The sequence below is a fragment of the Chlamydotis macqueenii genome, chromosome 20 (genome assembly GCF_036417535.1).
Source record: "Chlamydotis macqueenii isolate bChlMac1 chromosome 20, bChlMac1.mat, whole genome shotgun sequence".
Taxonomy (NCBI): Eukaryota; Metazoa; Chordata; class Aves; order Otidiformes; family Otididae; genus Chlamydotis; species Chlamydotis macqueenii.
This window is the reverse complement of record NC_141575.1, coordinates 520,710-663,141: the sequence shown is the minus strand read 5'-3', so window position 1 is coordinate 663,141 and position 142,432 is coordinate 520,710. Positions and strand designations below refer to the sequence as shown.

At 49.1% G+C, this 142,432-nt stretch overlaps 1 protein-coding gene across 2 annotated transcripts; it reads left to right on the top strand.

Moving 5' to 3' along the window:
- The first annotated feature begins 28,197 nt into the window (after nucleotides 1-28,197).
- Nucleotides 28,198-124,473, top strand: LMX1B (LIM homeobox transcription factor 1 beta). Of its 2 annotated transcripts, none has more exons than XM_086763931.1 (8): nucleotides 28,198-28,336; nucleotides 28,594-28,780; nucleotides 116,469-116,701; nucleotides 120,285-120,463; nucleotides 121,060-121,137; nucleotides 121,540-121,606; nucleotides 122,430-122,570; nucleotides 124,316-124,473. In XM_086763931.1, exons 1-8 carry the CDS (start codon nucleotides 28,198-28,200, stop codon nucleotides 124,471-124,473), a joined length of 1,182 nt encoding a protein of 393 aa, XP_086620057.1. The 2 variants fall into 2 exon arrangements, with proteins under 2 accessions (XP_086620057.1, XP_086620056.1); XM_086763930.1 differs by having other exon boundaries at nucleotides 122,430-122,591.
- Nucleotides 124,474-142,432: the final 17,959 nt, after the last annotated feature.

The following is a 142,432-nucleotide window of genomic DNA, read 5'->3' as shown; positions in this document are numbered from 1 at the left end:
AGGAATATACGTTTTGTCATAGGGGTTTATTACTATAAAACGTATATTAAGAATTCATTTCTTATTTTAAAATGAGTAGAAAAACTTCATTTTCCCACTATATTTTTAATTGTTTTCTTCTTTTTGAATTCTTGGTAGAGGAAGAGAAACTCAGAGTCCTTCTCCCCCTTCCTTTTTCTATCTCACTTTTTTCTTTTTTCCCAGAGGGAAACTGGGGGGGGGAACCACATTTTTCTGTTGTTTGCTTACTTTTAAAAATTAGAAAAATAGCAGCTCGTCTTGCATCTATTTTCTCTTGTTTAGGGCTATTTCACTAGTATGGAAAGGGAGAACTGTCAAAGTGAGATGATGCATGACAATGCAAAGCATACATGACTGCAGCATTTTAAGCAATGTTGTTTATTTCACTGACAGTAATGTTTTGTTTAAAATCTGAGTGCTTTCTTTCAGTAACTTCAATATAATGATACAACGCTTAAACAACAACAAAACCAAAAAAACAAACTTGTAAATCGAAGTCTTAACAACTTCTGCCCGGCCTGCAGAGCTAGGAGTCTGAACAAACCAGACACTGAAATAAGGCAAAAGTGGAATAAAGTGCTCATCTTTGGTAATAAGAGTAATTAAGCTTTTCTGCAGATAACCAAAGACAGTGCAAGGGCTGCCTTCTTGGGGAGGTTTCCAGTCAGGACGAGGCACGGGTTTGCCCTCGCACAAGCATTGCTGTGCAGAAATCGGCAACAGCGAGAGCTCAAGCTAGATTGTCCAAGTTGTCTTTTTCTGAGGCTGAAACATATGAAACAGGGATGCTGAGGGTTTTGTCTTTTCTGCACACTAAAAATTCCTGTGTCCATTTTTGGACATGGAACTTCATAGACTTGGCTTCGTTGTGCTTGTTTGAACCCCAACCGAAACAGTTTTAAAAACTCTTTTTTTTTTTTTTTTTTTTTTTTCTAAGACAGGTTGGTGTCTGATGTTCCTCGTCTCTGGGCCGGCAGCCCGGGCGTAACCGCAGCTGAGCAGCTACCAGAGCAAATGTCCAAAACTGCTTCCTGGTAGCTTAAGCATTTCGGTTGCATTCCAGCGAGATGTGAAATGTAGCTTGTGTTTTTTTTCTGCTTGTATTTATTAGATATTCCTCTGACCTTTCTTATTTTCCCCAAAGAAGGAAGCTGTGGTTTAGTAGTACAAACACTGTGAGCACGCTAAAGAAATGCTGAAAACATTCAAAACACATGTACAATCTCGTGTTAGTTTAGGCTCAGTTTGAAACACGTTGGGATGCTGCTCAGGGCAGTATCTGGGCCGACGTGTAATCTCCTTAAGTTGTACCCCTGCACACAAAATTTAATGGAAACCGCCTGAAGTCCTCGTGCCCGTGCCTCGTGGCCGGGGGCACGCACCCCTCGTGTCTCTCCTCTCAAAGCCCAGCTGTCGGGAGCAGCGGGTGTCTCGGACATGGGGCAGTCACTGCGCTTCCTCACGAAACGCTGCTTCCCCTCTGTGCTGTAACGGCACCCGCACCCTTTGTGTGTCCTGGCTTCTGTTCTCACTCCATTTTCGCTTGTTCGTGAGCACTGGAGATGGGCGCAGGCCAGCCTGGCCAGCCCCAGCTGCAGGTGCTGGAGTTTGCCCAAATGACGTTGCCAGTTCTGTGACAACTGGGTCATGTTTGTGATGCCTCGTTTACTGCTGTCAGGAGAGCAGCTAGAGCTCTGATCAGAGCAGGGACATCTAGCATGACTGAGTAGAGCTGGGGGGGAAGGGGTCGAGGCCCCCTGCCCCAGGCCAGGTGGCAAAGTGGGTGCTCCCGGGGGCGCAGCTCCTGCTATAAGGTGGGCAAGGCGGTGGCTGAGCCACTGGGGCTGCTGCTGCTGCGGGCAGCCCTGGCTCCCCGGGACCCCCAGCCTGGGGCGAGGGGCTGCCCGGGGCTGTGCACCCACGCTGGTGGGGAGTGGGCGGCAGGTTGCAGTGTGTGCTGCCTGCGTGGCATCCTCAGGGGCAGAGGGTCAATCTCTCCCCGTGCTGAGATCGGGCGTGAGAGACCTGGTGGAAAGGAATTGGCTTCAGGTCACCCCTGACACTGTAAACGAGCATCAAAACCACGGCGTACTGCCTCCTTTTTCATGGGCACAGCTAAAAATGCTCAGTATTCAAGGGTGTGGAATTACTGATGTAAAGTCAATGATCTCTGTGGATCTGACATATGCTTGTACATTTAGATGAGAAAGGAAAAGCAGTCAGAGTTATTTTTCAGGATTTTTAAAAACTTAGTGGGAAATGTATGCGAAGTTTAGTTAGGAACAAAAGTGTTATTTTCAAGCTTCATTACAAGCAAACATAGGTCTAGGCTAGGCTGCAGTTCATTACTGACAACACCGACCATGTCAGCCTCCTGCAGGAAGAGTGGAAGCCTGAATCGGTGTTAGAAGGAACCCAAGAGAAAATTGTGTGTTATTCCTTTATTTAAGAAGGCTGGTTTTGCTTTACTGTATCTGTTCCTTTGATTTTAAAAACCTTAGATGTGAAATCCAGATTCCAGGCCAAATTCTGCCTGTCTCGACATATTTAATATGACTTTTCTCAGTAAGTTTCTAGTACGACTAGAATAAGCAAAGTCTGGCTCCTAAAGTGTGTTCGCTACACAAAGCCATGCCATTCTCAATGGCGTTGTAATTTCCTTCTCATCTTATTACAACGCATCTTACAGTCTGGGTGTAGCCTCCCACAACTAGACTGTACGTACAGATCTCAAACAGATTCAGCAGTGCCCCCCGAGCACAAGTGACTAGGCAGCAGATGGATTTGCCCCACCATAGCAGATTAAAATATTTATTTCTTGCAGACACATTTTGTATCCTATTTTGACAGCATGTAATATCTATTTCTAAAGTCTGTGTTGTCTGCATAATGGCATGCATACTGCACTCCGTGAAACAAAGGCATCCTATAGATTCTTCCATCATTTCTTGGTCTAAGGAAGATGACATAGGCATGCTGTCCCATAGCAAACATACATATGTATATTTTTCCAGACCAAAGTCCAAAACATCACCTGCTCCCAGAGGAATTGGTTCATTAGATTTCTTGGCGCATTGGCACAAGTTGTTCAATCTTTTCATGTCCGCAAGGAGTCTGCAAAGCAAACAGTCGGAAAAGCATGCGGGCAGAGAAGCTCGTCCCCTGGCATGCAAACTATGCACACAAAGGGAAGATGCAGAGGAAAAAGAAAAAAGCTGGAATTTCCAGTGACTGCGGGGCATGCCGCCCAGAGCACGTCTCACAGGATGAGTGCTCTAATGAAGCACAGAGCACTCAGCCTTGCTTTCTGCAGCTCAGACAGCAACCCCGTCCTCTTACCTGAACACTGGCTGCACATCAGCATCTGAGGCTACGTCATCAGGGTGTCCAAGGCAGAAAAAAAATTGGAGGGGGTTGCTCTGTTTTATTTCCTGTTGTTCCCTGTGACTTTGTGCATTACCCCTCTCCCCAGCCCCAAGGTCAGATCGTAACGAGGCCTACGGTGGCCAAAGAGCCCAGTGCAGTCAGGTTGGGGCAGCATCAACCAAACCAGTTAAAGATGCTAACTCTTCTGCAGTCTGGCAAGACAAACTGCAGACAAACAAAGACAAACTTTCTATCAAGCCTCAGAAGGGAATTGCATTGGAAGCCCAAGAACATCCCGCAGGCGTGTGCGTGGCAGGAGGCTGTGTTTTCTGCAAGCCTCCCACCCCAGCCGGAGGGACCCTGGCTGTCCTGGGCAGGCGGAAAGCAGCGGGGGGCAGCCCAAAGCTTTTGCTGTCCCGCCTGCCAGGCATGCCCTCGGTGATTTGCCTGTTCCCTCTTACTGCCTGCTGTGCCGAGTAGCTTTTTCCTACAACTTAATTGCCTTCATCCTTCTTCCTGTGCCCTGAGCTTCAAGAACAGAGGAGTAGTCTGAATTTGGCCGGGAATTAATAGATACTAAAGCATCTCTGCTCTAGCTGCTGACATGTTTCCAACCTGGAATAATTAGGAGATATCAAGCATCGTGGAAAGCAGTTGACTCCCGTTAGATTTCCAGCCTGATCTCTGAGCCAAAGGAATCGGGTCTAAGACGAGGTGCTGTTGGGGAATGCTTCCTGCATGCTGTATACATGAATGCATCACAAGTACTGATCTTTCAGTAGACATCTTGAAAGTAGCCTCCAATGTACAAAACAATCAAATCCTCTTCCTGTCCCTGTTAAATCCTTTCTGTCTTCTTTGTGCTAGTACCTCTCTTCCAGAGCTGTGTCTCTGACACTGGTAGGATTTCGGAGGGTCCCTCGTGCATGCACGGTCAGACTGCCTGCGCACGTGTGACCGTCTCCTCCATGTTGCTGTGTCATGGCCCTGCTCTGCCTTTGCGTGAGCAAATGTGCTGGCTAACTGGGCGAGGGGCTAAGAGGTGTCGATATGAGCTGTGACCCCCCTAGTCCCTGGGTGCTGAAAGACTCTAGGACTGTGCTGTATCAGTGTTCTGCGTGCTGCATCAGCCTGTGGTGGTGGCAGGAGGCTGCTAACTGTTGCTGAGGTCATTTGCCAAGTTCTGATGACGCTGGTGGCCAGCGCGCACCACAGCTGCTCAGCTGCAGGAAGCCCCGTGCTTGGTTCTTGTTAGATGGTGGGACCCGTTACACAATCTTGGTACGAGGCCAGGTACTCCGAGCGGGGTGGAGGTGGGTTATAGGTTATGGCTGAAGGACGCGGAGCTCGGGACGTTCTCCTTTTCCTTCTTCATGTCGGTGCAGCCCAAGACATGGAAACGCGGAGGCGGGTTTGGTCTCTCCCCAGGTCAGCTGCAGCGTACCTGGAAGCAGCCCGTCACAGTTCTCACACCTTCCAGGTCATGACAAGAAATACAAGTGTTCTGAGACTTCTCTCTCGGTCACACATAGGACATTTGCGTCATGTAATTAGTTGTCCCCGTGGTGCAAATATCCAAGAGGAAATAAATAGTTTTAAAGGTGCATAATGTCTGAGAAGCACGCGCTGTGCTCTGGTCTCTGGGGAGCAGCTTGATTTCCTGAATGCATTTTCAACCTACCACTTCTGACAGATCTCAATGTTTCTCCAAGCCATTTGCCCATCGGTTACAGAACCCACTTCAAGCCCAAAATAAGGTTACCAATGTTTTCTAGTATTTTTTTATTAACCACCTCCACCATCTTGTAATTTAAAGCACCTGTCCATTTAAATTTTCCTTCTGACCTACTAAATAACCCTGCATGATACACACAATGAAACTAATGGCTTTTGGATGATGTTGTTGAAAACTAGCTTATGAAAAGTGAGTTGAACGAACCACACTGCAGGAAATCCTTTTCATAACCCCTGGAAAACTGAGCTGGAACACCTTTCTGGTTCAACTTACGGGGCTGAATTCTTAAACAATTATCACTCACTTTGCACTTGAAAAATGAGGACTGTCTTGTGATTTCTCAGCGTTGCTGGTGTCACTGTGCAGCCCTTCCTGGGGCATTTTGTGAGAAATGCCAGAGGCTTTGCGCAGCCGGGCGCATGGCAAAACCAAGAGCACTTGCCCACCAAAGACACATCCATGCAAAGAGACGATCTGCTGCCTTCTGCTTCACTTACTCTTGTTCTTACAAAAATAGAAGGCTTTGGCTTTTTTCAGGGAGTAATGAGTAGCTTTTCCTCCAGCTGGAGCAAATATCTGTCAATCCTTAAAACACAGGCTTGGCCAGTTCGCTGGCAGGGGAGCGCTTCCCGGAGCAGCCGGGTCCCGCTGAGAGTTACGGGTGCTAACGCGGCTGCAACGGCTCCCACGGGCGCCGTGGGGCACAGAGCTGCTGCGAGGGCAAGGGGTGACTGATGTATGAGGGCAGAATTCCCGTACAGCTACAGACAGTTAGAAATAAGTAATGCCAGAAGAGAGGGTTTTGCAAAAGATTTTTTAAACTAATATAATTATGGAAATTGTCGATTCTGATTGGATTTTTACAATTTCCTTTAGAAAACGGTTCTAAAACTTCTGATGTTTTTGCATTTGGGTTTTAAATGTCTTTTAAATTCATAATTCAGTGTGAGGAAAAAAAAAAAGTAATGGGTTTATGCTGAAATTACCCTAATGAAGATTTTCTTCTTTTTGAATTGAAAAAAAAATGTTTTGACTGAATTCTGGCTGATTCTAAGTGCTATCCAGGACCTTTGCTATAAAGCAGCCCAGAACAGATTAAGACTTCACATATAGATCAGATGTAATCTGACGCTTATTTTATACACCTTAGAAAAACTTTCACAGGAGGATTTTTCATTTATTTGTGTTTTTATAGGGAAAATTAGGCACAGGGAGAAGTAGAGGTTTGATTTCTTCTGATCCTGAGGAGTTTTACTTGGACTGGGAACCACACTGTATGCGTTCTGTTGAATTGGCTGCACCACATTTCATTTCATTTTCTTATTTGGCCGCTTGCCTTTGCTGTCAGCCCCTGGCAGCACTGCCTCGAGCGGGAGCGAGGGCGCCTGGTCAGCGCAGGCATGGTGCCACCCCTGCCTCCCTGCACCGGCGGGCACGCTCCTTGGCACCCTGGCCCGCAGGAATTCCCACGGGAATGGTTGTCGTGCGGCTGTGTGAGGGTTGGCGTGGGGCAAACCCAGCGCCTTGCTGGGTCCACGGGAGCAGAGTCACCCCGGGCTGGCCGTGCCCTGATGCCGCACCGTCTGACTCGGGAGAGCATGCGGCTCCTTCCGCAGCACCTGCTGCGAAGGGCACGGGAAAGCTGCTGTATTCGCTCACACGGCTGGGTGCCTTCTGCCAGGCTGCTGGATGGTGACCCCGTGTGCATCGCCAGCAGCCCCAGGAGGGGCTGTGCGTGCGGCCTCGTGCCCGCTCTGCCACTGCGTGCTACCAGCCAGCACAGATGAGTTCCTGGCTAGCCAGCCTCATGTTGCTTTGGAAGTCACAGGATGCCAGTGTCCAATTTCTCTGGCAAGTCTGGACCTGCAGAGACAGTGGCTGGGTAACGTGTGTCCGCTGCCCACAAATGAGCGCTGTAATAACTTTGTCTGTGCAGGTACCAGATAGCATCCGTTACCCTGGGTTAGCCCTGCACGAGCTTGGGGATGGTCCCTGGCAGAGCGTCAGAGCCTCATGCCGCTGGAAGGGCTGGGACAGCTGGGACAGAAAGATTACCAGCCATTCGAGATGAGGGAGCCTCTGGAGGGAGGCTCTGGGGTTTGGTTATATATTTGGAAGCTATTCTCAGTAATGGTGTAGGATAACACTATCCATAGTAAGCTACAGATTGAGGTTACGTGGTGCTCTGTGGTGTTGTCTGTGGGTTGTTAGTGACATCCATTTTTCAATTGAATGCCGTGTGAAATGTAGATAAATAAGCCAGAAATTAAGGTGACCATACACAGTGTACTATGCGGGAAAACAGCCAGAATGAGAAGAAAAACAATCATTGAAGCACAGAGACTAGCTAAAAGACATCTCAAATTCTCATGCTCCAAGAGAGCTCACGGGGGCCATAAGGAACACCCTGATTGATACTGGATATGGGTTTTTCCCTTTTTAAGCAAGGTCTTTGAATCTCTGATGGCTCCAGCACCTTGAGGTGCGCCCTGGGCTCCCCAGCTAGCTGTGCGTGCTGCCCCATGGTGTGGCAAAGCGGATCCCGACACCCCAGAGTTCGGGGAGCCAAGGACAGGATCCACCACCTGTGGACTGGTACTGCTGTGCTCCCAACATAAATCTGCTCAAGTCTGGCAGAGCATCTTGTGCTCAGGTGATGCCCAAAGTGAGATACCTGGCAGACACCCACAACTGAGGTCACAAAAGCAGAGTTTCCGTTTTTTCACGGAAAGCCACCTCTCCTGACGGCCAGTCAGGCGTAGTTAGCTACATCCTGGCAAGGGCTTGCCACAAGCCTCTGAGATTTGTCATAGTGAGTAAGAAAAAGATAGTTCAAGAGTTAGGTAATGATGTGCGCTGAGAACTGGAGACTGCAGAGATAAAAGGCAACTAGTAGCAAAGCAAAAAGACTGACACCACTTAAAAGGGCAGGAGACGTAAAATGGCTAGACACATCATAGGCTTAATAGGAAACACATGAGAGATGTTGATCAGAGAATGCTGGCAAACAGATGAGGTCTCTGAAAAGAAGAAAAAAAAAAAGAAAAAAAAAAAGAGGAAACAGAAAACAAGATGGAAAGATAAAATTTCAAAGCAAGCCCTAAATGGGTAGCAGTTCCAGCTAATAGGAAGGCCTGTAGTGATTTTTGCCAAGTAGTACACAGAGAAGCTGATGATCATTAACATCTTGATAAATTTATTATCAGAAAGTTTGGTCCTGTCAATGTCAATTCCTTCCAAGAGAATAGAAGTGGTTTTGTAATGTGAGTAAAAGTAAGTGAATCTCTAAATTAGCCAGTCCTCATTGTTTACATCTTCATATACTAAATATTCAGTATGACAGGCATGAGAGCAACCACTACCGGAGTCAGGGTCCTTCGCTTGCCTTCATCATCTCCTGCATCCCGCCACGGGAGTGCCCACTGGCACCTGGCACAGATGGGGAGCACCGGCGCGAGTCCCTGCTCCATGCCACAGCTTCCCACCTGCTGCACGGTCTCTAGGAAAAGCTCTTTTTAACATGCCCGCTGTGAAAATGGAGACAGGGCAGCGAGGCTCCAGCAGCAGGCTGGGCAGCAGCGAGCTGCAGGCGTGTCTGCGGGGCCAGTACTGCTGCAGGGAGAGGCCGGCGGGGTGTGGGGCAGGTTCCTGCTGGGCAGGCCCTAAATTTGTGTGTGTGCTGCCGGCGGGAGTTTAGGTGGTGCAAAAGCTGCATCCCCACAGACCCCGCTCAACAGGGAGAGGAGCCTCTCTCTGTGGGCAGAGCCACGGAGCCCTGTGGAGAGAAGGAGAATGGGATTTCAACAGCCCTGTCTGCTCTCTGCCACCATCTGGAGAGCCGCTCTTGCATTTCCCCCGTCACTTTCTGAAGGATTCGCAGGCTCTAAAACCAGGCTGAAGTTGTTCAGGGGGCGGGAGTCGCTAATTTGCAGCTCACTGCCAGTAAGACACAAAAAAGGCCCAGAAATGTCAATGGAAATGGAGGGGATGGCTGTTGTGCAGGAGGCAGGGCTGCGACAGCGTGCTCTGCACATGGGACACGACACAGCGAAGGCAGCCCTGCAGGGACCGCTCGCTCATTTGCTTTATGGAACTTGATATACCTTGATTTTTTTTAAAAAGTTAATTATTCATGCCTCACACCATGTTTTGCAGTGAGGCTCTGCCACATTCTAAAACTAAAAATAATCTTCTTACATTTTTAATCAGGCTTTGTTATGAATGGCAGATGCTTGAAACTGAAGTGAAAATCATCATCAGTTGTATTTATTGGCTAAATTCCTGCTACACTCAAAGCTTGAGAAAAATCAAACACATTTGACAGCTGGTAGAATGAAAGGAAAGGATAAATCTTACCCTGACAACATACACAATATTTACCATGAGCTGTTAAACTCAAAGAAACATCGGCCTTCATCCCAATACCGTTACTGCTGTAACGGGGCCCTTAAATTACTGCGTGGTTATCGGGGAGGAGAGGTTCGCTCTGCGGATGCTGGGGTGCGCCCGTGGTCCGTGTCTGCGCGGTGCGGCTCCGTCCGGGTGCTGCGGCACGGCTGGGCTTGGCAGGGTGTGGGCTGGGCAGAAGTACGTGTCTCGGGCTCTGGCTCCCTGGCAGAGCTGCTGGGCGCTCTGGAGCGGTGCTCCTGGTCTTGCTTGCTGGCGACACTGTGCCTCCAGCGTGGGGCTGTTGGAGGTGCGGAGAGCTCCTGAGCTTCTTGTTAGCATCTCATTTTGCAACAAGCTACTCTTGTCTGTAGACAAATGCCTAATAAACGTGACCACTTAGAGGCTTCAAGAGCAGAAATGTGTGGCCATGCTTGCTGCAGCTCCCGTATGTGCGAGACAAACAGCACGACGCTTCTTGGTTGCGGAGCGCGGGCTGCAGTGGAGGGGGGACAGGAGGGCGACGGCAGTGGGGGCTGTGCCACTGGGGCAGGGGACGCTGCAGCGCCCGGCGGGGACGGCACGCAGCCCGTGCAGCCCTTCTGTAAACAAGGGATGATTGATATCTCTTCAATCAGGGCAGCAAGATGATTTCCCGGTAATTTAAGTACAGAAAGATAAAGTTTCAGCTAACTTGTTAACCTGATTGGTGAGCACTAACTCCAGGGTCACATTTCACCCCCAAATAATTGGGGAATTATGATTTGCATTCATTCCCTCTTCACCTGCGGGTCAGAGGGCCGCTGCATGTCCTACAGCATTTGAACAGCTGTTTTGAGGTAATGGTAATGTCGCGTAGCTCGGAGTTGCTCGGGTAGCTCACATCACAGTGAGCGAGCCTGGCAGGGCGACCCCGCCGTCCCACCTAGTGAGCACGGTGAAGCCGCTGTGGTTATCGCTTATCACAACTAGTTCTGTGCCTCTATAAAACGTTTGCTGACTTTCTGTTGATGCATATTTTATGGACTTGTGTTGCTTGAAGACTGGCTGTCTGTGAAATACATTCCTAAAGAGAACACTGAATAAGAAAAATATGTCTGAAATAGAAATGCATGAGTTACAGAAAAATCCCATTTTACTACCAGAGGTTTTCAGATTATTATTTGGGTCTGTTTTCACTTGATTTCACACTATGCAGATTTATTAGGTTACTATTAAATATTGGGGTATAATAATTCTGTGAATGAGTGATGTACTGTGTTTATAAAATGATGCTCTGTATCTGTAGCAATTCTAAATATCTAAAATTCTAAATGTCTACATCTATTACAACTGAAGTATTTAGCGTTCTACTGAATGTAATCAAACTGAGATTCCAGAATCTTTCACAAAATAAAATCTGTCTACAAAGGACAATAGAGCTGGCTAACTTTATCTAATTCAAAAATTAACTACAACTTTATGCTAATAAGAAACAACTCCAGCTTTTCAAGGTATAAAATATTTTATTTCCCCAAGCATTAGCACTTCTGAGCTTCAGGTGGGATTAGAAGACCCAATACCACTAAAAATCTACAAAAGCGCACAGCAAAAGGGCATTAGGAGACAAAAGGTTTCGAGCACAGAGGAGGCAGCGTGCCCCCATAGACATCCATGCTGCGGGCGATCCGTGTTCCGAGGAAGCTACGGCAAAGATGGGCTTTCGTCTTTGACTTCCCCTCTGCATCGTCCGTCACAGCCTGTTTCACCCTGCCCCAGTCTCCTCCCCACATCCCGCTCTGCCCCGTCCCTCTGACCCCCGCCACAGCCGAGGCCCCTTGCCACGAACCGCTCGCCCGCCTGATCTCCAGCTGGGGCTGCAGCGAGGTGGTTCTCGCGTGCTGTGCTGCATCTGCTGGGCCTCACCTCCCGCTGCCAGCTGGGAAAATACGTCACCCTCGCTCCTGGTGGTGCCAGGAGCCCTTTGCTTTGCAGCAGCGTGTTCAGCAGAGCAGGGAGAAGGGTCAGCAGAGGACATGGGTCTTTGTGACCCTACCATGACCAGCAGCACTGAGCCCAGTAGCATCCTTCTTCCCAAACGCTCTTTCCTCTGGCTTAGACCCTGTGTGTCTTTTGTCTTGTGAAGTCCCCCACCAAATTAGCTTTGAACCCCATTTCCTTCCCTCTGCAGTTGCACGGTGCAGAGGGAGCGACCCACCTTCTGGTTCTGCAGCGACCTGCCAGCCTGCGCTGCCAGCTCCCGCGTCCGCAGGGAGGGATGGGGCTCGGGGAGGCCTGGGGAGCTGTGACAATTGACTGTTCACTTAAAACCACTTGGAGAACTTATCTCTGCAACCTCTGCAGCTGAAGGCTGCTGTTTTCCCACATCTTTGTCTTCCATATATATAATTTCCCATGTTACTCACTGGGTTTGCTTCCCAGTCATCTCTGAGCCTCTGCAATTACTAACGTGTTTTGCTGGGGTTTCCTGCTCAGACGACTCTCTCTTCTTTGTGAGAGGCAGTGTAGAAATCACTTTAAAGCCAATGTTTTAACTGAACTTTTGCTTTTACTCCCTTTGGGATACAGGTGAAGAGTCACATGAGTTAGGTTGACCCTAATTAAACATCAGTATGGGCTAAGGTAGGCTTCCTCCTGGTCCTGTAACTTCTGCTCGGAGGCAGTGACTTCATGGCTGACCCTTCCCTGTCCCTGCTGCTGCTTCCCCTCCAGACCTGGGTGGCTGGAGGCCACAGCTAGGAACACAGGAGGAAGCTCTTCCTGGGCAGCCTGCAAAAAAGATGCCCCCGCCACCCGGCGTGCTGCTGGACGCTTTGCTGGGGGCTCTGTCAGTGCTGTGGGTGCCACATAACAGCCTGTGCTGGAAGCAGGCTTCTGCCAGGTGAAGGGAGATTGGGTTGGCGAGAGGAGAACTGTGCTTCCAAACATCAAAGCACTCTTCGCTAATTACAAAACCTATTAAAGCCGGTCACTGGGAAGGGTACCTGGGTGGGCTTGTGGCGTGGCCTCCGTGGTGGAGCAGGCAGGGACGTGGGGTGGTGAGGAGCGCCGGGTCCTCCTGGGCCGGGAGGGCCTGGAGCAGCCGCATCTCCCTGCCGGGCTCCTTCTGTTTGCAGAGTGGCCCTTTGCACGGAGCCGTAGTGTAGACAATGTGTAAACTATTGGGAGAGGAGAAAATGATTTTGGGTTGAGCGCTTTGTCTGAACTTTGTCCTTTTCTCAAGCAAAAGAAAATATTATTTCACCCTTTAAAGAGCCACACATAATAAGAGGCAAAATGTCAAGACCAGTGTTGATATAAACCCCCAAGGAAAACAAACATCTATGTGGCTTCTCCAAAAGGTCTCACTTCCTCACCCCTCTTCCCTAGTTTAAACAGATTTAGTAACCGAGGAGGAAGGGGGGAGGGAGGGCTTCTGCTCTGGTCGCTGCTGAAGGTCCCCTGCACGGACCTGGTTCTGCAGCGTCCTTGGTGCAAGGGTCCAGCCCTGCACGCAGCACCTGGTGTGATTTGTGTCTGGGGTGGTAAAATCTCCATCTCTCCTGGGAAAAGCTGGGTGCACGAGGCAGAGAGGGGAGCATGGAGCGGGACATCGTCAGGCTGTTACCTGTTTGGATCCATCAGCTTTTTCAGAGTTACGTGGTGTCAGAGCTGTTGGCAACTGGCACTGCGCAATGAAAATTTGCTTCTATGTGCCGTCATCCTATTCTTGTGTTGTCTTTAGTAAGAGGTGCGGTGAAGTTTGGGGCAGCACATGCGTGCTGTGTGTTTGCAGAGCAAGTGGCCCTTCTGCTCCCACCATGTATCTTCACGGTTCCTGTGGCCTCGTCTTCCCCCTTGAGCTCCTCGCTCCGCAGCGTCCCGAGGCTGCAGAGGGCCAAGTTTCAAATGACATTTGTTCCATTGCTGGGGACAGGTTCACGCTGTTCCAAAGCCATTCAGCAGTTAGCCTGAAATATGCAATTCCCAATGACAATGCTGTTACCAGAGAGCACAGACACGGCAATTCCCACCCGCAGCAGCAATAACTGTCACATGGTGCCACACAAAGTACAAAAATTAATAATTAAAAGCCTTGAATGGGCTTTGGAAGAGCTGTGTTATTATGTGCATCAGAAACAGGATAAATCACAAGCAATTCAGAAGTGTATTCCCAGGTTCCCGCATAACCGTCATGGTATTTGGAGTCCCTTTGGGAGCAATAAATGACAGAGAGTCCGTATTATAAAAATAAACATGAACTTAAGTGGCAAGGATTCATTTAAACCAAAAGGGAAAAGACTCTATACTTACACTATCAGTTTAACAGAAGTGGAGCAAGTTTTACCTTGGAGTGCGTGCCCAGTGCTAGGAGGAGGGGCCCGCAGTGGAGGGAAGTGGTCCCCAGTGTCTGCTTCTCCTTGGAGCTCTTTGTCCCAGTAAGAACTAGAATTTTTCTAACGGAACCGTGCAAAATATGAGCCCTCAAAGTGCTGTTCCAAAGTGAAAATAAAAGGTGGAATGCAGCTGTTTGTGATCCCACTGCACTTTTATTCAGCCTTTTCTTAAATGAGTGACTGTGACCCCCCTGTATACAGTATTGGGGTTCCGTCAGAGGTGTCATGGGATTCGATATCGCCTCTGAAGCCCCAGCGCCGGGAGCCCCTGGGCTATCTGGGACTCCTAGCACTTTAAAATGTGAGGTTCTAGTTCTCGTGCTCATAGCTAAGGGCTGACACAGCAGCTCGTGGTGCTCCGAGAGCAGGAGGGAAGCTCGACCATTATTTACTGATCTTAATGGTTGTGAGCCACCTGAGAGGATTTTAAGAGCCTGATTTTGAAGCTTTTTTCTAAGGAAGGATTTCAGCATTTTGCCCCAAAATGCTCATTCAAGTTCAAATGACGACAGGCTTTCCCAACCTGACATTCTTGCCCCCCGTCCCGCTTTGGTAAAAACAAGCTGAGAACATCCTGCAGCACAGACCAACAAAACAACGCTAATCAAGCGATACTGCTAGGCCAAAGGTGAAACGCTATCGCCTGCCTGGTTGGTTCGCGCTGGGAGGGGGACACGGCTTGGCTCAGGGATCCTTAGCAAAACGGAGAAGGGACTCAGGAGCCAAGAGGCAGATAGAGTGCCAGCGCTTGTGAGAGCAGACCTGCATTACAGCCCGGGAAGATAACCCGGAGGCCTGAGCCAACAAGCCTTTCCCTGGCAAGCCACCGCGTGCCTGCAACCCATCCCTTTGGTGGGAGCTCTGCCTGGGTGAGGGCTACCGGGTTTGGATTCATCTACGCTCTTTGCTGCCCACAGTCACCGCCTTTTCTCAGATCTTAACTGCATCTTGCCTCTGATGTCGGCCCTCCTTACAGGCTCTGTTTCAATTAGCTCCCTAAATAAATACAATTCTGATGTGTGCTCTCGTGGTGGGCTATTGAACTGGCTCCAGGACGCTTTTCACCAAGCGTTGCAAGAAGCAGCTAACTTTCCTCTGGGTTATCATAGCCTGTAATTCACTTCACACTTCTGATGTGAAAACCCTGCGGGGTAAACATACGCAAGCACTTGTCTTTTGCTCGATAGCAGGTTTTTTTCTAATCTCTTGAAGAATTAACCCTAAAATTATTAGTGATGGAAGACAGAGCATGTCTGGGATGTGTAGCACAGCTCGGCAGCTATGTGCAATCTGCTGGGCCATCAGTAGATGGAGCTAAGTGAGAAAAGAAGGATTTGCGTGTTTTGGGGTTTCTCCCACGGTGCAGGTTAGCTCTTGATTCGACCCGATCAGGAAAAAATCCCTCATTTAGTTCCTGATGCTCTGAAGGTAATATAGGGAATAGTTACGTGTAGCTCTGCCAGCACAATACCCGGTGGAAAACGGTGACTTCTGGAAAAAGTGAGGACTTGGAGGCAGTTTAGCCTGAGGGACAACGTGTTCAGGGGAAGGGAAGGAGGATAGCTGTATGATTTTTCTGGGAAGTGAGAGATGAGGAGAGTAATCTGTGAGGGTGGCAACGGGGTTTTGAGCACTGAAATGTTCATTCCTCTTCAGTCAGCCCTGGAAAGTTACTCAGCTGGGAATTAATTATCCTCAGTATCTCAGAGGATGCACTCTTGATGTGACAAGCCTGGGAAGCAGATTTGGAGGGTAGGTGCAGCATCAGTGCCATCACCCGCTGTCACAGGACTTCCCAGAGAAGCCATCTTCTCGGCAGCTGCAGCAGGCGTACAGGGAAGGTGAAATTCGTCCTCTGTAGTGAGCTTGCACAGGCTTGCTCTGGGGACCTCCAGGGGGACAACCTGAGGGTGACAAATGGCAATGCAACGTCTAAGTGTGGACCACACGATTCACCAAGCCGTGGAGTGCTCGGCAAACCTGTGTTGCCAAAGGGTTAGGGTGTAGGCACGTGAACCTGAAAAATCTTAATACTGCTTGCATGACTCATGTGCAAACTTACACTGCAAAGTCATCTGTCGTTTTAGTCGTATTTTGTGATGTCTGGTAATCTTTTCCAACCCCTTGACAGGGATTTTATTTGGCTGTGCCTTCTCAACAGCACTGTTGTTTTAACGTATTGACCATATGAAAACACCAGACAAGAACCCAGGAGGAGCCCCTGATGCTGCTGTGCAAGGCGCAGTACAGAGAACTCAAGGATTAAAAAGCAGGAAAAGTATGACTGAGCTCCAGGAATTGTGAAGCCTTTTCTTTTGCTGTATATCAGCACCTGTTACACCAAAATGAAAGGCCACATCCACACTGACAGCCAGCCTGCTTCATTAAGACAGACGTTGGAACGGTAGTGTTTTGCCCAAGGCATATTCTAGAACATGTGCTGGTTTGCTTGTAGCAAAGCATCTCCATGGTTGTGGGGGAAAAAACTTTACTTACCAGGAGAAATGGAAAACCTGTGGGAAAAAAACCTCAAGTGCTCCCCAAAGTCTCTGGTTCTGGGGCAGGACAGCTGCTAAATGAGCTGATGGTTCAGAGCGCTCTGCCGCTCGGGCCTCGCTCCCAGCCCAGGGTTGTCCCGCCGGGCGCTGCCTGTGCTGTGCTGCCGGCTCTGCCGACCCCGGAGCTCGGGGCACCGGGGCCAGTGAGAGCTCAGCAAAACCACCCGGAGCCTTGCCCCCGCCGCCCCTGTGCCGGGCCGGACGTGGCTGAGCCCTGGGAGCAGGAGGGCGGCAGAACAGGGCGAGGGCAGAGCAGAGACGACCACGGGCGCCCGCCTGCCTGCAAGCGACTCCAGCAGTCTGTGTAGGGTGCTGTCACTGGAGCTGGAACAGTGGAGGGCAAAGGAGACAGTGCTGGACCCTCCCCACAGGGCAAAGAAACTCTGTTTCTTTGGTTCACGTCTTTAATTATTTTTAGCTCTCGATGATCGTTGCTCTATGCAGAGGCTGTTTATTTTGGAAGTTGCTGCATTCTAGTGGTCAGCATACACATCTCTGCATCCTGGCAAGTTCTCTTGAATGCCGTATGGTGAAAGGTGATAGAGAAAAGCAAGGTGTAATTTAGTATGGTTCTTTCTGTTTCTGCGTTTGTTTTATTTTCAGCATCTGAAGTTTAAAACCTTACCAGGAATACTTTGCATGTAGAGAATAGAGGGAAAAAAAAAATAGCTTAACATTATTCCAAGCTTCCTCTGCTATTATATTCCTCCCTTGCCAGTCTGCATTTCGGTGTGAGGAGGCCAGCATCGCTCCGCGGGTCAGAAGTCTGAGGGCGGAAGTTGGCAGGCGCATCTTAATTCTCACAGAACACACCCCCTTCTACACCTCGCTCTACAACCAGGGGTACCGGCAGATCCAAAAGAGATGAATCGGATGTTTTAAGGAGGTCTAGAGAGTGCTCGAGCTGCAGAGCTTAATGAATTATGAAAGCAGCGTTTGGGGGGATACATTGGGCCCTGTGGTTGCAGGCGCTCTGCAGGACGAGGCGTGCGGCAGCGGGAGGATGCGCGGGCGCTCTCTTTGCGGGTGCCCCGGGCAGGGCCGAGGCCTCGGTGCAGGTGGCGGAGAAGGGCTGGCCATGCCCCGCTCCCCCCGTGCCTCTCCTCTGCGCGTTCAGTCGTTGCAGAGACAGAAATGAATGAGTAGGATCTTTTCATGCTAACAGGTAAAAAAACTGAGGATATTCTATTCCTCTAAAAGTACTCAGAGGACAAATAAAAAGAGTAGAAGGCTGGTTTTAAGAAGCCCTCTAAAACCCCGGCCATTTTACAGTCCGTTACGGCAAAGTATGCCTGTAGTGCTCAAATACGAGTCAGTCAATGCAACTGGCAAACAAACCAATGCTTTAGAGTTGTAATTATCCAAATGTTCTACACTTAGCATATAAATATTAAATCCTCATAAATAATGTTGTCAGGTCTGTTTGATTTCAGCTGTAGTGTATTGTTGTTAAATGAAACAAACACTATGTTTAAATTTATTCCCCTTGCAGTTCCATTGTTCAGCCTTTATTTTGATTTCTTTTAAAAGACAGAGAAAAGCACATCCATCCTATACAGCAGGCTACAGCCAAAGTAAAAGCACATCAAATAAGTTTATTTAAACAGACATGCTCATAAAATGTTAACAAGACACCAAATAATTACAGGAAGAGGCTAAAGTCCAACTCTGTATGGAGTCGGAAGATCTGAGCTGTATGTAAGATGGAGATCAAATAAAATATGCATTGACAATATAACACCAAGTCTTCTATCATCAGTGATGCATCCATTTTTTCAACGCCAATAAACTTTAATGTGCTAGTGAAGTTGTATCCAAATCACATAAAATGCCCTGCCACAGAACATGCAGAATAGACTAAAATGCAGTTTACAGTTCAAGATATTATCCTACTATGTATTTTTTTTTCTTCCCTCTTCCATTTTGACATTGGGACTAAGTTGCTTACTACATTATGGTGCTTTAAATGTTAGTGATTAAACTTTTTAAATGTTAGCGTTTCTACTGCAGAGAAACACGTCCTTATTATTCGCCTACTAATTATCTTCATTTACCTGAATCAGCCCAGAGGCTCTGCTGATCACTTTGGGTCCCATGCTGATTTCTCAGCGGGCAGCTGATGGACCGTGTGCTCCCTCAATGTCACCTGTGAAGGTCTCTGCTACACGGGATGCCATCCCCAGTACAAGTAGGGAGAGGGCTGAGGTCTTGAGGAGCAGGTTACTGCAGGATTTAGGCTGCTTGTGCTGCCTTTCATCCCTGCGTGCTGGTTAGCAGCGCTGGTTAATTCTGCTGTTTCCTGGCGTGTACCCTTACATTAGCTCAGTGGAAGCTTAAGAGCCAAAGACCTTCTTTGCACTTAAGGTCTCTGGGCTCTAAATAAATGGCTTATTTGCTCTTTATTTCCATTTCCTACTTATGGGAGGGGTTAAAGCACTCTCCCCGTAGTCTCCTCCAGCTCCCCTCTCCTGTGCTGTCAGATGCGGATGCAGAGCCTGGCAGAGCAGTGCGTGCCCTCAGCCGTGAGGGAAGGAGAAGGCCCTGGTGTCTCCCCGCTTGTGGGTGCACAGGGCAGTGGGGTGCCCGAAGCTGAGGGGACCGAGGGACCCTGCTGAAGCCAGGAGTGCTCTGCTTGAGCAGGCTGCCCCTGAATGTGGGTGCTGCCTTGGGCCGGGGGCTCCAACTCCTCTTTCCATCTGTGCTGAATCCGCGTGGGATGCTTGGTGGGGAGAAGCTTGCCTTTTCCCTGGGTGCAGGCACATCCCAGGCAATGCTTTACCTCTTGGGGTTAAGACAGTTTGTTCTTCTGGCTGCAGAGAACAACTTGGAAATGTGACCAGAAGGTACCTTCTGCCTTAGCCACAAGGAATAAAAATAGAGTGGTTTAAGATCCCACGCTTTTAAACTGCTCTTATGATATTTCTAAAGCTAATTGATGGATCTTTGAACACCTTGGTTTAGTGATACTGCAGTCAGCTGCCCTTCACTGATGATTTTATGAGGATTATTGAAATGAAGGGCGCGGTGTCCTTGTCTCCACCTGCTGGAGACCGAGCGCTCCCGGCCGCACTGCGCCGGAGAAATTCCGGTACCGTCTGAGTTTTGCATGTAGTGGTGTCTGTACGTAGGATGGTGACTAGAATGTGTGTGTTGGCAGATGCTCCTTTTGAAGCATTTCACTGTAGTGAAACCAAGGCTGAAATTCAGCCGTTTTTTTTTTTTTTGTTTTGTTTTTTTAAATAAAGATGCCTATATGATTCTATAGCATTTTAGAATATATAAACAAGCTTTAAATTGTTTTCCCTGGGCACTGACAGGATTAGAATAGCAGTTTCAGAGGTGAAAGGCCTGTAATTAATACAGCATGCCAATCAACTCCCATCAGTGAAGCATATTTTGATAATATTTGGTTTTTTACTGTTAAGCCATGTTATAAACATCTTAGCCATTCACATCTGTCTCTCATAGAGCAATTGTAATGGAAATTAAAATTCTATTTTTTTCCAAGGTAATTATATTTTAGAAGCGTGCAGTCCTGCTGGTGGACAGACATGGGCTTGATCCACACAGCCAGGATGCGGGGGGAGTCTCCTCTGTCCCGCACCGGAGCGTTAACGTTCAACGCTTCTCCGTCCCCTCTGGCCAGCCGAGCTTGAAAATTCCGAGTCCCACAGGCTTCACATCGGTCTTGCCCCGTTTGAACAGCAGCGTTTTAGTAACTTATCAGTAACTTATACAATCTTACTAATAGCTTATTTTAATACCGTGTTTTACTAATTACCCACACTTTTTCTTAGTATCTTTGATTGCAACGCCTTCTTCCCACACAAAGGCAGGGAAAAGAATCTCTAACATAAAAGATGTCATAACAAAATTTTAAAATACCACACGCTGTCAGGTGGATGATGATAGCCTGAAATCCGCTAATTGAGGCTTCATGCTTTCGCTGTTCTCTGTGTGAAATTCCTCTGTGTGGTGAGGGGAGTCCGAACGCGTGGGACCCCTAATCCCGTCAATTCACTGACTTTCACAGCTGAGGAAAACGGGGCGTGAGAGCCCCTTAACCGGCTGGAGTGGCCTCCTGAGCAATCTCACAGCCTGTCATATAAAACCCGGTGTAACAACACATCAGCGTGCTCGGTCTTCCCCTGCCTTTATGAGCAATGCGTTTATTCCCCGACACCAGTAAAAATTAGGACCCGACGCTCGTGTGCTGTCGGTATTTAAGGATCTGAGACGGGTATCTGTCCCAGCGGCTCCCGGCTCCGCAGCCGGGGCTGCCGGGGATCCCGGGGCTGCCGAGGGTCCTGCACCGCCGGTCGGGAGCTGCCGGAGGCCGGGAGGCTCCGCGGGGGAATAGAGCTGAGCCCGCGCAGGGAGCGCGGGGGCGGCCGACTCTCTCTTGCTTTTCTCATTTTTTCCTCCCCCTTCTTCCGTCGCGCTCCGCGCGGGGCGGTGCGGCTTCTTTCCGCGGCGCAGAGCTCGCCCGCGGCTGCGGGGCTGGGCGGCTGCTCCCGCGCGGTACCCGGCCCCTGCAACCGTGCTGCTGCCGCTGGAATCAGAAACGGAAATGTTTCTATCGATCATTTTATGTGACGGGCGTCTTGGCGTGGCGTGGGTGTTTTTTTTTCTGTTTTGCTTTGTTTTGTTAAAATCGCTCTCAAACAATGCTGCGGGTTGCGCGGGAGTCTGCCCTTGCTCCGTGCGGAGCGCTGACTGAACAAACAAGACTGTGCCATAAACTGGCTGCCGCAAAGGTGCGGGATCATAGTGTGCGGGTGGCGTGCTGTCCTCCGCGCCCTGGGTGACCGAGCTGCCACCGCACCCTGCCGGCCCCGGGACCCGGCCTCTCTGCCCCCTCCCCGGGGCTGCAGCTCTGTGGCAAACGGGGCTGCTCCGGAGAACGGGGCTGTGCCTGGGGAACACCTTCCCCGTCTGTTACGCGAATGCTGAACTTCGGAAAAAAAAATTGGGGAATCCACGGGAAGAGCAAAGCCGGGGCCCCGCCGCCCTCTCCCCGGCCTCCCTCGTTTTCTGCCCGCGCAGCTGGAAGGCGAAACGGGCCCGGCGGACAGGGTGCGGCCCCCGAGCCCAGCAGAATGAAAACGGCAAAGTCACAAGAGGAGCGGACCCGTGGCTGGGCCGAGGGCCGCATCGGCTCGCCAGCCATTGCCCCATAGGGCTGCGGTGGCAGCGCCCCGGCCCGCGAACCCCGCGCCCCAGGAGCAGGGGCCTCTTTTGGGAAGGGGTTGCTCTTCAGGCCGGTGCCGCAGCGGGGTCCGCATAACGCCGCGCTCCGAGAGCACCGGCACCCGTAAGCTTCGTGGTGCGGGAGACAACCAGCGAGGTCCCGGGGCGGGGGCCGCTGCCAACAAAGCCCAGCCCCGCTGCGGGGCGACCGTAGCCCCGGCGCCGCTGGGGGCTGCTCCGGGTCATAGAATCATAGAATCACATGGTTGGATGGGACCTATAAGATCATCTAGTCCAACCGTCTTCCCACTACCATTGCTGCCACAGCTACTAAACCCGGCTACTAAATCCCGGCGGGCAGCGAGCGCGGCGGAGAGAACCGTGGGCGCGCAATAGAGAGGGGCAAGAAACGGCCGCTCCGTGCGCTTCCCTCTTGTACCGCGCCAGCCTAAGGCCGGTACCGTCTGCAGCGAGGATTCCCGCCGTTTCTGATGTTTCCCTGTTTTACGCTACCGTTTTCCGTGTGCTCGGCAGAGCCCCGGCAGCCGCGGTAACGCAATCACCTGCCGACTGCCTTTTCCGCGCACGGTCCCCATCTTCACGTTACAAGCTCGCTGCAGGCAAAGCCCTCTTCCTCCTCGCCACCCTCCGTGGGTTTCGTTTCTCCCCTCAAGAAGCACCGCTCGGAGCAGCCGCGCCGGGAGAGCAGGGCCCGGCCCATCCCGCGCCGCGGAGCCGCCGGGCCCGGGACTCCGGGCGATCGGGAACGGCCCGGGAGGCAGAAGCGTCCCGGTCAGCGGGTCCGGCTGTCCCGGTGCTCCCGGCGGGCGCGGAGCGCGCTGGGCCGCGGCCACCGGCGGGGCCGGTTTTGGGGTGGGCCGGCGCCGTTTTTCCGGCGGGGGAGGACGGGGAGCGGCCGCTGTCCGCGCTGCCGTCGGCGCGGCGGGGAAACCTTGGGAGAACGGCGGGGCTGCCCAGCCGCAGGAGGAACCGAGCTCCGGTTGTTGGAATGTTGGGATTTTTTCCCCTTGAAAATCGATTTTTATTTAGATTCTGGATTAAACGCATAGAACTGACCCCGCAGCGCGTCAGCGAAGCGGAGGAGCGGCCAGGCCCCCCCACCCCTGCCCGAGGAGGGGGCCCCCTCCGACCGTAACCAGGTCCCGGCCGCTCGGCACCGCAGCCCGCCCGCCCTCGCACCGCAGCCGGGGCCGCTGCTCGGAGGGGCGGCGGGACCCGGAGACTCCGGGGTGGGCATCGTGCCCTCCTGCCCGGTCTGGCCCCGTGCCCCTCTCCCGGGCCGCCCCACGCACCTGCCAGTTCGCGGGAGAAAAGCGGGAGGCTCGGGGTCGCCTCGTCTCTTCCCGTCCCGCCGACGCACCGCCCCGTGCACGCCTGTGCGGTAAAAGCGGCTCTCTGCAGCGGGTCTCTGCGGGAGCACCGCCCGGGGAGCTGGCACCTGCCCTGTCCCGGCGCAGGGGGGGCATCCACCCGGGCACGGCCTCCGCCGCGCCGCCCCAGCCGCTCCCGGGACCGCCGGGGCCCCGCGAGCACCCCTGGGGGCTGCGGAACCCCGAGGGGCCCCGAGGGCGCGGGGGCAGCGCAGCCGCCCTCCCCCACTCCCCGGGGCCGGCGGGCCGGTGCGACGGCCTCGCAGATGAAAGGTGCCCCCCCGCCCCCCCCGCGGGTGCACATGTCAGAGTTCACAGACCTTGGCTGCTGCCTTTACAGCGCTGAGCTGTAAAAGAGCGGATATTAAACCCGTATAATGGATCCCGCTCCACGGAGAGGTTAAATTTCCCAGGTATTTGCCCTGAACTGGGAAAAGACCCCCCCCACCCTCCCGGGCTGGGAAACCCGCCGAGCTGTCGGAGCCTGGCGGGACACCCAGCCCCCAGCCCTGCACCTGGCACCGGCCGCCGCGGGGACACGGCCCCGTGCCGCTGCCCCCCAGGCTCGGCTCGGCCTGCCCGGCTGCCCCGTCGGGGCCCTGCCTGTGCCCGGAGCCCGGGGAGGCCCAGCCAGTCAGGAGCGGGAGCGCTGCGGTTTGGTCCCAACGGAACCTGGAGCCGGGAGACCCGACCCCGGCGCCCGCCACCGCTGCCCCTGGGCCCCAGCCCGCGCCCGGGGCCGGGCCGGGCCGTGCGGCTCAGAGCGGGGGGCTGAGGCGGGCAGCGTGGGGCCGCGCCCGTCGCCGCAGGAGGGGCCGGGCGGCGGAGCGGCCCCGGCGGGGCCCTGGGGCTGGGGCCTGTCCGCGGCTTCCCCGGGCGGGAGAGGGCCCCGAGGCCGCGGGGCGCGGCGCTCCGCCGGCGGAGGGGGTGCGGAGCCCGAGTCTGTCTGCAGCGCTGCCCGCAGAAGGAAGATGAAGGCGCATGCAAATACGCGGCGCCTCCTCGCTCGCGCCTTTAATCTTGGTAAATTGGCCCGGGCTCCTCCAGGCCCCCGAAAGGGCGCCCGGCGCGCACCGCACCGCAGCTCAACCGCAGCCCCCGGCGCGCCGCCGCTCCCCGGGCTCCTGGCTGCTCCCCGCCGGCTCGGCGGTGTTCCCGCACGGGCCGGTAGCCTCGGGCTGCCTGTCTCAGAGAGACCCCGCGGGATTAAAACACCGGCTCGCTCTTCGCCGCCTTCCACGCGGCGCGGCCTCCCACTGCCGTCTGCGGGCCCGCTGCCCCCGGGACGGCGCAGGGCGTCCTCGGCTCCCGGGCCCTTCGAGGGGCTCCACCGCCCCCGCCGCAGCCAGGCGGGCCCCTGGGCGGCGTGAGGCCGCCGGGCGGCGGGGAGCCTCCCCGGCCCGGGGCGCAGCCGGTCCGACGGACGGGCCGGTACCCGGGGGGGGTTGCGGGGCCGCTCTGCGCGGTTCACGGCAAGCGTTTGTCTGCGCCGCTGAGCAGCAGCCCGGTAATTTATTGTTATTGTCATTAGTAACTACACTTTGCGGCTCGCTTACATTTATCCTTCTGAGGGCAGCAGAGCGGGCTGCATCAGTCCGTGCCGAGCTCCTCCCGGGCGGCGGAACTGCCTGCCCCGCACGGCGGGATTGCCCCGCACAGCAGCCCAGCCCACTGGGCGCTGCGGCGGCGGCAGAGGGGCGGGGAGGGCCCGCTCCGTCGGGGCGGCGGGCCGCAAAGCCATTCAGGGAAGGGCCCGGTACGCGGGGAGAGCTCGGCGGGGCGCCGCAGCCAGGCCGCCCGCCGGCCTCCGTCCCGGTGGCTGCTCCCGCGGGGAACGCGGCCCGCGTGCAGCCGGGCCGCCGCTCCCCCAGCGCTGCGGGGGGGATCTCGCGCAGCGATGCTTCGGCGTCGGCTGGGGCTCGGCGGGGCGGCGAGGGGCAGAGTCCAGCTGCAGGCGCAGAAAAACAGGACACAAGTGAGCCGCTGCCCCGCGGGGCTTGCCCCGCCGCAGACGGAGCCGGAGGCCGGGCCGCCCCGTCGATGGCTGGGCCGCGCCGCCGGCTCCCCGCGGGGCAGCACCCGGGACGGCAGTCCCGCTCCCGCCGACCCCGCGGGTGCTGCTCGCCCGGCCTGACCCCGCTCCCGGCCCCGCTCCCGGCCCCGCCGCGCCCGCGGAAGCCTCGGCCGCGTCGCCACGCGCCGGCAGGGGGCAGGCTGCGCACGAGGCCCCCGCACCGGGCCGGGGTCGGCAGAGCCGGGCCCACCCGGGCCGGGCCGTGCCGTGCGCGCTGCGCGGTAACTGCCTCCCCCGACCGGGCGCAGCCTTGCACCCGCGGGTCCAGCGGCGCGCTCCGCACCAGCGCGGCAAACACCGCAGCCTTCGGGCCCCCCCCCCCCGCGCGGGGACGCGCCCGCCGCAGCCGGGGAGCGGGCAGAACCGCGCGGAGCCCGCGCTGCCGGGCATAGGCAGACGCGCGGGCAGAGACAGGCGGCACACTCACGCAGGCAGCCGGGATGCGCGGACATCCGCGCACCACGACCGCGGACGGCGCGCTCACGGAGAGCAAGTGGGGAGCTCCTCCGTCCTCGCTGTCCCAAGCAGGCACACGCGCAGACACCCAGCAGCGTGGTTCTGTCACGCACGCGTCTGCAGCCCCACGGAGGGGGATCCTGGCCGCGCACCCTCGGCTGAGCCCCGCCCGCGGAGCGCGGCGGGACAGACGGACGCGGGGCAGGGACCGGACGCCCAGTCCGACGGAGTGGCCCCGCTGCGGGGCTGTGCGGACCCCCAGCCCCGCGGCGCCGGCCAGCCCGGCCCTGCGGTGTCTGAGCCGGTGCCCCAGGCTGCCCTGCCCCGAGCAGAAAGGGCAGAACTGCGACCGGCCGCGCCGCTCGCTCGGCTCTCAAAATTAAAACAAAACACCGCAAAACAAAAAAGATTTGTCTTGCAAATAAATAGAGAATTAGAAGCAAGCCACTGGGAGGTGGGGTTGCGTTAGTCTTGGTTTGGTTTTATTTCCGTGATGGTTTTGTGCGTGGGTGTTTTAATTGCATTTTGTTTTTCGTTAAAAGCGCTATATAAACCAAATATAACACCTCATCGAATTGTTCTCGGGGAGGAGGCAGGGGTAACAATTCCCCGGCGCAGTGTTCGTACACACACACGGCAAGAAGCAACAAATCTTGGGTGAGATATTTGTGAGTAAAAGCCCACGAACAAAGATGGAATTTCTGCTGCGGGTGCGAGGTTGGGAGGCTTCCCGCTCTGCTCTCCACCATCCCGCCGTGCAGCACTGCGTTTTATTTTTTCTTCTTCTTCTTTTTAAACAAGAACTTACGAAAACTATTGCAGAAACAAGGGCTCTAATTTTCCTCGCAACCACAGAAGATAATTTGACGGAAGCCCTGTGTGATGGAGAACACTGAATCCTTACGCAAAAATAGGAAGGGAACATAAAAAATTAATGTAAACGAGCAGCCATTTCTCCACTGACTGAACTCTGAAATCTAAGCAGCTTTTATCTTTATCTGAGAATTAAATAATCATATATTATTTTTTCAGCATTAGCTACAACGGTTTTCAGATTTGTACTGTCCAGAACAAAAACCAAAATAAGCTCTATTACTGAAAACCCTTTCCGAAATATTTAACTAAAACATAATCACGAATTTCTTTCTGAAGTGTTTCTCTACAAAAACGGCGTAAAAATAAGGCTTTATCTTAAGACCCAGAAAAAGAAGCATTAAGTAATTCAAGTTAACACTTGTCCCGCTTATTAAATATCAATATTTTGGGAGCACTGCAAAATAAACTCCCTTCCTTTGGCGGGGTCACAGCATATCACGGGTCACATTAAGAAACCCCACACGGAATCCTTTCCGGATTTTAATTTCCTCAGATTTCGATTTTTAACGGTATCGGGAAAAAAAACCCAAATAACAAAACAAAACAAAAAAAAAAAACCCAAACCCAAGCCAACCAAAATCCCAAACCCCAAACCGAAAGGAACGGCGGAGCGGCGGGATTTGGGGCGCTGCCGCTCGGCGCGGAGCCGCTCTCCCCGCCCGGTCTGCGTCCCAACGCGGAGGGCCCGGCGCGGCTGCCCCGCACTCGCACGCCGGGACAGATACGGGCGCTGCACTCGCAGCCTCCGCGCGTTTCTTGTCGCACCCGCAGCCCCGTCGCACCCGCGGCCGGCGCGGTTCGGGCCGCGGGCACGGGGCCGCCGTCGATCGCTCCCGGGCCATCGCCGCGGGAGGGTCCTGCAGCCCCGGGGCTGGGCCCTCCGGCCCGCAGCCCCGCCGCCGCGGTGCGGGACCGCCCGGCAGCGAAGGGTGGGCGCGTCGCCTCCCCCGCCCGCGGCACGGAGCCGCGGCCCCGCCGCCACCTGCCCGCGGCCCGGCGCGGGACGCGCGCCGCTACCTACCCCGGGCCGGGCCGGGAACCGCCGTCGGGCCGGGCCGAGCGGGGCGCGGGGCGGCCGGGGTCCCGCTCCGCCGCGATCCTCGGCTGCCGCTCTGCCCCCCCCGGCCCCGGCCCCGGCCCCGGCCCGCGCTGTCGCCGAGCCCGCCCGCCCCGCGCCCCGGGCGCCGCCGCGCTCCGGGGGCGGCGGGGGCCCGGCGGGGCCGGGGCACTATTTGACGTCGAGGAGACGGATCACCGCGGCGCAGCGATACGCCGCGCGCCAATGGAGTTCAAATGTCAGCAAGTTTGAGGAGGGGTGAGGCGCCGGGGGGTGTGTTCCTCCGCCGCGGCCCCTGCTCTAAACGGCGCGGCTCCTCGGGACGCCGCATGGCACAGGGGCTGCCGAGCGCCGGGGAAGCCCCGCCGCCACGCCCGGCCCCGCTCCGCCCGGCCCGGCCCCGGGAGGGCCCTCCGCGGAGGGCGTGGGGCTGCGGCGCCGCCGGCGAGCAGGTGACACCGCGGGCCGCCCCGCGCCCTGTGCGCGGCATGTGCGCGGCCGCATAGGGCGGGCGGCCCCCATGGGCAGCGGCGCCGGCCGCTCCCTCTGCCCCCCGTCTCCGGCAGCCCGGGCAGAGCCGCTCCTCATGTCTCCCCGATCAAAGTAAAAGCGACGCCCTCCTCCCGGCCGCGCAGCGTCCCCGCGCCCCGCCGGACGCGGGGCTGAGCCGGCCCCGCCGCCCGCCCGCGCCTCGCCCCCGCCGCCCGCCCCATGGACATCGCGACAGGTCCCGAATCCCTGGAAAGGTGCTTCCCGCGGGGCCAGCCCGACTGCTCCAAGATGCTGGACGGCATTAAAATGGAAGACCACCCTCTGCGCTCGGGTCCGGCCACCTTGGGAGTGCTGCTGGGTGAGTCGCCGCTCGCTTCTCGGCCGCGCCGAGAGCGGCCCCCGGGCTGCGCTCGGTGCCCGGGGCGGCGGGGCCCGGCCGGGCTGCTGCGGGCTGCGGAACTTTCACACCGACGTTTGCGGGACGCGGGCTCGGCGGCCGCCGTCGGGCGCGATGCCGCGGGGCGGGGGCCGGGACCGGGGGAGCGGAGTGGAGCGGGGTCGGGTCGGGGGAGCGGGGCCGGGGCAGGCGCCTCACGCCGCTGTCTGCCGTTACAGGGTCGGAGTGCCAGCACCAGGCCGTCTGCGAGGGCTGCCAGCGGCCCATCTCGGACCGGTTCCTGATGCGGGTGAACGAGTCCTCCTGGCACGAGGAGTGCCTGCAGTGCGCGGCGTGCCAGCAAGCGCTCACCACCAGCTGCTACTTCCGGGACCGAAAGCTCTACTGCAAGCAGGACTACCAACAGTAAGGGCCCGGCCGCGGCCTCGGAGCGCGCTTCCGAGCGGTTCGCCGCCGCCCGGGGCCCGCCGGGGCCGGGAGAGGCCGGCCGGGGCCGGCGGGTGGCGGGCCCTGGGGCGGCGGGCGGCGGCGGGCGGGACCGGAGAGACTCCGAGCCCGGCGCTCGTCCCGAGCGGGGAGCTGCCCCCCACCACGGGGCTCCGCTGTGCTCGGACCCGCTGCGGGCAGGGACCCTGCGGCGCCGTCGGAGCGGGGCGGCGGGGCGGCCCGTTTCGGCCGGGCTCGGCCCGAGTCTGCCCGGCTCGTCTCTGTCCCGCTCGGCTGGGCCTGGCTCTGCCCCGCTCTGTCCCGCTCGGCCCGGCCGCGCTCGGCGGGGCTGCCCCGCGGGTGCCTTCTGCCCGGGGCCGGCCCCGTCTCCCAGCCCCGGAGCCGCGCCGGGAGCTCCGGCCGCGCCTGGGCGCTGACCCGCTCGCCGAGCGGGGCGGCCGGTGCGGGCTGTCCGGCGCGGCCGTCGGTGCGGTGCGCTTCCGCGGGCCGGGCGCGGAGGCTACGCGGGCGGGCGCGGCGGTGCCCGCAGGGACTGGCGCCGGCCGTGCCTCCGCGGCGGGAGGAGCCCGCGCTGCGCTCCCTCCCCGCCCGGGCGCTGCCCGCGCTGCGTTTGATTCCGGCTTTATCCCAAATGTCAGGCTTTGTCGGGAGGCGGCCCCCCGCCGCGCCGCGTCCCTGCGCGGAGACAGAGCCCCTGCCCCGCGCCCTGTTTGTCCTCCCCTGCAGAAGCCCACTTCATGCTTGTCACCGAAATTGAGGATCCTTTTTGTGCCGGGAGGGGGGGCGAACACGGGCACTTCAATCACCGGGACATAATGTGGCTCTGCTAGAAGTCTGGCAACAAACAAAGAACAACAACTATTGGTTTGCATCAACTTTTGTCAGGCATTCAGCAGGCTTCCAGAAAGGCCTGAAGTGGCTTAGTGGCAACAATGTGCATTTCATAGCTACAGCATGAAAATCCATCTCCATGGAAACTGGTAGTAAATGCTAACATGACATGCTGAGTATAAATATTGCTGGGGTTATAACTCTTGTATAAGTGGCCCAGATAAATGTCCCCCTGTTTAGGAAGTCCAACAAACCGCGTTATTTCACACTGCAGCCCTCCGCAGTGCGCTCCCAAAGGCTGTGCCGCGGCCCCGGGCGCCTCACGTGAGAATAACCCGGAGCGTGGCTCGGCTGGGCCGCCGTGGTGCTCCCCGGGCCGCGGCCTCCGCGTTCCCCGCGTCCTCTCGCGGCCCTGTGCAGGGAGCCTGCCCGCAGACCTTGTCCGGTCCTTCTGCCCTGCGTAGCTGTCCTGGTAGATCAGTGAAACGTCTGCCTCTGTAGGTAGTACTGCCTTAGACGCTTTTGTTAATTAGGAAAGCGTTTAGAATAGTCTTTAGGCTACCTTAAAAGGCATTATTTGGCAATGTAAATATTTACATTAATTACAAACAAATGTACCTTCTAAGTCCCATCTTTAGTTTCTGTAAAATAAAGGATAACGCTTCACAACTTAATAAGCCAGATCGTAGACTATTGCTTTGTAAAAACAAAAGTACTTTTCTGACTGGAAATAGAAATGTCACCGGTTCAGAACTTTAAATATTTTCAAAGGTGCCCAATTGTATAGCGGGGAAATGGGGTAACGGGGCTGACGAGCAATAAAAAGATATCAACATGTTCGCCTTTGTTGAATCCCAGCACCTAGTGTGACATTACATGGTGACCTGCTGTGCGTGCCCCTACGGACTGACAGCGGCAGCAGCGCATGGGAAGGGGAGGGGAGACACGGTAAATCAAAATTTGTTTTCTCTGAAATTTTATTAGCCCCAAAGAGCAAACATGTGAAACTACATTGACGTTGTTTGTGTGCGTTCCCTGTTTGCCACCTTTTAGACTCGGAGAAATATTTTTTTTTGCGATAGCTGAAGTGTTCAAATAGCCGCTCGTACGCACAGGCACTTTCCGGGGCTGTGCGGTGCAGGTGATCGGCGTTCTCAGGAGGAGCGTGGGGCGCGGAGCGAAGCCACGAGCCAGTTGTGCAAGGCATCTCCAGCGTGCCGGTGCGGCTGTTGCCCTGCGCTGTAGCGTACCGGGACGGGAAATGCCTGCACGCAGAGTGGCCGTGCTTTGGAGCAGTGAGGCAGAACGGTATCAGGGCAGAGGAGGACCAGGATCAGCAAAATCAGATGGGTTTTGTTATCCCGGGTCCTACTTACAGATCTCGGGGGGGAGGGGGGAGGAAGAGGGAGAATAAAGATTACTTAAATATCTTAGTTACTGAAATTTGCTTTAAATAGATTTTTCTGTATGTAGTAATGTAATTTAAAGGTCAGATTTCTCCAGAACTCCCAGGACTATAATCAAGTGCTGTGTGTATTTCTTTGGAAAAGTGGTGTCTCGTCTTTCTAATGAAAGCAAGCTCCTGATGGGTCAGATATCAGACCTTAAACCTTTCACTGGGTCAGGAATGATTGCTGCCCATCCTTGGTTGAGGGCATTTCACATTAGGGGGAAGGGTGAAAACATTTTTCTTTTTTTCTTTTTCTTTTTTTTAAATAAAAGTGTTGGCTGTTTGAAGCTACCCCTGTGCTTGGAATGTTAGAATAAATCCCGGGGGAGACGGATTAGTGGCCCAAGCACAGTTTGAAGTGGTCGGAGGTGCCCGATAAGTGTAATTTGTCACAAAAATATCATCGGTACGTCAGTGGGACCAGCATCTAAGCTATGCATGTATTTTAGTCCCTTTTTTATACGAGCAATCAACAAATTTTTACACAAGTACATCCTGATCTTTTGATTTAATGCAAAGTACTTATTTTGCTAAAATTTAAGATTTTGAGGGTCACAGGTAGATTTGATTGCAAGGTTTTTAAGGGGAAAAAAAAATAAAGTAGTCCAATGGCACCAGGGAGGCTGACTCTCGCAAGCCCAAGTCGAACAGGATCTCTTTGATTTTGAGGAGAGCTTTGCCAAACTGCAGGATTGTTGCACATTTGGAACTCTACACTTACACTTTTTTTTTCTTTGAAAGGAGTTTTCCTTCTGACAAACTGAAACTTTCAGAATGAATGTTTATTGAAAATAGGGGGTTTGCAGTAGTTACATTCTGGTTCGTTGCTTACATGAATTTATTTATTGTACCACTCATAACAGTGCTTCCTCCTATAAAACATTAATAATTATAAATATTACATTTCTTTCCCATTTGTATATTTTTTTTTTTTTTGTGCTGGTGCTTTTCTGGTTTGTTTTTTTCTCACTACTCCATGTTATGTAATGATTTGCCCTAGTTATTGCTCATATTAAAAAAAAGATACACTATGTTTCAGGTTACATATTTCATATGTAAGAAATACGTACAATTTCTGGAAAGATCCATATTCCTATTCTAGCTTTGAAAATATAGGCTGTGAAAGCGGACATTTATTTAAGGGACAGGACAGCAAACAATCACAGTTGCTATTTCAAATTTTTCATTAATGTATTCTGAGTTTTGTTTAGGATGGCAAAGAGAAATATTTAGGTTTTTGTTAGATTCTTCAGGGTATGTCAGGTGTTGTTTTAGCATCGTTATTGGATGCTGTTGAAAAAGACTGACTGTATATTTCTGGTATGTCTTTGTGCTGTTCTTCGTCTCTGAGCCCTCTCTTGTCAGTGGCTGGGCTCGTTTTTGATGTACAATCAGCGCAGAGCAGCGTGTACCTCGCGGGGAGGAAGGAAAATGCTGTGAAGGCTCGTTGCTGTAGGGAAACGCTGCCCTCGCCAGATTTTGGAAATCCTTTCACAGGAGCTGAGGTTGAGGCTGAGGTTTTCCAGTTCCGTGGCGTTTTGTATTTAAGATAAGAGAAAAGCTTCCTATTAGTAAATGTCCCTTATTTTTATTTTTCTTCCAGCGAGAGCGAATGCCCGTCTGTCCTGAGTGCGGGCTGTGGAATGTAGGCAGGATCTGTGCTGCGAGGTGACTGGAGCTCCCAGATTCTGCTGCGTGCGGAATAGGGAATAACTCTTTGCTAACAGGAAGATATTACTTGTTTTCAGTTTCTTTTTTTTTTTTTTTTTTTAAATTGAGGAGCACCAGACCTGTCGTTATGCTCATCAGTGCAATCGTTCATCATCTGAACTCGGCAAAATTGTGTCGAGCAGTGGTGTCCCCCTCCGTTCCGTTTGCCTCTCGCGTCAGATTGGCACGCGTCCTTGTGCGCGTGTTGTTAGGAAACAGCGTAAAACCGATTGAAACTTAGAGATGAGGAGTAGCCTAAGCACATGCCCAGGACGTGGAGTAATGATTAAAGTTATGTCATCCACTAAAAATGCTTTTAAAAGTGGCTGAAATACTCTGGCATTTTTGCTGAAAATCCGGCCAGCCCTGCATTATCAGACACATCAGCCCGATTAAAAATTCTCTGTACGATCAGGCTTTCGTAACACCTCCAAACAATTCCGAAAGCGGGAGCGCCGAGGAAGTGTAGCTGTTATTTCTGCCGGTGACGTCAGCAGAGTGGCCGCGCTCGGGCAGAGCCCCCGCGGGACCCCCGGCTCAGCAGGAATTCATCTCGCGGCGCGGCGGTGGGAGGCTGCGGGGCAGATAACGGCCCGGCCCCCGGCCCGGGGCTGCTCGGGAGCGGGGCTGAGTCAGTCCTCGCGGGCATCTGGGATGGAACGTGCTTTGAGAATTTCGGGAGACATTTTGGTTTTCTGCAAAAATCGTGGTAACCTCACTGGACACAGTAATCGCAGTGGTAGTACGTAATTTGCACTATTCCGTGGTAGAAAATGATAGGGAGGATCTTTCTGCAATGTAGGCAATATGCAATTAGATTAGCAAGAGGATAATTTATAATGCTTAAGTACTGACCTGAGAAAAAATAGCCAATAAACATGAAATACACTGCAAAAATTTCTTCACTGAAATATGTAACAAACGGGAACATTTTGTATTCTGTTTAGAAATCATGTCTTTTGTTTTTTTTGGACCTAAACTTTTGAACTAGTTCAAAGGCAAGCATCACACCTTTTCAGCTATCAATAATGTATCCTGATAAAATAGCTGGATTATAATGTCTCTTCTTAGACTAATTGTGTTATTAGTGTGTTTCAGTTGTAAATCTATACCCCTCTCGTTTGCCTCCCTTGTGCAGCAACCCATAAACCACAGTATGTCCTAAAATGCTTGCTGCTCGGGTGCGCTGGAGAGGTGGGCGCGTGTTTAGTAACAGGCAGAGGCTGCTTAATTTAGTCAGAGAGTTGGGAAGAAATATTCAGGAGAGAAAGGAGTGCGCTTTTCATAATGCAGCTGCGATTTGTATTTTGCATTCCAGACAAAATTTGAATTTATACTAAATCTGCTACTTCTTGTTGTAAGAGGAATTGATTTAATTTTGTGTAGCGTCTCCTCCTGGACCGCAGAGCACAGCAGCGAGAGCAGAGATCAGAGGGGTGCGTGGATGCCCTCGCTGCGTGTGCGAGCCGGCGGGGCCGGTGCCTCCCTGCGTGCGCCGGGGGGCCAGGGCCCTGTGCGCGGGGGCACCTCCCGCGCGGCACGCGCTCGGTGGGGTGGCTGGGGGGGAAGAGAGGGACTGGTACAATACTTCATTTTTCTTACCATTGCTGGACTAAGAGCAGGCAAGTACCTCTTCTGTCCGTTTGGTTTGCACAGTATTCCGTGCGCCGTTCGCTTCTTGTGGCGATTTTGGAAGCATGTGGTGTGTAAATGTAACAGTAACATTTTGTGATAATATTAGAAAGGGATTTTGTACTGCTTGGGCTGGCTTGGAGCGTGTCACAAGTTGCGTAAAATGCCGAATCACAAAGAAGCTGTGCATTTTAAACCCCGGCCAGATGGAAAAAGGCCCTCGCAGTATCCTCCGCAGAGGGTGTACTAGGTCAGACGACGTACTTGCAGGAAAAATGGGGATAAATGCTTCTCTTTGCCTACATTTTTTTTGTCCGCGTGGTATGTCATGTTATCACTCAAGTGAGGTAAGAAAGTGAGCAAGTAAATAAATAAAATGGTGAAGTGAATCGTGCAGTAATCTCCAGTAAAGGTAAACAAAGGCAGTATTGCTCTTGGATGGTTTAGTGTGGTAGAAAGGGGGTTTTGGCGTGATGTGGGGATGATCGCATTACTCGTGAGGCAAAGATTGACTCATAATGAAATGACAGTTTCTTGTTCGTTACAAAATATAAAATCTCCACATTTGTTCTGAAACAAAGACTAAGGTTAGTTACGAGCAACAACGTGACGTGAACCTTGGCAGCTGAGTCTCCAGCAGCGAAATTAGAGGAGTTCCTCTGGACTTAGATGGGTGCAATTAAGAACAGAAATTTCCTTTCTTTAGGTGAATTGGAATAAATATATCAAGGGGGCAGGGAATGATTATCGAATATACGCCTTGCAGACTATGTAACTGGGGTATGCTACATCTAAAGCTATGAATTAAAACTGATTTTTGTTTGATTAAAAAGTATCAGAATTTTTTTAGAAAAAAATTTTTAGAGGTATTTTCTGAGTTAAGATTTTTAAAAAATGTAACAGGGAGATAAGATGATGTTGCAGCGGTGGGAGCTTTAACAGCGCTGGTAACATTTAGGGAAGGAGACACCGCTTTTCTATGTTAGTAACTAAGTAGAAAAAATATGTGAACAACTTCATGTCTAATTTGAAATAAATGTTGAAAGTAAAGCTAAACTTCTGAGTGCAAGAATAGAGACCGTAAGAGAGAAAAAGGTGACAGTACTTGTAAGGTAAAATGAGCTGACGTTTGGTTTTTAATGTAATGCTCTTTGGTGTTTATAACTGCATGCTGCGTAGATCTGAATCTCGCATGCCTTGTTTAGGCAAATTATTCACTGTTTCTAGATGCCTCTTTAAATTGAGGCACATCTTTGACCTTTTTTTCTTTTCATCCTTAATTACTAACCTTACATTTACTTCAGGTCCCTGGACTTGCTTTGGCTAGACTGATATTCCTCAAATGAAATATTCTCTAACTTTTGTTTTCCTTCTTGCAAAGTCTGCACTTGCTTTGCACGTACCTTGACACGCTTGTCCCGTGGCCGCGACTGGCACCGTGGCAGAGGTCAGAGCCAGCCCCGGCAGCAGCGGGCGCTGCGGGCAGTCAGGGCAAGGCGCTGCTGCGACAGGGGTGCGGGGAGGGGACGGGGCTGCGGTCCCGGGACCTGGACTGCCTGTTCTCAAAACAGCCATTTTGCAAAATAGGCTCTGGTTGTTCCCTAGCAGGTTACTGATAACAAATATTTTCTCCTTTTCTATGATCAGTGCAGACACAGAACATATGTGTTGCCTCTGTCCTTTTTTGGGTGCTAAATACACCTTCTAAGTAGAAAGCACGGTGTGTGGCACATTATGCAATTTTAATGCAGATTATGTAGAAGCAAAGCCCTTAAAGTGCAGTGTCTTGTGTGCACCATGAAGTATCCACTGTCTGGGGAGGGTGAAACATTCAGATCAGTATTTCTAGGGGAGTCCAGGATTTGTTACACCAACTTTTCTGGCCTGAGATGGAAATCTAGCAGCCCAGCTAAACCCGCCTGCGTGCTCCTTGCCGCGATGCTGCTGCAGAGCTGGGGTATTTTACTCACCTTTCAAAAACTATTTGCCCGTGGGCGACTCAACAAGTAGATATTTGCGAGATTGTGTTACAGTAAAGGAGTCGTCCATGTGATTAATTCCAGTTTGTTGTTTTGTTGGGTTTGAAATTTTACAGTGATCTTCGTTACAGATACAGCAGAACTGCTATGGCACAAACTGGTTAAATGCCCTTAATATCAGCATAAACAAGGAATAATGTATTTCTTGGGAACTTTATGAGGGTTTATATTTTGATGCTCCTGTAACAAGCCAATACATTTACAGAGAACACTTGTTGTGGAGGTCATTTGCTTTGCTTCCAAAACATAATTATTTTTTCTTCGTATGCACAAAATCTTCCTTTGCAAATGCTGACATGAACTTGTGAACATGCAATTCCGATTGACTTCAATGAGAGCCATCCTTGCTCATCAAAGGATAGATTTTGGCTCTTGATTTTACTGCAATCAGTGTATTATTTATCACGTACAAGAGTGCACGTGCACTCTCCCAGTAAGAGCTAATGGAATTTATGTGCACATGCTGAGGACCAAATCCTCCTGGTAGCTGTTAGGAAGTTTACTTTCATGTGTTTGTTCCTTCGCGTAACCTGAATCACCATTCACTGTTTACAGAAACAACAAAAAGCCAAACCAAAACAAAGAGTAATAGTCTACATCAATAATATTTTTTTGCAGTTGTTACTTTCATTGTAGGTTATTGTTGTGATAGGAAGCAAGCAAATTTGCACTTGCAGAAGATATTATTAATATTGTTTTAAAGTATTTCTAGTTACAGCCGGTGGTTACCCGTCGTTCTCTCAGACTGACAGAGACGTCATTGCTCCTTACAGTGGTTTCTCCTTACAAATGGAGCCCTGGTGCGTTCCTTGCCCATGAGTGAGAAAGCACGTTTGTTCCAGACCGTGGCCGCGGCTGCTGCGCGCGGGGATGGCGTTCGCTCTCCGGAGGTGGGGCTGGGCAGCGCTGGCCGTTGCAGCTGGAGATGGGGTCACTGGGAGCTCCGCGGGACAGGGCCCTTGGGCTGCAGCATGATACCTGCCAAAACTCATTAGTGAGGAAGGTTACAGTTCTCATTAGCATCCACTTCACACAACAGTTGTTTTCAACCTGTGGGATCCTATCCTGGGACACAATCAGCTTGCCTACAGCCAGCATTTTTCTGTCACCTGACAGAGCTGTTCCTGCAGCTTCCCAGTGGAAGCAGCTTCTCTGGTTTCTCATTTTTTCTCTTATGTCACAACTTTAATCCATTTTTTTGGGGGGGGATCTGCTTGCTGAGGTTTCTTTTGATAATGCTTGTGAAATGAGACAGGTGTTTAATTCTGTATCGTACAAAGAGGTTTGTTAGCAAATCACAACACAGCGCTGTAGGAAATCATGAATCTAAGACAAAGAATGTGACCCAAAACACTGAAATGATGCCGAAGAGGCAAGCCGCCTTCAGTTAGGGGGAGGCTTTGGTACGGTGAGCTGTATGTGGCAGTTGGCTAGCTGCTGCGTGGCTTGTCAACGTCCAGGATCTTCTGCAGACATTTCTGTGTAGTTGCTGGTTGGTGCTGAGCCATGTCTAGTGCAGCAGCTCCTCAGCTCCGTACTCCAGTGCTGCGGTGCCCTCCGTTCTGCGGTAGGTCCTGGCTGGGAGCAGGCCAGCCTGCCCGGCTCGTCAGCCTTCCCGGGAGCCAGGGAGAGGTGCCGGGTGCCACAGGGAGCTGCAGGAAGGTGGTGAGGGGTCCCGCTGCGGCAGCACGGGCTGGAGCTGGCCTGGCACACAGCCCCATTTCACCTCGGTGACTTCGTCCGGCAGCTGGAGATGCAGGTTCGCTGCCCGTCCTCCCTGCCAGCCGAGTGACGTGTGAGGTATTGGCGCTGCGCTGGCGCTGCTCGTGAGCCCACGCAGGGCCAAAGCCACGGGCTGGCTCTTCCTGGCTGTGGCAGGTGAGCCGGGGCTCCCTGCGTTGTGGGATGGGATCACGCGGGGTGCCTGTTCAGGTGGGTCTGCCTGGGCTTCCAGAGGTTTGCACTTCTGGCTTTCAGGGGAGAGAGAGCTGATCCTCCCTCCTCCCCCACTGCTATAAATAATCGTGGTTTGCAGATGGAGTATCCACTCCATGAAGGTTTGTATGTACGTGCAGGCTTGAGTCAGTCCCTATCTGTTATAATTTTAGAGAGCAATCTTCAGATTACCGGTACGCGCAGCGAGCGCTCGCGGAGGTTGGCAGCACATTCCTCCTGCAGCACTCACCAGCGCCGGGAGCGCTCCCTGCGTGGAGCGGCTGGCGCTGCCGGTTCCTGGGCCCCGTCGGGGGCCTGAGCTGGCAAATCCCCGCTCCCAGGGCTCCCGTGAGTAACGCTGTTGAAGCCAATTGCCCCGGCGTGCAGGGGCTTGCGGTGTCACGCAAGGTCAGTTCACTCACCTGACAGCAAGTGTCTAGAGAGAACTCGGGGGAGCCGCTCGCTGAGGGTTTTGGGGATGGGGCTCTTCGCAGGCGAAAGCCACCCAAAAGAGAAGTTGCAGTTCAACATTGTGAGTTGTGTTCTCTGTTGGATCTTGGCATGGGCTTCATGCAATGAGAAGAAAAGTTTCACATGTGGAGCGTAAGCCTGTGGGTCAGCTCCCGCTCCCGCTGCAGTTGGTGAGGGAAGCTCGGTGGGGGCCCATGCGAATGCTGGTGCCAGCAGTGCGGCTCTGGAAATCCCTTTCCTTCTTTAAGCGTTCTGATAAAGCCACGCGTTGGCTCCTCTCTCCGCTGGGGGAGTCTTCTGCAAGCCGCTTGGCTTATGACTGCACTGGGAAATGCAAATATTGTATTTCAAGTGCTTCCCGATCACCTTCTGATCATTAATAGAGTCCAGAACGAGAACAGAAGAGAGAAGGGAGAGAAAGAAAGGAGCAGTGAGTGACCTGCCTCTCGGCAGAGGTCAGCGCAAAGCCAGCCTGCCCTCAGCCCCAGAGGACGAGTTTTGCATATTGTGTGCAGCTCTCCTGAAATGTTAAGAGAAAACGGTTTTCTGAAGTGATTCTATTGATACCAATTTTATTACAGGTCAGTCTGGTTTGTATTACATGCAGACAATCACACAGACTCAGCATCTCTACCTTGTGACAGTGGCAGAGATGACGAAGGAAGGCTCAGTGGATGTCAGGGGCCGCAGCCGTACAGAGAAAGACCCCCCAGGCCAGAGAAAGCCCCTGCAAGCATCCTTGCGTTTGCACCCAGGAAGGGAGAAGTGCCCAGGCTCCAGGGCTGCTGTCAGTGCGGCGGGTGAGCGTGGTGGGCAGCAGGGAGCCCAGTGCCACCTCCCGCTACTGGGACCCAGCGGCGTCCCTGGCGCATGCTGCAGTGGGAGGACTGGAGTGACCCTGTGTGCCTGGGGAGCTCGCGTTTGAGCCCTGTGCGGACCATCCGGCTGGCCCTGTCCCAGCCCCGTGCGGCGAGGTGGCGGCTCCAGGCCGCCCTTGGCCAGCTCTGCCCCTGCGGAAAGGAGCGGCTTGGAGCGTGGGTGGCAGCACCAGCTCTGCGTCGCTGTGGGCAGGTGTGTGCGTCTGCTGGAGGCTCACCTGGTGCTGCCCGGCGCCGCGCGTCGCCCGCTGGTGCTGAGAGCTGGCTGGGAAGCCTTGTTGCAGCGCCGGGGCTGGCGGTACCCACAGCGTCAGCCACCCGCATCTCCACAGCCTGGCTCTCCCTGAGGCCTAGGCAGAAAGAGCTCCCCTGCTCCGGGCATCGCTTTGCCCCGAGGGTGATGCTGCTCTTCGAAGGGTTCCCTTTCTTGTCAGCCAGAGAAGCCACAGCTTTGCAGTATCTGGATATTTCCTCTCTTTTATTTATTTACACACAGCTATGAGAAGTTATTTACTTCATTTCCCAACATTTTCCCAAGCTGCGAGGAAGCTGTCCACGCATTTTCCCTTTGCAAGGCGTGAGCGGGTAGCATTAGCAGCAGTGTAGCCATGTGCTGTCTGTGCTTGGTGCGGCGTTTGCGTGAGCGCTGATGCTCGCCGCAGACGTCAGTGTCCTGCCTGTGCCTTTTGGCTGGTGTGCGTGTAAAAAGAAAAGCAACGCTCTGGTTTTTTTTACAGATGGGACACAATGATAGGAGTACTTGTAGTACAAAAACCAGGTTATTGTTAAGGGCAATTTATGAAACGTTGCAAAAGTACAAACGGAGTAAAACTATTTGAGGGAATAAACGGCATGTGAAATGTTGCAGTGATACTATCTCTGCTTGGTATCTTTGGTTTGAACCTGCCAGGCTTGGTGGTTGGAGCTGCAACAAACAAGTGATTCAGCTGATGGGAGCAGAGGGAGTTACGACCGACAGCCCCCGTGTTAATGGAGGAACGGCCCGAGTCCCGCTGCCGTGGGGATCCCCTGCTGCAGCCGCTGCACCCGGGTTGCTCCAGGCTGTCGCAGCCCTGGCAGGAGCTGCCGTGGGAGAACGTTGCACAGAGGAGGCAGAGTTTGTATTTCAGTGGCAGCTTTCCATCGCAACCTGTGCTGGGGGCTGCGGAGGCACGCGTGACCTTTATGGGGTCCCTGAGCTCCTGGGTGGGCGTCCCGAGCCGGGGAGAGCAGGCGGTGCTCTGGGGGCGTGCACCTCCTGCTAGCTCAGCCCTTGGAGTCACGCTGCCTCGGCCTCGCTACCCATGCCCGGGCCAGTTCCCCAGCATGGTTTTGTGGGTGTGGAATAAATTAGCCTTGGTGGCGCCTGCATTAATTTTATGTGGGAGAATCCCCAGAGATTCCAAGGCAATTACAGGGAGAGCAACCTTGCCCAGCGTGGCATCCTCCCCATCCAGCCGCTGATCCCCAAGGAGGAGATGGGAGCACTCGGCGGAGCTGGCTCCCTGCGCTGCCCGCCCGCAGCGTCCCTCGTGGTGGTGGCCAGAGCGGGGTGGTCGGTGGTCCCGCGAGCGACTGTGCTCCACTGCTGGTCCAGGGCGACGGGACTGTGTGCTGGGCAGTAGCGGAGCTCACTGTGCTGATCCATGTCTTTCAGAAAGGTTGGAAAACAAGCCCAAGGCACACAAGCTGTCTTCATTTCATCCATGTCCTGTGAATATCGGTTGTCCAGCATAATTGAAGCCTGTTCCATTTGCAGCTTTTTTCTTACTTAAAAATTCAGCTCATATTTTAGCAGGGGTTTGTCTGAGCGCGTAGCGGATACGTTCAATGACAAGAGCTATAACATTCAATTTGTTGGATGCCACAATTAAACCTCAGCTTTTTCGCCCAGCCATCTGAAAGCCAATTGCCAGTTGTCACTCAAGCAAGAACGCATACAAACAAGAGCCCCGGATCCTAACAGCAATTTTCATCGCCTTGCCGGTCTTTGGGGAGTCTTCAGCTTCCATCTGGAAGTACCTTCAACCCTTTCCAGCTACGGATCTTGAAATAGCTAGAACAGAGAGAAAACCAAAATTACATGGAGTTTATTGCCATTTCAGAAGGAAAAAAGTGTTTGAAAAAGTTTATTCAGGAAGCCAGGGGAAGTTAAGTGGGAGACATTTGCCATTTCATCAGTCTGTTGGTGATAGCCATTCATGTCATAAATGGCTTGTGTCATTTGATGCCAAAAATAACACAATTTTCCTCCCCAAAGGCCTATAGGGTTTTTTTGCAATAAATGTTTATTTGTTAATAATATACTTTAAACAGCCCAGTCTTGACCTCAAGTCTCCAGAAGAATCCATCTTCTCTCTGAAAAATCCTACAAAGTTTGTGTAATTTTTTCTGGGAAGGTGTAATTGATGGCGCAGTGAAGGGCAGTGTGTTTGCTTTAACTACTGCAGCTGCGTGGATTAACTGTTTATAAGGGCCTACTGTGCTTTGAATGGCTACTTTCTTAGATTTCAAGCTTTAGTTGACAGCACTTCCTAATGGTTTCTTGGATTTGCTTAAGTTTGATCAGTGAAAATAAATTTCTGCGCCTAGCTCACCCATTGTTCTTTCCACATCGCTGCTTTGAAAGCTTTTAAGCGTTCGTTTGTAGAACGTTGGTCTCTGCTGAGCCTGCGCCGTGCGGCGTTGCAGCGGAGGTGACCAGGACCTGGCAGAGCCGAGCAGGGCGCTGCGCTTCTTCCACATCTGCTGATTCCAGGAAAAACGTACGAGAAAGTTGGGTGCATAGCAAATAACCTGCATGTGAGTATTTTTGACAGGTGTTCTCAGTTTAGGAGTTGGAGTCTCTGGAGTCCAGCACAGAAGCAGCAGGTATGAAATATGTGTGATTAAACATTTCAAAACCTAATAAAGGATTTTGTAAATATGCACAATATAGAAACTCTTGTTTTGAGAGAAAATAGTAAGTCAGGTAATTAATTTATAATATGTTGCACTGTTTTGAAATTGCCCTCCCAAAAGCTGGAGTTAGATTTCCACTGGCAAGCGTTTGTGGGATGCCAGTGACGCGTGATCAGCAGCCCAGTGATGCAGCAATTGTCGTTCCACCGAATCACCACCGACCACTGATTTAACCAATATTAAATCTCATTTTTCAGCTGCTTTGTTCTACCCTTCTGATCCTTCTCTCTTCTGATTTTTCATGCATACTTTTACTAAAAAAAGTAAAGTATTAAGACATTTGTCAGATTTGTTTTGTTAGTCCTTAAAGCGTGGGTTTCTTGAAGAACTCTAGAGGACACATTTAATTTCTCAAAGCATTTCAGCTTAAAGTGCTAGTTTGTTCTCGGTCAGACAGGCACTTGGATAAAATAAGGAACAGTATGTGTAAAATGAATGGAATTCATTTTTTCTTTAAACATTTCACATTTGTGGAGCTACATTATTTGGATAATATGCACACTCAGGTATTTTGTGTAAAACCTATTTTAGTGGAACTGTGGCACTAAACGGCGCTAGTCATTTACTTAGAATAGGTTTGTACTTTATTAATTGTGAGAATTACAGGATGCTTTAAAACTACGTTTTTGAGAAGCGGAGCTCCTGCACATTAGTGAGGCGGATGGTTTTACGCAGTCTCTTCAGCAGCTGCTGAGAAGGCAGAGTTGCATGCACAGCTGGGTGACGCGCTGGGGGCCCTGGGGCGGCTGCGGGCGCGGCAATGCCCGGTCACCGCCCGGAGCCGTTCTCCGGCGCCGCCGGGGCCACGCTAACCCGGGCAGCTCTGCTGTCCGTCCTGGCAAAGGCTTGCCCAGTCTTTTGGTCCATTTTGGTTTTGCAGGACAGACTTCATGACCTTCAATTTAGCCTTTGTGGGATCGGTCCTGTTAAAGCAAGGTCACATCCAAACTCTCTTTCCCAAACTGAAAATACTTGGAAAATAGCTTTAAACTTTGCATGGCGTCCTGCTGTTCTGCTGCTTCTGGCACTGCTGGAGTTCGAGCCAGACCAAACAGTGCTGCTGCCGCTCGGCGGCTGAGCCCCTCCAGCCCCCGGCCGCGGGCAGAGGGTGACTGCCTGGTGGTAACGGCAGCCAGGGCAGCTCCTCCTCTCTCCTGGCCTTGGCGGTTTTGAGTGCCGAGCTGCAGATGTGCACGCAGAGTGGCGCGGTGCCCAAACGTTGCACCCGAGGGAGTGCCTGTGCCATGCGGCGAACATGTGTCACGCGACAGCGGGTGGCACAATGGCCTCCTGTGGCTCAGAGTGACACTGGGGTGTCTTGGGGAGGTTGGGGACCATGGATAAGGATGTGAATCCCGTGTGTGCCCAGGAGCTGTGCTCGATGCGGCCAGGGCAGGTGCGTGCACCTAGGCTGCCCACGCCGCAGCCATGCAGGGGTCCAGGGACAGCGGCGTCGGAGCCACCTCCTCTGCAGCAGGGTGCAGGGTCTCCTGATCGGGCAGAGCGCCCTGTCCTTCTCCTCTCTCCCAGAAGAGAGTACTGCGCAGACCTCGCGCCTGTCCTCTCATGCCTTCCTCTCGGGCATGCGAGAGCTTCCACGCTGCCAGGGCTCCTCCGGTCACCTGGCCTGCGTGACACAGGCTGGATCCTGACCTGCCCCCGGCCAAGCCCACGGCATAGCGCGGGAGATGCAGACGCTGATGCTCCCCGACTCGCTCCTCCAGGCTCCAGTGAAGTTTCTCCGGGCCCGTTCCCAGTGGTGTGGGGTGATTCACGCTGTCAGCATCAGCCCATTTGTGAAACCAAAAAGAAACGACCTGAAATGGGCCGAAACAGCCCCATTACTAAGGCTAATACGGATTTGCTCCTGTAAGAGGATATTAAAAGTCTCCCTTTGTTTGTTGCGCAGAGACCAAGCTTTGCCATTTTTTAGTCTTTTTTGTCAGCTTACTTTGGTATTAAAGCAACTGACATAACATTTAACTTTATCCTTGTGCATGAGCACTCCTGCTAATTAATTCAGTAACTCTTTTGACCTTCTGTTTAAAAGATCTCAACCGATGCTGTTTCTGCACGGCCGCTGCCATCCTCCAGGATCCTTTGCCGTTCACTTATTATGAGCGGGGCTGCGGGGTAGATGGCTTGCAACTTTGTGCCGTTATATTCTTGTAATAGCTAACATTAACAGAGTTAAATGGACAAATGAACAAGAGAAAGGGAAGAAAAGCAAAGGAGCAATTAAATGTAACTTTTCATCATGAAAAGGATTTCACTGGTTTATCTTCTAATAAGATTATGTCACCGACACAAGTACCTAGGAGCCGTGATTGACAGCCTCCTGTACTTTTATCAGGCAGTGTGACACTAAACCTCAGGGCCTTTTGTCCGATAGAGTGAGCTCACGGAAACTCGCCATCCTAATCCCCTTATTCATGTCAAGCACAGAAAAGAAGTCCTGATCAGATGGCACCTTACAACAGTGTCACCTCCACCCCCTCGTCGCTGGGCGGACGTGGGACACCTCCTGCTTTGCTGGCTGCCCGCGCTTTGCTCCGCCGGAGCCTGCTGTATCGCGCAGCCCCTCTGCCCTGGCCGGGAGCGGGGCTTGCCGCGGCTGCCCGTGTCCGCTCTCGCCCTGCCCCGCGTGACCTGCGCTTGCTGTCCTGCTTCCGTCCAGGGGAGACTGTGTATGTGGTGCAGAAAGATCCCGGGGAGATGGTAGGAGGATTCACAAGCTGATTTTTTAAGTTTGGATTTTCTTTTTATTTGTCTAAAGACAGTAAGGAATTTCCTTTAAAGGAAATACTGCCTTTTGTGTCGTGTTTGTAAGCCCATGGGGTGAAATTATCACTAACCTTCTTCAGACCTTCCATCCAGAAGAAGGAGTAAGTGGAACTAAAAAACCCTGTCTTTTCAGAAGCACAGGATTAACGTGAAGTGCAAAACGTTGTTGTTGCCCAGTGGTAATTGTTACTGGGTGTAATACTTCCCAAAGCTCAGAACAGAGTTTTATGTCCTCCTCAAAGCATAGGTACCTATAGAATTTGCTCCTAAGTGTCCTAGAAGTCAGCAATTCATCCCAGTCGCTGGTCTCCTAAGTTTCATAGCTCCAGCCCTTTCTTAGTTGCAGGAATTCCTTTGTGCGTATCCCTGCGGTAACCTATTTCAACCAGTGGATCCCTGTGGTGCTTTATTTACTTGTCCAACTGTTTGGAAGTCTGTTAGTCTAAAGATCAGATGCTCTGAAACAAATCTTATTACTTTAACCAGCTCTGCAAATTCTTCTTTCTCCATTTTTATTGACTTCTCTTCAGCTAGAACTAATACACATGCAGCAGGTGGGCAAGTATGTCTCTCAAAGTTTAGCCTCTCAGATTTAACATGAGAAACTATAAATCTTTTTGTTTTCCTTGGAAAATGTGGGAAACCACAGGTATTTGAAGAGTTGCCTCCTCGGTGGATTTGTGAAGTTTATACTGGTTGCTGTAATTTTTGAAACAGAAGTCTGGGAAATTTTAAAAGAATGCTGCATTCTGGGGGATAGATTTTTTTTTCTTGTGTTAAGTACTTTTTCAAGCTGTAATCAAAAGCAGGGGGATGGAAAAGTGTTAAGATTTTTTTTCCTTTCATCCAGGCTGGCACTACTGGTAGAGACACTGTGTAAAACTTCCTTCAGCTAATCTGCTACGAGCCGGTTCCGTCAGCACTACTCACCAGTCCCAGTTTTAGAAGGCGTGTCCAGTTCCTCTGTATTTTTCATCTCTATGCACATTTTAAAAGTAATTTTAGATGTTAAAAGTCAGTGTTAATTAAATGTTTTAAGAAATTATCTTTCAGGAATTCCCCTTTCTCCTCCCTGTCCCCCCGCCCAGTCTCCTGGCGACCTCGTGCTCCCCACTTTGCGCACCCATCTCATCTTCGGGAGATCTTTGCATCTCTCGTGGCACTTTCCTCCAGCAGATATCAAAGTCCTTTGCAAAGCGACCTGCCCAGGGTTCCTGCAGGCTGGGGCCTGTCCTGGGTGCGCTCATCCCCGGGACGCACCATTTCTTCCCGTCTCTTCTGAGGACTGGGCTGCACCGGGAGTCGGAATGGGAAAGTGCTCGTGGCTGGGGTGCGCAGAGCAGGTCGCTGCTGCGTCGCCTGGATTTGTTTTTCCACCTTAAGCACCAGCAGCTTCTGTCACACAGTGCAAGCAAAGGAACATATGCAATGCCTTATTTAAAAAAAAACAGCAAGCGAAGACATCTACAGCGTAGCAGCTTTCCTGTAGCAGAGCATGTTTGTTTCGAGCGCACAGCTCTGCACGAATCCCGGGATCAGTCATCAGGCATTGGTTTGGCAGCAGTCTCTGCAGCAAGGACAGGACTGGCTGTAGTGAGCTGCAAACAGTTTTAGATATCCAGCTAATCGGTGAGGCTGGCGAAGTACTCTATAAAATGTCTGTAAACTTTTAAGGTCAGTTAACGAATTGTGGCAGCCGGTGTGGTCAGGTTGGGCATAAGGTCCAGTAAAACTGTAAACAGGCGTCAAAACATCAGACTTCTCAAAGAAAGCCTCATGGAAACGCAAGAAGAGGAGAATTTTAACACATCGGAAATGTTGAGTGCAAACCAAAGCGATGCAATAAGAGGCTGTGTGTCTTTCATAAAAGGTGACTTCAGAAAGCTGTCTGGGGTCCCGTTCACCTCATGGGTTTAACACTGTGAAACTTCGGGGCTCTTCATGCGTACGAGGCAGTAGCTCTGCCAGCCACAGTGCCCGTGTAGGGTCTGACGCAGTAACGGGGAACGGATCTGTGCCGGAAGGATGTAGGCAATGCAGCGTGTTCTGCACCTTCCAGAGGGAACCAGACCCTGGCCTCGCAGCGTGCCCTGAAGCTGCACACAGCAGCTCCTCAGCTCCCCCCGACACGTCCTGCCCTTCACTGAGCGAGAGGGTCAGTAATCGGGGAAACGGCCATCTGCCCACAGCCAGCCCGGGCTGCTCTTCCTGTGTCGGCAGCACTTGATGCTAAAGCGTTCTCATTGAAAGAAAAATAACTTTTGTTTGGACCAAAAAAGAGAAAAAACCTTTGGGGATTGAATTTCAGAGCCTCCCTGCCTTCCTCTCAACCCTCTCCGAAGGCTGAAATGATTTGTGTGCGAGGGCCTGTGACCCAGGGAGGCATCGAACAGCGGAGAAGGGAAACATTTGGAGTTCAGAGGGACAGTGGGCTGTGATGGCCAGCACAAGACAATGCAGATGTTTCAGATCATGAGGTCTCTGGTGATGACAAGAAAATGCCCCCAGCAGCCTACGGGCTGGGTTCTCCCCAGCCCTTTTCCTTTTCTTTGGTGCATGCTGCGTCTCGCAGGGTTAAGTTTTTTGATTTATCATGGAAGAATCTCTGTGCTTATTGTATTAGGTAGCTCTGAAATGCAGGGTGGGATTTTCACGTCTCTCTGGGGAGTCTGTCAGAAGCTGTGCTGCGGGAGCGCTGGCGGAGGCAGGGGTGCCTCGCGCGGCGCGGTATGCTGCGAGCCCTGGCAGCGGCCGGTGGAGGAGGGCTGGCTGCAGAGGAGCAGAGCCAGAGGAGCGATAGTTTTTTAGACAAGAGTCCAACAATAACTGCATGTCCCATTGCCTTTTCTGATATAAACAGAGATTTCCTGGAAAGAGGATAGATTCTGGGACAAGGAAAGAAAAATACTGGTGGAGGGGACAAGGAGGAGAAAATGTTCAGGATCCTAATTCAGCTTGCCGTAGCAGCTCTCCCTGCCTGGTGCCTGCTTGTGGATCTCGGCATCCCTGCACTTGGGAGGAAAGGAGAGAAACCGTGGGCAGCACCACGCCCTGCGGACAGGAGCTCTGAGACCCAGCCCCGGCGTGTGGATCTGAACCCGCGTTACAGCCGTGGCAAAGCATCTCTGGGCGTCAGGGCTGCCGGGCCAGGGAGTCCTATGAATTTTACACCTCAGCTCCGCTGAGAAAGTGCACCAGCACTATATGCATAACATATACAGGAGCAACAGGAGAACGGTGTAGGCTGTGGAGCCCAAGTTGGGGAAACAACCCCCAGCTGTGTCTGGTTTAAAGCTGAATACCCGAGAAGCAGCAGGCAGCAGCCCTGCCACACTCAGCTGTGGGCTGGGGTCTCTGCCAGACCCTGTCTGTGCCCAGGCCCCACTGCAGGGCTCTGGTCCCTGGGGCCGTGCGGGGCTCGAGGATGGCTCCCGGCCATCATCACATGCGGGACACGGCCTCAGCCCCAGGCGGGAAGCTCAGCGGAAAGATGCCCAGGAGACCGCCCTGCGGCACCGAGATGGGCGTGGGCTGAGCCAGCACCCTGTGTCCTCACCGGGCCGTCCCCATTGCGACCGGAGGTGGCAGTGGGCACCCTTGCCTACGGGGGCTCCCCAAGTTGTGGAGCAAAGCCGCGTCCCGCATGCCGCTGGAGCAGGGTGAGCAGCGGGGCTGGGCACGGGCTCGCTTCACCAGCTCCGCTGCAGCACTGCTGCACCAGCAGATCCTGAATTACATGTTGGCAGGGCGGAGAAAGGAGACAGATTTTGAAATACTGCTTGCTTAAAAAAAAGAAATTGTCTGTTGGCTTGAGGGAGTGCAGAGGCTGTGCAAGGTCTTCCCAGCATCTGTCTTGCTGGGAGGAGGATGGCTCCCACGTCCGCTGCGTGCTGCAGGAGGGGGTGAGGAAGGGGCTGCCGCGCATTGGCCGGAGCTGCCTCCTGCTGTGCCCTCAGCACCAGGCCCCAGCACCCAATCCTGCCCAGCCCCTTGCCAGGCTCTGGCCGTGCGAGCCCTGTGAGCGCCGGCAGCGGCGGGTTTGCGTCTTGGCACCTCTGCGACGGGACGCTGGCTGGAGCGGTTCCCGTGGACGCTGCCAAGGTGGAGCTTGGCAGAAGAGTGAGAATTTCCTAACTGTGACAAATGCCTGCCTGAAAAAATGTGTCTGTCTTTACCAGTGATGCGTTCAATTAGCCCGTGTTTAGGAAAAGCTGTCTTGTCCCTCTGACAGTCTCCCCTGTGATCTGAACCGCCTGTCCTCAGAAAACAGGCTAGGAAATGTTTTGCTTTAAACAGTTTTGGGAGCCCTGTATTTCTGCTGCCCCACTTTGCAGCCCAGCTTTGACTTCTGATGCTGACTGACAGGGGAGCTTCCCTTCTGCGCTGGATGTGCTACCGGGAGCGCTCCTGAGCGATGCTTTTTCATTGCCCTTTTTATTTGATGGTAAGTTACTGTTTCTTATTGGGTATAACTAAAAAAGTGAAAACCAGAGCGTGATCCCCAAAGAACCTCTATCATGAGAGGTTATGATTAAGAAACCACATCCCTGATCTGTTGTGATTTTGACAAAAGGGACTTTGCAATTTTGAAAAAAGTGACTACCACTGCCGCATGATTTCTCACCAGGCAGACGGATACAGCTTTGCCTTTTGATTTTGACATTCAGAGTTGGGCTTATAATGGAAACTGAGCACGGCCTTTATTATCATTACGGTTGGAAGAGCGTTATTAAGGGCACAACTGAAGTTTTGTAAGCATGTGCTGGAACATCATACACTTGAAATATTAAAGAAAAGTTTTCAATAACAGTTGTGTTAAGAAACAAATGATGTTGGTTTTCCATTTCTGGGCTGTTCTGTGCAAAGCCAAATGATCGTTGCTCCAGGGATACCGTCTTTGAGCAGCATTGAGTTCGGGCTTTCAGACACCAGAGAAGCAAACTGCCTACTTCAAAATGGTGCTGAGCTAGCAACAATGCTTCTGAGTCCAAAACAGCCTCACAAAGTACCATCTCTGGTAATCAGCTGATTTTTTTAGGTCGTATGTAAATTAAGAACACATCTGCTTTCCATATGTCCCACATACACAGCTTACATATGTTTTTGGATGTATTATCTTAATCATATTTATTGGCCAAAGCAAAAAAACCTGAAGTTTAAAATATTTTAGGATTCATAATATTATAAACCCAACAACTATAAAGCAAATGAGTCATGTACTACACTCCAGTTATAGTGTACAATTACGACGTGTATTTAAGGGCTATATTTCTTAGCTGGAGCAAAATCTATACTCAACAATGCTATCTCTCCTGTATTTTTGTCTAACAGAGATCTAAGGAAAAATTAATTACACTTCTTTGACTGATTGTTATTCTGCTGAAGTATGGTTCTAATCCTTATTAACATTCTCTAAAGTCATGCATGAAATATGACTTTTGCACCACACTCTGTGGCATATGTTTTCTCTTTCCAGCGTATTTTTCAAACTATCTTCAACCCTCACTGCTGTTCATTATTTTAAGATAGGTTTAAAGTTTGCCACAGTCTCAAAACTGATCCAGTACAGAGCGTTGCAAGGCAAAAAAATGACACATCATTCTGCTCATGAACACAAATTGCTTCTGATTATTTAGCTTTGAATGTTCTTCTCATACTGTTTTTATTAAAAGCCTCAGTATATTTACTCTTGATAGTGTCTTCAATTAAGTTAAAAAGAGTCCCTTTTCTATAGCAGTATGTAAAGAAAATAGTTGTTACAACCGCAGAATTACCGAAAAAACCTGGTTCTAGTAAAGTACTACTTCAGTTCAACAACCACAGCACGAAGTTTGCTGTTTTCTTGTAAACTTTCCAACCATTAGATAAACAGTGTCTGTATCTTCACATGGAGGGAAGCACCCTCTCTTTGTTTAAGGGCAGTTGTTTTCCTGCGGCGCTCTGCAAAATATCTATGCCGTTAATCTATTTATCGGGGTGGAAAACGTGCCCGTTCGCATTTCGAGTGGCTCTCTGGCCGGTGGTGAGCAGGTCTATGCTCCAGGAACAATGTCGGTAACAAATTGCTGGGGGACAGAGGCAGCGCGCTCTGGTTCTGCTCCTTCGCCTCCTTGTGCGCGCAGTTAATTTCAGCTGTGACAAGGGGAAGGAAAGTTGTTACCAGTGGGATCCTGTGACTTCAGCACACATTGCACGCAGCCAGGAATGTTCTCCTTTTCCTTTTATAAAATAGTGATTTAGGAAAATGGTCTAAGTTTAGCAGTTTCTGGAGCTTCTACTCTGTTGGCTTCACAATAACTGATCTTTCTTCTGAAAACATTGTCTTTTAGTGCTCTGATGTCACAGCCTAATATTGTACAAAGGCGTAACTGGACTAAACATGTCAGGAACATGTCAGTAACTTTCCATAAATTATTCAGTCTCTTTGGGAAAACCCCTAATTATGTGTTAACTCATTTTCTACTTCACAGAAGTTTTGTCTTGAACTTCAGAGTCCAGTTGCTGGGGAGCTTTATTTATTTTTTTTATTTTTTCAGGTTACTGTATTTCTGCTTAAAATTCTTTGTGTGTGAGCTCTGACAGAGAACTGCAAGGGTCTGGCAGAGACAGGATGCAGAAATCAAAGAATGGACTAGAGCAAGGGAATCAGCTTTAAACTCCTTTAGAAAAAGTCCTGCAAGCGCGCAGGATGCGAACGTCTCTGCAAAGCCGTGCTCCTTCCTCCGTAAAGAGCAACTGCCGTGCATTCCCCGAGTGAAATCTTTACATGCTGCAGGCTATAAAGCTGGTTGTGCTTTGAAGGCAATGGGGGACGGAGGAAAGGACTGTTTGAAACATGTCACTTTGAACTGTGTTGGAGGGTCCCAGGGAGCTGGCCGCCTCCGTCCGCCCCTCTTCCCTCAGAGGTCTGGTTCCAGTCTGCGAGCCCTGGAGCCAGCCCCGTAGTCTGGTCAGTGGTCCCACTGTGAGATGTCAGGCTGATAAGTGAAAGTAGAGACTTTCGAGTGAAGATCCAGAGTTTACTGCTTGAACTGCATCTCTTGCTATGTGTAGCAGTTCAATATGGTAACAAAAGGGTTTTCCTGCCTGCAGAGACAGATGCTGCCCTTTCACAATGTTGCTTTACATTTGAAGGCTCAGCATATGCTGTAATAAAGGCCATCCTGAAACTTCAATGGGTTGCATCATGAGGAAATTCGGAAAGGAAGGAGCTTTAGGTGGATCTGCAGAATCTTTTATGAACTAATACCCCATGAAAAAAACAAGACTATCAAGTAGGGGTCAGTCATGGCCCAGGATCGGTGCCGTCTTATGTTTTAGCTACGCTAGCATTCCTGCTAAGATGACTGGATAGGGGAACGGGGGATGGGACGCTACTAAAGCACCCAAATTGCGGTGTTGTGGAGGAAAGAAAAAAAAACAAAATCTTGATCCCACATTTCCTGCCTAAAGGGTGCATCACTCCTATCAGTCGATGTGCTGAAGTTATGTAGGTACAGGACAAAGCCACATTTAGCCAGGTGCTGTGTCAAGAAGTGGGAAATAACTGAATCTTCCTCTCAGAGCAAATCCGTGCTACTGAGACTCAGCAGGCAGATGTGAGCAGACTTCTTTGGCCATTCTGCATCACCTTTGCTGCAGTTTTTTCTCTCTTTTTCCTCACCATCTCCGTTCTTCCAGACAGGTCAAAGACGGGCAGCTTAAGAAAGCGAGCGCCCAGGGGCAGGGACATTATCCGGGCTCTGTCCCCGAGGGATGTTAGGGCAGCACTCACCGTGTCTCGGGAGCAGGGAAGGGTAAGAACATTTCCTGTGACTTTTTATTTTAAAGCTGTTGTTTTCAATATGCTTTTGCATATCCTTTCTGAAACAGCCTGGCAATTTAACTGTGCTTGTACACGTTTGTGAAAAACAAAACAAATGAACTCTTGTTTGTTCTTCAAAATGAATCTCACAATGTGCATTTAGAAATACCATGAAGGTTGGGAACAGAGGTTGTCCAAAGCAGTGCGTTGATGCACTGTGCTGTGACTTACGGTGGGTAATAAACACAGTACAAATGCTGGGATCAGAATACGGAAAATGTGCAAAAAAAGAGATAGAGTAATTCTGATGAGGAAGAGAGGCTACAAGTAGGGATGTTTACTTACCCACTATGAATAAATAGAGAACCCTCTGACCTGCACAAAGGGTGTAATCAACAGATGTGCTACTTGTTTTTAGTAATTTGCTCTGTGGCGATTTTGAATGGAGGAAAGGCTGTAAATTTCTGTTTGCTTTAGTACTGACAGTAGGGAGCAGTACTCAGCTGGCTGCCAGCTACAGTCACATGGGCTGGGATGAACTCATGCTTAAAAAGGCAAGAATTTTTAAAAGAAAATATTTTGTGCCTGGTATTTGAATTCAGTTTGTGTTATGCTGGGATTTGTAGAGTTTAGATTCATAATTTCACATTTCTACAGCCAAATTTTTGTCTCACAGCAGTGTAAATCTAAAATACTTTCACTGAAGCAGGGCAAAGCCAGCCTGAAGTTTGTACAAGTTCATCTAGCTCAGACCTTCCCGAAAAGGGCTGGCAGATGAGAGTGAGCTCTCAAGCCCCCAATAAAGATGCTGTTATTAAGTATAAATACAGAGTAGTTTTTAATAGCTATAATTAACATGTGTGGTTGTTTTAAATGAACAGAAACTGGTTTTGTGTTTCGATTTTGAATGCAGAGGATCTACTTGACTCACTTGAAGAACATAAAAGGTGTGAGCAGCTGTGAGGGTCGGGGCAGGACGGGTGCTCAGGGGGAATTGGTCAGACGGGGTGTGTGGGGGGATGCTGCCCCACGGCCTCTCCCAGCCCTAGGAGATTTGTGACTGGGGGGCTTGCAGGGCAGGGGATCTGGTCTTTAGCAGCTTTGCCCTGAACAGTTTCAATATTTAAATTTTTGTTCTAAAGGCTGGATTCAAATCCCTTTTCCCATCTCATTCTCATGCAGAATGTGCGTGCGGGCGATAGTCGGGGTACATCTGTGGCTGACATTAGTAATGGCCCCGGTGTCCTTTCGCTGCTGTAGCCCCGGCCTGAGGTGCTGGGGTGGTTGCGGCAGTGGTGGTGCCGCTGGGCCGCGTGGCTCTGCGCTTACCAGCCCTGGGCAGCCCGCGGTCCCTGGCCCTTTTTCTGCAGACCCCAGAATGCGGTTTGTTCCGGAGGAGGCGGGGAGGTCGGGGCAGGAAGGCCGCGTCGTCCCGTCTGCTGCGTGTGGCGGGGGTCCCAGCAGAGCAGCTGCCCTGGGCCGCTAGTGGGGGCAGACGGCTTGGCCCAGTGCAAGGCCAATGCAGCGGTGTGAAGCGGGCTGGGCGCATTCTGCGGCGCACGCGTGCGAGGCGCGGGGCTGCGTCCCCTCGCGCCCGGACCCCCTGCCCGCCCTGCCTGTGCTCTGAGGCTCTGGCTCGCTCCCAGCTGACTGCGCTCCAGAAAGGAGGTGCTGGGGCCTGCGGGGCTCGACGCGGTAGGCATGCTGAGAGCGCACCGCACGCTGACAAGATCAGGTTTCGCACAAAATGCAGCGGCAGCCAAAACCTTCTCTGAAAGCGCTGCCAGAGGAGGAGCTGGTGGTGCTTCTCCCTCTCCCTGTTCCCGCAGTGGCCTGGGGCGCCCAGGGCAGCCTGCGCCCCGCTCCTCGCCGCAGCACCCGGGGAGCGGCTGTGGGCAGCCCTGGCTGGGGGCTGGCACCTGCTGCCCTTGGCCGGGCGAGCGCCCATGCCGCTCGTCTGCCCGCGTCACGCTGGCCCCCAGACCTCACCCGGTGGCTCCTCTGTGCTGGAGCGGGTCTGCAGGAGGGCGGGGATGGTGCCTGCCCCAGACACCTCCTCGCTCGCGGCTGAGGGTGTTCTCCAGGGTGGCCAAAGGTGTGAACCCCTCCAGGGGAGCAGAGAGATTAAAATCTCCCGCTTCCTTAACCCACCGGCTTGCAGCCCGCAATCTCATCGCACGCCTGCAGGTGAAGGCCTCTCCGTCGTACCAAACAGTTGAGTCCTCATTACTTTTTGCATTGTTGTCGGATAACACATGTTAATGTTCGTCCCACAAAGGGTGCAGCGATGTCCTGTACAGCCCCAGCGCCCGTGAGGACATCTTCACGCTCCACCAGCAAAGCTGCTCTGCGTGTTCTCCTCTGGGCATCTCGTCTGTCTGTGGCAAATAGGAGCATGGAGAGGGCATGAGCAGCCCCTTTTCACTGCTCTCAAGTGTGTGGTGGCCCTGTCAGCACTTGGTACAAAGGCGACCTCATCTTGGTAGAGGAAGCGTTAATTTGCTGCATACTGTGAGATGGCATATGCGTACCGCACATGCTTGGGCACGGATGCTCACAGCAGGGAAGGAATAGAGGCCCGGGGTAAAGCTCTTCCCTTCACAAGGGCTGAGGACATGAGGGCTGAGGACATGAGGCCGTGAGGTCACGATTAGACGGGCTGGCCTCGTGCAAGCTGGGGATGACTCTCCACTGGCATCAACACTTGCACGGGGGCTGCTCCCACACGTGGGCCGATGGGATGTTGTTGCTGCTGCTTCAATCCCAGGGGAAACAACAGGCGTGCACGTGTGAGCCTGCCAGGCTGATCCCTGCAATACTGAGCATGAAGGCATTCCTGAGGCTTCCTCGGGACAGGCTGAGTGTCAACCAGCCTCTGTCAGCATTTCCCAAGCTGTTTTACCCCCTGTCCCACTTCCAGGTGAACTTGACTCTTACGCCCCCACTTTTCTCAGCCTGGGCACAGTGCCGTGCTGACACGGCTGTTCCAGCTCCAGGAGCTAATCCAAAGCCCCCAAGCGTTCCTGCATCCTGTCAAGAGGGAGTGCCCACAGTTTGGCATGCATGGTGCTGTGGCCTGCAGAGCTGTTGGAAGTCGCTGCTGCTGCTGCACACCAGCCTCGCCAGCAGCCTGGTGGGAGAGGGCCTGGAGGGGTGACCGGGGCCAGCCATCAACCCCATTGTTTGAACGTGTGTGCTGGTGTCTGTAAGAGCAGTACGGGACCCTGGCAGCGGACACGGGGGTTGTGTCAGCTCCGCTGTATCCGTGCACCCACACAGCCCAGCCGGTGCGCCCTGTGACAGCCCTGGGCAGGTTGCTCTCCCCAGCCCCTGCTCCAGCTCTCACCACTGCCGGGGCTGAGGCTCAGGACACAAGGAGCTCTAAGGCACATAGTCCTCTCACCCTCCTGGTTTTCTTATTTAAATGTCCCAGCGTTTAGAGTCTCCAGACCCAAACGTCATCTAGCTATGTGTAAGCGCTGTGACCAAAGTCTGTCACGTGCTGTTTGCTCTCCCATGTCCTTCCCACAAGGAGAGGCATATGTCCTCTTTTGATGAGGTTCTCAGACTACTGGCTATGTATTCGGGAGAGGCACAGTTGGGAAAAGGTGTATAACAAGAAAAAGAGGGTTGGGTTGGTCCTTTCTTCTACAGGAGATCATGACATAGGTTCACTGAGAAAGTTCTTTCTTCTCCCCTCTCTCTTGTTCATTGACGTCGCCACTCTTATTCACGTGTGACGTGACCTGGCTATGGACTGCCTGCGAACTGACAACATCTGAGCACTGGGTTCCTCTGGACACAACACACATAAAGTTTTTAACTTAACTGGCCTCTATTTTTCAAGCCATCATTTGTATTCCACATATAGAGTTAAATAATAGCTGCATGTACCACGTACAGAAGATGTCAGAGAAGGAGCTGATCTTTGCAGGGACTTTAAGCCAGGGATCCAGCAGGGTATCATCACTGCATCTTGGAATAATCCTAGACACAAAGACCTAAACCATTTTATTACTCTTCCCTGAGCCTCTGCTGCTTTTCTGCCAGGAGGCACAGGTGAGGCCTGTAGATCCTTGTTATTAGCTTCACATGCTGCAGAGCTCTCCAGAAGTTTGAAAATGGTGATTGCCCTTCGGGGTGTTTCCTGCTTGATGGGCTGGGCTGTGGGGCTAGGGTGCCTGTAAGCACAGGAGCAGGGCTGCCCCAAGCTTCTGGTCAGATGGATGTGCTCAACTCTAAGAGTGTGGAGAAGTTACTTTTGTAATCAAGTTGCAAGTGTTTCTTAAGGCCTGTGGGCTAGTAGTTGTTTGGCCACTGTGGTGGCAAGGTGGATCATCTGTCCAGACAGCAGCAGGCATGGAGTGTCCTCCTGACTGCTGTGTGGGCAAAGGTGGGCTCTCAGCACGACTGAGGCTGCGGGCAGGACCAGAGAAGGAGAAGAGCCACAGGAAGGAGCTGAACTTTGGGCTGGTGTGCAGGGAAACCTCCCAGGAGACCAAGTCTGTGGCATTTCACTACCGTTGGAGAGAAGGTACCTGTGAATTTCTTGGTGAATCCTTTAGTCTCTGGTGGTCTGTAAATAAGCATAAAATGCATGTTAGTTTTGGCTCAGGTTTCTATTCTCAGATGAATGAATTTGAATGAACTTGTCTTATCTGTGGAATCTCTCTTGGAACTGATGTTTGCAGAGAAGATAAATGTGCTGCTGCCTGCCTGCTTGTCCTGACTTAATCTGTGATGCACTGAGCAGTGTCCTGGGGGGATGAGAAGAGCTAGAAGAGAGCTTGGGAAGTCAGGCTGCCAGGACCCGGTGATGTGACCTGTGTCGGTTTCTCCATCGATGATAAGGCTGTGGATTGCATGTTAGCAGTAGGGCGTCATGGCTGCAATCTCTTCCAACGTGTTTTTTTGTAGGGAGGCATTATACATTGGTGTCTTTTTATTGCAGCATCCAAATGAAGATACGTACTGAAAAAAAAAAATTCCCCACTCGTGCGCAGGGCAGGCCAGCATACCTGCCTGGTACAGCGCATACCGCTAGGGAAGTCTGCCTTTAGACAGCCATGTTTTTGGGGCTCGTTTTAGCAAATATTAAGCCAGCTTGAGGTTGACTGGACTCTCTTTCCAGTTCCCTGCGCAGATTTCTGTTTCCAAGAGCTTGTGAAAATCCAAAGTGACAGCGTGCAGTACATTGCAAGTGTCAGTAAGTTACATTTGTAGAATGTAAACCACAAAGATCCTATTGAAACTGTCTCATAATAGGGGTCCTTAATGTATGGATTCAAGCTTATTTAGTAGCAGTGTCCTTGGAAGGATGCAATATGAGCATCATGGTCTCAAAATTTTGTTGTCCTATAAATGAAATGTTTTACCAGAGTATTGCTTAAGCATCTTTTAGACTGAGGATTCATTCAAGGTGGAAATAAAATGAACTGAAAATGACGGAGGGCTGAGCAATGAGCACTCCCCATAGGCCAAATCTCAGTAGGAGAAAACACTTAAAGTTTCTTTAGTGCTGGCAGGTTCAAAAGTCAGGGCTGGTTTCAATTAGCCTGGGAGAGTCTCAGTGATAAACAATTCCTGTGGTCTTGAAGCAAAGGGGCTAGCTGCATGTAGCCATTCTAACTACTTGAGCTGGCCCTATTCCCTCTGCTCTGGGAGTAACTGTCTCTTTGAATGAAGTATTTGTCATCGTTTGTATTTGAATTCTTCTGAGTTTTTGAGAGCAAGGATAATACAAAGTTTTCTGGTTAAGGCATTTTTGGTCTGAAAAATCCCCCAGGGTATCAGTTTAAAATATGCATGACGTTCGTGCAATTTATTTTCTTTAAAGGGCTGGAAAATGTGAGTGTGTGCAGATGTGTTTGTGCGCACATGTGTGTATGGCTGTGGATCCCCCAAGTTCTGCCTGAGGGATAAGCCCACGGGAACGCCTGCTCCGCAGTTGGGCAGCGTGGACCCACAGGTGGAGGCTGCTGCTGCCTCCGACGTGGTCCCGCAGACGGGCTGGCCTCTTTGTTGTACCCTGCTCTGGGAACCTTGTTCGCTTCTGCCCGTATTATTTCAGGAGGGGACAGGAATTTCAGGTCATTCCAGCTGTGTGTGTGGCATAGGAGCCTATTCAGGGCTCCTGGAGCATCTCTGCGTCCTGTGGTTGCGCGCGCTGACAAAGCCCATTGTTACAGTTCTTCTGGCAGACAGGCTGAAGCGCTGCAGAGAGGCATCGTTTCACTGGTGCTCACAGTTCATAAACTGTTCAGAAAATACTTCTACGTATTGTACGTTATATAGGGGTAAAGTGAGAAGTTGGGATTAGAAATACTATATCTTACTCAGTGTACAGTCTGTCTAGGCAGGCAGCAAGGTCCATCTGGTCGTTGCCTTGAGCCTCGTGCAGAGCTCACGCCAGCCACTTTTTTCCAGCCTGCTACACCTATGGTGACTGGATGTGCCTTTGCACTTGCACTGTATTTTCAGATGACCAGAACAGTCCTCTGAAAACTAAAATCAATGAACAATATTTCTGCATTCAAATAATCTTAAAATAAGCTCCTGATACCAAACTCTGTATCCACCCAGCTCTCAGAAATCATGGGGCTAAATATATTTTTTGAGAATCACCATTACAGCATTTCAATTTTAAGAGCATTAAATAGTCAAATCTAGCAAAGAACACAAATAATAGCCCAGAGTCTCTTGCTGGATTTTTTTTTTTTTAGCATGTTTTGGAGATAGCTGTTTTATTGGTAGACTTGAAAAATCTGAAATCACATGAAATAATATTTCTTCATGATCCTGGATACCTCTATTCAGACTTAATTTACTGTTAAAGATTTATGATAACATGCTTAGGGATAGGTTGGAGGATTATGTATAATAATTATAGACCACCATATGCTCTTACTCCATAAAACTTTTATTTTTAGAAGTGTAAGCTTGCCTTTCCCATAATGTGGCCAGTACAGCAGAATGTATTCAAATGAATCTTGGTGAAAGAAAGAAATTTTTGACAAATATAATTTCTGCGCAACAAAACAAACTGCACAGGATAGTTCAATAAGCCTCCTTAAATCATGCACAGTACAAATCCTTTAGAGCAGGAGGATCTATTTTTATCATGAGAGTTTCCATAGCAAAAGCTGATTTAACTCCTTAGGGTGAAGTTCACGCCAGTGCATGTCTCTGTGAAGGATCAAACTCCCTTTAACACATGGATGAGGGACCTGCAGAAATCTTGTACTCGGAGTGGAGAGCAGATGTCCACACACAAACATCCAAATGTGCACTGAGAAACTTCTTTGTAACTACGATACGGTTCCTTCACCAGCAGTGACGAGATTTCAGACAACTGTGCTGAGCAAATGCTATGGTAGTTCAGCTACGAGCAAAAAACCTTTCCATTGTGCTTTTTGGCTAGAGGGCCTTACATGGGACAGCTTAGAAATGTTATTCTGTTGGGGGGGGGGGGGGGGGGGGGGATTACATCGACTTCACAGTTCAGCAGAGTCTCTGCACTGTTTGAGGATGCCGTTGTCACAGAAGCAAAATACTTAACGGGGCAGAAAACTTCTTGCTTCGCACAGGTGCTGGTGGGTTGAGCATGGCCTTCTCTGAGATGCCATGGCACGCGCTGGCTAAGCTACGACACGCAGTGAGCATCTGGTGCTGTTCACAGGTGCTGTGGCACGGGCCTCAGGCGTGCTACGGTTGGGCATCCCGTAGCAGGCTGGGCTGGCCCGACTTTCTCTGAAACAGCCTTTCCCTGTTGGGGAGAGCGTGTCCAGGGCCATGGGGCCCAGCTCTGTGTGTGGAGCAGTGTCCTGTGTGCTTGCTGCTTCACGGACACTGGGGTTTGAAGAAGGGCCTCATGCAGCATGGATGGGGCTGTCTCCATGGTGATGAAGGTGATGTCACAGGTGCAGCCTTGTGGTTTCAAAGCTGCAGATGGGCTGAAAGAAAACGAGCTCATTGGGGTTTTTCTTACAGCAAGCAGCTGTAAAAAATGGTTTAGTGTAGGTCTTGTGTGCTGTCTCCCATCAATGACGGACATGTTGACCTGGGACTTGTGATGCCATCATGGACCTGGGCTGTGAGCGAGGGAGTGGCAGGGTGGTTTCACTGGCAGGTGTGATGCGCAGGGTGCCAGCTGAAGCCATTTGGTTCCCATGGATGTTGATCCGGCAGACTTGGCCTTCTCCGATTTGTCCCTGGCTCTCTGGCTCTCTTCGGCCGGCAGCGAGCCAACCTGCACGGGAGGCTAGTGAGGGGTGCACCCGGAGGCACTGCCCCACCGGCACTGGCCTGGCAGCCATGAGGGGCTGAGGGTGGGCCTGGCCGAGCTGCTGGCAAGGGTGGATTGGGCTTTGAGGAGCTGCGGAGCGAATTCCCTCCCAGCAGAACGGGAAGATGCTCCCGCAGTCATGCCAGGCTGGGATGTGCACGCTGCCACTTTCCCCACAGGCTGTGGCAGCCAAAGAGACTGCATCACAACACAGTTCCTTTTTTTTTTTTTTTTTTTTTTTTTTTCTCTCCTAAGCAAGCTTCTTGATGAAGGCTTGGTGTGGCAGTGAAATGTGGAGGGAAAAAAACCCACACAAAAACAAACAAACAAAAAAACCCAAACCACCACCCACCTTTGCGAAGGTGGGCTGTGGCGCTGCCACACCATCTGTGTTACAAAAGGTGAATGGTAAAAGAATCTGGCCCAGAAAATCTTGTCAGGTGTGTTCTCTCCTTCACACTTCTAACACACATGCTACCAATTCACACTGAAAATAGATACTTGTATTTAAAATATTTGCCTGAGCTCAAAAACTTGAAAAATAACCAAAAAGCTGGATAGCTTTATAAACAAACGGAGATCAAAGTTTGTCATTGCACAAATACTATAGCAATGTAGAAATTAAAAGATAATACCTCCAGACTGCTTCTTGCATCTCTCGCTGACGTAGGGTTTGCTTCTAAACTTTTTTCATGTGGAACATCTACAGAAGATTATCTTTAGTCGGCAGAAATTCTTTGGGGAGTTCTGCTTAAAACTGCTGGAATATGAATGGTTTTTAAAAAGGAGGTCCATGATCTGTAATCTCGAGCAGAATTTCCACCAAATTCAGCATAGGCTATATTAATTTTAAAATGCACAGAATTAATTCTGATTTCAAAAAATTTGACTTGTCATGTGTAGATAAGAATGCAAAGCAATATGCGAGCTCTGCTGTTAAAATGGCTCGGGGTGTCAGTGTTGAGTTGTTGAGAGTGTATAAATCATATGTATGTGTGATTCTCAGGCTAGTACCTGGGGATTTGCTTGATATGATTATACGCACTGCTCTGCTCACTTAGTTCATTTCACGTCTGCCTCAGGAGCGACCCCAGGAGGCGTTTACATTGATTATTTCCCTCACAACAGCCAACACAGTTCAAATAAAGCAGACTATGCATAATTAAAGGCATCATTGCCTTCTCACTCAAAATAGTAATGGGGCAGTGGATCTAATTTCCTACTTAGCACAGAATGGCTGTGCTTATTAACTATTCCTATGATTATTGTTTACTAAACTCATTTTAATAATAGCAGTGTTTTTTTTTTTTCTCTGGGAAGACCCAAGCTGTTCTGCATATCCTGTAAGAGCATGACAGCGCAAAGAGCTGATCTAAGAGAGGGGTTATGCACAGCATCCCAAAAGACTCGACATCCAGCAGGACTCGTGCGGGTTCTCAGCGGAAGATGTACACTGCCAGCCGATATTGACGCTGTGCCGCAGGATGCGCACCAGTAAGAACAGTCACATTCGGAAGAGTCAAAAAGAAGTGGGGGGGAGGGAGAAAGTTCCTGTTAGAAGCACCCAGGGAGGCTCTTCTGCACCTCACCTTTAGGAAATCAAATAGGGAAGCTCGCTCTGGTACAGCTTGACTTGCTGCCCGGAATGTTGCTGTGCCCTGTTATTTCTCCTTACAAGTGCTGGTCTCCGAGGCCATCGGCACGGAGAAGAAGCCCGCGGAGCTGCTCCTTGTTGCAGGGAGCATGCGGGGCGCGCTGCATTGTGGGCACTGTACTGTCAGCACGCCCCAGCGCAATTACATTTAAGCTTGCTCATGTGGTGGACAGCTGTGGTTTCTGACAATGCGGTGGTTAGTGTAGAAGACGCCCACTTTCAAAGCTGGCCTTGTATCTGTTTTTCCTGTGGGAGAAGTTTTTAGCACTGCCCCTAGACTCTGGCTTGCATGCTTCACAGGGCTGTTGTGTTCTTATTTCATTAGCATAATAAAATCTGCACCTCCCAGTTCATTCCCCTGAGAACTGAAGCAAAAGAAAAAAAAAAAGGCAGCTCATACACTGACAACACTTGTGCCACTGAAAGAGAAAGTTGGCTGATGAGGAACGGTTGAAGGATTGTGCTGATGGCACGGAGCAGCAGCTGATCCAGCCTGATGTCAGGCAGAAGCGTGTTGGCGGTGAGCCTTCATCCAGACACCGTGCCCTCGCAGCAGGAAACGATTACACCACGCAGGGTTCCTGCTCAGGCAAGACTTGCACGTGGTGTCAGGCCCTAAATTATCAGCTCTCCAGAAATAAATTTAGAAAGTTAAGACACTTTGTAAACTGGTCTTCTCATCATCTGGTGGAATTACTGAACCTAAGGATCTTTTGTTAAGCCAAAAACCCGGGGAAGTTTGGGGCTCAGTTCTGTGTGAATTTAGCCAGAGGTGGCAGGCAACAAGCTGAGCTTAGAGACTTGTAGTGAGAAAATGTTCATTTGGGCATCGTCTTGTCTTCAGCTCTTACTGATCCTTTCCAGCACTGCATCTTGCTGGTGGGTAGGCTGAGGCTGGACTGGTTTGCGTTTGTAGTGCTTGCCCCAGTGGGGCCACAAACAGCAGCATATCTTCATGGTGACTTTTACATGCTCTCACATGTTTAAATTGTTCAGATTTTGCAGGAACAATAGACATCCACCCTGACAACATCTTGCTTTTGATGAGTAGGGGAGCCTGTATCTCATAATCCTTGAGGAAAATCCATCAAACCCCAATACTTTCAGTGAACGAGCACCAGCAGCTTTCCTGGTTCATACGTCTCTACCAAAGTTAATCAAATTGCCCATAAAACAAGGACACTGCTAGATGCTCATTCTGCGCCTGTTTTGGCCAGTCCTACCGCCCTTGTCTGCCCAAGCCTGTGCCAGAGATGGTGTGCTGCACCTCCCGGCGCTGCTGGAGGGCCAGGGAAGTGCATCAGACAGGCCAGCCTGGTGCCTTCTGCCGTCACTCCAGAGAACTGTCCACCAGACGTCCCTCTGCCTCTGAACTGATTCCTTGGGACACTTCCAAAATGCTCCCAGGAGGGCCCAGGCTGCCCTTCCGCAGCCCTATTCCCACAGTGGGATGCATGGCCGGGCTGTGCCCTGCCCGTCTGCGGGGCTGGGTGGCCCAGAGGGGCCAGGCTGGTGGCCCGGTGCCCAGCCGTGCATCGGCCGCCTCTGCCCTTGTGGTCCAGGGGCTGTTTTGTGCAGAGCCGGGTCCTCGAGGCCTTCGCCTGGCGCCGCTCGGGTGCGGTTTGTCAGCCTGCGCTGGGAGGCGTTCGGTCCTCAGCCCTCTGCAAGTACAGAGCAGGAGCTGGGGCTGAGCTGCTCTGCATACAGATGGAATGGAACGCTTTGTATAAATGGACCAAAAATAAAAAGCCACGTACCAGTTAGCCTCACATTCTTCTTAACTTGAGCCAAGTGAGTTAAAACAAAAGCTAGTGATTGTAAGAAATAACTGAAGAAACTTCTGTGAAACAAGTCACAAACTCGGTTTGCTCCACGGGCTGTTAAATATCTGACAAACTTCTGGTTAACTTTAGCAAAGACCAACGACAAGTGGGTTATTGCCATTGTAAATTGTATCTAACAGTTTAATAGTTGTAATACCTGGTATGTTCTTTTTAATCATCCATGCCTGGAGTGTTGCAGAACAGAGAAAGCGTCTGGATCTATAGCGGCAGAGGTAGAAAGTTGTTTTTCTGTTTACAATATGACCCTCTGCTCATAATAATGTTCTTTAAATGTGTGTCTTGTGTGTGTGCAGACTGTATATTTAGTGTGTAAAAAAAGGTACGTTTTTGTGCCTGAAAGTCAAGATTCTAGTGGATTTATTTTAAGATTGGAAATGAGAAAACACGCACAGTGAGCAAGGCCCTGTTGTTTCCACTGCAGAAGGTCCGTCAGCTGGCAGGACGAGTGTCTGTGTTATGTTGGAGACGGGTGAGGGCTGTGTCACATCCGCGCAGACCGGGCTTGCTGAACCCGCGCTGCAGCAGCCGGAAGGGTTTCCACTCCACAGATGCCCTGCAGAGAGGGCTCCGGCAACCTAAGCTTTCCCAGGCTGCAAGTGTGTGCCTGTTTAGACTCTCTTAATTGAGTAGTTTGTGTGTGAATATACCAGTGCGTGTAGCTGAGCGGAAAGGGGCTGTAGACAGGGCTGTATCATTCCTGAATTTTGTGCAGGCTTATGCTAACAGCTTCTTTTGGCAGGGAACGTTCGCTTGGGACTTTGCAGAGTCTGTGTCATGGTTCCCATGTTTCTCTGTGCAAGATCAGTTTTGGAGTAGGTGGAAAGGATTCTGCTTGTCTTATTTTGATGAAAAGCAAAAGCCATAGGGTTTAAAGGGAGGGACGATGCTTTTCAACACAGCCTGAGCGAGCTGGGGTGGACCTGCAGGACGTGTCAGACAAGGCACTGAGATCAAAAAGAATCTGCTGAAAATAAGCTATCAATGAAATAAACTAAAACTTATTAACTGCAGCGTACTCTGCCCTGGATGGGGTTTTAGTTCAGCAATCCAGAGTCCAGCCCCAGCACGCAGCTGTCCTGCAGAAGAGACGGTGCATGGCAGTTTGGCGATGCACGCTGGTGTCCTGCGGGGAGGCTTCGTCCTGAGGCCCCCGAGCATCCCTGCATGCCCCTCACCTCCGGGCATGGTGCTTGCTGGACTTCTTTCCGTTTCCCTCTCCAGCGTGGAGAGAGGAGGACGTGCTGCAGACCTTCCCCTCGCAAATCCCTTAGTTTGTCGCGAATCCCCCTTCCGCCCACCCCATACACGGTGCAGAGCGGAGAGCCGAAACATTCAAACAGGGCTGTTCTGACACGGAAACAAAGTAAAACGACTTCTGTCTTGGGGCTGCTTTGTTTCCCTCTGTCCTTCATGTGCAGGTTTTCAAAAGTATCCCGTTTCCAAAACGCAGGTCTCTGTTAGGACCAGGAGGACCAAGCCTGTTCTCTCACCCACTGCTTGCACGAGAAGCTGGGTTTGTGCACGGTTTCAGGGCTGACACAGCTGGCTGTGCTGTGTCGCTGCGGAAGACATGGGCGCTGCATAGGTGGCGCGAGACAGGAGCCCCCGGCAGCCCTGGGCAGGGAGGGCTGGCACAGTCCTGGACAGGAACGGTCGGAGCTGAGACGTCATCTGGGTCCCAGTGAAAGTCTGGCAGTGGCTTCTGCTGGTTGTCCTGTAAATGAGATATCTGGGGAGTAGACATGGCAATGGACGTTTCGGTGAAAACTGGAAACACTGTAGGATTTATCAAACCAAGTTGCCTCCTGTAGTCCAACTTTATCCCAGCCGGCTGCCGGTGTTCAGTCTTGCTGGATTTCTTCCTCTTGCTTCAAAAGGGGAAGGTCTAGAAGTATCTTTAATCACAAACAAATGTTTGAGACATTTACAGGGTGGGGGAGAAAAGCTGTGTCGTGTCCCTTTCTGAGGACAGATAGGATGAAGTCAGCAAGCCCCAGTTCCAGACTGGGATAACTTTTTTCCGTTATTATGCACAACCCACTTGACAATTAGGCTCCAGTGAAGGGCCTGGATAGGTGCTTATGTGAATGCTGACACCTGGACTTAGGATTTCATGCAATTATTTCAAGCTAAAAATACTGTGATTGGGAGGTAGAAGAGGTGTGTGGCTGTCACCCTTTGCCCCTTTACGGTGATGGAGCTGTGTCGACTGGTTTTGGCAGGATGCGCACAGGAGATGCAACTCGCACAGGGGTTGCGGACCAGCATTGCATTAGGTCAGTGGGATTGTCTGCAGCCATTTTGGGCTTCTGCATCCCCTCCCCAAGAAAGACGGATGCCCCTTTTTGAAGTGGTTTATGGCAGTATTGCGCGCTTGCTTTGCTGTGGGCTGCTGTTTTCTCGCTGGTAGGCTAACTGTGGCACGCTTTGCCCTTTTGGTATGGAGTATTTCTTCCAGCCCAGTGGGAAGCGGTACCTTGTTTTACTGATCATCAGATGTGGCTTGGGATCCTCTCGCAGTGCTCACGCAGCTGAGGTACAGAGATACCTCAGAGATACCTCAGCTGGCTTTTTAAAAGCACATTTATTGGATAAAGTTTAGGATGTGTCTTGTCACTTAATCCTTGCACTGCCTTTCACTCTACAGAACTGACGAGAGTGTGTCATTTGTCTGAAATTTCAGGACAAACAGTGTCAGCAGCATCTAACCTCAGGGAACTGCTCGTACAGAGTGAGATGTAGTTATTGAGTCTGTGATCTGCTCAGTCCCGAAATTATTCCTGGGATCAAACAAGTGGAATTGGCTCATAATAATAAGGGTCCCAGTAGGCCTAAATAGAAATTGGTTTTCTCAAATTCTTGATTTGTGTTGGTGTTAAATACAATCACTGACACATCGTTTGTGTCTGCAGATGTTGACGCAGTGCCTGTGAAGACCCGAAATGTGGGTAGTCCGCTGCTCTGTTTGCAGCTGCGCTGCTTTGTGCTGTCCTGGTTCAGTTCACAAAAGAAAAAATAACTGAGATTTGTCTTGTCTTGGCCTGACAGTACAGCCAAGTGATTGCCAGTCCAATTTGGCAGTTTTTAATCATTTTATCTCTGTTCTCTTCTCTCTGGGGAGACAGTCAGTGTTTAGCAGTCTGCTCAGAAAGACCTTGGGGCTAGTTTCAGCGGCAGTGGCTCAGAGCTCCGATTATTAGCTCTGCTCTTAGGAGCACACTGCGATCTTTCCCAGGGGAGTGGTGTGAAAAATTAACACAGGCTTAGAGCAGCAGTGCAGCAGCAAGCTATGTAACTGTAATTACTCCATTGATATTCCTCACACAATAACACTGTCATCAGTCATTTACATAAACTTTTTCTCCATGAAGAGGGAATGGCTGCTTATAACCCTATTGGGTGCTTCCAGAGCATGCATTATACATTTTATTTGTTCTAATTTCAGACTTGAGGCCTGTAGGAACAGAGAGAGGAAACGTGCAGCCTTTTCACGGTGGTTTTTTTTCTGTTGCAGCAGTAAGCGTGCCACTCTGCGCGCACAGTCGTGCAAGCTGGCTAAAATGTATTGTGACAGGATACTGGGAGCCACTTCCAGAATTTGAAATGTTCAGGGTAATTTAAGAAATATGCCAGGATATTTTTAACATTTAAGACAGTTTAGTACCCAAACTCTGTCCCAAGTCTCGGTCTCTCGCCCTTTTGAGCAGGCCAGGCCCACGAGCAGCAAGTACTGCCCTGCCTGCAGAGCTCCTCGGGACACACTGGCTTTTCTTGGATTTCTCTCTTCCACAAGCACATGGCATGGCTCTGGGCCCTCTGCCTGCACCAGGCTTTGCTGTAGCTCTGTTTATCTCGCCATGACCACAAAGAACGGCTGCGTAAGCCACAGGCGCGCTCTTCCTGGCAGCAGGTAACCCAAGACAGTGACAAGAAATAAGTGGTTAATAAAATTCAAGATTTGCACCGTCCTGTTTTTGGCCAGAGACGCTCGTTCCCTTTGTGTCCATTTTACAGTGTAGAAGGCAGAGCTAGGTAAAGCCAGCTACCTTCCCCAGGCGGGGCCACGCAGAGGTGAGCATCGCGGAGCCAGCAGGTGCTTTCTGGCTGTGGTTTGGAGCTGTGTCGAGTGAACAGCGTACTTGGCGGCTCCTGAAATACAGGTGGCCCTTGAGCGCTGGCTGCCCTGGAACAGCTTGGCCCTCTGCTTTCTTGGGGTGATTCCGCCATCGCTGCATCGCCCCACCCAGCGGGAGGGAGGGAGGAGGCCATTCGGCGCTCGGCTCCATAAGAGGGTGCCTTGGTAGGGACGAGAGGGCCCTGTCCTCGCAGAAGTGTTAAACTTCTGTAGATATTACGCTTCCTCTAATTAAAGTCTTTGGAGCCAGATATTCCTGGGGCCAAGGCTAATAATGTATTCAGAAGAATAATAACCCTGTCTGAGCTGCAGCATGTTTATTGATGGCGCTGGTACCTGCCGGCGCTGACCGTGTCCTGCACCGCTTGGTGCCGCGTGGGCCTGCGGGGCACGGCATCCCATATTGCTGTCACAGGTGAAATCCTGCGCGCTGCGTAGGACACATCTAGTGGGAAAAAAGGCGCATGATAGTCAAATTTCAGTTGCTGAATATTTAATGAAGCCTGCAGTGTTTATTTGGTTAGCCTGTCGATTTTTATCGTTCTGTCAATAGCTTCTCATATGTGGCACGGTGATGATCTTTAGCAGCCTGTCCCCTGGGAGCCAAAGCGCTAAATGCAATTATGGATTTTATACCGCAATGTGTTTGATATTTCCACTGATCTAATTTGCAGTCTGGTAGTTTATTGTTTGGCATTTTAATGGCGTTCAAATGCTATGGAAAATTTGATTTCTCTTTATAATTCACCCTAACATCATTAATGCTGATAGCCGAATGGCATGGATTTTTAGAGGGCTAAGTATATAGGAAAATAATTTTTTTAATATAGACCAAAACAATCAGAGTTTTAACTAAAAGGAAAAACCATGTTCTGTTTTTTTCACACTTCCTCTTTGTCACGTTTCATTAAACATCAAGATTACTTTGAGGAAATGGTAAAACAAATGCTAGACCTTGCCAAACGCAAGGTCTTCTGATGGAGGCTTCGCTGTAGCGCTCAAAGATCCTCGGGAGTCTTTTGAGAGAGAACCAGAATGAGAGCCATCTATTAAAAAGTCTTTTTGGGCTGTTTCTCTCTTCTGTTCCAGACCACTTTTGTGTGATAATTAATCCTCCATATATTTTTTTCCTCTGATGCAGCTGGTAGAAGCTCTGAGCCAACCACTTCATCAGATGCATCTATTTCACTTAAAAAAAAAAAACCCAACGCAAAACAAAACCCCAAAACCAACAGCAACAAAAAACCCAACCCCAAGCCACAGTTTGGTAGGAGTCCTGGAATTTTGAACGGGCCGTTGGCACAAAGAAGGGGCACACAGAGGGGTTGGGTGGCTTGGGGGAGTTAATCGTGGTGTTATTTTACACATCTACAACACTTTTATTGTGCAGTAACTCATGAGTTATGGGTCCTCTGCAATTGCAAAATAAATCCTTTAATTAACCACCTAGTCAGAAACAATTTAACCTCCTCAGTGTATCTCATAAACTACATTAGCCCCAGATTTATTTAGAATAGTGTTGTGCAAATGTGATCTATTTACATTAAGAAGTATATGCCCTTTGTTATGCGGGTATACTGGGACAAGGAAATGCAAACCTATTTTATATGGTTTCATCTGTGGCTTCTAATGATTTAACTGAGTGTTTCCCAAATAGAAGCAAATGCATTTTTCCACTGAGTGTTACGGGAAAGTAGGCAGGATGATAACTATTTCACACGTACAGGTAGCTTCAAGTTTCCATATGCATTGCTGTGTGACTCTTTCACAGACAGCGGTGTTAGGGAGAAACCTTACTCTCCTCCTGCGTCCAGTGAAGTCAGACTGTGCAGTGCCGTGTTGACGAGCAACGAATCTCTTTCTCGAATGCTAAAGAATTTATTTCTGTCTTTCAACAGAGGTGTGAACACAAGGCCAGTCAGTGCAATAAATCTTACAGGCTGCCAGAAATAGAACACGCGTTGTGGTTTATGAGTTTAAGAACATTAAAGAGGTTCAAGAGAGTTCCTCTTTTAATGTAACCAAATAGAAAAGCCGACAAAAATAAGAAGTCATAAAGGAGGCTGAACGAGGTGCCAAAAGCACTAATGAATGGATATAGAACAATCAACTTTGTGTTTCACAAAATGTTTCAGCAGTCCTGTTGGACTGATGGACCAGTTTACTTTTTGGATGAGATTCATCCCGACCCACAGCTCCTTGGTGCCTCTGCAGCGTGGTGGCATGGATGCTCCTGCTGCTTGCACTCTGCTCGGCAGCAGCCACAAACATCAAATACGTTTGTAACTCATCTCAATTCTTTTCCCCAAATAAATTTTTCTTTAAAAAAAAATTCTCTGTACTTGCTAGATGGCAAGAGCAATAGGAATCATGTAGAGGAGAAACTGTTGACTGCCACATTTCCTTCCGTGGGGCAGAAGTCATTCTCAGGGCCCTCATTTTGTCCCATACTGATACGCAGTGCAGTTGGGTCACAGGAAGGTTGGACACTGGGCTTGCCAGTGCCACCAGAGGTGGGATGTAGATCGCCTGGAGCCAGGGGAATCCTCTGCCAGGCACTCTGGGGAAAACTACTTTTCAGGAAGGACTGGTCAGGGATCGGATGGGACTGGATCACGGGCAGTGATTGTTCTCAGGGCATCTCAGCCTTCACCTGAGCCGAAGCACAGGTGGGAGCAGCTGCAGGACATCAGCAGGATGTTGGGGATGGGGACCACTGGGCATGCTGTCCTGCCCAGGGCTTGCTCTGCTGCAGCCCCCCGGGATGCAGGGCCTGGGGCTTGGTGGTGCGTTTGGGTCCTGGTTAGTTATTCCTCTGTCTGAGCTTCTGCCTGTCATCTGTTTGGACCCCAAAGTGGCCTTTCTTACGTTGAGATCTGCCAGCATGACCCTCAGACAGCAGAATCACAGGCTCAACTGGGAGCCCATCTTCTTCCACAGGAGAGGCCAGAGTGGACTGGGACGGGAGCATAGGAGACTGTGCAACGGGCAGTTGCAGCCCCGCTGCTGTGAAAAAATAAAACAAAACATTTGACGAATATTTGGCAATATACAGACTGTGCAGTGGCAACGCTTGCTGGAAATAGGCCAGAACATCACCCAGTTGTGTTATCTCCAGCAGATATGTCCGAAAACCTACTGTATTATTCAAGCTCTGGCCTATGAGAAAGCCAGGCACAAGGTTTGCAGTTGATGTGTGTGTTTGTAGGAACGAAAGCTAACAGGCTGTCACAAGATTGTTGAGAAACCTAGTTAGCAGGAATTTAAAAAAAAAAAAAAAAGCCACCAAGTTGTGAGCACGGCAGGCTAATGACATAAGGCCTGGCCCTCCAACTGATCTGTTACAGATGATGGATGAATGTGCACCTCACTCGGCAGCGCCACCAGCCTTGCTCCATTCATGAATATCTGTCAAGATGTTAAGTGGACGACTGCAATCAGCAGTGAAATAAGACCTGTGTAATCTGATGTTCCACTTAGAAAAGAAAACAAAATTCCTACCACCTAATATGAGACTACACCAGCCAACACACAAAGGCCTTTCAAATAGGCTAGGTATCTGATAAAATCTTTACACCTCATTATCATTTGTAATTTAGAGATACGGGTACAGCTGTATCTACAAACAGTGCATGATGACATTTCCAGGGATTTTTATCTGTGGCTGTTCCCAGCGAACAGCTCTTCATTCATGGGTGTACTTGTATATTCCTTCTAATATGTTTTTTTTATTCAAACTTTATCTTGCTGGGAAGAGTACGCTGCCTGTTAAAAATGTCCCTTTGGTAAGAATGGAGGTAGGCTAGCAAAAACAGCTGCCTTCTACTCCTCTGCAATGGAAGTTTGATTTTGGTTAATTCTGTTTAGTCAAATGGTTTTCTAGAAGGTGACAAGAAATGGAGAATTTGCTGTCTTTAGGTGCAGAAAAGTTCTACCTCTTGGGGAGAATCTGAGATTAAGAACTTATGAATGTTAAGCAAAGTGCAGTTTTGAGTAAATATCTAGGGCAGGACAGCCCAGAAACAACATCAAGCTTTGTTACTGTTTAATCTGAGCCTTCCTGGTTGCTTTCACCTGCACAGTTTGGATTACAGAGGATATTAGCAGATGCAATTGAGTGCACAGCAGTTTGCTGTGAGAAGGCAATCAGCTGTGTAAGCACCTTGACTCCCTCAGCACTACGACAGAGCTTTGCGGGATGGATGTTGAGCCGGGAGAAAGCGTACCTAGAGAATTCACCCAATGCCTCAGCAGAAACCACGCTGGAGTGGAAATGTTCATGCAGCTCAGCCCTGACCAGACATGCCCTTGATGACTTGATGGTGCCAGGCTAGCTTCTGTGCTTGGTTACTCCCGTGCAGGAGTCCAAGGGGACGTGTCCGGCGGTTCCGGGCCAGTCCCTCCGTAGCGGGAGTCACTCAGTTCAGCTGCACGGCAGGGCACGGGGCAGATCCTTAGCAGCAGAGGCAAAGGGTGCCAAGTACCTTGGTTGGGCTTTGTTTGGGGGATCTGTTTGGAAAAACTGCATGTAGTTTGATCTATGAAGTTTAATATAATAATTGAGAAATATTCTAGTGACAAATACGTGACCATAAATTCTAATAATATTGATGAAATCCTAAGTGGGACAGAACTCCCTGTGATAGATGAGAGCTCTCCTTTTTTCAAGCTATCTTTACTGCATTTTGCTCCTTTACTTTCCTGGTGTGAGCTGAATGATTTCAGGATTGTAGCTGTAAACAAAAAGGAGAGACTGCAGAACATTTTACGGAATTTTTTCTTGCCAAAGACATTGATTCCAACCTGATTCATATCCTGGAAATCAAGCAGCCATAAAAAATATTACTGTTGTTACTATTAGAAGTGTTACATAATTCTAAAATGCAAGGTCTTAAAGACCCCAGTAGCCACGCAGTATTCCTCATCTCCCTTCAAGCTGCAGATACTCCCAAATTCTACATGTCCTGTGTGAAGAGGCTCAGCCAGGTGCAGCACAGTTCCCATGTGTTGACGTGACCCTTTGTGATATTCCGTGTGGTGGAGTCCAGATGTGTTGTGCATATTGTGTGGTGTCACTTGCTCATCTTGTGTTTTTAAAATGTTGTGACTGGTGTAGCGCCATTTGTTTCTTGAAAGCTGAGTGCTGCTTCTGACGTACAGCTGATACATCATCAAGCCCTTCTGTAAGATTCTTTTTCCCCGTGTCCGAACTGTTTTCTGAAAATCAGTGTGACTATCCTAAGACACCGGTGGTACAGCCCCTCTCGCTGTGGACATGCCAGTAACCGGCAGTTGTCCTTGTGTAATGGTAAGGGACAAGGAGAGATCTAAATTTAACTGTGAAAATAGTGATTGAAATACCTATATTGCATTTGTTATATAAAAAGACAGTTTTTGACCCTGCAGTTATTTAAGCTGTTCTATTTATTATCATCATCTCTGGCCTTCACTGAGAACAAGAACAGGAAGGAAGGCAGTTTAAAGAGAACGGGAAAGAACGAAGTAAGAAGGGAAGGGATGGCGGGTCGGAGCAAGGAGTGAGTACGGGCTAAGATACGCATGGGTAGCAATTAATAAAGATGCAGACTCTCTCTCAGGCCCTGATGCGGCAGCTCATGGAAAGGCTGGAGCAGGGCGTTGTGTGGGGCTGCAGCCCTGGGAGGGAGGATCTGTTTTGTTGCACTAGAAAGCTTATGGTGGGTCACTGCTGTCCCGTTACTAGTCTCTCTGCCTAGCACAAAGTTTAAAGGCTCAAATCCTTCCACTTTCTGGGGGCTGAAAATAATCTGTACACTGTTTCAAACAACACAGTACAATGCACCATGAAACTGCTTAATGCTGTAGAAAATTGCTAATGCAACGAAACAGAGCCCCTTGAAAAATAAGCTAACGCTTCGTGATGCCTTCCTGGGTCCCTTCTGGCCCTACACAGAGGAGCAGCACCTTCCCACAGCACGGCTGCAGCCGCTCTGCTGGCTGCGTCCCGGGACCCTCCACGGTGGTGCGTGCTTTTGCAGTGGGCAGGAATGATAAAAAACTTCTCTGACAGTCACTCAACAAAGTGCTGCATTGGGGATTGCAGCCCTCCGACAAGGCTCAGCCTGGTGCCCTGGTCGGGGAGCCCAGAGGAACGAGGGATCGTTGATGACCCTTTAGTTCCCCGTGCCTGCTCTTCTGCAGGGGTTGCCGCTTCCGAAGGAGGAATGCGTGGGGCTTGGCCAAGGGTCAGCCAGAGATGCTGCCATCAGCATGTACTCCGTGCAGGCATCACTTTGCCATTTAGTTGGCACGAAGGGAGTCCCCTGGGCTACAGCAGTAAGAGAAGGATCTGTAGCCAAAGCAGTAATACACTTCACCTTATACTGGAGTTTTATGTCAGGTTGGCAAAAACACTGCCCGTTGGATTAGGCGCTGACCTGCAGTACCACGTTAACTGGGAGCTAGGCTCCCAATCGTTAAGCGGTGAAGTACGTGTACGTGGCAAAAGGAATGCTGGTTTCTGTGACTCCTATTACTGGTGTAACGGCAGCTTCTTAGGGCCCTCTCTAGATCATGGTTAGGTGCTGTCCTGGTGAGAAAAGCTTAGGTGTGGACCCTTGAACACCTGATGGCTCTGAGCTCTCTACTTCTAGCAAAATACAGATTAAAAACTCCATATGTAAGGTCTACCTAACTCAGCAATGAGAAAGAATATGAAAGTATGCACATCACTTAGCTCATCAGGCCATAAAAAATAGGTTAACAAAGATTACTGAGCAAAGGAACTGTATATGTAAATGAAAAAAAAATAAAAGCATAGCCAGTATTTGCATAAATACATTCCAGGCAAAAAACATAGGGACTCCTGGAGAAAAACAGAACTACAAAATTTCATACTTTGTGGGAGAATAAAAGTTCATTGAGACATGTCAGCCTTTCCCAAGGGGACAGGAAAGTTGGAGCAGTAGCAAACTGCTGTGGTGAGTCCGTGTGTATTTTTATCTGCCTGATGAGCTACCTAAGCAGGGATACCTGGGTGACCATGGATTACCGAGAGAAACAGAGACGAGGGAGAGGAGATAAGATGCACGGCTGCAGTTCCCGTTGCTGCTTTAGCTACCGAAGGAGCATAAAAATACTCAAAGCCATCATGGCGTTACACACATTTCTAGAGTAAAGGGGCTCCACATCACTGCAAGTCAGGCAACAGAAAAGGTGCTCTGGCCCTTCGGAAAGGAGCGGGGGAGCCTGTGGCTGTGTTGATAGACTTAAGCCCCTTCCAGCCTCTCTGCAGCTGGGTAAATCTCCCTAGGATTGGGCTGGCTAACAGAAATATTGGCATTCCTCAGTGCTGGGTGAGTGAGTACAACTGATTCATTTCTTTGCTCTGCAGAGTAATTCTAAGCAGCTTCTTTTTAACTGAAAGGATCAAAGTCCCCAAATGAGAATGTGGTGAACTTGATACTTCTCCACAAGCCCAATAGGCATGGACAATATACATTCTGTAACTGAAACCTTTTGGGGTTTGTGTAATACAATACCCTTTCTGTAACCCCCACCCTTTTCTCCATCCTCCTGACCCTGCTGCAGCTAAGGGACTGGACAGTAGAAAAACATGTCAAGCATGAAAAGCAGCAACTTGAGGGCAAACATGACCTCTCCACTGCTAGTTACTGAACTTATGAAAGTACGTCAAGCAAGCAGAATCAGTTAAAAAGGGAGGCCGTGGACACCTCATGTTGTGCAAGATGGGAGGTTAGGTCTTTGCTCTTTAGAACTGAAGTGTTTTGTTTTAATCATGGGGAGAGCTGCTGGCTTGGCACTGTGTGAAATAGATTTAGAAATCTCGAGCAAGGAGGAATTTCTCAAAACAGTAAGGAAAACAAAAGTCAGCAACAGGGAAGAATTGGCCAGCATTTTTACAACAGGAAATGTGGAGGATACTGAAAAGAGAAAATTAATGGCATTGGGAGTGGGATCCTGTTAGCTGTTATTGTTGACACCTCATCATTTCCAGACTAAAATGCCAGCTAAGGCCATGTTTCACTTGACACTAACTTAGGTCATCTCTGCCTTGCCCAGAGAAAAAGAAACATCAAGCAAGAGCACATCACAAGAAACTCCTTTGCGTTTGCAATTGATCAGCAGCCAGAACATGGCTGCTGCAAAAACTCTGCATTGATTGCACCAAATATTTTGCTGCATTTTATTTTCTGAGGTAGAATAGATGTTCCATTTTGAGCAGTGGAAAATGCTAGCTATACCTATTTTAAACACAAGTCTAATGTTTTATAGCCCATAGAGGGATAATTACAAAGGACAAAATCACAGATTTTATAGCAGATTTTCCCAGGAGTGCAGTTAGGAAAACAGTATGTGTCATGTAGCCAATTTAGATAATGATTCTGATAAAGTGAATTGTTTATAATAAGTAATTGGGCTTACAAAGGCCCAAATGACACAGAGTACACAAGCTCGAGGCAGAGGCATGGCGGCCCCAGGTCGGGTGCAGCAGCCCCTGCTTCCCAGCTGCCCCATTTGCGTTTGGCTGGGATCTGATGCTGGGGCTGGTCTTGGTAACGCAGTTAACTTTCTCGGGAATAGTCAGGATCAAAAACAGTTGGAAAGTTTTCCATTGCTGAGATTCCAAGGTGGTGGCTCTTGCAAGGGATGGTGCTGGGAGGAGCGGTAATGGGGGAGGCCAAGCAGCTGATTCCCGTTGGGCAGCTGAACTGGGACAGACACCTGAAAGCCTGAAAACAGGAAAGAAAAACTCCAGCTTCCCTGCTCATCAGGAAGTCCTAGGGCTCCTTCAGAGCTGAACCATAAAGAATACTGGCCTGGTAAATACGCAGTGGCACTTTACCACAGGCAGGAGATTGCTCCTTGAGTAGATTATCTCCCTTGAGATAAGAGAAAATCCTTCAGACTGGAGTGGAGTATCTTCCCTAGCCTATTAGTAGATGCAGTTTGGGCCCAGTAAGCCTCTATCAATCACAAGATGAAGTAAAGCCCTAATTATCATTTAATTGCTGCCTTCAGCTTGAGCTGCCCTTCTTCACAGCTTTCTGCATCCATTTGAGATTAGGTTGCACTCAAATGAGAACCGTAAAGGGGCTGGCAAAGGTGTGAAATTCCCTGGGTAACTGAATTAATGGCAGCATGTTCCTGCTGCTGGGGGGTTTCTGTTCGCTGTGAAGACAGAATGAGTGAGGGCAGAGGGACCTAATGGGGAATTGGCAGCCATGGCTCTCAGGCGTTTGTTCACAAAAAGAATGACAGCATGCTGCTTTGGCCAGACTTGAGGGGAACTAACAAAATACCACTAAAACGTTTGATTTTATGCTAATTTTGTGGAATTATGTTGTGAACTATTTTGTTGAATAAGAAGAAGTAGTAATATGACCATGTAGGCCCACGCAGGTGAGTACGATCTGCAGAAGATGAGCATTGGTAACTGCTGTTTTTCTTGCCTATATTACTCTTCTAGGGCATCTTGAAATTGATTAACGTGCAGGTTGGGGTATTTGGGGTTTGGTTTGGTTTTTAAGTGAGGCTTGCTGTTGGTCTGTTTCCATACGCTCTGCATGGCAGCTGTGTTTTCTAAGGAAACTGCAGAAGCAGAGCAGTGTTTCTCATGACGAAATGCTAACAGCAGTCCTGACACTGACATTCATCATTAAGACACTTGTCTACACTATGTAACTTTGCAAAATCAAATCCAGTTTCAAAGATAATTACAGGCCATTAGTGCCTGACACATGGACTTTAATAACAGAGTGAATATTGTGGTGATCTTTGGAAATGCATAAATAAATAGATAAATACACAAAATAAAGTTGTCTGGCTTTAAAAATGAGCTCTAAAACTGGTGTTGCCTGAGAAACAGGAATAGTTGGAACTGGTCACCTAACCTCTTTAGATGAAACACTTGGTTCTATGAATCCATCATTTTACTAGTCTGCCTGGCAAGCAAACGCTACTCTTCCTGAACAGGAATTTCACAGGACACGGCTGCAGTGTGCTGTAACACGGTGAGCTGTACAGACTTATCTGGGAGCTTGGGGCCAGCCCTTCCACGGTGCCTGGGTTCCAGGACTTAAATATTGGGAACTCTTAGGAGTATTTCCATAAAAAAAAAAAAGCATTAATAGCTTGACAGATTTTCAAAACCTGCCTCTTTTCATTTAAAACAAAAAACCTTGAGTGTTCCCAACAATGTAGTTGGAATTCCTTTAAAACCCTTGGTAGTGACAGTGCTCAATGCCTTTTACATTCCTTTATCCACCTCATGTCAGGAGCTCGGAGCCCTTGTCCCTGGCAGGACACGTTGTTCGCGAGCCTGTCCTCGGCGGTCGCAGAGCAGCACTAGGCAGAGCAGGCTTCACTTCAAGTGGACGTGCTGGGAGACGAGCAGCCCTCTCTGGAGCAGCACGTCTGGACTGCAGGCTGGGAGCATTGCTGGTCGGTGTCCAGGGAAGGGCCGTGCCTGTGCTGGCGCCGCAGCAGCCACGTCGGCTCTGCGCAGCCTGCGGTGGAGCGGCAAGTCGGGAGACAGCCATGCACCCCCATGATCGTCCTTCGCGTGTGCACTTGTTTCAGCAGGTCAAATACTTCTGTTAGACTTCAGGCCACAAAACCTAAGGATTAGGAAACCTTTGTCCGGTGGGTGAGCGTGCACATCGCAGCCTGCGCAGGACAGTTGCGGGAGGCGGGGTGCCCAGGTGATGGGCACGCGTGGAGATGAACTCTGCGTCTCTGAGACTCAGCTTTGAGACCAAAACTGCTGTTCTTGCACAGACCATTAAGTAAGGTTTAACACATGAAGGCAGGAGAAGGAAGTAGGCTTGCCTAGCAAGAAATTTTCCTTTAGAAACAAAATAAATTTGGTGTTAGACATCCTTTCAGCTCTGTTTCTGAATCCTCTTTTTGGGGCAATATTCATTTTATCTAGCTGTTGTTGAAGTAACTGTAAATGGCAAAGGAAGGAACTGGAGAAATCATTATCTGCCGGGGACTTTGATACTTTTTTAATCTTCAAAATCTCTGGTTTAATTTAAGAGAGCTTGTTATAGCTATCTTGCTGTATTTCTCAGATACTTGAGAAAGTTTCCACACTGAGGCTTATATAGACAGATTTAAGCCAATAATAGTTTTTGCAGCTCAGTTCTAAATTATAAAAATTAAAGTTCATAACAGGCAAGCGCCATTGCCCTGTCTGTAACACTGCAGTGGTCTGTTAGGTTGTTCCTTTAATTAAGGAATTACAGTAAACAACACCTTAGCTGCTACTGCTGTACAATATGTGCTTATAAATTATAACAATGTTCCTTCATCACATTCTCTACTGTGGGATATAAAGTACTGGACAGCAGGATGAGGAAGAACACAAGAGCAGGGCAGGCAGGTAATGAAGTGAGTACACCATGGAATAACGTCTCCCTTTCAGTAAATATGTGGCCCAGGGACCACCAAATCTGGGTGTCCTGCCAATGTATCTTAAAAGAGCATGTTCCTCTTCTTACCCGTGGCAAATCCAAGCAAAGTATGAAGAGTTTTCAGGGCGCTCCAATATGAAAAAATAAAGTACTGGTCCTTTCAGTAGCACACTAAACAAGAGGTAGTGTTGTCTTAGCAATGTTAAGCGTAAGCAGGACACTGAACAGCCCCGGTTTATTCAGTCCGGCGCTCCCTCTGCAGTCATCGGGGTTTTTAAGTGTCTGGTTGCACTGAGCTGGACTGCACGAAGCTGGTTTGTGGCCTGACAGAGCATCCTCGGAAAGGGCTGTGGTCTGGGTGCTGTGTGCTGAGCACTGCAGAGACCCTCAAATTATGATCGAAGCAAGAAATTAGTTATGCACTGACCCTGGCAGGTAAAAATACCAGAAGAGTGGTAATTATTTCACTTTTAATAAATCACATAAAATTCTGCTTGGTCCTGGGAAAATGAAGATCGGTCAGCAGTTGCCAGCCTGGTGCACACAGTCTGCACAGGACACGCAGGGAGTGTGTCCTCTGAGCTTCTACCTGCCCGCAGTGTCACCACACAAAAGGAGTTAGATTGACCCCAGAGCACATCCCTGTTTTGCTGCAGAAAGGTTTTGCTGTAATGAATCAGAAGTATATTTCCTCAGCTTTCCAGTCACGCCTCCTTGGATCCCTGCAAACCATGGCTTATTCACCCCAAAGCGTTTGCCACAGGCGCAGCACAACCCCTGTCCTGTCTTTGCATTGCGGTTGGCGTTTAGCCCATGTAGCGCTCTCACTTGCCTCAGACCTGGGGAAGCATGGCTGTTGCGCTCAAAATCATTCTCTGCAGAATAACTTTATCCACACAGCAAAAGGCCCTTGGAGAAGTGAGAAAGTCTTTGCCAAGCAAAGCCAGGCCTTCTCTGGGATGTGTGGCAGAAGCTGCGAGTCCTAGTGAAATGCCCAAAGCTGCCGTACGGACAGAGTTCATCGGCGGAGGAGCTGCTGCGGGCATGCCGCACTTGCCGAGCGAGCGAGGCCCGGATGCCAGCACAGCGGATGGGCCGGCCTGCAGCTCCGGGGGCTCAGTTCATGTGGAAGCACCTTCCCTCCAGAGCAGGCGACCTGCCTGGCCACGGCCACTGGGACCCCAGCGCGCTTTAAAGCTCAGCTCAACGCTCGGTGGAGCTTTCCTGGTGCCATTTTGCTTTCTGGAAATACCTTCCACCTGGCCTCCTCGGCTTTCCCCCTTGCAGAGTTCGCTGCCAGGCGTGCCGTCGCCTGTGCACCTGGTGGGCGCGGGGCGCAGCGCCCGCGTGTGCAGGGGCCGGTGCTCTGTAATTATCTACAGCTTTCTGTGATAGCCATAGACCCACAAGTTATAAATAAGGGATTAGCATTTTGTCTTTTTTGGACTAAACTATTTTGCTAGACTTGGGAATTGTGTAAGTTTTAGGTAGATGGACTGGCTCAATACTTTAGGAATATTTAGGAAAATTTTAGGTCTCTAGGACTTCAGTTGAAAAAGGGATTTATTCTAGCTTTAGCTACAGCATCTCAAGGACTTGTATAACGTATTGTCTTTTTTAAAGAACATGAACTGTGAGGCATATGTCTACATTATTAATTCGGAAGATATTTGTTTTTTAAATACCCATTTTATTTTAATAACTAATGATCCTTAAAAGATCCTGATCCTTGAATTTTTAAAATAATTGTTTATTTATCAAGAATTCTGATGGAAATTTTTCTTTAATCACAGATTTTTGTTTTTTCATTTCATCAAAAGTAATTTCTTTCACTTGGACCCTGATTTGCTTACAACAACAATAATTTCTCATACTTTTCCTAAATAATAAAATAAATAGACCATAATGGTGAAAAAGGAGTTTACATTCCCAATGGAAAGAATACATGTGTGGAGATGAGTCTCATTAAACTGTTAACTGAAACAGTGACTTTTAAAATTGATTCCATCTTTAGCCAGTGTAGTCAGTACTCTCCTGAAGACTGTGTTTATGAAGCATTCTTTATTTAAGATAAGCAAAAAAAACATAAAAGGAGGCCTCCTCACCCTCTTTTGCTATCTCTGGGTCAACATCTCAACCTCTTGATTAGATTTGGAACCTACTAATTAGATATAATTCATTACCTGCAAGAATGAGATCAGAAATCAAGAGCTGCTTTTCAGAATAAGGCGATCTTTCCCCTCATCCATCATGACTATAAGTAACCAATTTAAAGTCAGACAAATGCATAACCAGCATTATTACCTTGTCATAACTAGTTAGGGAGAAAGACCTGGAATAAGCTGGCTTTATAAATGGTTTTTATCACATTATTTTGCAGTTATTTGTCAGCCACTGTGCTTAAGATAAATGTAGAACAATAATCAGACTCTAAAACTGAGCCGTGGACAAGATTTTGTTAATTGCAAAACCACTTCTGCAGACAGAAATCACTGTGGTCGGGCACAGTGATACTGAGCGTATCTGATGTTTGGGCTTGAAGGTCTGAGAGACCAAAAAACAGGAAGGAGGTCCCCTCCTTCCACAGCTGGGCGAAGTCTCGCAGTGCTCCGTGCCACTGCTCGTGTCCCAGTAGGACCACCGAGCCGAGTGACTAGGGAGAGTTCTTCAGCTCTTGGTTGTTCTTAAAGTGTCCTGGTCTTAATGCAGTACACTCCATACTTCATGGGAAGGAGTCTTGCAGCAAGATGGAGGAGGTGCTGCTGCTGTGGGAGGCTTCTCAGAAGGGCAGACAGGTTCTAGGGTTGGATTTGTGGGGATCACAGATGTCAGTGCTGTGCTTTCTCTGACAGAAAGCAGCACATTATTAAATCCCGATTGCAGCAAGATTTTGTGACAACAGCTTCAGAGAGCGACCGATGTCTGCAGGTCTCTCCCAGTATGTTCTGGAGGACCATGTTCCCATCCTCTCTGCAGTGGAGGCTGCGAGCTCGGGAGTGCAGCAGGAGCTGCAGTGCCACCCTCTCCTGAGTTGCTGCGATTTTACGTGTGACCTCAGTAAACCGGGATTTAAATTTGTGTTTTGAAGAGGCTGACTAAAGGCAATATAAGGGTGAAGTTCAAGCAGTACAAATCCCAAACAACTTTCAGCTCTACTTAAATTTAGGCAAGGAATGACTTCAAATTTAAAATCCTGCTATGGAGAACAGGAACAGGCTGTGAATTATGCAAGTGTTTTAATGACCATTGGAAACCACTCTTAAAATTTGGAGACTTCAATGTGGAGGAAGGTTTCTTCAAGCTTGCCAAGTGGGGCCAGAACACCCAAAGCGATGGGCTGTCTTTCTGTGGGGTGAGACACAGCTCAGGACTGGGGAGCTTGCCTCAGGGACTAGTGTTCCCCCTTGCTGGGGGAAAAGAGCCTTCACACATCTTGTCTTCTGATAATAAAAATATCCTGGTTTGGATTCAATTGAAGCATAAAAGGGTACAGTTTTAAAAGCCACTAGTGTGGTTGTGGTGCAGAACACCTGTTCTGGTGTCTAAGGGTGCAGAGGGGCTCGGCTGCAGCGCAGTACTGGCATGCACAGAGTCTCGAAATCTGACTGACTGTAAATACAGGCTTTTGTTACACTTCCCCCCACCCCGGGTAGGTAAGGACAATAACTTAATTTTGATCCCAGCTGCAGTTCAAGTAAGATTTCAGCAGAAGATATTTACTGAATTATTTATTGTATACAGTGCTTTCACTGAAAAACAATTACGTGTTTTGTGTACCATTAGCAGAGTGCCAAATACTTTAGGAATATTTACTCTCTGGGTTTCTTTTTGGTTGTCATAAAGCCATTTCTAATTGAAAGTGTTAATATAATTGCAGCTTAAAGGAAAATGTAGCAGGAGCAGGGACACTTTAGAAGTTGAATTATTCTTCCATCATCTCAAGGCTTAAGCCATTGCTAGGCAAGGTAGAGAGGGTTTATTTTCCTTTTTTTTTTTTTTTTAAATTTCAATGAAAATTCCGTGTCTTCTGTCCGCCCATGAGTATCAGCACACTGGTTATGTTGACTGAATCTGCTATAGAGGTGATTGTACACGTCCAGACTTCCATCCCGCTGCAGCCTTTAGGAACACAACAAAAGCAGCGGCGACTAATCAGATCCGGCTCTGTGTGGCGTTGTGTTCCTGCTCCTGCCTGGCGTGCAGCTCAGCATGCATTTGTGTTTCCAAATAAATATATTCTGAAAGGCAAAGAAATAGTTGCACCTGATTTTTGCTTTCCAGGCTGAGTTTAAAGGGCTGGTCAAATGGCAGGCTTTAGGCAAGTTTTCCTTTTACCTTTTTTTTTTTTTTTTCTTTTAATTTTTCTGGTTAATGCAGTTTAGGTGGCTGTAGCATGAAAAGACTTGACAAACTGTTAGCATTAATGTACTGAGCATAATGAACACCAACCATACAGCACATGGTGCTTGTCTGCTTATTGGTGAATTTAACTCACTTTAATTGCAGTGTTACTTACGTGATGGAGATGTAGCCCTCAGAGGGATCATTCGAGGGACGAATAATGTATTTGTGTAGAATTAAAAAAATCCAACCCAAACAGCTAGCAGATAGTACCAATAGCTGTAGTAAATTACAGTTTAATAATTATTATCTAGATAGTACTTGGCTTAAGGTTAAAAAGAGGCACTTCTGGAAAATAGGATAAAAGCTTGCCTGGAGCACAGCCACCGGGACAGTCTTTTGCGAGCTATACTGGTGGCGAGACATTCGCTTCAGCACCTGGGAATAAATTGAGTCTGCTGGGAGGAGAAAGTATCTACCCTCGGGGCACGTCAATGGAAATAGAAGGTGACAATGAGCCCAAGGCCTGCTTGGCCACATCACATGGCTCTCCCGATTCTATTGAAGGTATCGCGCGGCAACCTGCCCTCTGAGCAAATCTGACACCTGGGAGGTTTTCTGTGCGAGTGGGAGGTGCGGGACCTTTACCCTCTAGCGCAGAGCTGGTGCCGTAGGCGGTGGGACACTGGTGGTGTCAGAACCTCCTTATGTCTGTCATTTGTACCCTGAACATTGAATATCTTCCTCATTATTCATCCCACCACACTAGAAACAGCTGGTCTTCAAGGGAAATTACCTAATGAATCAACAATAAGGCTATTGTGTAGGCGTGACATTTCTGATAATAAATTATTGCTTTCAGGAGGTTGACCACACTTGTCAGGGTTTTGTGAGTTACAAATTCAGCTGCCTTGTCTTATGCTGTTTTACGTAACCGACAGTGTAAAACCTTGGTATTTGACTGTAAGTTGTTCCCTCAACTTCTAGATCTAGGTCATAAAATTTCTTCATTTGTTCAGAATAATCTTTGGACATTTCCAGACCCATACTTTGAAATTATATACATTTGTTTTGAATTGACTGTCTTTGTTGTGTCATATCTTAGAATTAAATATGATTTTTTTTTTTTACTAGAAATGTAAACAGGCTATAAATGTAAGGAGTACATTTTTTATTTCACTTAGATAAATGATGTGTTTCCATATTTGTTGTATGCTTACACTTGAAGGAGTTTTTCAGAAACCCATGGCATGGAGAAAGATCTAAATATTCCCTTCCTGGCTTTCCAAAAATATCTGGTTGTAACTAATTAATTAAAACGTGCTTGGCCCCTATGAAATGTGCTTCAAGGATTATTATTTTAAAGCATGCTTCTTTTTTCACATGCAAGTGTTATTTGCCTTTTACTTTGTGTATACAGGCATGTGACTAGTTAGGGATTACAAACAACAGTCTTTGCTACCGCATAGCTGAGTGCAAATGATACTGAAATTCAGTCAGTATCTGCAACAAATTGTATGCTTTATCTCTGTGGAATTCTGTGGAACCAGTTCTTTAGCTTTTAATACTGTAAGTCTTTTCATAAGTAGCCAACAACTAGAAGAGGACAGCACTTTTGTTTTCTGCCAGATTTCTTGGGGGTAAAATGCATACTTGCAAATATGAATGAAGCAGGCTAAGGTACGTCAAGCTGGAAAGGAAGTCGGTGTTCTTATGCAAGTGGTTGTGGAAGTTAAAATGAGATCTAAAGCAGGGAATACATGTTCCAGCATGTGTACCGGGTTTCCAGCGCTCCCAGTGACAATTGCTGTACTGGTTTCTTTTCAAGGCAGTTGATACCTAACGTCTGGACAGCACTGCTGCTTCTGCCTGGGACAGCAGTTCCTCCTTTGGTGCCGCAGGGCATTCTAAGGTGCTCTGTAAGACTCGCTCTCACTCAAGGACTAGTGGATTAATTTATTTTAATACCAATTTAGATTTTCAACAGGAGGAAAACTAACCAAACCCAGTGTGTCTAGGAAGTATCTTCTGACACTCCTATCTGAGAACTAGGAAACCAGCTTCGCTCAGTGTTACCAGGGCACTCTGAACTGGCCCCGTGCCTGACGTGGTGCCGGGTTCCCTCTGTCCAGGGAAAATAGTCTTTTTCTTATAATCTGCAGCAGAGCACTGGCCTCCTTGGCACGGTGCCCCTTGCCGGGCTGGAGGTGCCTGGCAGGAGACACAGCGCCTTTCTCCTGGGCTCCTGGCCACTCCCCTGGGAAGCAGGGTCCTGCCCGACCTTGGCTGGAGCGAGCGGGGGACCTTGCGTGGCCTTGGCCCCTGTCCGGGGTGGCTCTTCGCATGCAGGGTGGTGGCCGTGCAGGTCTGTGGCCTCAGGATGTGCCTTACCCCCAGCAGCAGCGGTTCGCGAGCCGGCCCCCCGGTCCTGCCGCCTGCGGTCAGCCCTGCCAGGCTGCTCGGTATGCAAAGCTCAGCGTGACGGAGAAGGCTGTGAGATACTGTGACCTTTACAGGGAATATCTTGGCATCAGTTAATTAATTGTCTGTTTTAAGTGTGCTGATGGTGATGAGTTAGTGGTGGACTAACTGGTTAATTGTGGACGTGTTCTGTTTATAAAACAATACCTCTAACCTGGGCCGGGTACGCTGGGCAGCCTAAGGCAGACGCGTGGGCAGGAGAAGCTCCGCAGCCTGAGCCCGCTGTCACTGCCCTTCGGAGAGGGCCCTTCGCCACGCTGCCTTTCTCTTCTGTTCCCTCCTGCCCTGGAGGTCTCCTCCTCTCCTGTCCCTTCCGGGGAGGTTTCAGATGGTGGCACCTGGGGGTACCCCCAAGGGGCCGCAGCGGCCGCCTGCCTCTGCGGCCAGCTCCAGAGCCGAGCGCCGCTGGGAGGACGTGGGGTTGTAACGGCCTGCGTGTGGTCCACAAGGTGGTGGAACCAGCTCCAGCGTGCTCTCCGAACAGCTGCTTTGCTTTGGTTGAAGGTCACTGCTAACTAATCAGGGCCCAGTGATTCACGCGAGCGCTATTCAGTTACGATGCAGAGATGGGACAACTGAAAACAAAGTGGGAAATGAATTTTAAAACATATAGCCAAACACTGGCCCCACACAATTTTTGTGTGGGACTATATTAGCCCAAAAAATTTAGCTAAATGTTAATGATAATCAAAGTCCTCTGGAACCTTGAAATTTTCCTCCAAATAAATGTAATTTCTGGGGGTCCATTACTGAAAGCAAGTGCCTGCTGTGCTCTTTCCTTTTTCAGATAATGAAAATTCAGCTGAAACAAACGAAGGTGTCATAATGGTGTCACATTGTCATTTAACTTTCCCCACCAGTCTTCTGATAAAGACACGTTGTGTTCAGCAGCATACAGGCATAAGAGCAGTCCTGTCTCCAAAATCTGGCTTTACAGCACAAGGCCTGTTGAGTTTCCATGGCAATGGCCACAAATTCCTCCCCAGCTCTTCAAAGTGAAAGACACATTTGTTTTGCTCGTGCAACTTTGTAGCACAAAAGCCTGCTCTCTTTTTTCACGTAACACCTGCTAATCTGCGCTTGGTCCCTTTGAAGCCTCCTGCTGATCAGAAATTCAAATACATTTTTGCATGCTAATCTTAGTGGTAATCTGGGGCTTTTGTCTTTCATGTTCTGTCTGTGAAAACAGTTTTCTTTATAAATCACCAAAAATGTTGGCCCTAGTCGCTCTCCATGGGAGGATGAGCTGACAGGGAAATCGCGCTGTCGACAGCTTGGATGTCGGTTCTCTCAAGGTGCAGCACAGCTTGGACGAAGCTATCAGATCAGGGCTTTTTAACCAGCCACCCGCTCTTTGTGAGGAGGAGAAAGGAGAGAGGGGGAAGGGCTCTCATAGCTCCTGGTGACTGCAGCAGGCGTGTGGCTGCGCGATGCGACGGGGCTCACGAGGGGCGAGCGTGGCGCATGCAGCTGGGGCATCTTCCGCTGCCATTTTACGCCCTGTTCCTGTGCGGGTCGGCCCCACAAAGGAGCGAGCGTGGCTGCAGGGCCAAACAAATGAGTGTTCGCTGCAGTGCTTTTTCTGGACATCCGATGAATCGCCACGCAGCCACCACGCTGAATTTGCAGCCTGCGCTTCCCTCTGCAGCTGAGGCTGCTGCATCCACGGCTGCAGCACTGCGGTCCTGGGCGGACGCTGCTCCCAGCATGGGCCTTGGTACCATGCAGGGTGCCCCCTGCTCATCAGGTGCTGGTGTGTGAGGCGCGGCTGCCCGCGCTGCCCTTCCTCCCGCCCTGCAGAGCCCCTTTCCTTGGCGCTGGAGTGTGCATAGAGAACACGACCGGCCAGGGCAGGGGGTCCCAGAACTGCCAAGGGTCCTGATGCTGCCCATGCTGTGGAGGGGCTTGCTTGTCAGAGAGGCTGTGATGGTCGGGTGTGCTGGAGCTGTAGTGCTTCATGGATACTCAGTGCTGTCTTTGTTTACATCAGTAGTAAAGGATTCAAATGGTTTGCCCTTGGTGTACTGCTGTGTGTCCATGATCCATCTGTCTGCTGAAGCACACCAAAACTCTGTCTCACCTGTGTTCCAGCCCCAAACCCGCTCTCGGGCCACTCTCTGGTGGCACTGTGTCCTGTGAGTGCCCGTGCTGGCCACGGATGTGCTCGCAGTCTGTGCTGTTACTGCGGGCTCCTCTCTGTGGCATAGCTCCTTTCTGCTTCAGAGTTTGAAACCAGAAGGGCTTGAGTTTCACTGCAGCTTGGACATAGGTAAACCTCTGCGGGATGGTTATTTTAATGAGGTGGTCCTCACAGAGCTTTACTTTGTTTAAAATTACCAGGTTTTTTCCACTACTTAAAGAAAAAAGAAACCTTCATGGTTAATTTCTTAACTAACAATTCAGTGAATATATACAATTTTCCTCTTGCAGGAGATAAACAGTTTACCCACTTTCACAAGACGTTACAGGTTCGGTGCTTGCTGGGAAGCCCTTCAGTCAAGCCACCTCTCTCCCGAAGCCTGGCCCCAGCCCCTTCCAGCTGCAGAGCTGGGTTGGGTGCCCCAGGAGCACCCTGCGCAGGTCCTGGGGATTTCTGTCTGTGGCTGAGCCGCGCAGCTCTTTCTCCATACTCTTAATTTTATAAAATCTTAACCTCCAGAAAGATCTTTGTTTATGAAAGCTCATAGTGCATTTCAGGGAGGAACGCATACTTGCCGTTTCATACAGGACCACCAGCAAAATATCTGAGAGAGGTTTTTCTGTTCGTTGTCTGCTGCATCTCGCTGCTATTCAGATTCTATTCTATTCAAGTTCTCTTCATTTCTTTAGGGAGCAGAGTCAGCGTGCACAAGGGGGCCATGGTTTCTGCAAGCAGGTATATAACGGTGAAATACAAACATGGCAATAATTTCCTTAGGCCCTGTGATCCATCAGGCTTGTGGAGAACAGTTGGCAAAGGTCTAGGGAAGTTCCCGGTGCCACGCAGCAGCTCTGGATAAGATGCCTTTCTGCCTTGCTCAGCTGCGGGCTCCGCACCCCGACACTGGAGAGGTCCGTCCGTCCTTTCCTGGCAGGGTGGAGCGCTGCCTTTGAAGTCGCATGCCCACAGCTTGCGGCGCTGACTAGCACATCGACATCAGTAATTTACCAAAAGGCATGGGGCAGAGTGAAAGAAAGCTGTGTAAATCTCAGTCTGGTTTTATTCTTTTACTTTAGGTTATGTGTCTTTAAAGGAAAAATGCTGACAACGTGCTTGCTCACAAAAAGCCTTTTGAGCCAACGCCAAGAGTGTGCTCAAGACCGGTAAAAAGTCAGAGCTGGGATCTGAGAGTGGCTCAGAATTTTCCTCTACTTTCTTGCTTTATTTTAATTTTCCAGTAGTTGAGATGATGTTCAGTATGCCTGCTGCCTTTTGCATTGAAGTGTGGGTCAGCGTGCTTTTGTCTCTCGAAACAGGCGGTCCCTGGCATCTGACTGGTGAGGATCTGCTGGAGTCTGTGTGTTTGCTTTCTCTGTATCTGTTACTCTTCAGTCTGGCGAGTCTGACTTTAAAACAATATTATTTGGACTGAAATAGCGCAGCCAGGCAACAAGGGGCCTTGTGCCTCCGGGAAGGGCTTTTCCCCTCCGCAGTGAGCAGCTCCGTGAATGGTAACATCTGCAGAGCAGCGTGCCTGTGGAGCTCCCCGTCCCCTCGCAGGCAGAGCCGGGTTCACGCCATAGTAACCGCTGCAACCAAAGCAACGGCCGCCTCACCTTAAACATCCTTCTGCGTGGCAGAAATCTGCTTTCTGTGCACTCTCGTCTAACGATGGGATGTGGCTGCAGCAATACTGTTGGGCTTGTTCAGTGTTTGAGACACGAGGTCCTGACAGCTAGCTCTGGGTCACCATCAAGATTTCAAGCCTAATAAATCACAGGGAGTAATTTTTTGATGAGGATTGTGCCTGGCTAAGAGGAGCTGACCCCACACGTTTTTCTCCTCTAGCAATCTTAGTGCATCCTCTAATACAGTGGACAACGACCACCCATGTCTGCAAGCAGCTATCCAGAATTTTGGTAGATGTCCTCCTACAAGGAGGCATGGGGCGGTAACTCTGTACTGCAGTGGCTGCCCCCCTGAAGGCTTGCACAGAGGAGCACCGCTGGAAGGGGAGGTGGAGGGACTGCTTCTGCTCGCTCCAGAGCCCCAGGGAGTACATCGGTATCTCTGCGTTTGTACGTGGTGACTGAAGCACCTGTGTTACTGTACAAAGCACGAACAGCAGCGTATTGACCCTTACAAACCTTTCCTGGTGGTGACTGCCCTCCCCTCAAAATGCGGATTGCTCAGTCGTGAATGACTGAGTTTAAGATATGAATCCCAGGGAATCTCCTCCCTCCCTCTCTGAGCCAGGGGAGGCCCCTCAGCGAATGCGCTGCGTTCTCAGAGCTGCTCGTGTCCTACGGCAGAGCTGTATTCCTTGCTTTCTCCCATATTGATTGCCCTTCCAGCTGCCTTACTTGTATCTAGAAGATGCGCTGTATTCTTTTCCACTGAAGCTGATGGGTCCAGAGCCTCATGCCCAAATCTCGATGCTTTAATTTAAAAAACAAATATATATAAAAAAAATATATCCCTAACCTTTTTTATAATTAAATATTGATCTATGTGGAATGAGTGGGTCCCCACAACTGCAGTAGTGATAACAACGTGCCTTTTTTTGCCGCCTATGCTGTATCATGCACTAGTGTTACAGCCATGCTCCCTAAGAGAATGCCGTAAAAGTTCTTCTTAAACCTCAGGGGCTTTTGTGATCTTCTCACTTGCTATTTATAGCTGATTAAGGCTCAGTCATATGGTACAATGATAGCTCCCCCATGCTATATTGATCCCAGTGGGAACGAAGGGCATTCAGCACCTCACACGATTGGACCCTTCATGTCCGTGTCTCGCTGCTCGTTACAGAATATGAGCGGTAGAACTTGAGCACTCCTTGATTTTCTTATTCAGACTCATTTCGAGCTCCGGCTCAGACTGGAGATTTGCTGAGTAAATAGTCTCAACAATAATCTCAGCCTGATTCCAACTAATTAAATCCTGTACAAACATCCCTCTCTGGGCCAATATAGTGAAAGACAACGAAAACACAGAAAACCAGACATAGCTTTCCTCCAGATTTTACTCGGCCCTTTAATCCTGTATCTTTTGAAAGATAGTAACGTCCATAAGATGAGGGGTCAGCCTTCCTGCCCTCAGCATCAAGCAGTGGAATTTTTCAATAATGAACAGCTGGGTCACCAGCGACACAAAAGCTGCTGTAATATCCTGTAGGCTTACGGGGCACAACAGAAATCCCAAAGCAAATCATGATGTACACAGAAAGGGACCGTCCTTTTCTATTAAGGAGGCCACTTCAAACCAGTCTCGACACCACCTTTTCTCCAGCTTTTTGGAGGCGAGATTATCCCCTGCGTATATTTAATCACACACTGGGGGGTGGCTTTGATTGCCTTTTTAGAGGTAGAGAGTTAAAGAACATAGTTTGAAGGCTCTTATTATCAGCGCTCCACCCGCGTGCTCCTGGCCAAGATGTGTTTACAAACAGCCGTTGGGATGGGGGAGAACAGTAACACCGTGCTGGCCCAAGGCTGGGTTTTGCAGCGGTGTGACAGAGTCGATTGTATTAACCCAGACTCCAAATAAGTGTGGTGAGAGCTTGCGGGAGGGGGAGGCGGGGGGTGTTGCATTTGTGTTTTAATTTTTATGAAACCCCATGGAATTCATGGCCTCTTCCAGGGAAAGAAAAAGTGACCTTGTAGGGTTTTTCCTAAGTACCCAGTAAAGCAAAGAGCAAACCAGGGTAACATGACCAAAAAATAAATACTATAAAAACTTTTTAATGTATCACAAAAAACAGTCCGAGATGTATGCAAGATATGTTGGAGATTCCTGATTAAAAGCAGTTTGTGTCAAGGAAGTTACCACTTGCAACATGCAGAACATCTGACAGTGATTAAATGGAGCTAGCTATTAGATTTTCCTAAAGAAACAATAGTTAAACATATCTCCACAAGTATGAAACACTTTATGTACTGTATCTGGTACACCTCATTTAAATTGACTTAGATGGAACAGACACACTAAGTCTAACTAGTAGGTTATTAAGAATATAAACCTGGTGCCCAAGAATTTACAATCAGTTATATGGGAGGTATCCTGACTTTCCTCCTTTTCCCAGGGCTTTCATTTACTAAGCATATGCTGTAAAGATGTCACATTTACAGAAAGGGACATGTTTAGGATGTTTCTTACAAACAGTTTTAAGTTACATACCTGTACCAAATGCATCTTGCTATGCTGTAATATTCTGTGTAGAAGGTCTGCCGTGAGCTCGAGAAAATGCGTGTTCAAGGAAAAATGTACGTGTTGGGAAGAACACATCCGTAATTTATTTTCTTCAGTTTACTTATCAGAGCTTGTAATTTTCTGATAGGAAAATGACATAAAATTGTTTTCTACAGGGTGACAAGCTTTTCAGCTCTGTTAAAACCACTTAGAGGTTTAAGAAATATGGTTTAAATTAAGCATATCATACTTCTAATTCTAGCGGGTAACAAAGGAGGAGCTTGGAGATTCATCCAGCCTGTACAGTTTGGTAGTTGCCAATAAAGCGTGTGCTGTATGTAATAATGGTTGTGAGAGTTCCCTAAGAAATACCTTTCAGTTTCTGTCGCTTTTGGCTCAAGAGGCATATTGGAGGGTTACTGCAGGGCTGTACTTGCACTTAGGCGCTCTAATTCGCGTTGGTACGTTGCAGGGGAGGCACAGCCAAGTCAGAAGACTTTGACTTCAGCGTTTTGGTCTGCCGTGAGTTATGGATTTCCCTGATATTTTGTGAGATGAGTGGGCAGACGCTGAAGTAAACTGCTACAGTGCTCTAAACCCAATCAAAAGCACTGTTTCAGTGTGGACATGATATAAATAGTGTTCCTAGCTCTTTTCTGTATGTCATGTTGAAAGGTTTTTAAAAATAATTACACTTCCATCAGCATGTGAAGGAGGTCTGCTGGCCAGGCTGGCTTTTAAAGCCCTAACCTATTCCACTCTGTCTGTGCAGGGTCAAGCCAGGAATCGCGTTCGGCTCCTCCGGCGCAGAAGAATGCCGAGAGTCAGTGTTTAGGAGGTGGGAAATCATGTGAGCAGTCCTCCAGGGGGCTGAGAGCTGATTTATGGTTCAGTCCAAACTTCTCTAATTCGCGTAATACCAAGTCTAATAAAATATTCATGGACAGCTTATCTCACTTTCAAATAATTTAAGATAGACAAAAACTAAATTGGAAAATATTGCTCAAAAATGTGAGAGAAAAAAATGAAGACTGTCTTGAGTGCAGGAGACATTTTGCTACTTTTTCTTTAATTATCTTTTTCAGATTTACAAAATCGTTTGCTGAGTCACCGCCAAGTAAAAGTTTGCCTTATGCACAAAACTGTCCAGAGTTTGGTCTTTTTAATGGGAGTCACAAAACCACAGGAATTCCGAGGGCTGATGTGGGTCAGCTGGAGGATGTTAGAGGATGCGGCATGTGTGCTTCGGGTGTGGCAGTGACGGTCGTGCTACATGAAATGACAGCTTTAAAGGTAGTCATTTTCTTGGTCTGGATTCAGATGAAATGATCAGGGCTTGAAGCTTTGCTAAGAGTTCGCGCTTAACCAAGAGATTGTTACTGCAGTTAGGTGATAACTTTGACCGGTACGCTCTGTGAGATGTCGAATGCTGAAGTGTGTGTGGGAGCCAAAGAAACCAGAGGGCTAACTGGGTTCTGCACAGTCACAGTGCCCTACAGGGTGGGGCACAGCTGGGAAGGAAAATGAGAGGGGACACAGTGGTGGGGTGAGAAGGTACCATGTGGCGATGAGGAGTTAAAGATTTCTTCTGAATAAACAGCAGAGATTTGACAGTCACACCTTTACTCGTGTGCCTGCCTGGCTTTTGTTGAAAGTTACTGACGAGCTTTTACTAATTTTTCATGAACTGACGAGTGACAGAAACTCAAGGCAGATTGCTGTCTGGTGCGTGCCAGCTTTAGAGCGCAAATGCCCACACTCACACTGCACTGCTTGCATCTTCATGGCAGCTGAATCAGGTGCCCTCCTTTTTGCATTACGTTTTCTGCCAGTGTCATCCCAAGACGTCCCGGTACGTAGATTAAGGATGGGATCGTTGGTAGCTTTCATGATATTCTTTTAAATTCAGCCATGTTTGTCAGTAGGGCTCATTTGGAAAGGCGCCCTGTTAATCTGTTCATCCCGTACTTGCTCGCAAAGGGATATGAACTTTTCTTGACCAACCCAGGAGTTCCTGCCTGTTGCACACAATCTTGGTATTTCAGCTTCTTTCCAGAGCCTCGAGTTGGGAAAATGCTGATTTCTGCTGGGCTATTAACTACTAAACCTGTAGCGTCTTTCTCCCAGTTCTGACAGAATTTGGAAGTAAAGCATGTCTATTTTCCAAATGAGATTGCAACTCCAGTGGTTCAACAGGTCTGTCATCTCCCTTAGATATGTGTCTCAAGGAGTGTGGAAAAGTGGCTGATTGGGTTTGTTCTTACCGTTTTCATACCAAATTATTTTGATTGTATCAGTTTACTCTTATGAAAGCTACAGATTTAACTAAAGCTCATAAATTTAGTCAATGGTAAAATTCAGTCGTTTGCATTAGCAAACACAGGTTTTCATAGCATAAAACAGTGAGACAATGTCCTCCTGGCCAAAAGAATTTGCCCCTTTTCAGAAAATGCAAATGTTCCTTGGAAATGCCTGTGTTTTTATGTGAAATGTCCTCAAGATAAGCAGCTCTCACTGCGTTCAGGCGTTCAAAGCACCAAGCGATGCCATCAGTAGCTGCTCTGTCTTCCAGCACAGAAAACGCTTGGGGATCTTTCAATAATCTGCAAGTTGCCATAGCTGTTCTCCTGCGCAGCCCCACCTCAGGCCCTGGCAGGGTGACTGTCTCCTCCCAGGTCCCTGTCCGATCCTCGCTGTGTCTGTCTCTGCAGAGGTGGCTCTACACCAGGAATGCTGGGTGATCCCCACCAGAAACGTTTAAGCCTTTCTCTGAGTTCTGTCTCCCTCCCCTGTCGAGCGCAGATGGGCCAGGACAGCAGATGTACTAGATCACCACCCGCTCTGAGGCGGGAAAGGTGCCGCTCTCCAGATCTGAGGAGAGCAGAGCTGGTGGCAGCACGCAGCTCTCGGTGGGAACAGAAGCAGTCAGCCAGAGCCAGCCCCGGCCTATCTGTTTCCTTGCTGCTGTCGAGTTTCATTTATTTCTTGGTAAGAAGACGTGAGCTGGAGTTGCTGAAGGTGTGTGCAGCAGCACCTGACGGCTGCAGCAGGCAGGTGCCTGGACACTGCAACAGCCGTCCCCAGGGTGGGGGACACAGTCGCTGTCACCCACAGCCCTCGGTGGCGCGGGAGTGGGGCGAAGCTGCGCGAGTACTTCTGAGGTCCCACAAGGCTCCACAGGTGCCATCTGGAAGTGATGTAAAAAGTGCGTTGTGAGGAAATAATTTCTGTGCCCATTTTTAGTATGTGGGTTAGACAGAGAAGGCTGTGCAATTTTTTAGTGAACCAGATGGGTGCAGGAAGGAGGGTGTGGTGAAAAAAATTAGGTCTGTGGCACTGCTGTCTGATTTCTGGTCGTGGTATTTTGCAGATATGTTTTTTTCCAATATCTGGACTCTTAAAAGGCCATTAGGATCCAAACACTGTTCTTTTCATGTTACTGTTACTATTTGGGTTGAGTAACTTCTGGATGTGCTTCCAAGTTATTAGAGAGTCCCTTGCCTGGGTCAGCAGAGTTGGTTCTGGACATTTTGATCTGTTGAGAGCCTAATTTTCAAACAAAAAAAATGCCATGTTTAGCCTTTTTTTATTTTTCTTTTTCTATTGAGCAACCAATAAGTCCAGCTTCATTATGAGACAAAGGATGGTGTGAGCTCTCAACAGGCAATGGTTGGATATTCTTTATCTAAAAGAAACCGTATTACACTTTGCTAGTATAAAACACGCTCCTGCCAAGGAGACATTAAACAAAAGCTCTCGTCTGGGGGGGCGAGGGGGAGGCTGAGGCTGCCAGCCGCGATCAGATGACAGATATTTTTGTTAGGAAATAATACCTTTCTCTGATTTCCTGAGAGGTCGAATATAAAGCGTAAAACAAGGGACAGTGATGAAATCCAGAAGAATTGCCTCTGTGTATTCTGCTGGAAGAGAGTAAACAAGTACCTGTATGCCGCCCAGGTACCACAGGCACTGTTTGGACAGCTGCATCGCCCCTTGAAAGGTGCTGCCTGATGTGGCTTGGTGATCATAATGCTAGTTTCATATAAGGTTCATATAAAACTGTACATCTCTATAGAGACTCTACACAGCACAGAAGTTGGATTTTCTGATGCATACCAACTGCTAATGTAAAACACGCTCCAGTGAGAATTCCTTGAAAAACTGCACTTACTGCTGCAATAATAGTAAAAGGTCACCTTGGATCCCATTTGCAAAAGGTCAGGCGCTGGTGGAGATAACAGCCTGTGCACACAGAGCAGAAGCTGTAGGTTCATTGTGGTTCCATCTGCAGCTGCAAACCAATCAGGATTAGACATGGAAAAAAAGTTTCTTCCATTTTGACTGATTCTGTGGTGGGAGAGGGATTATTCATCTAGTAAGGAATGTCTGTAGGCCTGGTAAAAACTATCCAAAAAGGCAGGAATATTTTTAAATGCACCATTGTGCTGGGCTCCTCTTGTTTGTCTGTGTTCTTGAGATGCGTCGGGATGGATGCACGTCTCCAAAGTGGTTATGCTAGCCCAGTTCCATAGAATAGCTGTTTAATGTGACATGGCACAAGGTATGTAATGCAAAACGTTTGTACACACGCTGTACAGCTTGACATCTGTAGTATCAATCTTGTAGGCATAGGAAACTGTTATCCTCAGTCTGGTGCGAACTTTTCAGTGTGAAACGGTTGGAGTGCAGTTGTTTGCTGCAGTGGATTCTGCATTCTCTGAAGTCGGTTCTGCGGGAATTTGAGAACCGCCTCGCTCACGAGTTGCTGCTCTCTTCTCCAGCCCCACCGATAGCTGACAAACCTGAAGCACAAGGATAAAGAAGTTTGTACTGAACGCTGCCTCTCCAGCTGTTCTCACCCAGATGTGCTGAAAGTGTCGCAAGCTTATTCTCAACGTTTTGGCTTTTTGCTTTAAAGACGATATATTCCTGGAGAGGCCCCTGTGATGGAAACGGTCCCAGGAGGAACTGGCATTTCTGTCCGCAGAAGCTCTCTCTATCAGGCCCAGCAGAGGCAGTGAGGAGAGGGCTTGTGGGGACCGAGGATCCCATCTCCGCAGCTCTGGGTCATCTTCACCATCTCGCAGTCCAGCCTTTCTAGTTCTTGTCTAAATTATATGTGATCTACTCCAGGGTAGTTCAGGGGAAGCTAATTCAGTTGTGATGGGTTTACGTTGTTTTGAGTGATTCTGCTGGTGATATTTATTTGTGACAGGGCATGGTCTGGAGGTGCCTAGTGAAGTTTATAATGCTTGTCCCTGCACAGAGGGTAAATGAAGGTCTTCTCCTAATGAATTTATATTCCACGATAAGCAAAGTGCACCTTCTTTCTCCAAATTATCTGGTATCAGTTAAGAGATACCAGAAATGCCATTTATCTTTGAAAATGAAACATTAGGACACATGTCACAAGCTCCCAAATGCTTCAGTGAAAGAAGACAGCTAGAGACTGAGCTTAAATGTGATCATGTTCTCTGTCGGCCCCTAATCCCATCACAGTGACCCGCGGTAGAAGGTGTGATACAGAGCAGCAGTTACTGCAGCCGCCGAAGACCTGGCAGGGTTTACTGAGCACACAGGAGCATTCGGTACCATTTATTGCGCGTCTCTGAAGGATGCAGAGTGATCAGCATTTTTGGAAATGAATGGACTTTTCATGTTGTTGATTTAATTTCTGGGGATGGACATGGCAGTCCCAAAAGTGATGGATTAATAGTACTGGCTGGATGCGAGCTGAGCGCAGCCAGCACTTCACACTGACGCTGGAATCAGACACTGAAAGTAAAGTGTGTGACTCGGAAAGGGGTTTCCAAATATTTGACAGAGAACTACCGGTGGAGCTCAGTGCTATTCCCATTTCCAGGCTGCCAGCAGTATCTAGTAAATTTTCCCAGAGAATCACTGCTGTCCATGACATGACTTCGACGTTGCTCTTTCTTAACCCCCTTGTTCTGCTCAAGATTTACCTCTGCCTCTCAGGCAGTTCGATGTTGCTAAGCAAAAAAGAGCGGCTGTGCCTCCGGCATGTTTGGGGCACCGGCGCTGCTAGGCAGACACTTCAAACAAGGCTCCAGGCTGAACCGCCGGCCGGGGCCGCTACCACTGGCATCCAGTTAATTTTTTTTGTACAAAATGCGGCAGAGGCTCCAAGGAGGCATGGCCAAACAGTGAGCGCTGGAGTTAAAGGAGCGCGGGAGAGGGGCTTTGTCTGAGCACCAGCGCCAGCTGTCAGCAGCCAGGAGCTGGGAGAGGCCCTGGGGCTGACAGGCAGCGCGGACCCGGGGCTGCGGGCTCGGCGGGCACCACGGCCTTCACGCCAGGGTGGCTCCAGTAATACCTGTGCCGTGCTCCCCTCGCCCACGGCCTCCACAGGGCTCTGCCATGCCGCTGCGAGTCCCCAGGCCCAGCCGGCCGTGGGGATCTGGCGGATGGTACCAAGGTCTGGGTCCTCGCACGGCTTCCCCAGCCCAGGCACTGCGGGTGCTGCCCACGCGTGTCCGGCATGCGCTGCTGCCTTGGTGCCTGCAAGGCAATGGCTCGCGGGCCACAGAGCGTGCGCCTCGCCTTCCGGTGGAAATGGCAGCAGGTCTTCACGCAGATTGGCTTCGCCATCCCAACCGCACAAGGTGTCTAGATGGAATATTGATGGATTTGGGCCTCAGAGTGACTAATTAGCATGCAGGATTCCTCAAAAGGGTTAACATGGGATCTTTTTAATTGTCAAAAGAGTTTCAGGCTATTAGTGTTGGCATATTCTTCAATAATCTGTTTTATTTTTACCTGCTGGGAGCTTAATTAAAAAACAAAGAGGCTCAATTTAAAGCCCATTACTATGCTAATTTTGTAAGAACTGGGCGGTGATTAAGAAGCTTTAAAAAGAGGAGTTTAGTTTGCTCTAGGGAATGGGTTGGAGGCAGGTTTTATTTCGTTTCATTAGCTAGCTACAATTATTTATAAACTAAATGGAAATGATATTAAAGAGTAATGAAAAAAACAGCATCTATGTATTATTGAACAGCAGAACTTTTTTAAATTTAGCGTCGAAGTGTGCAGAGCCTTTATTACTGCAACTTGCAGTTAACGCAGCTAAATGCAGTTGTTAAATATAAGAGGCCTTTTAAATATGCCCATAAATACAGAGCTGTCTGGTTTGCTTTTCCTATAGATCACTAGAGTAAGTTTATAAAGATATCAACGTGACAATAAAGATGAACTACTGTCTCTTTTAAATAAGATTTTATGAGGTTTTATGCAGGAAAATTTCTTAACAGAATAAATTGCAAAGACTTTTTTTTTTTCTTTATACTGTGTATGTAATGTTGTATAATCTAAGAGTGTCACAAACTTTCTACGGTCTTTTGCCTGTCATGCAACCCCAAAGTAACCGGTGCGATTCCAGCGGTGTGAGGGAGGCGCGGCTGCACGGAGCGGGGTTCAGGAGCTGAGTGCCAGGCGGGTACCCACGCACCCAGGGCCGGGGCGTTTCTGTGGAGGGGGCTGCAGTGGCAGCTGGAAAGCCTAGCTCCTGCTTTGGCCGGGTGGGTGGCAGGTGGATGGTGCTGTGGGTGCAGGTATGGCCAGGGAGGGGGTGCGTGGTTGGCAAGAGCCCAGGAGACCGCTCCAAGCCTGGGCAGCAATTTTGAACTGAATCTCCAAAACAAGGGAATCTGTTTGTGGTATCTGAGGATGTGGGCAGGGAGATCCATCCCATATCTGCCAGTAAACTGGTAAAACTGGTGCGTATCTTCCCAGCCACAGGAGGAGGAGGTGCTGAGCCTGTGCTTGGAGGAGCCAATCTCTGGTGGCACCGGGGCCTTCCACAGAAATAACACTTTCCTATAAAATACGTAGCTGTTCCAGCTCGTGTGGCATGAATGAGATCTGGCTAGCCTGGCCCCCACCTAGAGCTAAGTTAACTCAGCATTTGAATTCACACTGAAGCAGTCGCTCCAGTCTTCTAAAGGAGCGTAGTGACCAGCGCTGCCGGTCAGTGCTGACACTCTTTGCGCCGCTGCTCGTTTCAGGGAAGCCCTCTTGCTGTGCCGGGGATGGGAGTAGGAGGAAGCCCGGTCCAACTGTCAGACGTCAGCATGCACCAGGCAGAGGGTCTGATGAGGAGGAACAGCGGCCTTGCCAGCCCACCTCGCGGGCTGCCCAGGGCAGCTGGCGTTTACCCTCTGCATGGGTCCACGTCAGCCTGGCAGCAGCACGAAGCTCTAGGTGCGGGGGGCCATGCTTCCCCAGTGTCTTTGCCCCCGTGACCAGGGAACATCTGCATCCATGCACCTGGTCTTTAGGAAGCCTGTTCTCTCCCACACGCCACAGAACAGGCGCTCTGCTTTCCTTCCGCCCGCTGGAGACCAGCAGTGGAGCTTAGGACTGGCCCGGGGCCTCTGTGTCTCTTGGCTATGGGAGCCAAGTCTTGGCCACGAGACTGGCGTGGGTGCGGGTGCAGGCCGTGGGCTGCGTCTCTTACGCTGTGCAGCCTGCGGAGGTTTAGGCAGCTCCTGCCGGGACGCTGCAGGCAGCTGCGCAGGACAAGCAGGGTTGCAAATGGAGCCGCGTCAGGGAACCTGGATGGTGTTGCAGGGGTGCAGAAGTGAGGCACCAGCTGCCTGAAGCGCTGTCCCAGCTATGCCCTGCCACGGTGCCGAGAGCACAGAGCTGAGCAGCAGCCCTGCGCTGGCTGTGCTGGGTTTGTCCGTGCTCCAGAGTTCCCCCAGGACTGCAGTCCCGCAGGACACTAGGCCCAGGGCTGTCGGCCCTCTGCAGAGCCCTCCCCAGGTGTCAGAACTGTCAGTGATGCTATCTGATGCCCTTCCTCAGCCACACCTTGCACATTTCTTCAGCCCTTTGTTCCCTGCTGGAATGGGATGTGCTTCTCGTAGCTGATGCCTTGCCGAGGAGGTTGAGCCTGCGATGTGACACAGGTTTGCAGATAGTTTCAGCATTGGACTGGGGATGAGGTGGCAGAGAACTGTCTCTTTCTGCCCAGATGTTATAAAAGGCTCCTTTGGGAGTGTAAGAGGGAGTTTTCCGTGAAGGGGGCCTCAGGTTTGGCCTCAGTAATTAATTCCATGTACAGTGGAATTGCCCAGCTGACTCCTAGGCAGCAACACGAGCTGCGCGAGGCTCGCCCCGGGCTACCCTGAACCTGGTGGTGGGGCTGTGGGCGCGGCATCCCCTCTCCGGGTGCTGTCACTGAGAAGAGCCAGTTCCCTGAGACCTGCCAGCCCCAGGAGCACTGAATGCATTCCCACCCGGCGTTGCCGTGTGTTTCAGACCAGCGTTTGCTGGGTAAATGCTACTGCTGGGAGGCTGTGGTGGTACCTGGGGCCAGGAGAGCAGCTGTGCATCAGATGGGTGTTGCTGTCGCTGCTGGGGGACGGCTGGGAGGACGCCTGGGTCCCGCCAGCCACCTCAGCTGCCGCAGCCACAAGACAGGGTCCCGCCAGACCCCCGTCCCCACGGCTCGCTCCGTGCGCAGGGGGTGAAGGAGGCTGCGCCGGCACCCAAAGCTGGCCCAGCGTCAGTCAGCAGGACACCGCTCCACTGCCCCCTCCTATGGGCTTTGGTCTTTGTCTGTACCAGGGAACGGTGTGCAAGGAGACAGTGTGAACTGCCTGATGCGGGATCTGTAAGTGAACTTTTTTCCCCACTTGTGTTGAACTTTGCAACTGAGAAATCAGGGGCCCATCAGAAACTGAGTCATTTTGCCTTTCAAACCGTGACAATTTCTCTCTTAACTTTACACTTCTGGGACCAGGATTTGTATGTTTTCTTTGTGTTTGGAAAGCATTTAGTAGCTACTGCTGTCCAAATAAAGACATTGAAGTGTAACGTGAACGAGCAGGGGTATGTAAGAAGCGAGGTGGTGGATGCCCCATCCTTGGGGACGCTCGGGGCCGGGTTGGATGGGGCTCTGGGCGGCCTGATCTGGTTGGGGATGTCCCTGCTCCTTGCAGGGGGGTTGGACTGGATGGCCTTTGATGGTCCCTTCCAACCCAAATTATTCTATGATTCTAAGCCCACACCATTTGTGCGTTTATTTGCTTGAGACAGTAGTAACTGGACAGGCCCGCTCCAGGAAACAGAAAGGAGCTGGCACTTTCAGAGTGAACTGTATGACAAAAATGGGACTTTTGCTTTCTTCTGATGACTATGAGCCCTGTCCAAGTCCACATCCAAGAGCGGCTGTTTTCCAGACAGAATCTGTGAATTGCCTAGGCACTCTGGAGACTCTTGTCCTGAGATTTGGGCTTTTTGCTGGTACGTATCTGATTACAAGAGGATTTATAACTGTAGAGACATTTCATGACAGAGCTATTGCTGTTGGTTCTCAAACTTATATTTAATTAAATTTTTTATCTTCCTGCCACTTCATCTTTATTTTCTAACAGCTTTATTCTTCTCACATCAAAATGGTTGGTGGGTCATCTCAAACTTAAATAGTTGTTGCAGCCAGTAAAGTGATTCTTGATGAAAGAACTAAGTTACAAGAAGGGTTGAATACAAGAATTAAAATTACTTAGAGTGCCCTGCACGTCTGTGACTCAAGTATCTACAGAAACCAGCAGGACTTCTGCTGTCCGTCTCCTGTGTGCATCCTGGGTTTGTCATGCAGTTGCAGCGTTCTGCGGCCGTTTGGGCTCTGTCAAATCAAAGCTCCTCGCCTCGCTTCCACAGTCATGCAGGGGAGAAAAGCCTTACCCACAAGTGGGTAAACCCGGGGCTGAGCCCAGCCGCAGAGCTGCCTCAGGAGATAAAGGTCATGCAGCAGAATAGCTTCAAATCCTCTTTTGGTTCTAAAGGCAAAGCGGGCTATCCAGGATCCCTGAGGTCTTAAATGTCCCTTGGCCTTCTTGTGACCCTGTATACACCTTACATTCTTCCTTTAATGATTGACGCTCAGTGGGTATGTGCCTTCGGGCATACTGAAGTTGTAGCCACTTCTTCATCAAAGCAACTGTTTACAGCTGGTTTGAGTTGGATGCCAATAAACAGTATTCTTTTTGTCTCAAAATAAAAAGCAGCTTAAGTCCCTAATGATAAGGATTTTGTGCTTTGTAGAGGAAAAATTCAGCTAGATTGGGACAGCCAGCCGCTCTGCTCAGCAAGTCAGAGTACTTTATACTTCCAGCTAAACCGCTTTTATCTCCTCAAGTGAGTGGGCTATAGATTCTTATCATTGTGGCAGAAGTGATGGGGGTAACATCTTTAGTTGGAAATCATTGGCAACATGTGGAGAAAGCTTAAGATGTTGTCACACTTTAACTTGGTCCTAATCTGTTCAAAGGCAGTTCATACTTCCTAACTGCGCCAGCAGGTAGTGAGAGGGAGTCAAAGACTATCAGGGTAAAACAGCTCACGCTTTTCTTTGGAGAGTTTATGGCTTTCATAAAGTGGGCACAAAGAGACTGCGGCAGTAACTGTTATTGTTTAAATGAAGAGCTTATGTTCACCCCACCATATTTCATTAACTTGTACACCCCAGCTTCTACATTTCCTGCCTGCTTGGTGCAGTGCTAGAAGTAAATCTTAAATATTTTAATGCCTATTGTCAGTGAAACGAGAACAAGAGACCTTGCGTGACCATCTGACGTGTCCATCGCGAGCAGCAGGTACCACGAGCGTGTGCTGCAGCGTTGCCTGTGGCCACCGCAACATTTCCAGTGCAAGCTGTTTTGTGAGTTGTGGTGTGTGTTGATGTGAGATCCGAAAAAGGAATCATTTTCCTTCCAGCAGTGAATTGAGACACTGCTAAACACACTTTAATGTCAAAGCTGAGGATTCTGTGAGGGAGTAGTAAAAAATAGATTTAGGACTGAACTCTTAGTGGAGCTCAGCATGTTTAAAGGCATCTTACCTGTGAATGAGGAGCCAGCCCTGTTCCCGATGGTGCCAAAGGAGCTCTTCATCTCACTCACTTGAAGCAAAAATGGACACAGCTTCTCCTCCTTTATTGATCTTTAGCAGATGATCTTAAGAGCCTCAGAATTACTGGTGAGCAAACTTCATTCTGTTTCAGCAAACAGTCTGTTAAAAAAAAGTGCTTTGTCGACTTTGTAGAAAGGACAGGCAGAGCAGGATTTTTTTTTCAGCCAGATACTCAACAAAGCACCTAATTTTTGGAAACATTTACAGAACCCTCAGGAATACCATGGGATATTTTTGTGCTTTTATAGAACAATTTCAAGCAGCACAAATTTTCTTGCCAAAAGAAAGGAATGCCGTACTGATACGATGTGGGGGGGATTTTGTACGCTTTCTCTCTAACGGGCATCTCTCTTTTTCTCTCTGTATGTGTGTGTTCATGTGTGTGTACAACATATACACATACACAGAACCAAAACTTAAGTAGTATTTTCCAGCCTTGACCTACTTACAAATTTTCATTTAATTAAAAAAAAAAATTTGAAAAAGTTAATAAAATGTTTAGACAAACCTTTCAGTCTTGTGAGCTTAAGGGAATAATCCTCTTTGCATGCCTAATAATGTTGTTGGTGTCTAATGGGATTTCATTTTCACACATGTGGAAGTGTCCTGCGTGAGATATGTTTAACTGCTGGAATAACTTAAAACCTGTGCTAATGTTCCAGGCAGGAGAGTCTGGGCCAGCCGCAGGGCCTTGCTTATTGATAAATCTTTCTGTATGGACTTAGAGAGTCTAGTTCCCCGGAGCCTGAACACGAACAGGGATGCTGATGGTTAAGTCTTCAGGACTCTATCAGCCGTGTTTGACCGTGTAGAAGCTAGCAGATTGTGGTAGTTCATGTTAATCTAAAAATCCAGTTTATGGAACAACTATGGTAATCGTCCATACTAGAGTAACTGGGCTAGTCTGTTCATTAACTTAAAAAAGATGAATCAGGTGTCTGTTCATTAATGTAAAAAAGGTGAATCAGATGTTTGGAGTCTTCAAAAAAGCCTGAATTAAGAGACCTATTTATTTTACATCATAATATTAATAATAAGTACCTGACATGGTGTTAATAAGAGTGACTTCACATTACAAGAATAAGTTATCATTCCTAGACATTGCAGGACACACCTTTAGTTGCCTGATGTTTTTAGTTGTTTGTTTTTGTTTTTTTTTTTAGTGTTCCTTTTCCTTTTTCAATGGTCCTGTTTACAGAGTTTCTCTCAAAGCTCTGTGCCTCTGGTAAGACTCTTCTGTCTTATAAGAAGAACAAAGTTTGTGAAAGAAGGAGTAAAGAGAAACTATGTGAGATGATTGGGGGGAAAAAATTTCATCCATTAAAGGTTAGGCTAATAGCGTGATTTAGAGCAGAATATAGCGGGGACTTTTGTAAGACAAACAGCAACTTTTCATGCTCAGATGGGGATTCTTGGGTTAAATTGCTATCTTTGAGTTCTGAACTTGGAAAGGTATTAAAGTGGAATTAAACCTTTACACAATCCGGCTCTTGTGTCATTCAGGATTTTTTTGGGTTCTGTTTAATTGTGCATCACAGCAGGGTTCTGAGTGACTGGTGCTCTAAAGAAATGAGGGGTAGGGTTAAGTCTGCAGCCCACTGCTCTCTGCTAATCCTTCTTGTTCCTTGAAGAAGGATTTACTTTTGCTGCCAGCTTGTGAAAGACTTTCCTCCTCCCGAAGAGATTGTTGTGGCTTTCCTGGGGAGGTGTGGTTGCTATAGCAGGGAGTCACGCCTGGGTATTCTCTCAAACCCTACTGAGAATGGGCCAAAAAAGAGCCGAAGAAGAGTAAAACTGGGGATTAAAAAATGGAACAATGGGAGACAGGAAGATAGGAGTGGGAACAAATGGGAATTACAGCACCAAAAATAATGCAAAGTGACAAAAAGAGGAAATAGAAAAATAATAGCTGACAGTCGAACTGAAAAGAGAAACACTACAAAAGAACAATTTATTTTCTACAGGCAAAGAAAATAAAAGGGCATCTGGGAAATAAGGCACAGGGCTGTGTTGAGGGCTTTTTTGGTTCTTACTGTATTGCGAGCATATACGCACCAAACATACCAAACCTTCTCCTACCCCCTTCTCGCTTTCTCCTTTGCCATAATCTGTTTATTCAAAACAAAACCTTCCTGAGTTTTAAACTGTGTGTTTGTTTGTTTGCTGTTAAATGATATTTCTAATTGTGTCTGTTCCTAGGGACTCAGTGGAGGGTAATTCTGGGCTTCTCATATAAAGTATTGACCCATAGATCAATAACAGAAGAAAAGATCCAGCTCTGCTCAAATTCTGTTCTTGAATGCTTTCCAGAGAAGTAACTGCCTCCGGGGAAAATGCCAGTGGGCACTAGGTTTGCTGTTGCTCACTGGAGACAAATTCTCCAGCCCTTCCCACAGGAAGGCCCCTGACACGGGGCCGCAGCTCAGCCACCGCGGGCACTGCGCTGTCCTTGCCCGGCTCATCGCTACCTCGTACGGAGCTCGCCTTCGGGACTTTTGGATGCTGTGTTTTGCTCCTAAACCCCTTTGCTCTACAGAGCAAACACAGCCTAATTTTGCAAAGGTCCGAGCATCTTCACCTCAGTGATAGAAGCAGAAATTTCCATTCGGTTTAAAGTTTGTCACATTACAAATAAAATTTAAGAAGCCAGCCTCACATCTACCAGCAAATCTCTCTGAATGCCTTTCCTGCACCCTACTGCTTTATATATAGGAGAGGCAGAGCCATGTAACAGATGAAACATTTTGTTTATGAAGTGTCTATGTTTTGTTTTATTTCACATGTTTTTGCAATATAGATAACAGATTACACCACAGAGCTTTCATTGCCTTGTGCTATAAAGATACCATAAAGCCTTTCTGGGTATTAATAATAGATTGTGTTGATGAGTTTGGAGAAGCTGGCAATAGACCCCCTGCTGCAAAGACATTAACACCACAGGACTGAGGTATCTTTCCCTTGCAAATCAGTTGCTAAATTGGCTGTGCTGATGGGTTTGGGCACAGGCTCTCCTAGGCAGGCACGGGAAGTTATTTTGTTTTATACTGGCAAATAACGTTTCTTCCTCTTAGTTGAGAGGAAAGGCCCTGTGTAAATTCTTTCCCTAAGTCATTCTTGCCAGCCAAGAAATAACTTAGAAATTACATTTGAATTGCTTTGACACATTATTATTTTTTCTGTAAAAGTGAAGGCCGGGGCAGTGAATCGCCAACAGTACAATTTCCCTGCTTATAGGGCCTTTAGGGTGAATTTTCATATAAAAATTATATTAGAAGAATTTCCCTGTGTTGTTGGCGATGTAAATTCAAAGGGAACTGTAAATCCAGTGTGCCACTGAGTGAACAAGAACGATAAGAGGTCTCGTCAGAGCAGCGAACGTTCAGCCGTCCTCGCGCAGGCTGGGCTGAGAAACGGGGCTCCCTCCCCACGCCGAGCGCGAGCCAGTGCGCCACTGGGAATGAGGGCGGTTGTACAGGGAGGAAGTAAAGATGGATTCAGTTTAATATGTGTAAATAACGGAATAAAAATCCAAAGGAAGAAAAATTGTGAAAAGTTGGTTTTCAGTAACGCCCTAGCTCAGCAGAGTTGCATCAGAAGTACAAACTCCTCAACACGAGCGATGCTGTTGCAGCACTTCAGTGTAATTTGAAGTGCTGTAAAAAAACCAGCAGAAGCCCATTTAGCCTTTTTTTAAACTCGTAGACAAAAATAACATTATTTCCCAAATGTTTGCACTGCCTAAAAATATAATTCTAACAAAATCATCATATTTTGTTAATCCATTAGGCCTCCTAATTGCAGCCCTGGCTTTATCAATTCAATTGGTGCCCTTAACTTTTATAACAGTTTCTGTTCTACAGAACAGATTAGGAGAAAATTGCAGCCATAATCTGTACAGTGCAATTGCCGTGCTATAAAGAGGAATGGGAGTAGCTGAGAAGAGCAATTGGATTCCCAAAGGTGGAGCACAGTAGAGCAATATCAGGGACTTTGTAAATGAAAAATTGTTTTAATTCCCTTCTAACAGCAATAATTCGATTCTTCATAAATTTTTCCATCAAAGCGTTGTAAGGAAAAATGCTATAAAATAGAACTGCATGGCAGTGATGGAAGACAGCTGAACAAAGTGGTCAATTAGGGGATGAAAATTAAGCAAAGAGAAGAATCCATTCTGTCACATTCTGCTTGAAGCGAGAAACTCCTCTGCACTTTACATTTTATGTTTTACTTTACAGTTAAGGAAGATGTAAGTTTTTAGGTCATTCTGGCCCCACTTGAGCAAGTTACATAGGATGGCAGCTTTGCGTTCGGTGTGTCTTTATGCATTTTAGTGAATTCATTTGTTCAGTCTTTTCTGTTTTTCTCAGCATCACAGCTCCGATCCCAGAACCCCCAGTGTCCAGAGCTTTTGGTCAGGGAACGCCTGGCCTGCCCACGGAAGGGCGTTTGAGATGCCGCAGCTGCAGAGCTGGCGTTGGGTACTGAGTGGCTGGGGAGTCCTGTGCCCGGTAGCCTGAGGACCTCTCGAGAAGGTTACAAGGAGTCACCTGTCACTACATGAGGGATGGCTGTCCTAGTCCGTTTCCCTGCCAAACACCGGCCTGATCAGAGCCAGTGGCAGCCATGACGTGTCTCGCTGTGCTGGGAGGGCGTTTGGAATGGCTGGTCTGCAGGAAGGTCCCTCTCACTGGGGGAGTGGCTGCAGGGATCCTGGACTGCAGCGCTGTTGTCCCTGCCACTAATGGGAAGCAGAGTCTAAAAATGAACCATATCCTGCTCTTATCGGGGCAAATGGGGCTTTTTCTTCTTATTCCAGTGGGACTTAAATCAAACGAAGGGTAATATTTTTGTGGATATGGTTGTGACAAAAGCCATCATCTAGGCATGACCGTCCTGTGATGCTGCCTGGGTCCGTGTGTGGTGGGCAGTACAGTGACGTAAGCTGGTCTGGTGGGTCCATATGTGGTGGGCAGTACGGTGACGTGAGCTGGTCTGGTGGGTCCATGTGTGGTGGGCAGTACGGTGACGTGAGCTGGTCTGGTGGGTCCGTATGTGGTGGGCAGTACGGTGACATGAGCTGGTCTGGTGTGCCCGTGTGTGGTGGGCGGCGCAGTGACGTGAGCTTGTGGCTCTGACAATGTCCAGGGCCAAACTCCCACCAGCTTCAGAGCACGATTTCACTTAGCATGGTCTCTATCGTTATTTTATCCATTGGGTTGCCTTTGCATGGCAGTACAGCAATTCTTGTGAAAATACAGGTTAAAATGTTCTCGGGGGAAAAGAGTACCTCAGTGCCAAGAAATGCTGCGTTTCAATCCATGAACCCAAACGCACATTGTGAAGTGCAGTTTTAAACACATGCGTTCATCCACAGTTGGTGCTCTTACTACAGCACCTGTGGATAGAGGGTTAATAAATATTCTCTTCAATTCTTTCTGAAGAAGAAAAAGGTTTCTCTGCTTTAGTTTCTTTCTAAATATTACAATTTTTTCTAGAAACTTTTTATTTTTGTGCATGTTCTATTACTACTCAGTGAAAGGGAATTAGCTTTCTTTTACTGAAGTTTCAGCTATGAAATTTGCTTTAATAAACTATGTAATTATTTTTTTCTGCAGGGAAAATATTTAAAATGGATTGTTTCTTTTTGTAGGGTTTTTTTTTTTCAGTTCATAAAATTATAATATTTCTGTTTTGCTTTAGTGCATTTGAGATATTTTGAGTGTTCAGAATTCAGTGTAACTAAGCAACAGTTTTTCTTTTTTATAAGCACCCATAAGCTGTAAGACGCTACAGAAACGTTCAGGTCCTATGCTGGAAAAAAACCCCATGCACAGTGTTTTCTCTATTCTGTGTCATCTAAAGGAGACAGAAGTATCAAAATTTCTCTCAAAGAACAAATAACAGATGTCATTCGTTAGTAATTTAATTTCTTCTCTAATAAAACTCAGTTGTGTGAAAAGCATGATAATATATTTTTCTTCAGCTCTAGCACATTTCGTACCATAGGAGTGCCAAGCAAACTCCCAGCTGGCTACGCAGGCAGGATCGGGATGTCACATACAGGCTATTAGCAGAAAGAAAAGCGTCGGAGCTAGAGACTGTCCTACAATATTTACAAAAGCTCATGACCACTATCTTTGCATATTTATTAGAGAACAGCCAGGTATCTCTGTGGTTCCTTGCAACACATGATGTCAGAATAACACAGACAGGGAAATGATTTACCATCTCTGATAGGTAGGCAGCAGCATCTGTCCTTTTGCATATATCAAACACAGCTTAATAACTTCCTATTTACTGCCGCACGGCAGAGGTCCAGTAAATAAACAACCTGACTGAATTAGTCTATTTTTATACCCCTGTCCTGTATAACAAACCTCTTGAACCACACTTAATGTGAACAGCAAATTTCACACTGCACATAGAGATCTCTCAGCACAGGTTAAATTAGTTATAATAAACCAATTAAAATCTATTTGCCCACAGACAGGAGGAAATGAAGGACCTGGGTGAGCAGCAGAAAGGTAAAGGGTGGGTTGTCAGGACATCAGAAGAGTAAACAGCCGAACTGTGATTCTCAGGAGCACAGCAGGGTCAAACTTACTGCGAGATAACTGCGCGAGAGATAATAAATCAGCGGTGCGTATTAAACACCAGATGGTTGTGCCCATGCAGGAAGGCACAATGGATCAGGTGACTGTGCTTGTTTCTAAGGATTACTGATTCAGCCTGACTTCACAGGGATATCCTAACAAATAAAATCTTTATGGCCTCCTCCGCTGGTGAACATTTTCATCTACTGTTTAGGCAGGACCACATGTCATAGCATTTTCATTGCCTCTAAAATATATGCAAAACTAATCTGTTAAGTTCACTCTGGTTTAGCTGGTGAATATTTTTTGACTATCTAGTACTGTAAAGTTGCCTCTCAGCGATTATTACAAATACTGAGATGCACAGGCAGGCCATTGTTCCAAACTTTAGCTCAGCTGCATCCTCCAAGTGTTTCAGGCATAGAGGCAAACACACTTAAAAACTCCAAAACCTATTGAGTTGTCTTTCAAAATTGTCCAGGCAACAGAATTTATTTATAAAACTCTTGCAATCGTTGATTCAAAACAAGGTTTTCTTGTTCTGCTTTTCTCCTTTGTCCTCTTTGAACAATTTTCTTTGGAATGTTTTCGTTGTGCTTAGGAGTTGGAGATTTCCTGGGGCTTCTAATAAAGGCATTTGATTTCCACTCTCCACATACTTTAACAAGTTTGACATTAACTTAAGAGAGCTGGAGATAATCAGCAATGGGGGTAAAAAGTCAGAGTTATGCAAATGATTTGCAAAATGTATAGAAAGGAAAAGAAATATTTATTTAGCTGTGGTTGGTGTGGGACAGTCTTTGTCTCAGCACAGAGTGTCTGCATGCTCCCCTTCAAATTTATGGCTTTGATTGAAACCTGTAAAGGGGTGATCTGTAAAGTATTCCTGCTATCCTACACTTCTCAACAGGTTTATTACCATTCGTTTATAAAATGAACAGTCTAATGAGCAGTATTTTGGATCACAGATATCAAAGTCTGGTCATTTGTCAAGATTAGTTTCCTGTTGTGAGATTGCCTTGTGTAAAAGAAGTGCATAACCTTGGGTTACTCTCTGGAAGCTGAAGAAATACCTGTAAACACTTTGTAAGATAGATTTAATGAAGATTTTATAATCTCAGAATGAAATCCAGCATGGTGCAATACGTGTGTGCGTGTTCTTGTGAGTGCATGTTATAACACAGAGAGTGCCCGAGTACAGAACGTGGAATTTTCTTATGCTGACAATGGACAAATTAAAGATATGAAGTCCATGCAGTATTGTCAGACCAGTTTAGTGTCAATTTGGATGAGTTAATACTACACTGACGACAATGTGATTCGTTATAACTAAAAGACTGCCTTTGGAAACATGGCTGTGAAAGCACCGTCTTTCTGGCAATAGTCAATTGCCGGTAAATAACACGAAATATTTTCTGTTTATGTGTTAGACCTCTTTTATTTTGAATAAGAAAAAAGCTGCCTGCTCGGTGTGGCAGGGAAGGTGCTGCCCCCGTGAACGCGGCACTTGACAGCACACGGCCGAGAGGGAAGCAGATGACTTGTGCCCCAGTCAGGGGAAACGTGAATTGGGGGTGTCTACGCGTTCCTGCTTAAAATTACTTGTAAGCCGTATTACCTTTGTGTTTGCACTGTCACGGGGCGCTGCGGCATTTTGTGCTTTGCTGGGAAGGAAACGGGAGGCAGGCACCGCGGGACCCGGGGCGATGCGCGCTCCCGCGGACCGGGACCGGGACCCGGACTCGGATCGAGCCCCGGCCCGAGGAAGGCTCCGCGGGGGCGGCCGGCCTGGGGCTGCGCGGCCGTTCCCCGGGCCGGGCCGTTTCTCGGTTCCCGGGCCGGGCCGTTCCCCCGTTCCCCGGGCCGGGCCGTTCCCGCCGGCGCCAGCCTCCTCGCCGGCCGCGTGCCCTCGGCGCCTGCCGCAGCCGCGTGCTGCCCGCGAGGGGCTGCTGCGGGGGCGCGGAGCGGGGCAGCGCGGCGCTGCTCCGAGGGCGCGGCCGCAGCGCTGGCGTTCCGCGCCGTTGCCGGGGCGGCGTTGCGACGGTTTTTATGCAGCGGGGTGCCGGCGGCGGGAGCTTCCCCGAGTGCCCCGACCGGCAGCGCCGATTCCCAACGCAGACGAGGCCGCGGGCCTGGGGGCTGCAGCAGCGGCGCCCGCATCCCGTCCGCCCGCTCCCGCGGTCCGTCGGCGCCCTGGGCGCTGGCCCCCGCGGTCCCGGGCCCCGCGGGGGTGGCAGCGCTGCTGACCGGCGGGGCCCTTCCACGCGCGGCATCGCGACAGAGGCCTCGGGACAAAAGAACCAGGCTTAATTAAACTGAGTCAAATCGGTTTAAGCGGTTAAATAGAAACAACTTTTTAAAGTGCTGAAAATCCGTTTGCTCTTTTTTCCACTTTGTGTTTTAATCCCTTCAGATATGTTGCTGTGTACAGATAAAAATATTTCCCGCCGAGGAGTTTGCCAGCTAAAGCATTGTAATGTTTTTGTGGTGTTTACTAGCCAGAACGTAAAATGCTATTGCTGTTAAAGTCTGCACCCCGCAGAACCTCGCAGGCAAAGCCAACAGACGTGTGGTGTACGAGGTGCCTATCGACGGGCAGTGCCTGCGGGTCCCGCGTGCCATCAGTGTCAAGTAGCTTCGTTCCTTAGGTACCAGACCAGCGCCACGCATCCACCTTGTCTGGCTTGTGCTGTGCCCAGCCGTTACCGTGCGGCTGCGGGCATGCAAAGGTGCGCACCGAGCCAGCAAAGTCGATAGCGCAGATCTGTCTCTTTTATTAGATCGAAAGATACAGATGGGGAAACCCACAAGTTCTTGGGCACTCAGCCTTTGGATGCCGTATGCAAATGTATTTACATTTTCTTTTCTTCCTGCCCGTTCTGTGACTCCGTCATTTTGCGGAGGAGCTGGTGACTGCCATTTTGCTGTCCTCCTCAGCTCAGACAAAATGGAGGCTTTGGAGGAATCAGTAGCTACCGCAGCCTATGCCTTCGAAAATCGAAGAGAATAGCCTTTTATGAAAAAGGTGATGATTCTGAGGATGAAAAAAAAATCAGCGTCCCCCATCCTAAAAGGCGGAATCTCCTTTTTTTTTCCTGTGAACACGTGGGTGCCATTGTGTTAATTTCATTGCCAAAATGTAAATATTAATGCACCTTGCACTTTGATGTATTGCAATAAAAGACACTGAATTTCAAATCGCCAAGCCCACTATGTGATACAGGGACGTAACTTAGCTATTCATCTTTATTTGAAGCAGCCCTCTTCCTAAAAGCTCACTTAGGGAGATTCCCAGTTGCTATTAGAAAAGCAAAATAAAATTAATCTAAATCATTCTAACTTTATCTTAGAAAATTAATAATGGGTGAAGGGGGGGTTATAAAGGTTTAATAAGAACTAGTCTGGAATACAGTGTGTATGCTAGAGCCTGTGATTAGAGTGGTAATTTAGCAGATTGTATCACTGCCCATCTCTGCCAAAGGATGTTTCACACCATTTAAAACGCACAGTACTCCCTTCAGAGACAGGTTGTTCTGGAATAACTCAACATCCAAAGAAAAGCCGTGTTATTTCACTCCTCTCTTTATCAATTGCATGTGTGCAGATGCGTGTGTGTCGTCCTCTCCTCAGCGATGGCACTACGTTTTCATGCTTCTTTCATGTGTGTTCATTTATCAGCCTCCCCAGAGACAGACAATACCAAAAATGGAAAGTCATGAAATCTATTCAGAATAGGGTTTAAGTACTGAAACCAGAGAGCCAGAGTACAAAACAGAGCATGAATTGGCTCTCCCTCTAAAAGGTGAATTAAAATAAATTTGGTTTTGAATCAGTTATCCAAACTCTGAGAGCTCCTTTCTGTTTCTCATTTTGAAGAGGAACAAAACAGTGAGATAAGGACAAATCTTAGTGGTTTTTATCCAGCAAAGGTGATTTGGGAATCTCTAGACCAAAGGGATTGAGATTTGAATAAATTGCATGCCTGTGATGTTTCCAAGACTAAGGATGCAAGGCTCCCAGTGTGCAAAAGCATGAGCCAAGCTGATCTGTAGTTAAATTCAGGAATTTGCTGTATTTAAATTCATGCAGTGTATGATCTGACATTCCCTTAGCCTTTCCCACCTCTCTCTTTTACAGGCTGTTTGCTGCTAAGTGCAGTGGCTGCATGGAAAAGATCGCCCCGACAGAGTTCGTGATGAGAGCTCTGGAGTGTGTTTACCACTTAAGCTGCTTCTGCTGCTGCGTTTGCGAACGGCAGCTGAGGAAAGGGGATGAATTTGTTCTTAAGGAAGGACAGTTGCTCTGCAAAAGTGACTATGAAAAAGAGAAAGACTTGTTGAGCTCGGTCAGCCCGGACGACTCAGACTCAGGTGAGCTTTTCCCACACCCGCTCCAACTGGAAAAGCCGCAAGGGTTTGGAGAGCTGTCTTGTAGGAAAGTGTATCCATTTACACATCCACCTGATCTGTATGCACATGCCACCCATGCAAAGTAGCAGGTACAGCTACAAAAAATCCCTGCTGGCAGTCTGTTCTCTCGAACTTCACTCCCTTCCTGAACTTGCTGCTTAGTAAAGGACAGAAACTTTTTGTTTTAATCAAGGTGTTTTTCTGTAAGATGACAGAATGTGAATCAGACTGAGTTTAGTTACCCGAGACCTCCCTCAAAGCATGCTGTTTCCCATAGGCATTCTTCCATCCACTTACATTTTTCAGGGGATTTTCTGCACATACGCTTTCAGCACTGAGCGAGGAAAATGGGCAAAGTAGTAATATGATTTTCAAGAGTATCCTCTCTGCCTATCACACCCAATAACTTTAAGAAAAACTACAACTGCAACACGGAAGTGCGGAGGAGAGAATCTGAAAGAAATGGAGGAGCAGGTTTGTGCTGCAGCAGCGGCGTGTGCAGCGCAGGCAGCCAGGGCAGCTGCCCGCTTGGCGAGGCCGCCTGCGCGTCCACTCCCGTTGAGGCAGGCAAGGGGGCTCACACAAAAGGAAAAATAATAAACAATAGCTTGCACGAGGAGTTTAGGGGAGACTGTCTTAGGATGCTTTCAAGCCAGCTACGCTGCTTGGCTCTCCTGACTTCCATCCAGGCTACTCCCTGGCAGTGCATCTCTTCCGTGGTGCTAAGGCTCCAGGTTCTGGTCATCCCTGTAGCCTGCCTGCTGTTTTGTGTCTGAGCCCCAGTCTGGTGTCAGCCTGGGAGATCGTCTGCGTGTTGACCCAAGGGTAGCTGCACTATGGTTCTTGTGCTGCGTGCAGTACAGAGGTGAGGCATGCAAAGTTTCCTGTTACAGATCTCCAAGTGTCCGTGAGGTCCTGTGCTGTTCCTGATGAATGCAAACTGTTTAGGATCAAAGGACAGTAGCCTCGATTTCTCACTAAAATGCACTACCAATCTGCAGTGTGACCTCTCTTTTCAGAGGGACCTGGGGTGTGAACATTATGATTGCAAGAGTCCACACCACTTGGACAGAGGTTGAGGCAGAGGGTCACCATACTGTGACCTGAGCTTTTGCCTTCTCAAGAAGACAGTGGAGCCCTGGTACCTGATAGCAGCTGATGGGTGTCTTCCCTCAGCTCTTCACGGTGACGGACAGACAGATGCTTCCTTTCCTCTGTCCATTTCCTAGAGAAGGTTTTAAAAGAGAATGAGCAAAATCTGCTTGCTGTCTGTCCAGGACTGGGAACACAGTACTGCACGGGACAAATAGTTCACGTGCTGGATTTGGGTTCTCCAGTCCAAAACTCGAGCTGTCTATTGGTGGTCACAATGGGGACTGGCTTTCAGGCTCACAGGCAGTTCCAGGAGAGATGAGATGCCTCCTTCCAGTGCCATATGCTGCCGGTGTGCCCTGGCCGATCCCAAGGCTAGAGGCAGTGTGTGCACAAATTGCTGCCAGCCATCATAATTGCACACTTGTTTCCCAAGAAAATGTCTAAGAAGATCACCAATTACCATTCCATTAGGCGTACAGATGACATGAATGTTTGCCTCTGGTTTATGGGAAAACGCATTATTCCAATTTAGCTAAGAGCAGTAATTATCCTTAATCTCTAATCTGAGAGTCGTATTCTCCACATTGCTGAAATTTATATTTTCATGTCAGGAATGTTGCAAGACAAAGGTCACTGCTGACTCAGCAGGACGTGCAGGACCCCGGCCTTTCCTGAAGCAGCGTGTTATTTATTGCCATACTGTATTTGCGGGGCCGTGGGTGCTCTGCTCTGTAAATCTCCTATCAGAGCGTTTGGGCTCTGTGTGAATCTGCCTGGAGCCTGTGAGTTTCCTGCTTGCCCTTCAGCATTCATTCCCACCACCAGCTTCAGCATCCTGCTGTCGGTCTGTGTCCAGACAAACCCTCGGAAGGGCTGAGCGTGCAGGGCGTCCCCCGCGCAGCGATGCCGTGGGGATCCTCCCTGTCGTCCTCTCCCACGCAGGCACCCGTGGCTGCTGTTCGCCACCCGGCTGCGTTCGAGGTCTGCTGTGGGCACGGCTCTCCTTCAGGGCCTGGTTTTGTATTTTGTGATCAGCAGTATGCTACCAACGTGGCACAAAACAGCCTTGGTTTCAATTTCATTTTTCTTACTCCTGGAGATGCTTTTTTCCCCTCGTTATTCTCAGCCAGACCGAAACCTGAAAAACTAGTTGACAAATTAAATGGGATGTTTTGTCTCCCATTGTCTAATGCATTGAACACAGATCTCCCAGATGCCTGTGTGAGAGCAAATGATTTCACATAGCCCTGGCTGTGAATGATGTCCTTCTCCAGTCAAATATTTGTCCACTGGCCACAAAAGTAACTCCAATGAGCAATATTAATCCTCACGAACCTTTCCTTAGAAATGGCATGCTGGAAAGTTAATAATGTCATGGTTATTAAAATGACTGAACTTCTCTTTAATCATTAGGCAAAAGATGCTTATTAAAGTAAAAGGTGATTAGATTACTAGATGCATAATAATCAGACCCTAAAATGAATTAAAGTCTAATTTGTTAATTCCCCAAACGTAATCTTTTAGTGTATAAAAATTGCAGTGTGTTTCTTCATGTTCCCTATGATAGTGTATTAATGTTTTCTGGAAGAAAAATCAGTAGTCTGGTGCTGAGTTGGAAAGTTGTTCTTCACAACAAAATTTGTCCTTACTCTTCAATCTTTGCCACTGCAATTGAGATTTCCAAGTATGAGGTGCTAACACAGGCGGTATCACCAGATTGTGTGAATGTTTAGAATTTATCTGTAGAAAATACCAATAATGTATTTGGTCTACACAAGCGTGTATATATTCATGTGTACGTACGGAGACAGAGAGCTTTGTGCATGCACATGTAGACACATTGAAATACACAGAGAGAGGACACTGATGCCTTCGTGGGATACAGAAATGAGATGGCAAAGATTGTATTTCATATTTATCTTTCTTCAAAACATTCAGAGTAGGAGCTGGAATCTACACTGTACTTTGCTAAACAGACGTTGAGGTATTTTTGTGATACTTACGCTGTTGTGCTGCCATGGCGGTGCGGGCAGCAGCACCTCTCTGTGGCTAACGCTTCGGGAGGAGATGCGGCCCCGCTGTGAAGGGAGGGGTGTGCATCAGTCGGTGTGGCTGCAGCAGGTGGGCACAGGGGACCGAGCGATGCTGGAAGGGCACAAAGTCTCTCTGTGCACGACTCCTGGAACTATCAAAGCATATTCTGAATTTCCATCCCCTGATCAGTCAGTTAAAAATTCAACACATTTTTATGCTTTTGTGGCATTTGATTTAGGCAGTGCACGCAAATCTAAGATAGTCTCTTCCTGCCTGTGGTTGCTTTAGGTATTCGAATAAACCTGGGATAATAGTGGAGCCTGGTGACCAGTCTAGCAGCTGAACAGCAGTTCTCAAACACTCTGTTGTCTTGGTGGAACAAGTACAATGTTATATCCTGTTTATTTTTCACCAGTTAAAAGTGATGATGAAGATGGAGATGTTAAGCCCACCAAAGGACAGGTCACCCAAGGAAAAGGAAGCGATGATGGGAAGGACCCAAGAAGACCTAAACGGCCAAGGACAATACTTACTACGCAGCAGAGACGAGCATTCAAAGCATCCTTTGAGGTGTCTTCCAAGCCCTGTAGGAAGGTACGTGCTTCGTCAGGGACCTGAAGTCAGCTCTGACACCAGGCCATGGGGGTCACAGGGTCAGGCCACAGCTCCAGATAGCCCCCTGCCCCTTCCTGGGACAGCAGCTGCCTTGGGGCGAGCACAGGTAACTGTTTCCTCCCAAGTTTGATTGGAAAAAAATGGAGATGCATCCTGAAAGCTGTCGTTTTTGCAAGAAGTGGCATTCATTTGCTGACATACAAAGTATGTCTTTTGGGATGGTGCTGTGTGTGTTTTTGCCATTTTAAAGTATGAAATTGTACCTCAACAATATAAAAAATGTTCATAGCCAGATTTGTATCTTTTTGCACAGAACTGCTTTGTGGGTAAAATAAATATAATTAAATGATTTAGCATCACTTTACACAGCTCAGGCTATTTGTTCAGTACTTATGACACTGGTAGTGACATGAAGGGAAGAACATGACCAAACTATGCAAAAATATGAAGAATTTTTTAAAGTAATTTTGTACGTGCAGATTTTATTGTAAGTACAGGCATATTCTTCTTTCATAACTGATTAGTGTTTTTTTTTAAATATTAAAAATTACGTCAGTAACCATTTCCTCCATTAGGTCAGAGAAACACTAGCAGCTGAAACAGGACTCAGTGTGCGAGTTGTCCAGGTCTGGTTTCAAAACCAGAGAGCAAAGGTAAGTTGTTTGTCAAGTTCTCAAAAGTAAAATGCAAATTGTCCTCCAACACATCTCTCCCCGTCCTCCTAAATGCAGTACGTACCACAGAGATCCCAGGGACGGAACTGTACGTATTTTGCATTCTCTGCTGTTTACATCCCTACAAGAAAGGCAACTTGCAAACACAGACACTAAGTTCTTGTGCTCACAGCAGCGTGAGGTTGGGAGTAAATTTTGCATGCAAATATGAGCTGGAAACTGAAATGTTTAAGCTTATAGATGAAACTGAACCCACAGTGGTGTGTGCACAGATAACGTCATCTGTATTAATTGATTTGATGTTTGCAGAGAGTTTTGTAAGGAAACAAAATTGTTGCATTCAGAGCCTGAGATTGTTCTGTTCTTCCTTTTTTTATTCAGATGAAAAAACTAGCACGAAGGCATCAGCAGCAGCAAGAGCAGCAAAACTCGCAGCGACTAGGGCAAGGTAGGGGATTTGTGATGGAGGCAAAGCATGAGGAAAAGAATCCGTGAGGTTTCTTGAAGTGCTGTTCCCACGTAATATCTCAAGTACAGCCATCCAGGGCACGCATGTATCTGTGGGTAACGTGTGCCATCCTCAGCGGGAACACACAGAGGTGCTGTCTCTGAGTGCCCGCCCCAGGTTATCCCACCGTTCTCCCACGGGGCCAGACCTGAGCAGCTTACACAGAAGCTGTTACTGCTTTTCTAGGAGAAATGTGCAGTACAGAGGCACTTTCACTGAAGGAAATCTCCAGGAGCCTCAATCCAGGTAGATCCTCCAGTTTATTTTCTCCCAAAGAAAGGGGGACCATGCTCAGAGGGGCACCCGCAGGCTGCTCGCAAGGGCGCCAGCATCACTGCTGCGGCCAAGGCACCAGGAGCCCCTTTTGTGCCGCAGCGGCCGGCTAAGCCCTGGGGCAGGAGCTGCACAGAGGCACCAGGGCTTGCCCTGCTCCTCCATGGATGCTCTTGAGGTTCTTCAGCCTCAAATCCTCTTTACAGAGAGCCAGAAAAACTGGTACCAGCAGAAGCTAGAGTATAACAGGGCTGTTTGGGAAGATATGGTCCAGCAGCCAGGAGGTCCAGAAATTATATAGTCAAAAATTACAAGTCTTTCAACTTACTGGTCAGGACTGTACTCAGACAAAATTTGGAAGGCTCCTCTGAGTGACAGGACACACCTAGCCACGCTCACCCTGCGCTTGCATTCAGTATTGCCACTGATGCCGCTGTCTGCTGCCTCTTTGTTCCTAAGCAGTGACTGTGCCCTCCTGTTTGCTTTGCAGAAGTAATGTCCAACCGGATGGAAGGGATGATGACATCTTACACACCACTTGCACCACCACAGCAGCAGATTGTAGCAATGGATCAGAGCAGTTATGGCACAGACCCCTTCCAGCAGGGTCTTACCCCTCCACAAATGCCAGGCGACCACATGAACCCTTATGGTAAGGCATGCATCACTCCGCCACATCAGAAATAGCAGGGTTCCTGTGCTGGTGGACGCACCACAGGTTCAGCAGAGCTACTTGCTTTTATAGTATTTTTTCTGGGATTTGTACCAGGGAGTTTTTACAAGTCAGATTTTTGTGTATGTTTTCATGTACACATAAGAGGGTAGAAGAGAGCTCATTCCAGGCTCTGAACACCCTTCAGAACTATTTCACAGTATAATCCTGGTAAATGATAAACCAAGCAACATCACCTCTCCAGCTCCACTTTCTTAAACCACTATCCAAGACATTGAAAAATAAACAGTACCAAATTCTAGCTCCCTCATAAGTTTTCCCTTTTTCTTAGAAGCTTTGGGAAACAAGTGCCTTGAAAAGTGGTCTAATAAAGAGAAGTAATCTATTCATTCCAAAATGAGTAAGCACTCCTCTAAGATCCCTGAGATTGGATGCATGGATTTGTTGAAGAAAGTTCTTGAGCTACTAAGAGATGTGTCACTACAGGACATTTATCCTGTGTAATTTTATTCTCTGCCCAAAAATCAAGATATTTGTTTGCTTTCACGAATTCCTGACCACACACCATCAAGTGGATAGGTACACCAAATGCATCACAAGCATTAAATGCCTAATAATTATTTCTGGACAACTGCAGTGTGGCATTTAAATAAAATGTAAGAGGATTTCTGAGACTGTGATTGTTGGCCTTGCTGTAGCCCACGAGTGCCTGTTACGTCAGACTTGTTTCTGCTCACCAGGAGCACTTCATTGTAGGAGTCCATGTGCGTGTCATTCTCATGAGCACGGCATGCACAGGCCAACAAGAAATCTGCTTTGGGTCTGTGTTGTTACTTCTCCTACTGAGAGAAGTCTGTGGTACACACCAGGCAATTTGGTAAATCCTGTAGGCAGCTGAGGACATCTGAAGGGCAAATGAGCATTAGATGTGTTGTGATTTTGTGGGAACAATTTGCTTGGCTTTCTAAGCAAAACCCTTGAGAGGCAAACCCCAAGCCGTTTGAAATGAGTGCATGAGGAAACAGCTGGACTAACACTTTCTTAGTGCTCACAGGACTTGAACCAGAGCTCCTTCTGGTACCTTAAGAGTTGAAGTAAGCAGAATTCTTAGTTCCTAAAGGAAATAAAAGGTACTGTTACAAACCAGCCCAAAAAGAGTGGAATGTTCTGAAGTGAAAGCATGTTTACAAGTGGAGCTCACTTGAGGCCAGGGAAGCAGTCTCCTCCTGGGTCCCGTCACATTTGTAGATCTGTCTTTTACCCTGGGTGCAAGTGAAGACCATTACTGGTTATGGCTCTCAGACCCCTGTGCCCTGTCGCGGGCATTCTGTGTCTGGTCCCACCTTACCTGGTGGCTGCAGTGCCCTCGCAAATGCTGGATCCCAGCTCATGGAGAGCCGAGGACCTGCCCTTCCCCGGCACTGTTTGCTCCCGTCACCAGCCAAGACTCTTGTGCTGCTGACTGAAGTGTAAATGAAATCCTGGCAGGTTTGAGTGGCACTGCTGCCAGCTGAACTCTGCAAATTGGGTGCTAGCCTTCCTCTTTGTGGGTCAGACCCTTAGAGCAAAATCACAATAACATGTAAAAAACAAACCCAGGAACGTTCCCTTTTGCTGCAGCGTGCAACGTGTGAGCATCCGTGTGTTCTGTGTCCTCCTCTGGCTGCACAGAATCCAGCTTAACATCTACGTTTCATTTGCAGGAAACGACTCCATTTTTCATGATATCGACAGTGATACCTCTTTAACTAGCTTGAGCGACTGTTTTCTTGCCTCTTCCGAAGTTAACTCCATGCAGGCTAGAGTAGGAAACCCCATTGACAGGCTGTACTCTATGCAGAGCTCGTATTTCGCCTCATGAAAATCAAAGAAAACAAACAGTCGGCGTATATTTAGCCAGTGACTTTTTCCAGTGCAGACTCTACAGCCATATGTTGCCCAGCTCTTCCTTCACAGTGACTCCTGCTGCCTCTGGACTGCAAAGAGCATTTTTAGGAAGACTGTATCTGTGTGCATATATGTGTCTGTATGTATGTATACCTATATTAATACCTACATACACACACACATATATATATATATAAACAAAACGCATCCACCAGTCCCATACCCTTGATTCCCAGCTTGCACCAGACCACGAGGAAAGCATGGAAGGAACAGAAGACTCTGCTCTTCAGCAGCCTTTGGTTTGGTTTGAGCTCATCGTTGTAAAGGAAATGGATTTTGTGGAAAGCTAGACCTTTTCCTCCTTTCTCTCTTCCTTTCTTTTGGGTGTTAAAACTTTTTTTTTTTTTTTTAAAGCCACTGATACTGACATCAGTCGACCATATGACAAATAAATCAAAGAAACTGGAGATTCCTCCCTTTTCTTATTGCATGATTCATACTATGTTGTGGATAAATTGCCATTTGAGCTGTGAGAAGTTAATGTAAATGTGACGTTCAACATTTGTTTCCTTTCTACACTTTTTCTACATAACCTAGATCTGCTCATTAGTTTATAGCCCTTATGATACTGAGGAACCTGGTTAACGGTAATATTTATGGAGAAAGCCAGTGATTTCATAATAAGAAAGGTCTATGACCCTGAAGAGGAGATGCATGTTAGGGACAGAGGCTTTTAGGTTAGTATTGATCTTAAATAATTAAAACTAAAGGTGCTTACAAGACAATTTTATTTAATTTTTTTTGAAGTGTGAGAATAAAACTTTTGCATTTGTTTGTAAGTATTGCAGTGCCAAATTTCAAGTCTAGACCATGATTGGCAAATGTGTTGTTCATTCTGTTCTGTTTGTTTATGTTTTGCATGAGGCATAAATGTGCTATGCTCCATTGTCCATCTGGAATAATTAAGCACTCCTTCAGTTAATTATCTCACCTCAGCAAGAATCTATGCTATACAGTTTTAGCCTGAACCATCAGAAGTCCTGAAGTGTGCACCAACTTGGGAAAAAAAGTGTGAAAGAGCTCACAATGGGAGGCTTAGATGTGTTGAGCTGGAGTCAAACCCAAGTCCTGCAGCTCTCATGCTGGTGGGACTCCTGCGCTTACAAGAAATGCTCCACCTCACCTGTTAGTGCGAGCGCAAGAAGGGCAAGTGCACACAGGGAACATCCCAGCTGAAGCCTGAATGTCTCGGATGCTGAAGTTTGAGCATATGTCACATAGGTTTTTGTAGGGCATAAAATATCATAAATAATAATAGTATAGTATAAATATTGCCTGGTGATAATTATAATGTGGAGAGGCAGACAAGTACGGTCATGGCTCTTAGTGGAGAAAACTTCATGGGGAAAATTTGCCAGGGTAATATCAGTAATTATAGGGTGTGTTCAAAATAGAGCTCATGGGGAAAGATTGGCAGGATAGGCACTTTCTTAAATAAATACCTTTAATATATTGACCATAATAGCCGAAAACAAGTCCAAAGCATTGGTTAATCCGACTCCTCTAGGCCGAGGACGGTACCAGGCTGGGACTGCAGAGGCTCCCGCGGGGCTCAGCACCTTCTGCGGGACGCGGGGACCCGCAGCCTCAGCACCCAGGCAGGGAGCAGCCTGGGTGGGCACCGCGGCCTCGGCAGAGGGGGTCCTGCTGGGGAGCCCCCCGGAGAGCTGCCCACCGCTTCGCTGGCGGAGAAAGGCCCTCCTCGTGTCCCGGAGCGGTGGGTGGCAAGGAGCGGGCAGTAGGTCCGAGGGGAAAAATAAGATCACATTCTTCCCCAGCGTGGAAAGCATGGACCAAGAGGTTTCTTGAGAAAGCAAAGTTTTATCTGGAGGATAAGTGTGTGCATTTTCCCTCTGTGGAGGGGAAGAAAGCTCTGGGGGAGAAGACTATGCGTGTGCAGTGCGGGAGAGCAAAGCGCAGACCCAAGGCAAACCCTTCCCGCTGCAGCGCGGTGGCAGACCCGCCGTCTGCCGCACACGCAGCCCTTTGCGAGCGAAGGGCCTGGTGTCTCTGTGAGGGTGCCCAGGGGACACTCCCCTACCTGCGGGTTCCCATCTCCCTGCTCTGTGGCGGCAGCCCCGGCTGCCGTGCCCAGGGAGATGGGTCTGTCGCACCCGTATGCTTTTGCTAGCGACCGTTCTCGCTTTCTGACAGGGATGTGGCTTTCAGCTGACGGTTGTGAGGCCCTGGGTATGTTTGGAAATTGGAAGAATTTTCTTTTCTTACCCATCCGCTTCAATTATTTTTCCCTTTCCTTATACATCAGAATAAATAACAATCTCCTTTCTCTCTGTATGATAGCAGACATCTATAAAGAACTCAGGTGATCCTCACTGCTCGTAGGGCAGAATGCAAGCAGATTTTGTATGGCACATTATAAACATTTATCACCACCCATCTCAATGGATTCATCAAGTTTTCCTCCCCACCCTTCTGCTGTGCTACTTTAGAGTCATAGAAAAGCATCTTCGCCATCTCAATCGTACAGGGTTTATAAACTCCACACATAGGCACAACCTTGCTTCATCCCTCATTACTGGCAGGATCAAAATGGCATTTTTAGTGTTTACAGCGAATTCTATAAGAACTATAACGTGACCTACAGTTTGGAGAACTGCCTTGTCCCAACTCTACCTCTGCTTCTGGGCTGGATGTTGAAAAAAACAATCATCAATTTCCAAGGAAAGAATCAGATATCCCATTTTACAGCTGAAGTAACTGTAATGTGCTGATTTTTTGGATGACCTTTTTTTTTTCTTCTTTTCATTGCTTGTACATACCATCTCCGCTTCCCTCCGAGTGTGATCTGACGATGCCTTAGCTGTTAGTTTCCCCATATTCTACCATCCCTGGTGCCACGCGCATCATGCAGTCGAGCCCTCTGGCATGCGTAACGGTTCCCATGTCACTGTGGGTTGCTGCTGGTCAAGGGAAGGAATGCATAGCCAATAATTTCCAGTGGACTCGTTATAGCTGGCAAAGGCCAAAGTTCATTAAAGCAAAATAAATGTCACCTTTTTTTTTGTGGAATGAATTACCCTACTGGAGTGTGATCATTGTGGTTTTAACCTGGGACCTGCAGTAAAAGATTATAGAGCAACCTCTGACCTTTTTGATTTCTGCTTTACTCTTCTATTGTCAAGGGAGCATCACCGATCAGGTGAAAGTAAAATGTTTAATGGGCCATATCACAGTAATATCTTACACTGAGTCAAATTGATAAACTCTTGCCAAAAATTCTTAGCATCTGGCACTTCCACGGAAACCACAAACAATGGTTGCACATATGGGAGCTTGGGGGCTAGAGGTCAAGACAGCAGTTTATTACATGCACCTTACAGTGATCATTTTCCCTAGGAAATTAACCCCTCTCTAATATAAATGCATCAAGTGAGCTCTTCACGGTGGTTCAATCATGTTCTTTTGGCTAAGCAAGGAGTACGTGTTAAGCTAAAGTGGTGACAAGATGCAATTAAGTAAAAGATGATTGATTAGGTTTCAGTGTTTGCTCAATAGTGTTTAAAAACGATGACTCTGAGATCGGAATGAACGTGCCAGGGACAGCATCCTCAGAGGGCTGTAAGGTGCAGTCAGTGGCTCTGTAACGCTGGCATGCAGAGCTCCTGGCACTCAGAAATGGCTCTGGAGCAGCGTGGCCCTCGGTCCCGCTGCCGGGCTCTCGGACGGGCAGCAGCATGGTTCTGTTTCTCGGCTGACTGTGGAGGGAATGATGTCCTGTCGTTCTCCATCCCTCGATTACCGCAGCGCTGCGGGTTGAACCCTGTGTCGTAAGAGTTAGGGGCTGGTGGGGAATGTGTTTCAGCCACTCCCTGGAAGATGATTCTGTTCCTGTAAGTAAAGCGTGGTGGTTGCGGTCACTAAGATTGAAACGTCATCCTAGGCATTTTGATCTCATTTTCTTTAAACTCTGTCATCAAAAACATCCGGATCACTTGACTCAGTTGCTGCTACCTGTGCCTGAGGTGTGACACCCCTGAGCTTCCCAACGGCTGCTGCGAGGGTTTTCCAGACCCACCCTGCGCAACTCGGAGGAGTAGTACCGAGTAGTGCCGGCTCCTCTGAAGGGGCCATTGCCGCTCGTCAGCAGCACCTCGGCCGCCTCGCTGTGCCGTCATTGCACAGGGAAGGTCCTTCATGCCGGCAAACCTTCCGGGGGTGATGTGAACCCACTTGCCTCTTCCTACCGTGCTCAGGACTCCCCTCCAGTTCCCTTAAGGACCAGACGTATGTCCCAAGCTGCCGCCCCAGGGAACCCGGCTCTGTGGTGCAGCTAGGGATGCTGCAAGCTGGGGTTTGTGAGCGCACGTCTTTGAACCGTGTCATAAAAATTCTGGTTGTGCCCAAAAGTCACTAGAAATTAACAGCAGAATCCAGGAGGAAGGGAAGGGTTCTTAGAAGCGTGGTGCTTGGTGACGGCAGAGAAAGGACAGAGAGGCTGCCAAAGCCCATCAAAGCCGTGGGAGGTGGAGCCGTGGCACCCAAAGTCCCAAGTGCTCAGTGCTGTACCCGGTCCCATGCCCAGACTGCGGCTTGCACGTCCGAGCAGCTGCCACTCCCTGCGTGCGGGCCATCGCCAGCCGCCCTCCCCGCCGCGGTGGCACAGGTCAGCCGACTGCCACGCCGCAGCCGCGTGGCCAGGGCTTCAGGGTCTGTACTCTCCAGTTAGGGGGTACTTGGGTGCTTGCTCACCTCTTGGCAGGTACCTGGAGGCTGGCTTTGGTGGGATTTCAGCACAGTCTTGCTCACTGGAGCTCTGTCTGAACAAGCAGCCAACCGTTTGCCCAGCTCACGGGGCAGCCCGGGACCCCTGGCTCCGTGCACCCAGTTTCTGCTCGGCAGTGACTGTGAAGGGACCGCCAGATACTTTGCATTGGGAACTCTGTTTTTAAGTGAACACCCTATTTTTTAGCTGTGTATGGCTGTATTACTTGTATATTTATATATTCTGTATTTATGTTATTGAAATGTAGTATTTTGTAGCTGTCTGTTACAATTTGTTTAACTTGTAAAAAAAATATTATTATGCTCTCTCATACTTAACCAGTTGCCTCTCACCGTAGATTCTCTGCTCCTTTCCCTCTGTATTGGTAAGAAACCACCATAATGTATGTAGATTGGATTTTTTTTTTCCTTTAATTAATTAATTTAAGTACTTGTCATTGTTAAATTATTTATTAGTGTTTTTAAATTTCATTTCACTGTTTTCTTTTTCTTTTTTTTTTTTTCCTGCCTCCATTGTCTGGCAGCTAAGATGATACATGAGTTTCTTATACATTATGCTTCTTCCCATGTGCACACACACACACGCACAAAACAAAAAATAGAAAAAGAAAAAAAAATAAAAGAGAGAGATTACACTTCGGTATATTTGTAAATAAAAGCAACCTGTAAACACAGCAGGATTTTTCTTTCAGTGTGCAGTTCTTTCTTTGCTGTTGCAGACTGAAAGCGTGGTCTCTGTACGCTGGGGATGGCACCGCTGGTGCCGCAGGCAGGGACGCCGGGGAGCTGTGGCAGCTGCGCACCCCACCGGTGTTTTGAGTGGGGTGGGGCCGCAGCGCAGGCTGCTCGGTGGTGCCCTTCTTTCCAAGGGGAGGCACAGGGAGGGCAGGGCTGCTGTCACACCGGATGTTGGGCTCTGCAGGCTGAGCTCCTTGCTGGGGCTGGGGCCAGCCTTTCACACATCCTCGTGCGCTGCTTTAGGATGGGAGCCGTCCGTAGGGATTGTCCATGGTGCAGCCAGCCCAGGCGCGCTGTCAGGACCAAGCTGTGTGTGAGGCAGGTGCTGCTCATTCCTGGCAGCGCCAGGAAGCCTTACGATGAAGCATGAGGATGTGACCAGTCAACTGCAATAAGCCCGTGGCCTTTTGGGCGTTCCTGGGGCCATGACAAGCCTGGCTGCACCACTCCTGCCACTGGCCAGAGACAGAGCTCTAGAAGAAGCCAGGGAAATATCTGCTCATTACAGCAAATGGCTTATGCCATGAACACAGAAACTCACCGGGCCGCTGCTCCATCCGTTACGCAGCAGTGGTCCAGAGGAGGAGCAGTGTTCAGATGATGCACGAACTGCTTCAGCGGAAGACGCCAGTGCTCATTGCCGCCATCTGCCGTGGCGATGTCCAGGAGCAGATGAGCTTGCAGAGGCGAGGGATATTTGCTCTGCTAACAGCAGCGCTCTGGGTGCACCCTCAAGGTGCCTGCTGTGTGCCAGGGCTCAGCGGTCCGGCAAGGAACGGCTGATGCCGTGCAGCCACTGCGCCCGTGCCCAGAGCAGCCCTGGCTCGCAGCAGAGACTGGGTCCTCACCTGGTGAGGTCCTGTTGGCCCAGTTTCAGTGTAAGACAAGTTAGACACTGTTAACAGGTTCCCTTGAAAGTTTGTCATTAATACTCTTTTTAAGCTGAGAATTATAATTTCCAGCTAAAAGCTGTTTTTCACCTAGAGAAAGCATATACTTCGTTTTCCAAAGAAAATGTGCCAAATTGAAAAACTCTGACTGAAACCGGCTAGGTATCCAACAGACACTGTGAGACAAAAAACATTTTCTGAGAGATTCTTTGAAGAGAAGCAAAGCAGCACAAATGCAGGTGTGGAAAGTGAACCAGCTCCACAACTAGGCAGCCAGATAAGCTGGGCCAAGGTTTTTAACCTCTCCTTTTTTTTTTTTTTTTTTTTTTTTTTTCCCTCTGCTTATGTGACAGATATGTGACCATGTTGTTATTCGTCTGTTATCTTAACCAATGCTGTTTATCCTCGAGCGAGAAGCCAGCAGCACTGCTGACTGGGAGCACAGCACAGGAGAGAAGCGCAGAGCCGTGGGGATGAGGAGAGCCCGGCCGGCCGCCTCTCCCATGCAGGGCCCACTCCTGTGGCCGGCTGCGCTGGGGACGGGAGCCAGCCCAAACAGCCTGCCTTGGCACAGGACCTGTGCTGCACTGCTGGGCCCTGCCACAGAGCGCGTTCTGGAGAACAGGGCGCTGGTATCCTTGGGTGCGGGCAGGCTGGCCAGCCCAGGCACTCACCGGGCACCGCTTGTAGGGCACGGGCCGGCACAGCCGAAGCCCTGGCAAAACGGTGTGTGGCGGCTGCGGCGAGTCTGGAGAGAGACCTAACGGGATCTTTCCTGAGGCACAACGCATGGCAGGGGAGCTGCATGCTAAAATAGACAAATGTGTAAAAGTATTACCAATGGATTATAAAGCATTCGTCTAGTAATGGCAAATTTGAGACCAATATAAAATGATGGATGCGTGCCAGTGTCTCTTGGGCCATGTAAACATGAACATGAACTTCAGCTGAGGCTTGATCTGGTCACATCTGATTATTCATTGCCATTCCCCAGGTCCAAAGATGCTATGTTTCTTTTCTATGCCTCAGGCATAAAGTCACAATTTCTATTTTTTTTTTTATTAAAAATCAAAACACACAGTTTTACAGCTAAACTGGTATCACCAAAGGGGCAGCTCCCCGCCGCTGCCGGTCACAAGCCCTTTGCAGCCCTTGTGCAGCAGGGTGAGCTCATCTGGCTTGAAAAACACTCCGTTAAGGACCAAAATGACAGCATTTTCCCTGAAAGAGCTTCTTAATCTGACCTGCGCGACAAGCACGGGGCTGCAGGAGTCCATGAGAGAGAGGGAACGCACCGGGGGTCTGGGGCTGGGCTGGGGGACCCCCAGCTGCCCTTTCCCACGGCAATCCAGGGTTTTACCCGCGGGGATGTGGTGCCCCCCGGGTGGGGGATGTCACAGACCTGCCCGGCCCACGCCGGGGGGGGGGGCGGGGGCTCAGCAACGTGATAAAAATAAATTGTTTAAAACTTAGGATATGCAGATAACTGCTGAGCACAACTCTCTGCTAAAACTCCACAAGGTAAGGGAGGATCCGAAGCCTTGACTTGGACCTGAAGGCCCGATCAATGAACCAGCTTTGTTCCCAGCCGGCACCTGCTTTCCCTTTTGCTGTCCAGTTCCAAATTGCATCATCTTGTTCCTCTCATGCTTCTTCCTGGTGGAATGTCACTAAGGAAAAATGAATTGCCATTAGCAATTGCTTTCACCTAAGTCAGAGTTAGCTGCTCAAATATTCATGCTCTGCGTGCATCTAATATTTATGAAGGAAGAATTACTGAGTTGCCCATAGCCATTTCTGAATCTCCCAAAAAAGATAGGTGAAAGGGAGCAGCAAAAAAGAGAGGAGGGAAAAAAAAAAAGAAAAAAAAGATTAATACATTTGGGGCTTGGTGTTCTGCATTGTTTGTGCTGTTTCTCTTTGGTGTCAGTGAGACAGAATGAAGACTGATTTATATGCCACAGCTGTAGCAAACAAAAGAAGAAGCGACCAGGGAAATGGCTAGAGGTAAAAATGCCGGTGCAAAGGGCTAAAGGCCTGCACCTGGGTACTGCTTCCCAGGCAGTCCCCCCTCCTCTGAGCACCTTGTAAAATCAGATTATCCGCTGGACACAGGAGTTCAAACAGCCCTTCAAAAGATTAGTCTTAATAATTGCTGCCTTATCTTAACTTCTGGTTTTTTATCAGCCGAACTGCTGCTGGGAGGCAGATCCTGAGGATAAGGTGCTGTCACTCTTAATTATTATTACCTCTTATAATGAAAACACATTTGTTCATCCTTCTGTGCACTTGGAAATGGTGTAACTAATGAATGTCTAGTGTTTTATCAATATTTTTTAATAACATAAAAGAAACATTATGAGTATGGCTCCACTGTATAAAATGATTGTACATTAAATGCTATTAAATAAATGGCATACTTGCTTCTCATTTATTTATATTCAAATATAAACCAATTACTCGGTAAGAATGAAACACATTTTTACATTTTCAGAAAACCCTTCTTTACTGAAAACCAAATTTTGCAGTTAAGATGCTGTGGGGCTATTTTCCATCACTGAAGGACCATGGTAATTAGCCCTAGGACCAGCAGGTACGTTCTGAATTGAGAGATGATACAGAATGCCATTTCTCTGTTTACTTACTTTGGGAAAACAAAACAATTCTCTTTCTTTGAAAGCCCACTAATGAATTTGGCTTGTAGTATTTATCAAAGCACCAGCCACCGTTTGCATTCTCACACTGTTTTTTCTCGGACTTTGAGAGCTAAATGAAGTTATGGGATGGAGTGAAAGCACTCCGGCAGTTGTACCTGTGGAAGACCTTACACCCCTAAGTGACCTGCCCACAGCCATCTCCTTGGCCCGCGGCGCCTCACCAGTCTGACATTTCCCACCAAGTGACTGGGGTTGGACTCACACACTGTGGCTCGCCTGCGCGCTGCGCTGAGCCCCAGGGTTTTGGTTTCGCTGCTTCTGCAGGTCGCAGGCGCTTTGAGTGTCACACGGTGAGCAAGGCATGCTATCAGACATGGCCCCAAACTGCAACAGAGAGAAAATGATACTGAATGGAGAATTACGTAAAACACAACGTGGATCAGAGCAACGCACATTTCACCAGCTTTTGATAGAGTGTTTGCTCTTCTCTACCTTCTGGATTTACGTTAACTGATCATCTTTTGACCTTTAGTTAATAAGCGGGCATCACATTCTCTCTTCTTTTGCCAAAAAGAGGAAATGGAGTGCTATTTTGTAAGCCTTTGGGATGGTGTGTCCACAGGGACCAGTGCAGGGGACTAACATGACATCTGCTCGCTCAGAAATCTTTCTGCCCACCACCTGTGCCAGCTGGTCACCGATGGACTGGTGGTGACCACAAGGTCCATTCCCAGCAGCAGATAATGACGGTTTGGTTAGACCCTGGCATAGTCAGATGATGTCCGAAGGAAAAAGGATTTTGGAAGGCAGGCAGATAAAAGCAGTGCTTTTATGAGAAGCATTTCCCAGCTGACACCAAGAGCAGCAGGCTGGAGCTGTGAGCAGAGACCAGAAGCCTGGCTCCAGCACTCAAACCACCCATTGTCTGTCAGCGACGCACAGGTTTTTCTCATTGTCTTGTGCTTGTGTGTCCCTTCCCTTCCAAAAAAATCTTTCTGTACAGTGTGATGTTTTATTTTTAAAAAGGCTTATTCAGAATTCAAGTGGTTTTGTCAGAGTGAGTTGAGCCATTTTTCCATACAAATTACTGTAGAAAAGGGTAAGGTGCTGAAAGATTTTGTACAGCTTTCTACCTGAAATATTACTTCCTGCCTAAAAAAAAAACAACCTCCTTTTGGAGCATCAGGACTGTGACACAGTTCTTCCCAAAAATGCTTTTAGCTATTCCACTGCTTCAGTTCAGTGTCCAAGACATTGTTTTGGGAGCTGTGAAGAGACAGAGGCCACCAAATGACACTGAGAAGCTTGGTAATGGTGGTGGCCAAAAGACATGGAGTCACAAGGAAGATGATAGTGACCAGGACGATGGAGATCTAGAGTTATTTTCCTTGTGCCACGAGGATCCCTTCTGGTCCTCTGCGACAGGACTGAGGAGAGAGCGGCCTCGGGGGCTGTGTGTTGCCCCCTCCCCACAGTCAGAAATGCATATTGGCTTTGTGCCGTTGCTGAAGAGACCGCACGCAGAGCCCGTCCACCCCTCCCCGCACCCAGCGAGGTCCCGGCGCAGCGGCAGCATTCGCCCAGGCTCCCGGCAGCAGCTGCTCTGGACAGAAGCAGGGGGTGCAGGAGAGCCCGGGCAGGACCAGGGCAGGAGGAGGCCTGAGCTCACACCCCTTGCAGGGCCCCCCGCAGGCAGTGGGGCCAGGGGGCACATGCAGGACCCCATGGGAGTCGGGATGAAGATGAGGAGGGTGATGGAGACGGAGCCTGCACAGGAGAGACCCTACAGCGCATTGACGTCTGCCTCTGTACGAGGCATTTTGGGGATTGCCCTGGAAGAACGCCCCTCTGCTTTGTTACCCTGGCTCTGGTGGGATTCTGACCCTTTGAGCCATGTCTGTCCCTGACCCCGCCCTGGGGACGAGCCCTGCTCACGGGGGGATGGGGCCCTTTCCCGGGTGCTGTGCGCTGGCTGAGGACACGGCTCACAGCTGCTAATGCTTTTCTAAGGAAGGTGTTTCACAACGCAGCAGTCTGTGTTATTAAAATGAGGAACACAGGATACAAAATGCCTTTTCCTTTGGAGCACCCATTCGGTAGGTGCCGTGCCCTCTCCCTGAGGGAGTGTGTCTGTGGCTGTTGTGCAACGGTTACGAGCTGCACACCCACAGTCGGCCAAGACACGCCGCGCTCTGCACCGCATCACCCTTGTTACCAACAGGACTTAATCAGGCTTGCTTAATTTGTTCCTTTGTTTGGCTGGTACCAAGCGAGCCGGCATCCAGCAGGACACAGTGCGTTATTCCCGGTTGGATTACCGGCCCTCTGTCCCGTCCAGGGTGTTCCCTCGCACCCGTGCTGTCAGATTAACGCCGTAAGGAGCTGCCGATGAGCCCTGCACTGAAGCACTCCCCGTCAGCCACGTGCATTCCCTTGATCCTTCTTTGCACCGTAACACTGCGCAAAAACCTTCTGCTGTAGGACTGAGAGAAGGAGCCAGGTAATTCTGCTCCCAGTGCCAACGGGCTTCCATGCAGGACACAGCAAGGGAAACCTCACAAGGGCCCGGATAGCCTAATCTTCTTTTCTGTTCCTGTTCCGAAGGAGGAGCCCCGTACAGCAGGTAGAAGGAAAGAGCAGTGTGTCTGGAGGTGGGCTGCGGGTGGGCTGGCAGCCCAGGGATGCAGCAGAGATGCAGCTTCTCGCTGTGCTGCAGCCGGTACCCAAACAGGGCCACTTCTGCCCAGTTCTCCGGGCCCCCCGCCTCAGCCGAGGCACCAGTATCCCAGCTGGAGCTCATCTGCCCGTCTCGCTGCCAGCAGCCAGGCAAGGAGTGAGTGTCAGCACCTGTACTTCATCAACGCCTCTTCCTTCGGGTTGCAACTATTCTTCTGAGGACACCGGCAGGCACAGCCCGCGCCCGCGTCCTGGTTCACTTCAAATGTTTTGGTACGCGTGGAGTTGTTGCAATTACACGTCCCATTCTTTAAAATATTCCTTTTCTCACTGATACATTGTTAGCTGGTTTGCAAAATGCTTAGAAAATGAAAACGCTAGGCAGGTATGAGGTCTGCATTCTGAGGAGGACGGGAGCGGCGGTGACCCCAGCTCCGCGGCTGGCAGAGGAGGGCAGAGCCACAGCCGCCAGCGGCCGGACACTGCGCGACGGTTAGCAGCTGCAATGGTGCGGCTGCGGCTCCCGCGGCTGCAGCGTGGCACAGACAGGACCAGCTGCCCTGGGTCCCTGGTAAAGCTGCACTTGAACGGCATTTCTGTGACGTTCATGTGTTTTAACGACACTTGTAGCAGAAATTGCCTGTTTCTTCACTTTCTTAATCTCCGAAACTTTTGCGAGGCCTTTCAAGCACAGAAGATTTCTGTAAGACAACCAGGACACGCATGAAAAAGAACAGGCTTTTGAAATCTAACCTTCTCCAGCTTGGAATAGAGGTAGTGCTAGGCTGTTGACAGTAGGTCTCTGAAGACTTTCAATATACTTTTTATTCCATGGCTCTGGCACCACATAGGAAATTAATTCAGCGACAATATTTTCATTAGATTATAACCCAAGTTCTCAATCTTAGGCACATTTGTATGCTTGTAATACATTCTAATTACTTGTAAAGAATAAGTCTGTGTGCTGGTTGGTTTATTGAATATATTAAATTAATGAATAAATAAATTTCTCTCCATGCTGGGAATGCCACTCGACGTCAAAGCTTGCCGCAGAAGGAACCAGAAATGCACTCATTTGGGGCTTGGTAAACGACACCATTTGTATTGTAGGTGGACTTTTCTCACAAGAACGATGATTGAGAAAAGCACTTTTTTTCCCCTAAATAACAGAAATCAACTGTGTGAAGACCCTTTTCATTTTTTCTTTCTTTTTTCCTCTTTTTTTTTCTTTAAATGATTGCTGATTATGAATTTAGCCAGGAGAATTAATCATTCTGTCTGCGCTCAGCACCTGACGTGGTTTCTCTAGGATGGAGCTCTCAGGACATTCACCCACTCGCCTGCTTTCATGTGTTTCTAAGTTATGCAGAGTAGGAAGGAAATACCAGATACATGAATTGAAATAGTGATACTAGTGGAAATATTGTGTAGCTTCTGCCCATATTATGGAGGATTCTGTTTATCTTGTCATATTTCAGTTAAAAAAAAAAGAAACAACAAAACAACAACTCTCTTTAGCCTGGACCAAAGTCATCAGATGTGAGAATTTTTCTCAAAAGATGGGAAATTCACTATTTTTTAAGAGAGCTATTGAATTTCCATGGTAGAAGGGACAAGTTTCTCTGTTCCCTCACATGCGGAACTCTAAGAGGCTCACCTTACCCCCTGCTTCGTTGCTTTGTTCAGTAACATGTTGCCTACTGAGTTTTCCTCTCATGGAACGATTTTCTGCCCTGGCCCGTACGAGAGAAAAGTGCAGGTCCTAGCACGCAGGGAAGCCAGGCTGGTGTTCTGGCAGCAGTGCCAGCACCGTTCCCTGCAGCAGTAGCTCCCAGAGCACTCCGGTTTACAGCGAAATGCTCCTTGTTTCTCAGAACCGTTGCGACCCCTTCAAGTGCCAAATTTTCTGGTAAAGTAAAAAAAAAAACACATTCCCAACTCCAAAATGCTGCTGGTTCAGGATCCCTTCCTGACAGTGGGATGCCATGACATCAAGAACGACGTCTTCAAACATGCGTACCAAGAACATGGGAAAGAGCACGAGGAACTTTACACAGGAAAGACCATTCCTATTGCCTCGCAAAGAAAACGTAAGCGAGATGCGAGAGGTAAAAGAACGTGGGCTTCTGGTGCTGGAAAGCCGTGCTACCAGGCAAGAGGCTTGGCAGTAAGACTGGGGCAAAGAAGGAATGAAAATTTCTCTTCCAGCCTGTTGAAATACGAATTGGTGGAACAAGACAATGTGGGGTTTTGTGGTATTGGGGTTGCAATGCTTTGTTAGAGAACTGTTCACCCATGTGAAAACGCATAGCCCTGTCACCCTGCCAAGTGAAACTTTGGGTGATCGGCTGCAGAAGCGCTGGTAGCACAGGATAAATCTGCCTTTGGCTACTTTCAATTACACGCCCAATTCTTTTAAGACTTCTGAATATTTGGGAAAGGAGAATATGCAGAACTTGTTTGTTTACATCAGATTGTGCTGTGTTTTCAGGTTTCTCAACCGCTTTCGGAGCATGTGAGCACAGCCCTAGCCCTTCCCCTTCCACATACCTGGCAGCTGTGTCGATGCAGCACATGAATCCTCTCTGGGAGAGAGGAGCTGTGTCAGGCTGATGCTGTGCGGGGTTTCGTCATTTCGACAAAGTGGGAACTGGAGCAGAGACAGGCGTTACACAGCAAATGCTTTGCAAAGCAAAGTGTCAGATACTGGTGCTGCAGCGATGATTCAGGCAGCCCCAGGGGCATCGCTGGTGTCTGCGCGGGGCTGGGTTGGAGGCAAGTGTCATAACCAAGGGCAGATCGTGGCCTTTCGTCTTCCAGGCGCTGCTGGAAGCCTGGCCAAGCGCTGCTGGGCAGAGTGAGGAGACATGAACTCGGTTTCTCTCTGCCTCCATTGAGCCAAGGCAGCCGTCCCGGGGTCGCGCGGTCTCGGCTGTCCGCTGGGCAGCGGCTCTGCCCTGTTGTCGGCAGCCAGCGTACCCTGCGAGCATCGCTAGGGCGCTTTGGCAGGAAGCACTGAGCATCTCACCTTCTGCAGAACTGAAATATTTTTTTGTGGATCTGGAGGCTTTCAGGATGGCCTGCCTGTGCAAGTAGCTTTTTTCCACGGGTGATTGCAAGTGAGGTCTTTTGGATGAGGAACGCACTGAAGTTGACAGCTTAGTTCCTTTGACTTTCTATACAGCTTTCTGTTCTGCACCAGGGTGGTGCTGAGCCTGCCCTAATTAGCCCAAATTACCGTACCTACAAAAAGCATTAATTCATTCTCATGGTACCTCACTTATCTCTATATAAAGCTACTGCAAAGAGATGCCCCTGAGGGCATCATGGTAAATTTTTGGACCTGAATTCCCATGTTCAAGTTATTATTCAAACTTGCACACCAAACCTATTACTGCTTTCAGTAATTTCCAGCTTCCATTAAAGAATGCTTTACCTTTTTCTTTTCTGCTCTGGTCAAAACATGCAGCAGCACTCAGAAGTCTGGAGGCACACTGAAGAGCCAGGACATTGAAACCCACCTCCAGACAGCCCGGACCTAACGGTTCGGAGCTGTCACACCCTCTGACGCGCCCGTCCAGACCGGCCAGCCCTTGCCTTTGCCTTGCGTTATCTACATGCCCACTCCAAAAGGAACAGCTCCAGAGCGGTGAGGAAGACCGTGCTGCCCTGCTGATACTGCTAATGAAGCGATGCCTCAATTAGCTGTCAGAGGAGTTTCTGAAAGCTGGAGCTGGTATCTGCAAGTCTGGAATATTTGTGTTCTGTACCAAAGGCAACAATTACACTGCAGGAAGAAACACAAACCTCCGCAGACTGAGTAGATAATAGTGAACAGGTTTGGTCAAAGCAACGGAATAGTATTTCATCAATCATCATTATTTTGCTATGCCAACTTTACCTTCTAGCATTGCAGGAAAATGTTTTTTTGGGTTTTTTTTTGGTTTTTTTTTTTTTTATTCTACTGAAAAATCTGACAGACTGGAATGAAAAGCTAACTTTCTGAAGGCTGGGAAAAAAGATCTTCAATGGTTTTGAACCAAATGCACATATGAGTGATTAAAGCTTTTACTAATGAAAATACAATGGTAACGTTAATATTTTAGTACAATAGAAAATTAAACAAAAAGTTCACCCAACATGATATTTCTATGTAATCATCATTTTATTATTTCTGAAATAAAATTAAGAATACCTGAAGAGGACCAGTTTTCCCCCAGAATTGCTCTTGCAAAATTACAGTTTGTTCCAGATGCCTGTCCTGATTTTCTTGTCTGTTCTCTGCCTCGCAGCCATATAAAAAGCAGTCTCCTTGCTTTACTCTGACAACCTGAGGATTTCTTACATTTTATTTCCTCCAAAATAAAAGATATCCATCTCTTATTTTGCCCAATCAAAGTCTGACCTAGATCCTTATCTGGGGCAGAATGGAAGCTGGAGCTAGCATATGGCTTCCCAGGAAACCCTGAGAGGCAGATTTGCCGTATTTATTTGGCTGCTCAGGTGACACCCCACCATGGATGCGGTGGTGTCGAACGCGACGCCTCAGTGACGCTTGCCCCCGGAGCCGGGCAGGTGGTTGTGGGTGGCTCCGGCAGTGGGAGCTGACTGCGGGGTGGGGGCCCACCCCCCGCGCCCTGCCCGGGCTTCTGCTCCCGGGAGCTGGAGCCAGCTCGGGACCAGGAGAGGAGCAGAGCGGAGTCACAGAGCACGGAGCAAACAGGCCAGCACCCCAGAGCGGGCCCTAAAAATGGGAACTGTGACCCACCCGTCCAGTACGCCACAAACCAATCTGAGAACAGCACGCGAGCGGCCAGAGTGCCATTGTGTAGCAGGCATGGAAAGAATTAGAGAAAAATATCTTTAGTACATTCTCCTGAAGACTCCGTGAGGAGCGAAGTCCTGCAGCGGCATTCAGAGAACGCCATGCGCTGCTGTCAGAGAAGGCGCTCACAGGCACTGCGATGCAGAGAACAGCATTTGCTTTCAGAAAGGCTGCCAAAGAGCAGAGATGGTTATTCCAATCAGATAGAAAGGGCAGGGAAATGTTTAATGAATTTAAAATATTCTTTTGTTGAAAAGAAGTTTATATGTAAGGACTTTATGGGTGGCTAGGGGAAAAAAATGGAAGCACCAGTTTAAAAAGAAAACAGCGTGTTTTATCTTTCTGAGATAAAAAGAGAACAGCACGTTTTATCTTTCCCATAATGTCACATGGCTGTGACGTGAACAATGTCTTGTATATGTGAAAATCAAAAGGTGTTGTGGTGTTTCTTCTCCAATTTTGCAGAAGGATCAAACAATCTTCCCCTGTATACTGGAGTCTTCACATCATTTAGCTTTCAGACTTGTTATGGCTGCTAAGAGCATGAGAAATGAAAGACGAAGGCAAGCAGAAGGCGATGGTCAGTGACGAGCATCGTCACTGAGGTGTGCAGAGCTCACTAGCACATCCCGTCTGACAGCAGCAGGCCGAGAAGAGCCCGGCTTTGAGTGACGCAGAATCCGGTTGATGAGGAATGTGGGATACACCCTGGGATCGAGGAAAAGATGCGCGAGATAAAATTGAAGCACAGTGTATGCATATGTTCGTGCAGCGTGGAAGGGTTTCCCAGGCCAGGCACGCCGGGAAGGGCCCCGTGTGCTCCAGCTGTAGGATGTAGCGCAGCCGGCATTGCCGCAGTCACGCAGCATGTGCGAGAAAACTGCGCTGGGGGAAAGGCCGGCAGCACTAACCACGGATCCGCTCTGTCCCTCTGGCAGAAAAACCTCCTGCTGATTTTGTCAGATGCCAAAGTTATATGCTACATGGCAAGAAGCCCTATGATGACTGCTCCTAGATGAACAATTCCCATTTAAACAAGTCACCGATTTTTCAAAAAGCATCCGAACTGCCACGTGGATGTTCTCCCCCATCATTTGCATCCGCAGATGCGACACTTTTTTAGTTTGTCTATTTGATTTGTTGTTGGCCATTTGCCCGCCTGGGTCACCTGTGGCCACGTGTGTCAGCAGTGCCCATGGCTCGGTGTGGACCACGATGCCCCGTATGAGGCCGGGTCGCGGGACTGTGCCCTGTTCCACCCAGCAGCATCTCTGCTGCCAGCAGCACTGGAGCCTATGACGCGGGGGCTTCTCCAGAGCCTTACAAAGCTGAAGGGGAAGGGCA

Excerpts from the sequence above, each read along its gene's own strand:
- LMX1B (XM_086763930.1), top strand. The coding sequence starts at position 28,198 with ATGGACATCGCGACAGGTCCCGAATCCCTGGAAAGGTGCTTCCCGCGG. Across the intron at positions 28,337-28,593 it reads CACCTTGGGAGTGCTGCTGG|GGTCGGAGTGCCAGCACCAG; the intron begins GTGAGTCGCCGC and ends CTGCCGTTACAG. Across the intron at positions 116,702-120,284 it reads CCCGGACGACTCAGACTCAG|TTAAAAGTGATGATGAAGAT; the intron begins GTGAGCTTTTCC and ends ATTTTTCACCAG.